Below are 128,286 nucleotides of genomic sequence, written 5' to 3'. Positions count from 1 at the left end.
ATTGAAGATGTGCTTGTCAAAATTGATAAATTTATATTCCCAGTTGACTTTGTTATTTTAGTCATGGATGAGGATAGCGACGTACCTTTACTTTTAGGAAGGCCCTTTTTAGCAACTGCTAGAACTATCATCGATGTTGGCACAGGTGAATTGATATTTCATGTAGGAGATGACATGATTAAACTTCAAGCTCGTGATTCTGCTAATATATCTAGTAATCGTGATGATTGTTTAAGTTCTGTTAACTTAAGTAATGTTAAGGCACAAACTTCTTTGCAGGAATCCCTTAGGAAGTAAGTGATAGAGCCTCATTCTAATCTATACAACAAAAACAGAGCGACTTACGAAGAACGAAGGCTTCAAATCGATGAACTAGACAAATGGCGAACACATGTCAAGGAAAAACCAAAAGTACACGATAAATCCAAGCGACACTACAATGAGCGTAGGGATGAAACAAAGTAATTTAAGGTCAGGGACAAAGTACTTTTAGATGAAAATGACCCTAGAATTGCTACTTAAGAACTCAATACAAACGGAGCGACTCCTTTTATGGTACTTAATGTTTTCCCATACGGCACAGTTGAAGTATGTCATTCTAAATTCGGTACTTTCAAGGTAAATATTACTCGACTTAGACTATATGTGGATAATAGAATTGACAGTGAGAAAGAGGGGTCTCAACTCCTCAAACCACCATGACCGTGCAAATATGAGGTGAGTAGAGCTTAGACTTTAAATAAGCGCTTCTCAGGAGACAACTCGAGTATTAACATCACTAACCTGTTTATTTTATCTATTTTTCGTGTTTTTATGCAGGAACAGTGACCCACACGCCCTGGACACATGGGCTTGTCCTTGGCTGTGTAGAAACAGGGCTAAAATTTTCCAAATATCGACATGTACATGGCTCGCGATAAATTCACAAGGGCGTGCGAAACGGCCGTGTAGATCACACGACCTGTACACACGGGCATGTCCTAGGCCGTGTGAAAATTGGAGCTAAATTTTTAAATTTTAAACAAGTCAGAGAGTTACAGGTAAGATCATACAGCCGTGTGTTCGTACAAATGGGTGTGAGAGAAGCGAACAACGTAGCACACAGCCGTTTCACATGCCCGTGTGACCCACACAGCCTGGGACATGCCCGTGTGACGAATGGGCATTCAATATTCACGATTAACACGGGCTAAACTCGAGCCATACGGACGTGTGACACTGCCGTGTGGCCTAACACGGGGCCTTAATACGACCGTGTCCAATTTAAAACCCCCAAATCCTAAATCCCTTCCCTATTTTTTTTTGCCTTCTTCCCCCATCTTCCTCACAACCCTTAGCCACCATCCCTATTCCCCTCCATTATTTCGGCCACCACCCTCCCCCTTCCTTTAGCCTCACCCTCGCAACCTTCTCTCATCCCTCTTTCCTTTTATTTTCTCTCCCCATCTTCCATTTATTCTTCTTCCTCTACCCCAACCATTCTAAGCCCTTAACCTCTTCCATTTTCCTCTATTGACGAGCCACCAACCCCTGATCACCACCACGACATTCCAACCACTTTCATTTTCACCGCCGGTCCCCTCTTATTCCTTGTCTTTTGTTTTGTTATTATTATTATTAGAATTATTATTATGTTATGCATCCTATCTGTATCTTTTATTTAGGTCTTTTCCTCTATTTTTGTTTTGTTTTATTATGCCTTTGAGTTGATGTCTATTTTGTTGCAGATCAGTTTTGGTTAACTCTATTTAGTTTAATTACTGCTGTTTTTCTCTTAGAAGCTCCATATTTAGTTTATCATGTTTGTCATATCTATCTCCTGCCAATTCGTATAATCTAATATCTGTTCTTCTGTTGATTTCATGCCTCATTATCATTCATTTTAATATAGTTGTATTTAATTAGCGGCTACTTATTGGTTTTAACATAGTTAATTTGTCTACATCGTTATTAATTCGTTACTTCCTATTTTATTATTTAAGTGTTTTCTGATTTGGACTCTTTTACTCTTCTAGGTTTATAATGACGAACACATGAGGCAAAAAGACTGCCGTCCACGCTTCCAAAAAACTTAACGGTCCTGACGCAACTTCTTCGAGCGCCTCGACCGAAGCTCGTCACCCTCTGCTTTGATTTTCGACAGGATTACAAGACGACTTGTTTCAGTTTCTTTGAGTACGACCATTGGGAGTGGGCCGATGTATTGACTGGGACGCATTGGAATAAGTCGGACTAGCTGATGAGGTCCGTGCTTTCATTACCACTGCTCCGTGGGATTAGTTCTTTGCGATTATCGAGCCCACCTATTCAGAGCTTACCTTGGAATTTTACACTACTTTTCATCTACAGCATGTGATGAATACCCATGACGAGGTCGGTACTGTCACTTTCCTACTTGGTGGCTTAGTGCCACATATGAACGTCTCTGAGTTTGGCGCAGCTTTGGGCATATACACTGATGAGTTTATAGGTGCCTATAACTTTCTTCGCCTCCACCATCACATCCATCACTCACCTTCGTGCTATTGGACTGATATCACAGCTAGTCAGATCTGTTATGACATGAGCTGCTCAAAGGCGACAGCTCTTTCTCCGGCTTTATGATACATTCATGCCTTATTAGCTCACACGTTGATTGGCAGAAGAGAGAGCAAAAGAGTTGTAAGCACTACTGCAGCATATTATCTTTGGAGCATGGCGACTAGTTACGTCTTTGATTTGGCATACTTCATAGTGCTTGCTTTTCGTCATCAGATGGACCGCCATAGGAGGGTCCCATCTGTCTTGGCCCCTACGTGACTCACCTCACTTAACACTTCGGCCTCTTCGACACTCCAGAGATGTCATCGACACTCACATTAGTAGGCCAGATGGCTCATTAGGGAATTTCTAGTATGAACCACATGAGGATGATAGAGCGTCGTGGATTTGACCCCCTTCAGTACAGACTCGTTCACTCTGATGACCAGGATGAGCCAGAGGACATTATTGATGATGTCCATCCCCCTCACGAGGACCCACACCCACCGCCACCACTGAGTCATCAACCTCCTGATACCACTTTGACTGATATATCCAAGCGACTCACTCACTTCGAGCAATAGTGTTTTGCAAGGTTCGACAGTATCGCGACTCTGCAACAAATTTGCCAGCATTTTCACATCTCACCTCCACCACCACCACCTCAAGATCCATCTTTCGATGAGGACTTTTAAGTCCATTTATTTTATTTCTTTTTATTTTATTTTTTTCTTAAGACTTATGTTTTATATTTTGAACTATGTTTATCTTTATTGTTATTATCAAGTAATCCCTTAATTCTCTTCCACAGTTGTATTTATTTTCTTATTATTAACTCAAAATCATGCCTTTCATTAGCTTCATCTACAACTCTAGCTTTCACTATTCTAAGGATTTCATCCAAAATTCAGGGCAGTTTCACTTCTCTCTCTCTCTTCTAATATTATGCTTATATTATTATCTATCTTTTTACATTGAGGACAATGTACATCTTAAGTGTGGGGAGGTTATTTATATGTTTATTAGAAAATCCCCGAATCTTTATCTTCTTCTCAAATAATTTCCTCATACTATTATTAGAGTGAATCCTGATTGATTTATGATTTTTATTAATATGTTTTGAATTTAATCATAGGGAATTATGCATTGATTGTTTAAACTTTAAAGGCATTAGAGAATTAAGTATGATAACTTGACTTTTGAGAATTAAAATTGCTAGGTTGTTTCCCTGAATTGAGGTATTATCTTAAAGTTTTGAATTTACAGGATTGACATCAAATACCCATAATTTTCGTGAGATTTTGAGCCTTTTAGAGCATATATCTTTCTTGCTCACTGATTTTATTGGTTATGAGTGTGTCAACATTAATTTGTTATTCTAGAACTTGCTTCGATTATACATGTCAAGACCACACCTTTGATTTGATATACTGAGATGATAAAGGCACTTAGGTTTAAACCCACTTACCCGATAAAAAGCCAACCCACATAATTGACCCTTAGTAAACCCCTTTGAGCCTTAACCATTATTTCTTAATTTTCTCCTTAATGCTAAACCACAACTTAACCCTTTTTGATTCATTAAGATTTTTTCCCTTTTTATTGACTCCCTTTTTATCGAGATTTGATTTGATTAGTTACCTAACTATTTTCGTTGCTGAATTATTCCTTACTATGTACTTTCTACTTGTTCTTATTCTAAAAAAAACAAAAAAACCGTATATTTATATTCATTCAATTACATATTGTTCTAAAGAGCTTGGATAAGTTAAAATCAATATAGTAAGAAAAAGTTCACTTCATTAGTTTCAGATGGTTTTAATTTTGGTACTTGATTGTAATTCAGTAATTAGCTATATTTTTCTAAGTTTGGTAATTTATTAAATTAATCTCAATTCTAACCCTCTTTTTCAGCCTTTATCTACACCTTTAACCCAAGCCCCATTACAACCCTGTTAAAGACTTTTTGATTTGTGTATCATCTCATTTATAGTGGTGGAGATTTGATTTTCATGCAAGCCTATGGTAATAACTTTTCATGTTTGACTATTGAGTGCTTAATTATTGAACCTTAAACACTTCGAGTGATTTGAGTGAATCTTTAGTGAGGATGTCAACTCTTGTCCATTTGGAATTAGTGGTGATTACTTAGATAAAGGGGGATACCTATTATTTTATGATTAAAATGCTCAACTTGGATTGTTTGAAACTTTGATATTTTTTAGTTGAATTCTCAATATATGATTACTTGTGGTTTACTTCGATACAGTATTGATGAGAATTATAAGTTAAAAAGAATTTATTTTAATTGAGAGTTGAGGATTTTACTTGAGGACAAGCAAATGCTTAAGTGTAGGGATATTTGATAAACCATAATATATACATATTTTTATCCCATGCTTGACATATTTTTGGATGATTTAGCATAAGATTTAGTGAATTTCATGCTCCTAATCCTTTAATTTCATGTTTTATACTCAGGAGAGCTTAGAATAGCAAAAAAGAGCATGAAACGGGCCAAAAATGGACAAATTGGGCCTAATTCAGTGTTTCACACGGCCTAGGCATTTTCACACGGGTAAACCACACGCCCGTGTGTCATGGCCGTGTCGACATTAAACCAAGTCAGAATTGTACACGGCCTAAGCACCTGCACACGAACGTGGCACACGGCCGTGTCCCTGTCGAGCCGAAGTCTAATTCTATTTGGAAAAGGGTAATTTTAGGCTATTTTGGGCATTTCAAAGTCTATATAAACACCCTAGAAGAGGATCAAAGGGGACACGCAGGGTAGAAGGCAGAAAATACTCAAGGACAGCCATCAGAATCAGCTCAGGAGCAGGATCTACTTCAAGACTGAAAATCTCTATTCAATTTCCTTAGAATTTTTTGGGTTCTTTATGTTTTGTTATTTTCCCAATCTTGAGATGTTTTCCATTATTATGAACTAAACTTCCTAAATACCTAAGGGAGATGAAACCTAGGATGGATCTTATTTCTATTTGAATTATATAATAAATACTTGTTCTTATTCTTAATTGTGAGTTCTAATTCTTGCTTTAATATTCCAGGATATTAATTCAGGTTTTTAATGTGCTTATTCAGTAGAGCAAAAGTCCCTGTTTAAGAGTAGATCATTCATAATTAAGCGGAGTTGCATGCAATCCTAGAGATAGGACGACATAAATCTACCAGATTAGAGCCAAATCTAATAAGGGAATCCATAGATCGAGTTAATACGACAATAAGGGTTTTAATTAGAAAGAGATTTCGATTAATTAACCTAGAGTCAGTTGTTTTTAGTCTAGAGGGAGATAATAACATTAACTAGGGATTTTTAGGGATTAAGTCAAGTGAATAAATCGTCTAATTCAGAAGTAATAAGTGAAGTCTAGGTGGATTCTTCCTTGGGTATTGTCTTCTCCATCGATTTTCTAAAAAGTATTTCCTAATTTTAATCTCTGTCGTAATCTTAGTTAATTAGATAATTAATTTTAGTTTAAAAACATCTTTTAATTCTTAGGTTAGATAATAAAAAGATGTAATTACTAGTACTTTTAGTCCTCGTGGATACGATATTCCTGGTCTCACCATAACTATACTACTGTTCGATAGGTGCGCTTGCCTTAGTCGAATTTTGTTAGTTAGTTTAGCGACCATCAATTACCATGATTATAATCATGCTTTTGTGTAATTTTTGTAAACTCACACCACACTTTCAGCTTAAAATCGTTGTTTTTTCCCTCCACTGTCGGCTGCCATTTTTTCTCTCTCATTTTCTCTCTTGCCAAACACCATTTTTCTTCTTCAAAACACATGGTTGGCTCATTTCATCTACAAGAATTTCCATCATCATGATTATAATCATTCTTTTGTGTGATTTTTGTAAACCTGCACCACACTTTCAACTTAAAATCATTGTTTTTTCCCCCACTGTCGGCTGCCATTTTTTTCTCTCATTTTCTCTCTTGCCAAACACCATTTTTCTTCTTTAAAACACAACATCTGGTTACTTCTTTAATTTTGGGTTCAAGCAAAGCTAAACCCTATTCAACATTCATGTGTAAGCTTCTTCTTTTTTTCTCTAATTCATTTACTGTCATCAAAATCTATTTAGTTTCTATTACTAGGTTTTTAAAAACCAATTATTTAGTGATCAAATTTTGTTTTTTTTTGTTGGTTTATTTTTAGTTCTGATTAGTTTTTGAAATTGGGTTTTTTAAAAATGAGGAAACCCACAAAATAATCAGAGATGAACACGAAGTCAACTGGTCAAAACCTGATAAAAAAATCCATGGCCAGGATCAACAGTTATAGGGGAAGAAAGAAAGAGGGAAGAAGAAATAAAATGGAAATAAAATGAAAAAAAATGTTAAATAAATGACATCATATATGACGTCATGCGCTTATGTGGCATGCCACATGGGCTACTATGTTGACCTACAGTTTGATTAATGGCAACGTGAGTTGACCGTTAAAAGTGGGATGATTTTTGAAAAAAATTTAACGTCAAAGGTGTCAATTAAAAAATAAAAAGGTCAAGGGCACAAAACCAAAAGCCCTCAAACGTTGAGGTTTTTTTTACAATTATGCCAAAAAAAATTAACGTTTTAGTCAATAATTTTGGTATATACTTTTTGTTTTAAAGTGCAAAGTAGAATTTTGCTATATTTTCTTATTCTGAACTTCTAGTAAAAATGAAAGTACATATCATATCTGTAACACTCCTCACTCATCCCAACGTACGGTACAAACGAGAGATTTTACCATAATACTTTCTTAGTTGGTAAATTTTTCTTTTATAAAAATTGTTTTTTTCGCAACATATTAGTCTTCTTTAAATCAAATTGGCAAAGTTAGAAAGATCCAAATAGATTTAAGAATCATTTTGGGTAATTGAATACATATATAGATAAATCCAATTTACAAATCAAGTATTTGAAGTTGGTTAAGTTTTAAATGGGGTTGTTTCGTGTTAAGAAAAAGTATGATTTTTTTCATAAATTAATACTTCAAACAATTTAATAAACACAACATAAAAACATTTTTAAGGCTATACAATCATCATAAAACCATTTAGAAACATTTTTGGGTGATTGAAGGTGTCTAGGGTCAAAATCAAGCCATTGGAAACCAAAACGAATCAAAACAATGTAGTGGGCAAAGTTGTAAAACATGCTAGGACAGCATGCGAGGTAACGACGTGGAACACTTGACATCGCGATGTGGTAAAGGCAAGGTCATGACGTCAAAGGTAAAAGTCGTGACGTTACCCTCTGAGCACTTTAAAAACACTCTAAAATATCCTAAAACATCATCAAATCATTTAAAAACATTTCCAAATCATATTTAAACATAATTTCAAGTCAGGCACATGTTCAAATTAATATATAACTTAAAACTTGTCCTATCTTCAAAAAGTTATAAATTACACTTGACTTCACGAATCCAAACACTTGCAAATTCTTATAATAGTCTAAGTCTCCATGTAATACAATTAACAAATGTAAATGTAAACTTTCCAATATTTAAACCATGTTGGCAATACGATGCTACTAAGTCGAAAATCACAAGCTTCGCGAAAATGCCCTTAACTTACGCATTATAAGCAACTAACACGTGATCTCAACGAAATCAACAAGTACTTAAGGATAAACCTACTTATCCTATTCATTAATACTGTTGAGCCCTAAATAAGCATGTCATACAAAGTTCATTTCAACCACATTTTAGTGCTACTAACCGATTTATCCAATTTTACTGGAAAAAATAGGGTAATTACCTTTTGGATTCATTTAAATCACATTTTTTCAACACATTCAGCAACATACTTATATTCATTTAGTATCACAATTTTTCTAATCCCCTAACATGTTAGAATAAGAAGAGTAAGAGTATCCAAGGGTACTTACCTTTTGGATGCATTTTTACTCAATCCCTAGCTTCCAACACTTGATTCCATCCATAAACAATCTTGAAACTCTATTTATCAGTATTTCCTCATTTTTTCCATACACAAAATATAATGAAAAACCAAAAAATGAGCTTTCCAAGCTTTCTCAAAACAATTAAACCCAAATATCAAGCTAGGAGAGTTATAAAAACACCATTCTTACCTTTATGAAGATTCTCTCTCTAGATTCTATTTTCTCTTTCAATACCCATGAAAACCCTTGCTAAAATAAAGATTTTGAGGTGGAAATGAGTTTAGGAGGTTTTTTTTCTAAGTGATTTTAGTAATATCTCAATGTGAGTTATGACATTTTTGAGTAAATTTTAAGGAAAATGTGACACCCTACACTTGACCAAACTTAGATCTGAATGTGTGGCATCACAGTACGTTGCCAAAGCAATTCAATTTAACTTGACATAACTTAACAAAGTTAAATTGATAACTATCATTCGAAACAATAAACCCGTTCAATATAATTAATTACATATATTTATAGTACATAAGAATCTATTTCATCTAATTATGGGGTCATGGTAAATTAATTTTAGAGTTAAGACTCAAATTCAAACTAAAATGTCAAATTTCAAGCATGTGTCTCGAGACAATAGACTTCATGTCTTGTGACAAGCTTCATTTTTAGTTTTGGTATTTATAATTCGATGTAATCATGTCTAGAGACAAGGTCCCTCAAGTCTCGAGACTTGGCCTCGAGACAGACCTCCCTTATTTTTTTATTTTTGTTTCTATGTTTGGATGTCCCTAGACTTGGAGTAGGGTTCTATTTAGATTCAATGTACTTCTACATTGAAACAAATGCCACTTGTCTCGAGCCCAACATACAATTGTCTCGAAACTTAATAGTTATATCTCGAGACTTACGGCTCTTGAATACAACGATTAAATAATTTTTTTATAACAATCTCAAGATATGTTCTATATGTCTTATGACTCAATGGTCAAATGGTAAAATTTTTGCACATTTAAATGTTTAAATCCTTAACCAAAAGAACCTAAAACATGCCTCAAATCATACCCATTAATACCACCTATTAAAAGCACATTCAATCACAACCAATTCATACCTTCCAACGCATCATTACTAAACCAATACATTCAAACTCTCATAATCAAGCATATTTAATTAATAATCAAATGATAAAATCTAACCAACATAATATTAGGTCAACTACCAAAAATACCATAACATTAACTTAGGCTACAAGCCTACTAACTTAGGTACATAACATATAATCTCAGAACCACAAATATACATATAAAATAGGATCATAATGGCTTTCGAGTTTAGCTGGAAAATTAGATGCTTACCCGTGAAACTTGTATAGCTTTTATCCAAGATCTTCCTTAAGCAAGCTAGTGGACGGAAATGGTGGAATGGAAAGGAAATAAAATTGTTCCTTCTTTCCTTCAGAAACGGTGGAAGAGATGAAAAAAAGATGATGGTTCTTTTATTTTTCATTTCTCTCTCCCACTAACTCAAATATATATAGGTAATTAGCATGTTAACTCCAATTAATCAACTAATCTAATGGGCCATGATGACAAATTCTCTTAATTAATTAACCATTATCCTAAATTTTAAATAGTTTAATTACTAATATAACCTTAATTTAATTGTAATTTAAGGCATTTGCAATTTTAAAAATCTATTTCCTTCCATTTAATCACTAATCAAATTAGTCCATGTACTATTTTTATTAATTAATTTAATTCAATAATATTTAATTATTTAATCTCTCATATTCATACTTGACTCATAATTATTATATTTTAAATTATTTATTAATTTCAAAATTAAATTTTACGACACTGTTAAGAATTAAGTCGTTACAGAAAAAAGCAAGAAAGGAAGAAAAGGGAGAGATAGCTCCCATGGTGGGGCATGATCCGCTGGAACATTGAAGGGAGAGCTTATAGGGGGTTTCCTCCTCTCATCCTTTCTCTTATTTAAAATCCACATAAGTGGGCCCAAAGCCCACATACAAAATTTCCAAGCCCAAAATATATAATTTGTGGCACAAAATAAATTCTATACATCAAAAGTATTATCCAAATAATATTTGCATCATAAATTCTTAATAAATAACAGAAATATCTTTGTAGGGTCAAATTATTTTTATCTCTTTTATGCTTCTAAGCACAATTTCTTCACAACAATTAGTTATAAATCAACTAAAATTTTATAAGTCCCATTTAATGCTTAATACACATCTTTGGGTACTTAAAATTTTACTTTTTCCCTTTTCTCACTAAATTTAATAAATTTACAGTTTAATCATTATATTATCAAATCTTTTCAATTTAATCCTAAAATGATTTTCATCTTACTAATATATATTCCAACTTATCCTTACGCATATTAAGCAATACTAACTCTTTTTTATATTTTGATAAAATTACACTTTAGTCTTCAAACTTTTTAAAATTTATAATTTTGTCCATCATGTTGTCACTTCCAAAATTGTTTTCACTAATTTAATTTAAAAATAACTTTATTTTCTTAAGAATTCCATTATTTAAAAATTTTCTATTTTCTCGTAAATTTATTATATTCATTATCGAAATAGTACTTCGTGTCTAATAAAAAATTTGAGGTGTTAAATATCATTCATGGAAATGGAATAAAATAAAATAATGTTAAATCTATTAATTGCCCTTAAATAGCATTAAATTAAACTGAATGGCCATCGGGAAAAAAGACTTAATTTTGTCAGCTTTGTTATAGTTGGAGCTGGTAATCTTTTCAAAGTACAATTTGATACAAGTAGACGGTAATTAACTAGATCAACTAGCTAGCTTTAATGGCTATAAGCCTCGATCCAATTCAGTTGGGTGAGCTTTTATTGAACTTCCTATTCGAAAGGTACACCATATATGTCAAACCAACTCAAAAGTCTCAGATACAACACTGCAACAATCACAATTCTGATACAAGAATTCCTAAATGCATGTCACGTTTGGTCTCACAAACTTGCAGCCTCTTGAAACCAAACCCAAATTGACACCAATTTGTTTGCAAGGTTTGGAGGAGATAAAATAGAAGAGATTATAAAAACAAAGGAATACTATTATATCCCTACTTTGGTAGGGAAACGTGATATGACATAAGGTGATATGCAAATAACCTAATTCTAGGAACGATATTTTAGTGATCCTTTGTGATGATCTTCTACTTAGGACAGTCCATAGATGACCCTCTGTGAATCTTATCGAAACTATCTTAGAGACAATTCACTACGAACCTTCCGTGAGGATTATTGAAGAACCACTAAGGCCTAACAACATTGTACAATCACAATAATGAGAATGTCATAGCAAGATCACACAATGCACTATATAGTGATAACTGACCTGTAATGACCTTGCCACTTAGCCACTTAGCCAACCATATAGTCATGCTTACTTTTCGTACTGTTGGTTATGAGGCACTACAGGACAATGGGGTAACCCTTTATATATGCCATAGAGTAAGAGAGACAGGGAATCTCCTTTTTTTCCCAAGAAAAACCTAAGTATCAGCCTAACTTCCTCCTCCTCCTCCTCATTTTCCTCCTTTCCCTTGAAGCCTGTTATAGGTAAACTAGTCCTCCTACATCCACCATCTTCTCCTCCTTATCATCCCTTGTTGAAATTTTGTATCAACAATCTAGCTTAAAATAAATGAATATATATATATATATATATATATATATATATATATATATTAAAATGTATACAATTGAATCAAAATCAAAGTTCATCTATCACAATTTTGATATTTCGTAGTCCAAACCAAATGCCTTCCATCTAAATCAATTTGATTCATTGATTTTAATTTTTTTTTAAAATTATAAACACTTTGAAGTTTTCTCTTATTTGATTGAACCAAAACATTTTCCAAAAATATTTTTCTAAATTTTCTATGTTTGATAGGGGTTTAAAAAAGTCAACTAAAAATTGATAATAATAAATGGGAAAAAGAGTATTATTTCCTTAAAACAAAGTTCTTGTATCGCATTGTGTTCATGTGTAAATATAATGTTTATCCTTTTGTAGTATTATGGTATTTTGTAATATAAACCAAGAGAAGGGATTATACAAAACTGTGGTTCCACGTCATAATAAATCAGATTTTTTTCTTAATTTTTAGTATTTTTATTTGGATTTGAATTTTTTCAAGAGGAAAAAACTGGAAATCAAGAGAAAAAATCTGATTTGTTATGCTCCTATTGGGAAGGGATAGGAATGAGGTGGAATTATAGTTTCATACAATCCTTTCTCCTAAATCAAATATCATTAGTTTACATTGATTTAATTAATTAGTTTTAAAATTTTTCTAAAAAAGTGATTTTTATAAACATTTTGAAGTTTCTTTCATTAATTTAAAGGTAAAATATTTATTTTTATAATATAAATTAAATAAAAATAAAATTCAATTCTATAGAATTTAATTCAATTTAAATAATTATAATTTTTAACTTTTGAACCGCAAACTCAATCAAACCAAAATGGGATTCAATATTCAATTTAATAAAACCCAATGGAAAGGAATCAAGCACTATGATTCGACTCGGTTTTTTGTTTTTTATTTTTTATTTTAGTTTTCTTGCTGGGTCCTATCTTCGCTCTTCATTTAACCTGCTCTGCTCTGCAATTCTTAACTAAAAGGTTTTCAATGGCTTAAGCCTGAAGGCTTGTATACGTATCAGGCTTTGGTTTATATAACATTGGATTTGGGCCCTGCTCTGAGACAAAGGATTGGTTAGGCTTTGTCCTTCGGTTCTAGTGCATCCAAATCTTGCTAAATTTTTTTATTTTCGCTGTTTTTACTTTAAACAAATATTTTTACTTTTATTTTTCATGTCCGTTTATAGTTCATGTTCGGAGTTTATGATTGATAGAAATATACTACTGCAAAACAAAATCGTTAGCTCTGATTGAAAAATAAATCAAGCATAAATAAAGAAAAGAATCATTGTGCCGTAAAAAGACCACTGCCTTAAAAGTAAATTCGTCCTGATCGATGTAATCGTGCAGTGGACTTCGCTCCTCAAGGTTAACATAGAATTTCAATATTCGTACACTCGAATAACTCGAATAAGGAAGGTGGAACACAATTGGTATTGCTCTTCCCTGAAGAATCGAGAAATAAGATAAAAACGAAGCTTTTAAAGTTGGTTGAAAAACTTGGCCAAAAAAACCACACTAAATTTAATTCTCAAGAAAGGCCGGAGGGATTACAGACAATCCCGCTTAAGATCCAATCTCTTAAACAAAATTTTTCTCTAATATAATTTTTGTAAAATACCATAGTATTAAAGAAAAGAAGAATGAGAGAAGCTCTGGTTTGTTGCTGTATAAAATGTGAAAGATGGACTGCTATATATATTGTTATTTGGAGCGTAAAATACGTAGGAGCAAGATAGTAAAAACTGTAGCATCAGTTTTGAAATTGACCCATATATTAAGCCTTTATCCCAATTACTTAATAAGATAATAAAGAAGACTATAAATAAATTTTTTTAATAGCTTATACTAACCACTGTGGTATACACCCACTTTACATTACTAATATTATGGCTGCCCTTAATGTTCGAATCTATATTTTTTTTTATATCTAATCATTTGTTGGTTAAATATTTATATTTTAGCACGTATTACAATTATTGTCCCAAATACAAATGGCAGTGAAATATAGTCACATCTTCATTATATATCCTTGGCCAGCCATGTGAAGGTCATTACAACTTGTTGAATGGTGGAGCTAACATGAATTGATCTAATCATTCTGGCCTTGGGGGTATCTGCGTTGTTGCATGGTGTTAACCGATCAAGTTTACTAGCTTCACCACTACATCGTTTCTTACAAAAATCATTAGGTTTTTAGTATAAGAGTAGATTCCTAGTCATTTCAATGCCTCCCAAACTTTGGGACAAAATTCACTACAGCAAATTTCAACTATTGTCTGAAACTAACAAATGTCTGCAAATTGACATTGACATTGACGTCCTAGAGATAACATCAAAGTAGGAACAGTTCAATATGCAGTAACACTGAAACACAATCATTATCTTTGGACAAACTGATCGAATAAATAAAAATGAAAATCATGATCTTTTGTACTAACACCATCCACTAGATATGACCTTCATGCATAGAAGCATTTCAATTAAGTGGATGACATGATTTTGATCCTTATTCCTTTACCAAAAAGTACGTTATAATACGTCATTGAAAAGGTGGCGTAGCAGGGCAATATATATAAAAATAATATAATATAATATGACCACTTGTTGTATGCTTGCAGGCCATGCTTTGAAATGGCAGTGATCTCAGGCAGGGTCCAACAACAGTTGATTAGTGGTTTGGACTTTGGCCGTTGATTAGACGTGAGACATCTAGTCTTAAAAGGACCAAATAAATTCAAGGAGAGAATATGGTTCAAGTAACTCAAAACTCTTATAGCCACAAGATGGGATAATTCTGATATTTAATTGGAGGGCTTCATTATTCTTTGGCTAAGAAACAGAGCATTTGGCATCTGGAATTTTCAAGAGACTTTTCTTGGGGGCATAACATAAAAGGAATAAAGCATGCATATCGTATGGCAATATTTTTAACCAATGGATTAGCTTACTTGCTTTTGCCCTACTATATTATTGAAGAATTATTATGAGAGATAGAGTATGTTTAATTTTTTTTTTAAAAATTATTTTCAAATTTGGTGGGCAATAGGATATTATTATTATTATTATTATTATTATTATTATTATTATTATTTTGATGAAAGGAATATTGTTATTGTGTGAAAGTGGATTTTGGCAATTGGCATGGGACAGGCAGCATCAAACATGGAAAATAATTATAATTAAAATTAAAATTTATTACGATCAAATAATTAGGTGGTAGTGTGAAAAAATGGCCTTCACTTAAACACCAATCAAATATAAAATTAAACTTTCAATATATTTAAATAAAAACTATAATTAAAATATTTATAATTTTCAGTACTTATTTTTTATTCATCAAACAATATTTATGTGAGTATATTTATATTTGGAGTCTTTTCAAAAAATAATTTGCAGTTATATTAATACATATAATTGCAAATAATTAAATAATTAAATCAATTTAAACTAATATAATTAAAAACAATACTTTTACACACTCAAATTTAAAATCTCAAAATTTTCAAAAATGAACTTAAAATTTTTATTTATATATTATTTCTCTCGTAATTGTTTTCAAACTAAGATTGTTTGGGGATTATTTATTATAATTTTTTAAATGTTGAAATCTTTCATTTCTTACTAGAACTAAAAGAATTTAAAATCTCATTATTTGGTGATGATGATATGACCCTGCAATGTAGTCGAAACCATTATCTTATCATTTGGTAATGATGAAATAACCTTTCAAGCAGGGGCGAAGCCAGAAAAATTTTTTAGGGGGGCCGGATGAAATTTTAATTTTTTATAGTTTATATCTTTATAATTTTTAAAGAATTAAATCAAATTTTTATAATTTTAGGGGGGGCTAAAGTATAATTTTACCTTTACTAATTTAAAATTTTTAAAAAATTTAAAAGACCAAAAATATAATTTTACATTTTAGGGGGGTCAGGGCCCATGCCAACCCCCACTAACTACGCCCCTGCTTTTCAAGGACCTGAATACTTACTAGTGTCATGGTCATGTTAATATTTTACAAGATTCCTCCTAGAACTTTATAATTACATTGCTATATATATAACTTTAAATAGTCTGACCTCAACACTCATGAGTGTCAATGTCATGTTTGTTTTTTTGTTTATTTCCCTTCCATTAACTCTAGTATATGTGTTCCAAAAACTACGCAAATACTTGCTACATATCCATTTCAAATACGCAAGTATTTGCATCTTAAACACCTTAAACCCACTCCAATTATTCTCAAAATTTATTACAATTCATTTTATCATGAATGCTTTTTTTCTTTATCATTGTTATGTAGTTAGTGTAATTAAAATTCTCATATTATTAAAAATTATTAATTTTTATATGTTTGTAAATTAAAAATTCTTGATAACATACCTATAAGTTTTTTTCCTAGTTTTATGTTATTAATGTTGTTACTATTTGTTGAATATGTTATATGTTATTTTTTTTATTGTAGAAAACTAGTGGGTAAAAGTACTATAGTATCCATTGGATTATACTTCAAGTTGCATTTTGATCACTTTACTGAAAAATATAAGTAAAATGATCCCAGTACATTACGGAGCTAAATGAAAATGGTTTATCTATTAATTTTTTTTTATCTATTTCTTCTATTAAGTGTTGATGTGACATCATAATAGGTAGATAGTACATTCTTATAAAAAAAAATACAACGAGAACTGATGGTCATGGCTCAAGATGGTAACTGAAACATATTACCACCAATTGCTTCTATCATAGTTTTGGTGAGTTGCCTAACCAATAGGTGAACCCAACCACTTGTATATGGTATGTTTTTTATTCAACACATCGCACACAATATCATGAATGAGTATTGTAATAAAGAATTGTACACATTCCAACAAGTAGTTGGAAAAAATGGAAGTGGAAGCGGAAGTGGAAGCGAATTTCTTTTTTAGGTATTTGGATCAACTTCAAATTTGGGAGTCAAATTTATTGGGTGACTTTTACCTGAATACCATTCCTGGTCCAAACATGATTATACTTAAACTATAAAAGAGATGAGGACACTTGTAGTTATAATAAAAACTAAAAGAATTGTGCCGATAAATCTTAAACTTATGTATGTAACCTTAATATAAAAAAAATTCTTATACAGATTGTTGGTTTTATTCAATTATTAAATATTTTGGTTGAACAAGGTATGAGCTTAGGAGACCTCGATTTCATGATAAGTTGATACTTACATGTGTAGCACTGGCACATGATGCTGCGGGAGGTTGGCATGAAAACAACCTGATGGAGCAGTAGGTGTAGTCATATGATAAAGAGCAACACTATGATCGTATGACAACAAGCCCTATAGAATGTGCTAATGTGGTGTTGAAGTCCATTCATATCATTTGTCCATTGTCACACTAGTTGAATTGACATAGTACAAGTTTAATGGACATTTTGTCAAAAGAAAGAAGAATCAAGTTGACATGATAGAAGCAAAATATGTTTTCTACGAAAGCGTTACGCAAAAAATCACTGTCAAATATAGGGCTGTTAACTTTAATTGTGTAATTGTTTTTTTCCATTCGAATTACATACACATTTAGGGTTAAAAAAATTGTTGGTCTGAGTCTAAAGAGTGACACCAGAGTTTATTTAGAATCGATTATGATGATAGGTGGTGTAATTGTGACCATATTTAAGTAAAAAAATACTCATATTCACATGTGATTATTGCATGTAATAAATAAATATCTATCGTATAAAATACGTGAATAATATTTTCTATTTGATCATATAATCAATATTTATCGACTTGAGTTTCAACTACTCCCAATAAGAAGTATTGGGCGTTGAGCTCACTAGTATATAAATTGTACTCAAATCTGCAATTATATAGAAATTGAATAGATGGACCTTAATTAACCTGAATATGCATATTTGAAACAACAATATTAGGTAGACTTGCAAACAGTCATTCAAAGTCGGGGTCGACTTGTATCATATCCAATGTTGGCGTTTGTATTAAAGAAGGAGTTCGATAAGTTCAGCTAGTTATGTAGGTTGGGTATGTTCGTCTGCTTTGAGAGGGTTAGGTAGCTTGGGCACGCTATCGCATATTTCTTTGTTCACCAGGTTTAGCAGTCGTGGTAGGATCAGCACGCGCTGGCATATTTCTCTTTTTTACGACTCAATTTTATCTGTTCATCTAGAAACTAAGGATGTTGTCCTTACTGATATAGATATTAATTGTTTATTGCGGATATTAAACCAATCTAATAAGATATATATGGATGATGGAAATTACCATCCATAATGAATGCAACTTGACAGGTATACTGAAGATGAACAACTCAATGCGCATACTCTGACTACGAATAACATCCGGTTGTGCTCGATATTGGAACACAAACAAAAATTATGAAACTTATCAAGGTTTATCAAATTTGACGGAATGTCTTGGATCATCCCCAACTGTTATAAAATTTAGACACTATGATGAGTGGCAAAGTTAGAATTTTCTTTTTTTTTTGGGGCACGATTAAGTTATATATTTTTATAAGAGTAAAAATATAATTTTACTATTATATTGGCATATATTTTTTATAATTTTTAGGAGGGCTAAATGAAAATTTTATTATTTTGAAAGCTAAATTAAAATTTTACTATGCATTAACTAACATTTTTATAAATTTTGAGAGATTTAAAGCATACTTTCCCATTCAAGGGGCTATGACCCCTCCTTCGCCCCTAACTATAATGGCACTCAATGATGGAGATGCATATAAGAAGTGTGCACACTTTAAAATCATTGTGCATTCATGCATCTGTCGATAGTATAATAATCTCATGATTCAAATACTGAAAAAACTAAAATAAGAAATTGTATTTAATCACTATCAATAATAAAATTTATCAAATGTTAACACTTCTTTAAAAACCCTAAAGAATATAAATAATTAAAACCATTAACAATTAAATAAATTATTTAACATATAACATCACATAATTCACTAAAAATACGTTAAATAAAAAAAAAAAAGTCAACTTAGTAGAGGGGAAACAGCGAAATGGTGTGTTTTATTGAGAAACACCACTATTAAGCTTGTGCAAGAATTATGTCTTGTTTGTAGCACTACAATTGCAGTACTAATTAATGTTACTTGGGCTTAAAACTTAAAAAGAATATACTTTTAAAAATTATAATTATATATTAGCTGTAGTACTTTATTATGAAATTATATAATTTGTAATATATGTTTTGAGGTTGTGTAATATCGTGTTTCGTCTTGTTGTATTAGACATCCATTTTAATAGTGATTGTGAGAGCTTGAAATTCGGGTTAATTGCTGCTTCAACAGCAGACAGCTGCATGCATGCATACGAAATTTCCTACATTATTACGATAATTAATCTGCTGACTGAGCATGAAGCCGGCATCACGCTTTTCGATTTCTTTAACTAATTAACAGATTACATATGGACGCAAACACAAAAACCTACCTTAACCTCCAGATATGTTTTTGCATTTGTAATCGCCGTTTTGCTTGTTTGGATTACACTTCTTCACAACTCAATTGAGGGGAAAAAGAAGAAAGAAAGAAGGTCTATATCACAAAACCTACTGTTTTTTTTTTTTGTTATTCTTTTATTCTTTTCTTTTTACAGAGTTAATATTGTTATGTTGGCTGACAAATTACTCAATTGTTATTTTTGAGTTCTAATATATGATAATTATTCTATATACCAATATTATAAACAGGGGCGAATTGCTAGGAATTATATGATGGGGAGCAAGATAAAATTAAAAAAATTTAGAGGGACTAAAGTTAAAAGATTTGTATTCAAATGACTTAAATTGAACTTTTTAACTTTTGAATTACAATTTTCGATTTAAAATAAGCTAAAAAATTAAATTAAAAGTTATTAAAAGTTACAATTCAACGTTTAAAAGTTACTAAAATAGTAATTAATCTATTAGGTAAAGACTCAAGATCCCTACCTATCCCTTTGGCAATACTCTAATTATAAAGCTCTCATATGTTTATTTTATTTTTAATATTAAAGGGCAAAACGACCTTATAATCCTAGTTAAAAGAGGTTTTTTTTTTAATAATAAAATGATAATCTGATATATTTTTAGCCATGTAGATTCAAGTACTGTAGAAAACATGCAAATTGAAGAAATGTTAGATGAGTGCAATGTGAAGAAAAAACGATTATGAGTATTTTATCTTTAAAAATTTTAACATTATATGTATAAATTATTTTAAAATTTTAAGTTAATAATGAAAATATAACTATAACATTTAAATTTCAAAATAAATATTCCTAAAATTTTATGAAAGTTAACATTGAATTCAACTAACTATCCAATCTCTTCCAAATTTGCTGTCATTGAAATTATCAAGCCGTCTTGCCATTGAAATTTATCAAGAAGAATAATACCACTTTCTTGTTATATAAAAGGTATGATTTATGTCTTTATGCACTAAGGGGAAAAACCAACCACACACATAGAAATATATATATATATATATAATGAAATGAATTTTCAATTTCTTTTCTTTTAAATTTCAAAATGAATGTCATGTTCTTTTCTTTATAGCTGTTAAATTTATTTATGTACTAAGTTTTAAAGATAAAAGTTAAGTTTGGGGCGGATTCCAAAAGTTTTATTTATTTTTTATTATATAGTATTTTTAGTCTTTATAAGAAATTAGTAATTACATCTAGAATCTTTTAATATCAAATTTATGGGTCTCCTAATAATAAATTTCTAGCTTTGCTGTTGGTTTACATACAATCCTATATATGGTGGAACATATAGTGCATATTGTTTTTAACTAAACGTTTTCCCCTTAAAATCCAGAGAAGAAATTTAGATAATTAACTAGGTAAGTACAACATAAATTCAAAGCATAGTAAGATCCAAGACAACTTAAATAACCAAAATACTCAAGAAAGAAAAAATATAGAAATCCTTATATACATTGGAGTAATATTAAATAAAATTTATTAATATCATCAGTGTATAAAATATAATTAACACATTCTTTTTAAAATTTTAAAAAGAATACCATACAATGCAATAATCTGGTTTAAGTGAAAGATATCTGTTTGAATAAATTAAAATGGTTAATTAGTGATGGTAACAAGTAAAGGCCGTCACCAGTGAAAATAGTACGGCCAGGGGGACAGCAAGGCAAATACTGCTCGCCTCTCCAAATCTTGTTTTTCGGGCCATAGTCCATCCGTTTTCACTCCTTTCGAGATTACCATTTTAGTTTTTTTTTTTTTTTTTATCTCTCAACTTTTATACTTTAACTACTTTCTATTTAGTTTTTGTTGTTTTGTTTTTTTGAAGTAATTGTTGCTCTCCGACTCTCTCTAGTCTCTACATAGGAAGAAGAGAGAGAGAAAGAAATGGAAATCCTTATGGGAATTGGGAAGGTGATGATGATGAGATATGAATAAGCCGTCTCTTGGGGTCGACGGACTTTCCAACAAAAACCCCAGGTGCCCAATCCATTGCCCATTAAATCACCTTTTTTTTTTGGGGGGTTCAGACACAAAAGCAAAAAAAAAAAAATCCAATCTTAATTTTCTGTTCATTTAGAGTTTCTTGTTGTTTATCATATACCTATTTTTCTTATCATTTTAATGTCTCCTGTTTGTTGCTTTACATCACTTGGCACTGATCTGTGCGTTAACAATTGTTTTGAGATTTGAGTTATGGTTAAAGCTGTTAAATATTATAGTATCTTATTAGTTATGGTGGGTTTTAGTTGGGATCTGTGTTTCTGGGTATTAGTTTTATAGTTCTAAATATGAAATAAATGTGTTTTTTTTTCTCGGGGTTTTGATTTTTTGTTTTCTCATGTCATCCTTGTAGGGAATTTAGAGCATTGCCTAGGGTTTTTGTGAGAATACCATTTAGGTGGGAGGGTGAGTTTTCATGGGTTGAACTGAAGAGTTAATAATGATGGGGAGTTTAAGTGAAGAGGAAGATCAATTTTTTGATACCCGTGAAGATATCACTTCTGTATCTGATTCAGGATCCGATTGCCCTGAGGATTCTGATTCTGAACATGCTACATCCATCAATTCAGTGCCTTCTAACGTTGGATTTGAAATTTGGGTTAAAAACCTGAGTAGTATTCGTGAACGACGTGATAAATTCCTAAAATGGATGGGGTTAAGTATAGATCAGACTACAATGGAAGGTGCCTCTAATGTGTGTTGTGATGAAATTGAAGTGGAAACTGATAGAATTCTGGAGAAGAGTGGAGCGGCCTTAGGATCATCAAGTTATAATGATGGTTGTTCTTCCAGTCAGTCTTCTGTTTCTTGTTCGTCAAGTGATGCCAGGGAGTTGTTGGATAGGGCGTTGGATGATAATCTTGTGCGTAGGATTAAGAATTTGGATGATGGGACAGAGTTCATTGTGGATGAGCTTAGTCAGGATGGCAAGTTCAGGAAGCTGCGGGAAGTAGGGTCTAATCATTTGCTTAAGGTCGATGAATTTGAAAGGAAGCTTGGCTTATCCCCTGTTATTCAACAAGCAATGCGACGGGAAGTCAAAGATGTTTCTGATTTAGGGCCAGAAAGAAAGCAGGGGAAACGGGGATGGCTTAGGCGATTAGGTGCTGTTGCTTGTGTTGTTGATAGGCAGGTTGAATCTGCTTGTACGATATCCAATGATTGTTACCCGAATGCAAAAGCTAGGATTCAACTGGTTCGAGTTAGATCATACAAAAAGCGGTCAAAGGAGTTCTCAGCTCTTTACAAGGGGCAAGAGATCCAAGCCCATGAAGGGTCAATCTTAACAATGAAATTTAGCCCTGATGGTCAGTATCTTGCAAGTGCAGGTGAAGATGGTGTTGTGCGTGTGTGGCAAGTGTTGGAGTCTGAACTATCAGGGAATTCTGACATTCATGATGTCAATCCTTCCTGTGTCTATTTCACGGTAAATAACTTTTCTGAGTTAGTTCCTCTTCACGTATACAAAGAGAAAAATGGCAAATCAAAGAGGGTGAAGAAAGTTTCAGACTCAACTTGTGTCATCTTACCTCAGAAAGTTTTTCGAATTTTGGATAAACCTATCCATGAGTTCCGTGGGCATTGTGGTGAGGTCCTGGACCTCTCTTGGTCAAAGAGTAAGGTCAGTAATTGCTCTGAAGTCAGAAATAACTTGCTGTCATTTGCTGGAATTTATTTGGGTTTGTAATTAAAATTTATGTATTGCAGCATATTCTTTCATCCTCTGTTGACAAGACAGTTCGCTTGTGGCAAGTTGGATATGACGAATGTCAGAAAGTTTTTTCCCACAATAATTATGGTGATATATTTGAATCGATGCTTGAGTTTTATTATTTCCTATTTTTTGTTATAGAAATGTCTACTTATCAGAGCATTCACTCTTGCATTGTGATTTATTCTATCATAATTGTTCCATGTTCTTGTTGCTATGTGATACAGTGACATGCGTTCAGTTTAATCCTGTGGATGATAATTACTTCATTAGTGGTTCTATAGATGGGAAAGTGCGCATCTGGGTTATTCCTGGTTGTCAAGTTGTTGACTGGATTGACGTGACAGATATTGTTACCGCCGTTTGTTATCGTCCTGATGGAAAGGTTCAATGAAACTTTTTCTTATCCATTTTATTTAGCAATCAGGTTTTAGAATTTTGAGCTCATTCATTTTTTTCCCTACAGGGTTCAGTTATTGGCTCAATTAATGGAGATTGTCGATTTTATGATGCTTCAGGTATATCATTAGTTTCCTGGTCCCTCTTATGATTGCTTTATTGTTCAAGATCTCTGATAATGCTATTCTAGGATCTGGCAATTTTTACTCTTTGTCTAGCCGCTTGGAGTTTTATCATATTCGTCTTAAATTTGAGCATTTTCAATATATTGAAGTAGAATGTCTTGAGGATATCAATCAGAATATTGCTTGGCTGTAGGAAATAAAAAAACTTAACAATTTTTATCCTTTTGTGTCGAACAATCTGTGTCAGAAACTTAAAAGTTCGGTGGCCCATAGAGATCAAGAGGAAATGAAACATTATCTGCTGTCTGCTACTAACAATTGGTTTTATTTTTGATGAAATAATTAACCCTCTAAAATTGTATCATCAAAGTCGTAAATTAATAAGTTGGTTTACTTTTGCAATTTTAAGGGGAATGTTGAACTTTCCTTTTGAAATTCATTCTTTGGACAGCGGAACCTTATTGTTTCATATTTGTGGCTTTCATTTTATGCAAGCTGAATTTTTTGGGCCTATGATTGGCTTCAAGGTAGTGCTGGCAAGCGATTTTACATTATTTTTCTCCAAACCCAAAGTTTTTTCTACCAAACCTATAGTAGATGCCTTTTGGAGGTTAATTTGTTTGGAAAACACTAACTGGTCTATTTACATGAATCAGATAAACGTCTGCAATTTAAGGCTCAAATCTGTTTACAGGGTAAGAAGAAATCCGCATGCAGTAGGATAACTGGATTTCAGGTATTGACAATTACCATCTATTTTTCCGTTTTCTGTTGTTGTCCCCGAGCAAGCTTCCAAGCATTTGAGAGTTAATAGAGGGATTATCTTGTAGTTTGCACCTGGGGACCCAGATAAATTGATGGTTACTTCTGCTAATTCACAAGTTCGAATCCTCCAGGATGTTGATGTGGTATGCAAATTTCGAGGTAGGTAGTTGTTTGGCTGATTTAATTGGATATGATAATGATGTATTGAGATGGAAAATGTGCTGCAATTAGGAGATATAGAAAAAATTATCAAAGTTCGAACTACCAAAATTATGATCTTTGAAGGAAAATTTCTCAAACTCTTTATCATCTCAAGATCTTTTTCTCCCTTTAGGTCTGAGGTCGAAGGAAAGTGGAGAGTAAAGATAGACGTGTACATGTTTTATTTTGGGGAAATTTTTTTTGGGGGGGGGGAAGGAAATAAATTAAGACTTAGGCATTAGTACCTTTGTTTCCTGATTTGAACTTTTTCTAAATTATATTTTGAAGAACAAGAATGGATCATGAGCTAAGCTAACCAAATTAGAATATTTGAGGAAATTTACTATGTAAAATTTGGGTGTTTTGGTTCACTTTGAAATTCTTACCTTGATAACAACTTCATGAACAGAGTGCTGGAGTGGAAGCCAGCTTCAATTTCCTTACTATTTAAACCTAAGAACCCTCTTTATTTGCTTGAACCTCTCAGCTATCTGACTGTGCTATCACCACTAAATTGCCTTCTCTATCTCAGGCCTGCGGAATGCAGGGAGCCAGATATCTGCATCATTCACCTCAGATGGAATGCGGATTGTTTCAGCAAGTGAGGATTCTAATGTCTATGTGTGGAACAACATTAGCCAGGATGGTCCGGTTCCCCAAGCAAAAAACAATTGGTCTTGTGAACGATTTTTCTCAAATAATGCATCAGTCGCCATACCTTGGTGTGGCATGACATCTATAAACTCTATTTTCTCAACTATGGCAGGAGGTATGCCATCCCCCAAAGTTTCTTCTAGCACGTGGACATGTAATGGGAATGCTGGGGTACTGAAATCTGAGTCGGGTGAGAGCTCTCTACACAAATCTCCGTTCTCCACTTCTGAACGTTCTTCTCTAGGCCATGGATTTTTCTCAGAATCTTTGTCCAGGGGTACTGCAACCTGGCCAGAGGAAAAGCTCCCCCCTCCAAACTCCTTGGTTGTGTCTTCTGCAATGTGTAAATCTCAGTATAAGTTGCTCAAGACTTCTTGTCAGAGTGCACTTGGTTCTTCTCATTCATGGGGCCTTGTAATTGTAACAGCTGGTTGGGATGGACGGATCAGATCATTCCAAAATTATGGGTTACCAATCCATCTTTAGCCTTTGTTGAGATGACTTCAAAATTTTGCTGTTTAATTTAAGAATTACATCACAGGTATTGAAGCTTTTGTTGTCCAGGTAAAAAATATTCATGCTTGGTTGATTTCCCAGGATGTGGTATTGAACTGACATACGTACGTATGAGCAGTAGATCTGATTTCAGGGCGATCCTTTTCCTTTTCCCGGCCAACCAAGGTTGTCAGGTCTGTTACAGTGGAATTAGATCTTAGTTTAATCAACATTCTTTTCTTGTGCTTTAGTTGAACCAGATGTCTCGAAAATGGGCTGTTGGATTTAGTAGGATATCATTCTTTAATTTGGTAAAGTGAAAATCCAAATTACAGGGTCATGCCAATCGGTCCTATTTGAAGTTTTCTATATTGCTATACAACTGGAGATGTTTTGGTGGGGTCTTTAGGAGACGACTCTTCGGTCAGGGTATGGAAGGAGGAGAATTATAGCTGGTGGTCAAGAGTGACTTCTGGAAAAGCCAGTGGGGTTTGTTTATTTCATGATTTGTTGGGTAATTGAATAAGAATTGGCAGTCAGTGGTGTATTAACAGGTTTTGGACCATAGTGGCTGCTGCTTGCATTTGTCAAATCACTGGTCTGTTTATTTCCATATTCGACTGATATGCTACATTTGGATTGTTGTCCTTGTGGGTATTAAAGCCAAAGCAAGTCTTCTGTCTTCAACCTGTGAGAGGTATTTGGTCTGGAAAACATTGGCTTTGTTAGCCTCAAACCCCTTGTGATGAAGGTAAGCATTAAGTAGTCATACTTTAGTAGTAATTAACAAGCTTTGTATTTAATTTTTTTCATTGCCCTTGGGAACCAATTGCAAGGGTTGATTATAGAAAAAATTTTGCATATAAATTATCTTCTGTTGTTTGGTGAAAAAGGAACCCATTCGCCATTGCAACTGAAATATACTTTTGAGAAGAAAATGAAAATTACAAATGTTCGAGTTGGAGCCGAGATTTGTACATTATATGAAAATGCATTCAAATTTTAATGGCGGATGTACAGTTTGAAGTTTTGAAATTTGATATTCAACATAAGAAATAGATGTTGCAGTAAGTTTTCTAATCTTTGTAGTTGTTTTGGGGCGAAACTGAAAAAGGGGCTGTTGTTCTGGGTTTCTTTGAGGCATTCAAGAGTTAGGTAGGTAACGGGTTATTTACTTCCTAGTCCCCCTGTTTGGTTATTTTGAAGAGTAAATGTCTGATAAACAGTAAGAGATAAATGGATTTACCTATGCGTCATTTAAAGGATACGAGTGGCAGAGGAGTTATGACATACGAACCGATCTTCTTGGACCATAGGAGGGCTATCTCTGCCCTGCCCTGCCCTGCCTATACAGTTGTTCTACATTATTCTGAAAATGGTCCCTATTTCCAGTTGTGTTTTGGCTCAATAAATCATAATACTAGAACAGCATCTTGTAAAATGTTAAAAGGTATATAATCATTTGGATGGAACACCAAACGTATAGCCAAATAGCCTCAATATGGAAAATCAAAGGAAAAAGGAGAAGAAATTTGGGGTTTTGTTCCTCCAGTCTTCACTTGTTTCCATTAAAAAAAATATGATGATCTAAACGAAATGGAACAGGCCATATATAACCTACTTGCGCCTAAAACAGTCCTGAGCAGACATATCAATAGAAATCCAAGGGAAGGGGGTTTAGCAGCGGGGCAGGTCTGCGGGAGGATGAGGCAAAGTCTCCATCTCTCCTTTTCCATTCTTTACTATGAACAACGCCCCTAATCCCCATGACTGGTGTATGTCTAAGTGGCAATGCATAAACCAAACCCCTATTTACCAACACAGCAATCCGATTCTTATTTAGTTAGCAGCAAAATGTAATACTCATAAATGTCACAATTTTTATTGTAAAATGAAATCACTTCTTACCTGGATTGTCAGCGACAAACCGAATTGCTGCCCATCCTCCTACTGGAACTCCAATTGTGTTCATATAAGGTGGATCAATCAAGTTGAAGTCTGCTGTCTGCGGATTAAAATTCCCTGTACCATATCCAACAACATAGAAGCTGTAGCCATGAAGATGAATCGGGTGGTTTTCAGTGGTGACTGTGCCCGTGTCCTGGAAGATAACCTGCACTCTGCTTCCGTATTCAAGGACCTTGGTCCTAGTTCCATTGGTGGCCTGTGTGTTATTAGGAGCATTGTTTGGTGCCCCATTGACAAAGTCATAGAAGTTAAGGGGTGAGTCAGGGAAGTCCTCTGTGAAATGACCAACGAGCTTCTTATAGTAAGCTTCCAAAACAGATATGGTAGGATTCACAAAGCTTATATTGTTCATGGAAGCTGCAAAAGTACCATTGTTCGTGCCTTGACAGTTCCACACTGGTGTCTTGGACTGGCATTTGTTTATATTTAATCCCACGGTGACAAACAGGCTAGCGTCAATCTCTTTAGGAACATCAACAGGATTAAGGCTTCTAAGACCATCCATGACAGTCATTACTGCTAGACTGTCATTAAATCTTGGTAACTTAGCTGGCAACGATAGACAGTTAGGGGCAGCACCTAAATATTGGAAGTAAGCAATGGCTGATATGTTCTGGAATGAAACATTCTGGGCAGACATGTATGGTCCCATGGCCATGGAGTACTTTCCTATGGGCTGATCAGCCGTGACAAGGACATTCATGGTCTGCCCTGGTCCCAGCATCACACTGTCCGTGGTGAACGACTTGGTGTACTCAGCATCAACCTCCACGACTGTTAAGTTATGATAAGCTATGGCAAAGAAGTTCTCCATGTTTAACCCTGCATTGATTAGCCTCAACAAATATGTCTTCCCTGGAACTACTTCGATCTTGTAAACATCTGCACACCATATAAATTGTTACTCGTAATCAAAGCAGGTGATCAAATGTGACTAAATACTGCAAAGAACTAGAGTTTTTAAATATGTTTTATACCATTTCTAGAGCAATTGTAGTTAGGACCTGGGTGGCCATTTATTGTAAATGCATCAGCTGGTGGGGCAGCTCCTCCGCTTGCTAAAACTTGCCGCTCAAGTTGCACTACATCTCTCAGCCAGTACTCCCCTGCCACAATTCCAGGTGATTATCATATCCAAACATATTCAATCACATTATTCACAGTATTTCAGTATGTTGGATTAAAGCAGAGCTTTTACCTAGGATTACGATATGTTCTTCGTATGGTTGCTTGAAAGGGTAAGAGATCCCAGTTTTAGGATACACAACAATGGCACCATAAGTGGTGGCCCTAAGCCAAGAAACATGGGCATGCCAGAAAAAAGTGCCCTTCTGCTTCACCAATGTGAACTCGTATGTGAAAGCCTGGCCAGCTTGAATGGGGCACTGGGTGATGTACGATGGACCATCAAACCAGCATGATAGCTTCTGCCTGACTCCATGCCTGGAAAAATAAGCCAGATGACATATAATTTGTAGAGTTCCTGGACTACTCAGATTAGTTAGTAATCTTCTTCATAAAATTACAAGAAGATACCAGTGGATTGTGGCATTGTAAGGGGTCACATTGGTGACCTTGACGATGATTCTATCATCCTCTTGGGCATAAATGACAGGTCCCGGGAACATTCTGTTAATGGTGACAATCTCTTTGGTGTTACACAGTTTAGTAACTCTCAAGGTTTGCACCTATTAACAATGAGAGACCCTTTATAGTTAGAAAAACAGAATTGAACATTATAGAGGTAATTGTACAGCACATTGTTTGGAGAGAAACGTATAAATGGATTGACCTTGAAATCATAGAACCTGGTCGACCCCCCTCCAGGCCAGTCATGTGCCATAGCAACATGGAGTGACAAGTTTAAGCATAGCAACATTGAAGTGGCTAAGTTAGCCATTTGGAGTGAGAAGCTGAGAGAGAGTTGAAGTTAGGGAGGGGTGGAAAGGAGGGGCAATTTAATAGGGTGCAGCCATATAATATTTTAAGCTTTTAACCATGGAAGCTAAAGTAGAATTTTTTTTTTTGTGTGTGTTGGTGAATTATGTTTGTCAGCTTTCATGATTCCTCTAACATGGTTTGGTGATAATAATATGTTGGGGGCGTGATCAGTGTGACCCCATTGTGTGGTAGGGATTTTAGTCATCTCCTTGTCTTATCAGGGAAAAGCAGATTGTTTTTTTTTTTCTTTTTGATTCATAATCTATCAACATTTTCCCAGTAATTTTATGTCTTTAGACTGAGAATATATGCACTCCCGCATCCATATATATATAAATCATTTGTTATTGGAGGTATAAATATTTCATACATTTATGTCTTTTCCAGTAAGGTATCAATGTAGGTGAATGCCCGTTGAAAGGAAAAGCTTGCAATGACAAACGATTGGGCCAATTATGTGAACTCTATAGTCTATAGTACTCAAGCAAAGCTCAGCTGGCCATGGCGAGAATAGGATGGGTTTGTTGGTTGGTTGGTTGGTTGTGCCTTTTTCAGACATTTTTGCCTTTTACACAATCATAAGCAAACTTAGAACATGCCTTCCTATACATGTTTTTGTACAAGCAAAAGCCTGAAGACCACTGCTGCATGATCTTCCTAAGCTGTCTTAATATTATCCTTCTCTTTCTCTCCCCCCCCCCCCCAAAAAAAAAAAAAATACATAGATAAATAGATAAGCCTTTATCTTTTTTACTTAATTGCTTATTATCTGTTGTTAACTTTGCTAAAACTTGCCTTCAACTGTTTCACATTTATGATTTCAGAGTTATTATTACTGGGCTAGGAACCTTGGATATGATTTTCTGGCACGTTTAATTATAACATGACCCACCATTTCACCATACATGACTGCAAATGGAACCCAATATATGATTCCATCCTTCGGATTATGGAATGAATTTCTTTTCCCCCATTGGTTCGTTGGTAGCTGTCACTGTACAGTCATCACTTTACAAACAATATTATGTAGCCTTTTTTTCCCCAATCAAGTTTAACCGGAATTTTCACATAAAATCTAATACTTTATTATTGATTTCAAAGAAAGTAAGAAATTTTTTATTAAGAAGAACAGAAACTAAGAAATAGAGCATTGCTTAGAGGTGATAAGTTTGCAGTTGTGTAGACAGGCAATTCTCAAATCTCAATCTAAGAAAAGATGGGTATGTTGGAGTCATAGGATGATCTTGGAACTTCGATGTAACAGTACAATTCGATCTATCAGCAGCAGTCCCTGCTTCTGAAGCATGTCGTTTTCCTCACAATTCACAAATTTCAAGCAAGCTCTTATCTTCTCTGCTACTCTCAAACTCAAAAAATTTGCTCAGCAGCTGCTCTGTTTTAAGTTTTTGTTTTCACCCGTGACAAAAATTCTGAGATTTGATTAATCTAAATCTCCAGACCAAACCAGAGTTATGGGTATAAAGGGAGCAGTTGGCCTAAAGTGTCCAATTAAAACAAGGGAAAATGGCTTAAACCACAATTTCAAGTTTTCAACTACTGCCATCTAATTTGTAGTATAAATAATGTTCCTATGCAACAGCTTAAACTCAGTTATTTAATTGAAGTAAAAAGAAAAAGAAAAAATGGTACAAGTTTATCTATCAACATCGCAATCTCAGTCAACAAGACATGCATGCATTAATTTGTTTTAGTTTTCCTACAGGTCATTTATGATTGTTCAGATTCTCAAGGCCTTTGAGACAAAAAGTTTAGCTACAGAGTTGATTCTTTATATTTGATAACTCTGTAAAATGGATACTACTTGCTACAGCATAACTAACTTAATAAATTAAATTAAATTAAAAGAAGGTACTCTCAGCTTACCGGAAAACTATGATCAGACAAAGTGATAAAAAATGATTCCTTGTCCGTGTGTAATAAGTAGAAGCAGCAGCAACAAGCAAGAGCCATCAGCAACCCTAGCAGCAGTATCATTATCACAACCATCATATAACTTGTGGAAGATACTAGTAAATCTATATCAAGTCTATTATGTATAATTAATTTCAAAAGGGAAAAAAATTTGCATGAAAATGGACAAATAAGGGGGAAAAACATGTTTCTCTTGAAAGGGTCCTTGTTTTTATCATTGCAAACACAAGCGGGAAAGTTGTCCCAATCTGCCTGCTTTCCTGATATAATCCAATTCAATTGCGAGTCATTTTATGTTGACTAACACTTTCCGGTGGCAAGATTCTATTCTGCAAAACATAAAATAAAAGTTAACTCGAGGGAATAGCTTAATAAAGAAGAAACATCAAACATAATCATCATTAGCAAACTCTGCTTTGGGTTGCAATAAATTTCAAGGGGAATGCTGACCTCATATTGCAACCAACTAGTAGAACTTATTCTGAAAGCTAATTTCTAGTCACCACCTGTTCAGTTATTGATCTGCAATGGTAAAACGTTTCCATAATGGTAATGACCCTACCCAATATCCATTTTCTGATAAATACAGGCAGTTATTAGCAGTTTAAAATGGTTCATCAGTTTCTAATATATTTACACTGGACCTACAAGTTGAAACATAAGATTCCTTCAAAAAAAAAAACAGATGAGCTTCAAGGTGCCCTACTGTAGAAAAACACTTGGCTTGGTTTGCTCAGGAAACAGATATCAAGAAATTCCATCATAAAGTTTATTCCATTGTAGCAAACCACTGCATTTCATTGCCAAAATCTGGTTACATGGTGCATAAGCAGAGCTTCCAAGGACAACCACGGGCTCCAGGTCGTAAGGGTTTAATAAACATACATGTAACTTACAGCACCAGAAGACAAAAATTTGTAACCAACCTTCGTAACTTCCTCAATTCTAATATGTGTTTTATTCGTGAAGAAACCACCCTATCTATTACCAGATAATAGGGGAACCACACTTAGTTCCTTTCAAGTCTCACGCAATTGAAGAAAAAGCAGTACAGAGAAAACTCACGGCTTTTTCAGTGAGGAAACGAGGCAAGGTTCAGTTCCCAAGAAGTAGGATCTTAAACCAGAAGCAAGCAAGGCTGTACATAATCCATCGTTGTGTGTTGATGCTCATTTGCTGGAGAGACCCCAAGGATAAATAATAGCTTTGCCTGATTCCCCAGACTTTTTCAAGAGGCATAGATGAGAAATCAAGAGATTGGCACTGTAAATTTCAAACTCAAAGCACTGAACTTAGCCTTTCTATGTCAGATTGCTTTTAATTAACTCACCTTTGGTCTGTGCAGAAATTTCTTTTCCCTTTCTGCTCTTTTGATTTATTTATTTACTACTCCTTTCACACAGCACGCTTATCTTGAATCAGGAGCACCTACTGCATAGAATTGCATGCTCAGGCATCACCAGAAATCCCAACAGAGTAGGCAGGCAAGTAGACATCCAAATATCTGATGCCCATTCAGAGGAACCGAAAAAGTGCTATGACTCTCAGGTGCTTTAATTTATATTTCTTGTATGTCGTCAAGAAGGCCCAATTTTGCAGTGCATACACTAATGCAGAGTCATAGCTAAGGCTCCACAGATATAAATACAGTTTTGGACACCTAACATTACAACATAAAAACTATACAATAAAGATTTCCTAAGAACACAAAGAAACAATATCTGAAATATTAGAACTGTAACATGTCAACTAAAAATACTTTTACAACAATAATCTCTATGGTGTGCTCAAGCTTAACCTTCTGGCTTACGATGTTCTGAAATTGAAAGCATCAACAGCCTAAAGAGACAAGAGGTGACATATTTCCCCAGATACTTGAGAGTGAAAAGACCTTTCATCAAAGTATCCAAATCAAATATCTAGAAGTTGTGATTTCATCAACCCATCATTGATAAATAATTAAACTATAGCTACAGTAAATTCTCTACCAAAAAGAAGAAGCTATGAATTCGGTCTTATCTGTGTTCAAAATTAAGAAATATATCAACTGAAAGCATTGAATTCTAGGAGGACACGAGGGTCCTAGCTGAAGATAACATGGCGACCCTTCACGTGGAGAAAGAAATGCTCCTAATCCTGTGGTTTACATAATCAACAATGACAAAACAATGCTAAGTTGCTAACAACTAAAACCTACAGAACACTTTTACCTCTGCATCCCATCCCTATTCCCTCCTGATTTCATTCATTGAATAAGATATAGAAAACATGTTAGAGAGCTTATTAAAAGAACAATATAACTTATGCGCTTCGCATTTACTCTTCATGTGTCACTTACCAACACGTGCCAATAAATCTACTTGAAACTCCAACTAAAAAAGAAAAGCAAAAAGAAAGACATCAAGAATGAAATTCATCAACATTGAACATGGATTCATTCATTAAGTTTGTAGAGTCCCAGATGAAAAAGAAAGAAAGTTCGTGAGATCACAATAATATGATTTATCCGCAAATGAGTTGAGAATTGTAAAGCGGCGTCATCTTCAAATTATGGCGGGGAGGAAAGTTAAAATTAGAAAGAAAACCCACAAATTCCAAGGGAGTTCCATTAAAATAAAATAAAAAAGGAACAAAATTACTTCAAATTATAAACCAAACTGTGCGAGAGTTGATTCACAATATCCTCTGCACGTATAAAACTAAAAAGAAAAGTACATAAACATAAGGAACGAACCCTAGAATACGAAGTGACGAAGGTCGAGAAAATTGACAGTGAAAAGGGTCTAAGCGGCTGGACGGGGTTGTGGTTCAGTTTCAGGTTCTTCGTGGATGAGGGGCTTGGTGAGTACAAGAGGGCGGTCATAGGCTTCCTCTTCGTCATCAAAATCGGTGGTGCTGAGATTAATACAGGAGCAGCGCTCCAATGATGCGAAAAATGCAGAGGCCATGCTGGTGCCGACCCAGTTAGCCATACGATCTAGCTTGTCGCACGACATGAAGCTGCAGTTGTTTTCCATCGCCTTATTTTATCAAATATTCAGATGAGATTTTTAACCACAGAAGTTTTGCTAATCAGCTTCGTGAAAGGAGGAAGACAGTTAGTTGTAAAGTGGCGCGACACTTTCCTTTATGAGCTGCTTTTATTTGTTATTATTATTTTTTAAAATATTGGGGAATGGTGATTCGTCATGCCTCGCACGATTCCTTTCCTTGCCATTTGTTCGGCCTTCTTTTTTTTTAATTCTTTTTCTTTTCTTTAAATAACGGATTTTTAGTTGTGATTCCGCCCGTTGGGATAATGTGGCCGGCTGGAGAGAGAGAGAAAGTGGGGCCATGGGCTCGGGCCTTGGCATTATCCTTTACAGCTATGGACTCGGTTTTATGGGCTTTGTTTAAACTTTGGCCCGCGCTCTTTACTAATAATTGCAGATTTCAGCCCTTCATAATGACCCCAAAATCATTTCTTTTATGAAACAGACATTCATGGAAAAGAATCGACTTTTGAGATCCTATTGCAAGTGAAATTTTATACAGCCAATTAATTGTAACATTTGGATACATTCTCATTTCTCACCGTCATTCTTTAAAAGAAAAAATAAATTGCTAATGTAGAGAATTTGCAAGAATATCCCTTTCCTCTTGTTTCTTAGAAAGAGATAGAGCGGGTGAGCTTTGGCTTGGAAATCCTTTTTTCTTCTTCAAGAGAGATAATGGGGAGGTTGGCTGGGTTCTCAATCATCAGCTTGGCGACCAAGTAGCCAGAAATGCTCCATGTCTGATATTTCCTCGTTTGTTTCCCAACATAACGCCCAGACTTACCATCATAGTACTCCGGCCATCCATTTTTTGAAAGGCGCTGTTCCGTCAGCTCTATGGCTCGTTTTGCAATTTGAGGTCTTCCGGTCTTTATACATGCTGCTGTGAGTAGCCATATCAGAGCTGCTTACAATATTAAAAAACACCAGGTCAAGTTGTATTATAAAAACCCAAGCCAAAACTGTTAATTACCTATGCAGTTAGTTTATCAGGCAATTTGAGTAGCCATAGAAACCTTAATTGCCTTTTATGCATGAGAAATAATACACGATCCAACTAAAACTTAATCTAAACCTGATAAAATAAAGTATGAGACTAAGGACATTTATATCCCAATTGAAGTTCTAAGTCAATCATGCGTCTCCGGCTAATAAGGCAACTTTCATTATCAATGGAAAGATTATTTAAAGAAATAAATATAGGTAAGCAAATGACATACAATGGAACTCAAATGTTCATGAGTTCAGACACATACCTGGCCATGTTCCACCATTATGGTAACTCCATCGTGTATTCTTTGGATCAAATCCAGTAACAGTTCTCCAATCATGACCCTCCAGTGCTGGATAAACGATCTTCAAAGGCATCTCTCCTATCAAGTCCTCCCAACGCTCCTCAATCAAATCCATAATTGCAGTTGCTTGTGCAGGTGTGACTAGTGAACTCAAGATTGCAATGCAGTTTCCAACCAAAAACCAGCGGAAGTCCATTCGAGCTGGGCTGACATTACCAATCAGATATCCCCCTCGTAAGGGCATAAAATCAAACACCCAATCAGGAATGGACTCAGGGATTACATTGAACTTGTTGACTGCTGTGTGGGAATACTCTTCAGTTTTGTAACGATATATGTTGTTTAACTGTGTGAAATCTAACCAGTAGTATTTTTGGATGTGATAACTGAGAGCTGTGATGCGGTTATTAATGCGCTCAATGAGTTCCTTGCCATCTCGTTCTGGTTTCAGCATCTGCCTTGAACACCTCAGTGCAAAATAGAAGAGCGCTTGGATTTCAATTGGATATCCATAAATTCCCTGCTCAAAGTGCAAGCACATTAACTTCCAGAAATTACACTGAAAACTCAGTGCAGTAAAATCCCAAAGTAGCACTAACCAGCCAACACTCAACACAACTCCAGCCATTCCAGTACATAAAATGAGTTCAGACAAATATATACCATAATATATTAGGAGATTGAATGCCATTCCAATCCACAAAATCAAGCAAGAAGTCCTCTGCTCTAAACGCTCGCACAATTACTGGCACGGTTAAACGAGGTTCAGAACAAAAGAAAATAATAAAATGACCGACATGCCTTCTCTGCTACTAGATAAGGGCCAGTATAAAATCATGCAGATAGATCAGAGGTTCTAAGGGTAATAGATTATTGCCGAGTTAGACTGGCAAACTATATACTAAACAATTAGAGCCGTAGTGATAACGAACCAGTCTAACTCCTAATCTTGTTTCAAACAGTTGCTTCTGCATACCACAGAGGAGTCGAAGGATAAATTTAAGATAACGGAATGACTCACCATCCTCCTATCAATCATGCTACACCCAGCTGCACACAGAAGTGTCGGAAAAGTGTCAAATCCATCTGAAAGGCAAAGGTTAAGAATCAGCTTCATTCCTCTTTGCACCTCAGGCATTTCTGAAAGTGTATAATCCTGTGTGCACTTGGTATATGATCTTAGCAGTATAATCCACCAGAACCCAGAGTCAACAGGAGCAACTCTTCCTATTGCACTGCCACCAAAATCTGCAGCCAAGGTTTCCTTTTGCCGATGCGAATCATAAAGAACTTTAAAACTGGCAGGCATGACACCTTCTCCAAGTGTGAAGTTGTCTATCCTTTTCTCCCAGCCTTGAAGATGAAGAGTCTTTAACAGGAAGTTTTTCACTATTACTGGATCACCACCAGCACTGGCTGATCGCATTAGACAGGCTAAACCGCTGGGAACAAAGTCTCTTACAAAAACCTGCAAGATAAGAATGGTGCAGTGATAATGGTTCAGTGCAATTAGCAGCTCTGAAGTAAGGAATTCAACATCATTAAATTCATTACATATGGGGCAAGGGCTAGCTATCAAACTAGAAAAACAGCATTACTATGAATTTGTGCAACATGAGATTCTGTGATTGAATAATAGTTTAGCCAAAAATAAAACTCGTCTCTGTTTTTAGTGGGTGCAAAATAAACATTAATCAACTTCCCCCCAGTACTGGCTTCTACAACAGGTGTCAACTTTTACATGTATGGAAAAATCCCTTCCTCGTTTGTTTTGAAATAAATTAGAAAAGTAACGACTCATGCCACTCAAAATAAGTTTCAACTAAAAATAGTAACGTCAACAAATAGTCAAACATCCTATTGAACTACTTAAAAGGAAACTTTATCTTGCAACTCCAATTCCCTGCCTTCTCATTTCCCACAAAATTTGCAGATACATGTAGGGCAGGTCATGAAGTGCCTACTTTCATCGCAAGTAAAATAACAAGAAGTGTAACTATGGATAAACTAGTAAAGAATATAACAATGAACTAGATAGATGGTTTTCATGAATTCCAAATTAAAAACTTCATTAACCTAAAAAACCTAAATATACAATAGGCTCCTACCCAGCCTAGTAAATAAAGGTGCAACGCATAAACCATCTAAGAGAAATGAAAATTTACTGCAACATTATCAAACAAAAGAGAAAAGAATAATGCTATAACAAAAGAAGTACTGAATTTGAAGATACAAAAACGATAACAAAGAACTAAACAAATTATACCTGATTGTAATTTAAAGCCTCGGCAGTAGGATCCATAGCCGCAAGGGTACCTACAGGCTTGCCTTTGTAATATACGTAAGATTTCTGGATTGTTTCCCACGCTTCTTCCACCATCGCACCATTCTCCGCTCTCCCCTCAAGAAAGCCGTTCGATCTAATAGCAGAAAGTATGCTATTCAGTTCAAAGTTCTTCTCAAAACCTGTGCCTACGCTAGCACACGACTTCAAGGACGTATGAGCCACGCTGGTGTTATCAGATATATTCTCGTTGCTATGAACTCTCACCGTCTTCTTCAGCTTTTCCTCCGGTTTCTCAGTCGATTCATTTTCTTCCTGCGATGTATATGACTCTTCGTTTCCAACAGAGTCTTGACATTTCTCTTTTCGTGTATATGAAGTTCCTCCCTCTCTTGATTCAAGGGATGCCTTACCATTATTAGTTGATTTTACGTTGTCAGTTTCTAAAGAACCTGACGAAGGTTTCTCAACATATTCAGAAACCCCGTCGTCTTTGAAAATATTTTTCTCTTGTGAGGGTAGAGAATTCTCAGCAAACTTACACTTCCGAAACACGATAAAATCAGATGATTTCTCGCTCACTTGGTCACTTTCTTTCTCCAGAGTCTCCGAAAGCTGCTCCTCAATCAGCGTGGTGCGTTCTTCTTTCTGTTGAAGGTCGATCAAATTCAAAGAATCCACTGGTTCCACCTCTTTCCCCGACGAAGCTTCTACTTCTTTCTCACTATCTTCAGAAAACGGAGTCGAAGAAGGCGGACGAGGAGCCGCTCCTGCTTCATTTGTAACTTCTAGAAAGTTCAGTGATGTGAAAGATGACATTCTAAAGGGAAAAGATCAGCACAAGATTAGATTCATTAGAGAGAAAAAAAACAACATTGCCATTTAGCGAGGAAGAATATACCTTTCAAGGCACTTCGTCCGTCGTTTGGGATAGGAGAGTAGAATTGCTACAGCGAATAGGGAGAGACAAAAATGAAGCAAGAAAATGGGGAGGGAGCGGGAACTATATATAATAAGGATGCAATGAAAGAACTGGAAACCATATTGGTGATGAGTGCATACTGGCACTGCGCACTGTAATTCTGTTTTAGCGGTTAGAGAGAAGATTTTGTTGTGTGGGCGTTTTATATTCGGCAATTAGGTCTTCACATATGACTTATTAACGAATATGCCATTTTTGGTTTCAAGCCTAGTCATACGCAAAGTGGAACCCTGTTTGAGATTAACGGTTTATTAATTTTGTAACTATTTAAGTAAAATATAAATTACAAAAGATTTTTTTTTTTTTTGTGTAAGGTAAAATCCTAAAAAAATTCCTATAAAACTAACATTCTCTTTAGCTGAAATTAAAACTATTCCTTGAATATGTCCTAAGACACTATTAACAGATGAAGTATTGCTATTGACTTCATTATATTGCTTTGTACAGCTAATTGATGCTTTGATAACTTTTATTGAACTCTATGGAAGACCTTGAAAGACAAGCATGTTTCTATTCTTCTATAGCAGACATAAAATGATTCCGAAAAGCGTGGGCCAAAGTGCTTCTTGTCCTGCTAATTGGCTATTGGATTCTAAATTTGTCTGGATCCATTCGAGCAAGCTGCCAGAAGAAAACTGGGGCCATCTCTTTGCAGGTAATATTAATTTCCAAATGTCCTTGGCCTCTGAACAGACCCTAAGAGTATGTAGGATGTCTTCTATCTCGTATTGGCATATTGGGCAAGCTTCATTCTGACCAATTCCTCTACTAACTCGTTCGAAGTTTGTAAGCAGACGCTGTTTGTAGACCAGCCATAGAAAAAATCAGACTCGCTGTGGCCCTTGGAACTTCCAAATGTTTTCCCAGTTATTATCTTGTTCATTCCATGTATTTCCTTTTAATAGGTGGTACGCACTCTTTACTGTAAATTTCCCATTGGATGTGAGATTCCAACAGATTTTGTTAGGACCAGCAAGGGGATGTAGAGGAGGGATGTTTATAATCTTCTGAATTATATCTTCTGTTAACCAATTCCTTAGGGTACTTATGTCACATGTGCCTTGTAACACCCCCTAACCCCGAACCGTCGCCGGAACAGAGTTACGAGGCATTACCTGATGTATCAGACAACTTATGAATAATTCACAAATAAAATAACATTCATAGCATAATTTAATTACTAAATCCCTATATCGAACTCTCAAAGTCTAAAACATACATTTAAGTGAAACGGATTCGTTTAAATACTCCAAATTTTTATTTTATTTATTTATTTTTATAAATTTAAACACATTTCGCTTATTTTACATAAAACCCCGTAATTAAAACCATATCCATTTCAAACATAACCAATTCAACCAATTTATTTCACACATTCATTTTCTATTCTATTTACTTTCTAATCAACTTAATCAATATAATATTAATTTAAATTTATCATTGTGCTAATTAAATTGAAATGAATAAACTTTTTCATTATAATTCTTAAACTTGCAATACTAATATTTTAAACCATTTATATTCAAAACATAATAACATTTATACACATCCTAAGTACATGCCACATTACCAAAAGAAAATATACATCACCAAAAGTTTGTCAAGTCGGTCCGGCTTTGGATCTTTGGTTCAAGATTTGACTTCTACAACTGCAAGACGGAAACAACCGTACGCTGAGTATGCATATACTCAGTGGTATCACTATAATTCAGTTTATAATTAAATACATTAAATCACACACATACTTTTACATTACAATTATCACCACTTAATGAACAATTCAATCTTTCATGTTATCATTCAATTATATATACATACCATTCTTATTTCTTTATTTCAATTCTCAACTTTCACATAGGACATATCATTCAATTAACTTGACTCGGACTCGGCGGATACACGGATTCCAACCAACACACCAGTACGGCACAATGTGCCTTAACGATACACAATATCTAATCGAATCGATGTGATAGTAGAGATGGCGATAAAGATATGAAGATTCAACACACAAAGTGTTGAATCTGTAACAGTAACGGTAACAGTATTCAACAAACAGTATTCGACACACAAAGTGTCGAATCGGTAACAGTAACGTAGTCGGCACATAAGTGCCTGATCAGTAAGCCGGCAAAAACCCGTACTCTTCCATATCCTATGGCATGCCAACTATATCCGACTAGCCCGACTAGTTAATAGGGTATTTAAATCATTTTTCAGTGTAATTTCCATTTCGATTCAATATTAATTATAATTTATTATTTTGATCAATTTTCATAGTAATACAGTAATTTACTTCATTAGAAATTTTACAATTCAATGCAATATACGTAACATTATTTAGTAATTTCACAATTCAATTCGATATTCAAAACAATATTCAGAATCCAATAATTCAGTTCAGTATCAATCTCAATTTTAATACCCAATCACAAATTTTATTATTTCATTAAATACTTACCTTAAAATACTTACCACATATTCATATTAAATTAAACACATATTAATTATAAAGCTTGAGTTATAGTGATACAAACCAGAATTCTCTTCGGATTTAATCCTCGACGATCTTTCTTTTTCCTTTTTTGGGCCGATGCTTCAGGTTCAATATTAGCTATGAACAATTAAAATAATTTCACAATTATTAGCATAACACAATTTAAATGCTGAATTTTTTATCTAACTTTTACTTTAATTCAACTTTAATCCCAACTAAACTTATATATTTTTCTTTCTCAATTCATACCTTTTACTACTCAATTTCTTACCAAACTCACATCTAACTACTTAATTTTTATCATATTTTCATAATTTCGAATTTATTTCAATTTAATCCCTAAAACTCAAAACTTATAGCTTAGTTTACAATTCAATCTTTTATTCAATTCTAATCAAAATTTCTATCAAATAAACCCCCAATTCCATCATTTGTTCAACATAAACCCTACTCAAAAATCTATTAACTTTCAAAATTTCAACTTAAATTCAAGAGTATTTCACTCTAAGATTCCAAAAACATCAAATTTATAAGAAAAGGACTTGATTAAACTTACCAATTAAACTTCAAGCTTTAAAACCTTAATTTTCCCTTCTTCTTTCTTTCCTTTTTCTTTCCTGTTCTGTTTCGAAATGTTCTCTGTTTCTTCTTTACTTTGTTTTATTTCATTTCTTTTATTCTTTTATTTTATTAACTTTATAATAATAATAATAATAATAATTATAAATATCTTATTTAATAACAAATATATATTACAATTGGACACACATATATTTTACACTTGCCTATTATCATCACCATCCAATTGTCCTTATTTTATTTAGTTTATATAATATAATATTTTAATATGATAAAAATCTTTTACTTAAATAAAAAGTAATTAAATAAATATATTACAAATGTATAAATATATGAATTACACTTGTATAATTTAATCACCATACATTTGTCTTTATTTTAATTTATTTTAATAATAATAATAATCATAATTTAATAATATAAATTATAATTTAATAGAATAATAATAAATAATAAATATCTATATACTTAAATAAAAAGTAATTAATAATTAAATTATATATATTTACATAATTAAAATCTAAAAATATCTTAGATTTTAACATGTTTGCCGTCTCAACTTATGCTAAATGGCTTAATTGCCATTTTAGCCCTTTTTACTTTCTTTTAATCTATAATTAGACTTTCACTCTTTATTCAATTTAATCCTTTTTGCTAATTACTCTAAATTAAACTAAATTTACTTAATTAAAACCTAATTAGACACACCACTAGGCTCATAAATATTTTTAATAATTATTTTCGAACTTATTTCACTAAGACGGAGGCCCGATAACACACTTTTCCGGTGCCCACGGATTTTGGGTTGTTACATTTCCTCCCCCCTTAAAAAAAATTCGTCCTCGAAATTTTACCTGAAAATAAGTGAGGATACTGTGATCTCATAGTTTCCTCCGGTTCCCATGTTGCTTCTTCTACGCTATGACTTCTCCACAGTACTTTAACCAGAGGGACTCGTTTGTTTCTTAATTCTTTCACTTCTCGAGCTAGTATTTGAACTGGTTCCTCTTCATATGACAAATCTGGTCTAATCTCAATATTTTCAGTAGAGATAATATGAGATGGATCCGATCGATACCTTCGTAACATTGAAACATGAAAAACATCATGAATTTGTTGTAATTCCGGAGGTAAAGCCACTCGGTAAGCAACTGGTCCAACTCTCTCTATAACTTCATATGGTCCGATAAATCGAGGACTTAACTTTCCTTTTCGGTCGAATCTTAATACTTTCTTCCAAGGAGAAACTTTGAGAAACACTTTATCTCTGACTGAGTATTCAATGTCCCGACGTTTCAGATCAGCATAAGATTTTTGTCTGTCAAAAGCTGCTTTTAATCTTTGTTGAATCTTCTTGATTGTTTCTTTTGTTTCACGAATCAATTCAGGTCCAATTATCTTCTTTTCATTTAATTCTGTCAAACATACAGGTGATCGACATTTTCTACCATATAGAGCTTCATACGGAGCCATCTGAATACTGGACTGATAACTGTTATTATAAACAAATTCAGCTAACGACAAGTAATGTTCCCAACTAGATTCAAAATCAATAACACAAGCTCAAAGCATGTCTTCCAAAATCTGAATTACTCGCTCAGATTGCCCATCAGTCTGTAGATGAAATGCTGTACTGAAATTAAGTTTAGTACCCAAAGACTCATGTAACTGTTTCCAGAATCTCGATGTAAACTGAGGATCTCGATCAGAAATTTTAGAAGCCGGTATACCATGCAACCTTATAATTTCTCGAATATAGACCTCTGCAAGTTTCTGAAGTGACCAATCCGTTCTGACAGCTATAAAATGGCCGATTTTGTGAGTCGATCAACTATTACCCATATAACATTTTTCTTACTTACAGACAATGGCAATCCTGTAATAAAATCCATCGTAACACGATCCCATTTCCATTCGGAATAGTAATCGATCGTAATAATCCAAGAGGAACCCGATGCTCGCTTTCACCGTGACAAACCAAACATTTACTGACATATTCAACTATATCTTTTTTCATCCCTGGCCACCAGTACAATTCTCGTAAATCACGGTACATCTTTGTGCCTCCAGGGTGTAGAGCAAATGGACCGTCATGTGCTTCTCGAAGAATTAATTATTTAATCTCTGAATTTATTGGAATACAAATCCAATCTCGATATCTCAAACAATCATGCTCATCAATACTAAAATTCGCTGCTGTGTCGCTTTGAACCATTTCTTTTTTCTTCATTAGCTTATCATCTTTTAATTGAGCTGACTTGATTCGTTTCAAACATCACTGGTTTAATTCTTAATTCAGCCAATAAACCTCCATCATCACTAATACTGAGTTGTGCAAACATCGCTCGCAATTCAATTGCTACCTTCCTACTTAATGCATCAGCTACCACGTTAGCTTTACCTAGATGATAATCAATAACACAATCATAATCTTTTAGAAGTTCTATCCATCGACGCTGCCCCAAATTCAACTCTTTCTGTGATAGAAGATACTTGAAACTTTTATGATCTGTATAAATGTAACATTTTTCACCGTATAAATAATGTCTCCATATTTTCAAAGCAAAGATCACAACTGTTAATTCCAGATCATGTGTCGGATAATTACGTTCATGTGGTTTCAATTGCCGAAAAGCATAAGCTATCACTTTCCCATTTTGCATCAGTACACACCCGAGCCCATTTAAAGAAGCATAGCTATACACAATAAAATCTTTTCCTGATTACGGTAAAGTCAAAAGCGGTGCCTCACAAGATCCGCTTTAATTTCATAAAGCTTTCTTGACATTGATCATTCCAGACAAACGGAACATTCTTTTGCAATAATTTTTTCATCGGTAAAGCTATTTTTGGAAATCCATTCACAAACCTTCGATAATACCCAGCTAATCTAAGAAAACAACGTACCTCTGACACATTTTTGGGAGTCTTCCACTGGACGATTGCTTCAATCTTTTTTGGATCCACTCTAATTCCATCTACTGATACCACATGACCAAGAAATACCACCTTTGATAACCAAAATTCACATTTAATCAATTTCCCATATAACTGTTTCTCTCGTAACATTTGCAAAATAATTCGGAGATGCTGCTCGTGTTCAGATTCAAACTTTGAATATACCAAAATGTCATCAATAAAAACTACCACGAACTGATCCAAGTACGGCTGAAAAATTCGATTCATAAGATCCATAAAAGCAGCTGGGGCATTTGTTAACCCAAATGGCATCACTAAGAACTCGTAATGACCATATCTTGTACGAAATGCTGTCTTCGGTACATCACTTTCTTTCACCTTTAACTGATAGTAGCCCGATCTTAAATCAACCTTTGAAAATACTGAAGCTCCTTTCAATTGATCAAATAAATTATCAATACGTGGTAATGGATATTTATTTTTTATTGTCATATTGTTCAATTTTCGATAATCAATACACAATCGCATCGAACCATCTTTCTTTTTAACAAATAATACTGGAGCTCCCCACGATGAGATACTAGGTCGTATAAAACCTCGTTCCAGTAAATCTTGCAGTTGTACCTTAAACTCCTTCAATTCAGTAGGTAACATACGATATAGAGGTATCGACACTGGATCTATACCCGAGTATACTTCAATTGCAAATTCTACTTCTCTGTCAGGTGGCAATCCCGATAACTCTTCAGGGAATACATCTGGAAATTCACATACAGTTCTAATCTGACTACACTGACTTTCGACTGAATCAGAATTAATAACATATGTCAGATATGTTGTACAACCCTGATGAAGCAACTTATTAACTTTAATCGCTGATATGATTCGAGCTAACCCACTGGTACGAATTCCATTTACCTCAACACTATCACCATATTCAGTCTGAACGCTAAATTTCTTTTTATAACAGTTTAAAATTACCCCATGTTCAGCTAACCATTCCATACACAGTATAACATCAAAATCCCCAAAAGGCATTATTAATAAATTCACCGGAAAAGTTTTATCATATATTATTAGCGGGCATCTCGGGCACACCTGATTAACTAATATTGTTTGCCCCAATGGACTTGATACTTCTACTGAGACTTTAGAAATTTCCGTTTTTAATTTCCCCGACTCTACTAATTTTGAATTAATATATGAGTGTGAAGATCCAGGATCAATCAAAGTATAAATAGGCTCAGAATACAGTAAAAATATACCTGTCACCACATCGTGAGCATTGCCTTCTTCTCGGGTTCTGACTACATAAGCTTTAGCTGGAGCTCTGGCTTCAGATTACTGTGTAGCTATATCACTGCTTCTACCAACTCCTCCTCTCCTTGAAACAGAACCTCCCCTAGACATTCCTCTACCTCTGGCAGTCGATACCAATCTCTGAGATGTGGCAGGTGAACTACTCTGAGTTCTCGGACAATCTTTAACAAAGTGTTCAGTAGAGCCACAGCGAAAACATCCTCCAGTTTTCTTCCAACATTCACCAAAATGTCTTTTCCCACAATAATCGCATTCAAGATTTTCACTTTCCCGGGGCGGAGCTTTTACACTACCGGTAGAGATAGTAATCTATTTTCCTCTGCTTCTGTCACCCCTATCAGACCGAAAGTTTGATCTCTAACCACTTCTTGATTCTCTGAATCTCTTCAGTAATAGATTAGAACTGGTAGTTCCCATACGTTTTCCAGCTGATTTACCAATTTCTGATTTTTTATCCAAGCCCAGTACTTGTTCTATCATTTTTGCTCGCTCAACCAGATCAACAAGTTCAGTAATTCTGAGACTTACCAATTGAATCTTGATTTCATCTCGCAGTCCCCATAGAAATCGTTTACAACTATCAGCCTCGGTTGGAACATATTCTGAAGCATGCCTACTTAATCTAGAGAACTCTCGCTCATAATCCAGTACTGACATATTCCCCTGTTTCAGCACTAAAAGCTCTTGCTTTTTCTTTTCGATGTACAATTCCCCAATATACTTTTTCTGAAATTCTTTTTGAAACAAGTCCCAGGTTACCTGATCATCCGGCAAATATCTAACCACAAATTCCCACCAGAGATACGCTTCTCCTTGTAACAGTGATACAGCACATATCAGACTCTCTCAGAGGTGCAGTCTAATTGTTGCAAAACTCTTTTTGTTGTTTCCATCCAATTTTCAGCAGCGGACATATCAACTCTTTTTAATCCCTGAAATTTCGTGGCACCATATTTTCGTAGCTCTTTAATCGGGGCCTGTCTGATAGTAGGTACAGGTGTAGTAGCAGGTATAGTTCTCACTATATGCTGTAATGCATCAGTTATATCTCTTAACAGTTGTGAGGCATCTCTTTCTCTTCCTACATTAGGAGGTTGATTATCTAACGGATTCACACTAGGTATAGCAGATTCAGTTTCTTCAAATTCTCGACTTCCAGTATACATTTCCTGTTCAACATTATCCAGTCTTTCATCTGACATTTTATCTATAAAACAAAATCAAATAAATATATTAGCATCCAAAAACCCGACTCAGTTTCAACTTAAATGTGGAATGTACTTCTAGACTCATTTACGAGCTTGATTTAGTCCGAGAATCGGCTAAACCTTAACTCTGATACCAACAATTGTAGCACCCCCTAACACCGAACAATATTTAACAGAGTTACGAGGCATTACCCGTGTCGTACAACTTATGAATAATTCACAAATAAAATAACATTCATAGCATAATTTAATTACTAAATCCCTATATCGAACTCTCAAAGTCTAAAACATACATTTAAGTAAAACGGGATTAGTTTAAATACTCTAAATTTTTATTTTTATTTATTTATTTTTATAAATTTAACACATTTTGCTTATTTTTACATAAAACCCCTGCAATTAAAACCATATCCATTTCAAACATAACCAATTCAACCAATTTATTTCACACATTTATTTTCTATTCTATTTACTTTCTAATCAACTTAATCAATATAATATTAATTTAAATTTATCATTGTGCTAATTAAATTGAAATGAATAAACTTTTCATTATAATTCTTAAACTTGCAATACTAATATTTTAAACCATTTATATTCAAAACATAATAACATTTATACACATCCTAAGTACATGCCACATTACCAAAAGAAAATATACATCACCAAAAGTTTGTCAAGTCGGTCCGGCTTTGGATCTTTGGTTCAAGATTTGACTTCTACAACTGCGCATGAAACAACGTGACGCTGAGTATGCATATACCCAGTGGTATCACTATAATTCAGTTTATAATTAAATACATTAAATCACACACATACTTTTACAAAGACAATTATCATCACTTAATGAACAATTCAATCTTTCATGTTATCATTCAATTATATATATATACCATTCTTATTTCTTTATTTTAATTCTCAACTTTCACATAGGACATATCATTCAATTAACTTAACTCGGACTCGGCGGATACACGGATTCCAACCAACACACCAGTACGGCACAATGTGCCTTAATGATATACAATATCTAATCGAAGAATCGATAATAATGCGATGGCGATAAAGATAAAGATATTCAACACACAAAGTGCTGAATCATAATAAGATATGATAACGATTCGACACACAAAGTGTCGAATCGGTAACAATAACAAGAATAATAACGATGAGTCGGCACATAAGTGCTCGATCGATAAGTTTCAAAAACCCGTACTCTTCCATATCCTATGGCATGCCAACTATATCCGACTAGCCCGACTAGTTAATAGGGTATTTGTAACGCCCCAATTTTCGGGAATTCTGTGAATGTTGGCAAAATTTCATGCTTTAATTTTGTCATTTGTGAGTGAAATTATGAAATAGGACCTATGTGAAAATGTTTGAAAATGCTATAGGCTAAATTGAAGTGACCAAATAAATAGGAGTGCAAAAATAGGAGGATTTGCATGACAAACCTCCCATTTTACATGAAGTGGCTAGCCATCATGTTGTTGTAGACAACATGTACACTTGATATCCATAATTTATGGTACAAATTGATACAAATTGATAATAGGTTAGGTAAATGTTTCATGATAATAGGTTAGGTAAATGTTTTATGATAATAGGTTAGGTAAATGTTCCATGATAATGGGTTAGGTAAATGTTTCATGATAATGGGTTAGGTAAATGTTTCATGATAAGAATTTCATGTCTTTTGTATTAAAGAATTAAATGGATGAAATATGAAGTTTTATTAAAAGAAAAAGGGGTGAAAAGAACAAAGTTTTGTCCATCTTTGTTCATCATAGCTGAAAGTTAGAGAAGAGAAAGGAGAGGAGAAAGCTCTTGAGTATTCGGTCATTAGGAGGAGGAAAATTGAAGGTAAGTTCTTGGTACCTTGCTTCTATTTTGAGGTTCATGAGTTCTTCTTGATTCTACCTTAACTCTTGAAGTATATTTTGATTTTTAGTTGTGTTGTGAGCATTTAGTCATGAATTAAAATGAAGGAAATGGTTGTTGTTTCATGTTCTTTTGATGAAAAATGGAAGATAAGTGAAGTTGAGCCAAACAAATGAGCATGCATGTGCCTTAGATGTTAAAGGGAAAAATCAGCTAACATGTTGTGCTTTAAAATGATGAAATGGATATTATACTTAAGTAAAATCATAGATATGTGATGATTGATTGGTGATATACATGTTCAAATAACATGCATGCAAGGTATGTGTGAAAGAGTGATTTGGTAATAAATCTGCTTGGAACAGCAGCAGTAACGTGACTTTGGAAAATCACCATAAATTGTGGGACAAGAATTAGAAGCTGAATAAATTATGTAATTAAAGCTTATTGAGTCTAGTTTCTAATGAAATAAACAAGAACATATTTCGAATTCTGTACAATGAGAAATTTGATTCGTAATGAAGGGTGGTCAGATTAGTCAAACAGTGAAACATGGGAAACTTTGAGAAAATTCTGGTATTGATTGGCTAAACCAAAATTCTGAAAATTTTATGGATAGAAGATATATGAGTCTATTTTCAGGGAAAATTAATGGAACTTAATTTGGAGTTTCGTAGCTCCAGTTATAAATGATTTAGTGACTGTTACTCAGGAAGACAGCTTGCAGTGAAATTATGATTATGTGGTAAACATTAACAAAAATTTGTTAATGAGTTGCTTATTGATTTCTTATAAGCTTACTATGATCCGTAGGTGTGGTTGGCGAATATTGTAAGGGGTTAATATGTAGTTTGTATTTGAATAGTTAGATTAACGTGTTAGTAATCCAATTGTAGGCTGTTCGTGTGTGGATCTCACAAGATATCGTCATAAATGTGTGTAACTAACACCCTCTTTCTTAGTCTAGATCGGCAAAAGCCGAAAAGCCGAAATGCCGAAAATCGGTATTTTGTAGATTTGCGAGTGTGCGAATGCTCGTGAGGTAAATCGATTAATGTTTTTGGTAAGCTGCAAAAATTTGGACTGCAAAGTGTATGATTTCTGTGCCCTCGATATTTTTGGGCTTAATGGGCCAAAATTTGAAATGATGGGCCAACGGGCCCAATTCGGTAAGAACCCTCGGTACGTGATTCTGTAGTACGTGAAAGGTAGGAATATGCATGAAAAACTCTAAAATAGATAATTACTGAAATACCTTTAAAAGTGAAAAATTTACAATTTTACCCTTAGGAGATAAATTACCGAAATACCCCTAGGGTTAAATTGATTTAAATGCATGTTTGACTGTTGTTATTTACTGTATGCCATGTTGTTATCATCTGATGCATGAGATTGGGATATTGACGGAGGAAGTACTGAAAGTCGCTTGTCCACGTACTGGAGGCTTTGCCTCAATTTATCGCGAACTGAGCAAAGTGGCCGCAATGTGAGTGTTGAAATTTGGGTGGGTTGAGCTATTCCCCACATGGAGTGTATGGCTGGTACGGGTGGAGTGTAGTGGTTGGTGGGTTGAGTAGTCTCCCAAATGGGCTTGCATATGTTTCTTGATGTTGCATATATTTTGAAATGGGCCTATGGGCCATATTGTTATCTGAATAAGGGCTAAGGCCCGCTTTATTATAATCTGAAAAGGGCTCGCCCAGACCACTGTTACCCAAATGGGCTTGCATATGTTATTGATGTTGCATGTATTTTGAAATGGGCCTATGGGCCATCATTTATCTGAATAAGGGCTAAGGCCCGGTTTATTATAATCTGAAAAGGGCTCGCCCAGATACTGCTTATTACACTGATGGGCTTAGGCCCAATGGGCTTGAGCTGATTTGGGCCTTGAATGGGTTTTCCTTACACACTGAGTTTCCCCAAACTCACCCCTTTTATTTTCATCCACGCAGGAAATCCCCAACCATAGTGGGCTTGGAGCTGTGAGGGAATTCGGAGTGGCCACCCATTCTGAAAGTTTGATTTTCTTCTGGTGAACTGGACATCCTTTTATTTACGTTTGAATTTTTTTGGGCTTTTAAATGTAATAAGGCCGCTTAATTATTTTTGATGGTTTTAATATGTATTACTAAGATAGGTAATACTTATTTTAACTGTTGAAATTGGATAGCTTTAGGGCGCGTTTTCAAAAAACAACAATTGATTTCAAAATAACACGACAACAAGCAAAGCTTCCGCAATGAAAGTATTTTCCAAAATTAATCACTTTTCCTAAAAATGACTTAATCAAATCGGTTTCCTAGAAATATCCATGACGTTAAGGTGTGGCAATGGCAGTATGCATGTCAGGATTGGATCCGAAGGAGCTTGGTATTAAGCAATCCGATGGACTCACCACCTCTTTCCGGTTTCTTACCCGGTGCACGACTTCCATTCACTTTAACCCTTAATGAATTAATCTTTTGAACATTAAGTACGATTTTCTGGACTTAGAATGGATTTTTTTTTAACGTTTTTGATATGGCATGCCGGATCCGGCCATAACTTCTGGGCCGGGTTTGGGGTACTACATTTAGTGGTATCAGAGCCTAGGTTACAACAACTCAGCTGTGGAATGGGTTTACAAAAAGAAAGATTTTCGAAAGCGAAAATTTTATAAAGAATGCGAAAAACTCGATTTTCAAAATTTAGATCTTTAGAAGGTGGCATTCCGAATCTCCGGCCCAAGCCTGTAAGTATTACTCTGAACTCTTCTGAATATTTTTCTGACTTATCTATCTGTACTGAAATCCTACTAGGATACTCTAGATAGGGTGATACTGAAACCATAGGAAAATCTGGTAAGAGACTGAAACTGTAGCTAGACTTCGATCCTGCGAAAACAAACTTTGAATTACTGTCTGATTCATAAAACATCTGTAATAAACACTGGAATATTAATTGATGCATAAAAATTCGTAATCAAGATAATACGATATGAGTACAAGAGCTACCCATGGAAGAGGCCGTGGACGTGGCCGAGGAAGGGCTCGAGTGGTATCTTCGTCTTCGGGACATATGCTTGCGTGCGAGATGCACCAATACCACCAACAACAAAGGTAGAGTCTCATGATCGGTGCCAAGGATGATCCTCGTCACGATCAATGCTTTGTGTTCGGAAAGGGGTTGCGAGCAAGTTCGAACAACGAAATTCGTGGATCTATTTCAATGACTTGAGACTAACGAACGGAGATCTTTAAGGCGTGTCGGTATAGCCACGAAAGTGGCGGAATATTGGTTGGAGGCCACGAACGGATTATGAACAACTTGGACCGCTCGAGGAGATTGTGAGTGAGGTATCTGTACTAAGTCCTTTAGGTCACTTTGGTTAGGGTAGACAAACGTATAGGATGTACCCTTAGAAACTCAAGGTAAGATTTTCCTGGAGATCGATGGAGTTACTGTCAAGAGTTTGATCTCATTTTGAGAATGGACTGCTTGTTAAGCATAAAGCGACTCGGATTGTACTTGCTAAACGAATGGTGTTAAGGACCACAAAGGATGAGGAGGTTATGGTGATAGGTGAGCGAAGGGATTATTTGTCCAATGTGGTGTCGGCATTAAGAGCGAAAAGTGGATTCGGAAGGTTGTGAGGTCTATTTGGCATTTGTAAGTCGGTTAAAGAGGAGGGCGACGGTGGATAAGGTTAGGACCGTAAAGGAGTTCCAAGATGTTTTTCCGGAGGAGCTTCGAGATTGCTTCCAACCGGAAGTTGAGTTTGGAATAGATTTGTTACCCGAACGGCGCCCGTGTCCATCGCACCGTATAGGATGGCATCGAAGGAGTTAGTGGAGTTAAAGGCTCAAATTCAAGAGTTGTTGGATAGGGACTTTATTAGGCCAAGCGTGTCTTCATGGGGAGCACCGGTGCTATTCGTGAAAAAGAAGGATGGTACGATGCGGATGTGCATTGATTATCTCTAGTTGAACAAACTGACGATTAAGAATAAGTATCCACTGCCAAGGATTGACGATCTATTCGACCAGCTTAGATGAGCTTCAGATTTTCCAAGATCGACCTTCGATCCGGATATCATCGATTAAGGGTCAAGGAGGCAGATATCCAAAAGATGACATTCGTGACTCGATATGGTCATTACGAGTTTCGGTTATGCCATTTGGACTAATGAACGCCTCTGCAGCGTTTATGGATCTGATGAATCGTGTGTTCCAACCATTTTTAGATCGCTTAGTAGTCGCCTTTATTGACGATATCCGGTATATTCTAAAAGCTGAAACGAAATATGATGAGCATCTCCAGTATAGTCTTTGTAAGTATTAAGGAGAAGGAACTCTTTGCGAAGTTCAAGAAGTGTGAATTTTGGTTGAGGAGGTAACCTTCTTAGGACATGTGGTCTCTCTTGAGGGATTAAGGTGGACCTCGAAAAATTGAAGCGATTTTGGAGTGGAAGCCGCCTAGGTCAAGGTCGTCAAATACGGAGTTTTCTAGGACCGCGGGATATTACTGAAGGTTTGTGGAAGGTTTTTCGTGATGACAAGACCTTTGACAAAACTCATAAGGAAATGAGTACCGTTGTATGGACTAAGAAGCAGCAGGAAGCTTTTGAGAAGTTGAAGAAAGTTCTGATCAAGCACTGAGTTGATTCAAATTAGAGTCTGGAAGGATTTTAGTGTGTAAGGACGCATCACACGTGGGTTTGGGCTACGTGTTAATGCAAGAGGGTAAGGTGGTTGCATATGCATCACAATAGCTTAAGCCTCACGAGGGAAACTATTTGACTCATGATTTAGAGTTGGCGACAATGATATTTGCACTTAAGATTTGGAGACATTACTTGTACAGAGAAAGTCAGATTATATACACTAACCATAAGAGTCTTAAGTATTTGTTGACTCAGAAGGAGCTGAACCTTAGGCAAAGGAGATGGATTGAGTTACTTAAGGATTATGACTATTCGATCGAGTATCACCTAGGTAAGGCTAATGTGGTAGCCGATGCTCTAAGTCGTAGAGCTGTATCTGATCTGAGAGCAATGTTTGCTCGTCTGAGTCTGTATGATGATGGAAGTCTGTTGGCTGAGTTGCAAGTGAGGCCAACCTGGGTGGATCAGATTAAGGAAAAATAGTTGAACGATGATTCTTTGGTCGCTCGTTTTCAATAAGTTAAGGAAGGGGAAACTTCTGAGTTTGGGAGCCAGAAGAGACGTTGCAACAGCTATACCCTCATCTGTTTGGATTAGGTAAATTTCGAGGACGAAATTTCTTTAAGGAGGGTAGAGTTGTAACGCCCCAATTTTCGGGAATTCTGTGAATGTTGGCAAAATTTCATGCTTTAATTTTGTCATTTGTGAGTGAAATTATGAAATAGGACCTATGTGAAAATGTTTGAAAATGCTATAGGCTAAATTGAAGTGACCAAATAAATAGGAGTGCAAAAATAGGAGGATTTGCATGACAAACCTCCCATTTTACATGAAGTGGCTAGCCATCATGTTGTTGTAGACAAAATGTACACTTGATATCCATAAATTATGGTACAAATTGATACAAATTGATAATAGGTTAGGTAAATGTTTCATGATAATAGGTTAGGTAAATGTTCCATGATAATAGGTTAGGTAAATGTTCCATGATAATGGGTTAGGTAAATGTTTCATGATAATGGGTTAGGTAAATGTTTCATGATAAGAATTTCATGTCTTTTGTATTAAAGAATTAAATGGATGAAATATGAAGTTTTATTAAAAGAAAAGGGTGAAAAGAACAAAGTTTTGTCCATCTTTGTTCATCATAGCTGAAAGTTAGAGAAGAGAAAGGAGAGGAGAAAGCTCTTGAGTATTCGGTCATTAGGAGGAGGAAAATTGAAGGTAAGTTCTTGGTACCTTGCTTCTATTTTGAGGTTCATGAGTTCTTCTTGATTCTACCTTAACTCTTGAAGTATATTTTGATTTTTAGTTGTGTTGTGAGCATTTAGTCATGAATTAAAATGAAGGAAATGGTTGTTGTTTCATGTTCTTTTGATGAAAAATGGAAGATAAGTGAAGTTGAGCCAAACAAATGAGCATGCATGTGCCTTAGATGTTAAAGGAAAAATCAGCTAACATGTTGTGCTTTAAAATGATGAAATGGAGATTATACTTAAGTAAAATCATAGATATGTGATGATTGATTGGTGATATACATGTTCAAATAACATGCATGCAAGGTATGTGTGAAAGAGTGATTTGGTAATAAATCTGCTTGGAACAGCAGCAGTAACGTGACTTTGGAAAATCACCATAAATTGTGGGACAAGAATTAGAAGCTGAATAAATTATGTAATTAAAGCTTATTGAGTCTAGTTTCTAATGAAATAAACAAGAACATATTTCGAATTCTGTACAATGAGAAATTTGATTCGTAATGAAGGGTGGTCAGATTAGTCAAACAGTGAAACATGGGAAACTTTGAGAAAATTCTGGTATTGATTGGCTAAACCAAAAATTCTGAAAATTTTATGGATAGAAGATATATGAGTCTATTTTCAGGAAAATTAACGGAACTTAATTTGGAGTTTCGTAGCTCCAGTTATAAATGATTTAGTGACTGTTACTCAGGAAGACAGCTTGCAGTGAAATTATGATTATGTGGTAAACATTAACAAAAATTTGTTAATGAGTTGCTTATTGATTTCTTATAAGCTTACTATGATCTGTAGGTGTGGTTGGCCGAATATTGTAAGGGGTTAATATGTAGTTTGTATTTGAATAGTTAGATTAACGTGTTAGTAATCCAATTGTAGGCTGTTCGTGTGTGGATCTCGTCAGCATATCGTCGCAAACAGGTGTGTAACTAACACCCTCTTTCTTAGTCTAGATCGGCAAAAGCTGAAAAGCCGAAATGCCGAAAATCGGTATTTTGTAGATTTGCGAGTGTGCGAATGCTCGTGAGGTAAATCGATTAATGTTTTTGGTAAGCTACAAAAATTTGGACTGCAAAGTGTATGATTTCTGTGCCCTCGATATTTTTGGGCTTAATGGGCCAAAATTTGAAATGATGGGCCAATCTGCCCAATTCGTAAGAACCCTCGATGACGTGATTCTGTAGTACGTGAAAGGTAGGAATATGCATGAAAAACTCTAAAATAGATAATTACTTGAAATACCTTTAAAAGTGGAAAATTTACGCTTTACCCTAGGAGATAAATTACCAAATACCCCTAGGGTTAAATTGATTTAAATGCATGTTTGATTGTTGTTATTTCTTGTATGCCATGTTGTTATCATCTGATGCATGAGATTGGGATATTGACGAGGAAGTCTTGAAAGTCGCTTGTCCACGTCTTCGGAGGCTTTGCCTCAATTTATCGTTAATCGAGCAAAGCAAGGTCGCAATCGTGGAGTGTTAAATTTGGGTGGGTTGAGCTATTCCCCACATGGAGTGTATGGCTGGTACGGGTGGAGTGTAGTGGTTGGTGGGTTGAGTAGTCTCCCAAATGGGCTTGCATATGTTTACCGATGTTGCATGTATTTTGAAATGGGCCTATGGGCCATACATTATTATCTGAATAAGGGCTAAGGCCCGTTTATTATGTCTCAAAAGGGCTCGCCCAAGACCACCACTATTACCCAAATGGGCTTGCATATGTTATTGATGTTGCATGTATTTTGAAATGGGCCTATGGGCCATATCATTATCTGAATAAGGGCTAAGGCCCGGTTTATTGTAATCTGAAAAGGGCTCGCCCAGTACCACTCATTACTGAATGGGCTTAGGCCCAATGGGCTTGAGCTGATTTGGGCCTTGAATGGGTTTTCCTTACACACCGAGTTTCCCAAACTCACCCCTTTTATTTTCATCCACGCAGAAATCCCCAACCATAGTGGGCTTGGAGTCATGAGGGAATTGAGTGGCCACCCATTCGAAAGTTTGATTTTCTTCCGTGAACTGGACATCCTTTTATTTACGTTTGAATTTTTTTGGGCTTTTAAATGTAATAAGGCCGCTTAATTATTTTTGATGGTTTTAATATGTATTACTAAGATAGGTAATACTTATTTTAACTGTTGAAATTGGATAGCTTTAGGGCGCGTTTTCAAAAAACAACAATTGATTTCAAAATAACACGACAACAAGCAAAGCTTCCGAATGAAAGTATTTTCCAAAATTAATCACTTTTCCTAAAATGGCTTAATCAAATCGGTTTCCTAGAAATATCCATGACGTTAAGGTGTGGCAATGGCGTATGCATGTCTAGGATTGGATCCGAAGGAGCTTGGTATTAGCGATCAGATGGACTCACCACCTCTTTTCCGGTTTCCTACCGGTGCATGACTTCCATTCACTTTAACCCTTAATGAATTAATCTTTTGAACATTAAGTACGATTTTCTGGACTTAGAATGGATTTTTTTTTAACGTTTTTGATGTGGCATGCCGGATCCGGCCATAACTTCTGGGCCGGGTTTGGGGTACTACAGTATTTAAATCATTTTTCAGTGTAATTTCCATTTCGATTCAATATTAATTATAATTTATTATTTTGATCAGTTTTCACAGTAATACAGTAATTTACTTCATTAGAAATTTTACAGTTCAATGCAATATACGTAACATTATTAAGTAATTTCACAGTTCAATTCGGTATTCAAAACAATATTCAGAATCCAATAATTCAGTTCAGTATCAATCTCAATTTTAATACCCAATCACAAATTTTATTATTTCATTAAATACTTACCTTAAAATACTTACCACATATTCATATTAAATTAAACACATATTAATTATAAAGCTTGAGTTATAGTGATACAAACCAGAATTCTCTTCGGATTTAATCTTCGACGATCTTTCTTTTTCCTTTTTGGGCCGATGCTTCAGGCTCAAAATTAGCTATGAACAATTAAAATAATTTCACAATTATTAGCATAACACAATTTAAATGCTGAATTTTTTATCTAACTTTTACTTTAATTCAACTTCAATCCCAACTAAACCTATATATTTTTCTTTCTCAATTCATACCTTTTTAGTACTCAATTTCTTACCAAACTCACATCTAACTACTTAATTTTTATCATATTTTCATAATTTCAAATTTATTTCAATTTAATCCCTAAAACTCAAAACTTATAGCTTAGTTTACAATTCAATCCTTTATTCAATTCTAATCAAAATTTTTATCAAATAAACCCCCAATTCCGTCATTTGTTCAACATAAACCCTACTCAAAAATCTATTAACTTTCAAAATTTCAACTTAAATTCAAGAGTATTTCACTCTAAGATTCCAAAAACATCAAATTTATAAGAAAAGGACTTGATTAAACTTACCAATTAAACTTCAAGCTTTAAAACCTTAGTTTTCCCTTTCTTCTTTCTTTCCTTTTTCTTTCCTGTTCTGTTTCTAAAGGTTCTCTGTTTCTTCTTTACTTTATTTTATTTCATTTCTTTTATTCTTTTATTTTATTAACTTCATAATAATAATAATAATAATAATAATAATAATAATAATAATAATAATATTATTATTATTATTATTATTATAAATATCTTATTTAATAACAAATATATATTACAATAGGACACACATATATTTTACACTTTCCTATTATCATCACCATCCAATTGTCCTTATTTTATTTAGTTTATATAATTTAATATTTTAATATGATAAAAATCTTTTATTTAAATAAAAAGTAATTAAATAAATATATTACAAATGTATAAATATATGAATTACACTTGTATAATTTAATCACCATACATTTGTCTTTATTTTAATTTATTTTAATAATAATAATAATCATAATTTAATAATATAAATTATAATTTAATAGAATAATAATAAATAATAAATATCTATATACTTAAATAAAAAGTAATTAATAATTAAATTATATATATTTACATAATTAAAATCTAAAATATCTTAGATTTTAACATGTTTGCTGTCTCAACTTATGCTAAATGGCTTAATTGCCATTTTAGCCCTTTTTAATCTATAATTAGACTTTCACTCTTTATTCAATTTAATCCTTTTTGCTAATTACTCTAAATTAAGCTAAATTTACTTAATTAAAACCTAATTAGACATACCACTAGGCTCATAAATATTTTTAATAATTATTTTCGAACTTATTTCACTAAGACGGAGGCCCAATAACACACTTTTCCGGTGCCCACTGATTTTGGGTCGTTACATGCCTTTTTCTGTTACCATATCTTTGACTCGGTATTCCGGGGTAGGTTCAACTGCTGATGAAACATGTTCTTTAAGTGGGCCTAATTTTGGAATCCATGGATCCTCCCAGCATCTGAAGTCTTCTCCTATACCAATAGACCAACATATATTTTTTTTTAGCAGTGTCCAGGCATTTGTAATTCCTTTCCAAACAGCTGAACAATTTTCACGTGTGATGCATTCTGGGATCGACTCTATCATTCGGTACTTTAATCTTAGGACTTGCACCGACAGTGAGTCCCTTTTAGAAATAAGATTAAAACCTAGCTTTAGAAGGAAAGAGGCATTCTGATCTTTCAAATGTTGAATGCCCAACCCTCTACATTTGTGAGGTTGGCAGATAGATTTCCAATCAACTAGAGCCAATTTTTACTGGTTCCCTATATGAATTGTCTCGCCAGTTGTTCAATTTCTTCGCAAACTCCTTTTGGGATTTGGATGGACTGCATGAAATAGTTTGGGATGGATAGGAGGACAGATTTAGCCAAGGTGAGCCTTCCTGCAATCGATAGTTGCTTGACATCCCAACTACGTAATTTAGCTCTAACTTTTTCAACAACAAACTCTAGGGTGGCTTTCGTAATCCGACTATGCAGGAGTGGGATCCCTAAGTAGGTTCCTAGATTTTGGACTTTTTGAAACCCCAGTAGTCGACTTATTTGGTTACTCATAGTCTCATCCACACCTTTTGAGAAAAAAATATTAGTTTTGCGTGTGTTGATTCGATGGCCTGAATATGTGCAAAATCTTTCTAAGATATCCTTTATTAACAAAATATGTTTCTTGTCAGCTTTTGCGAAGATTACTAGGTCATCGATAAAAAAAAAGGTGTGACAAGGCAAGTCTTGACCTAAAGAGTCATATTGGGCTCCATTCCCCTAAATTAATAGCTGTTTGAAAACTATGGCCTGATGTCGAAACCATTTTTTTGAAAAAGAAAGAGTCGGCTTTATTTTGAAAATAAAAATGAAAAAACGAGAGTTGCCATCAATCCTTTTGATGAGGTGTGATCTGGTCACCTCGTAAAAGTGGTTGTTTTTAATAAATGGTTTTATTTATTTAAACAATGATTTTGGCCCATGAAATTTAGAAAGACGGGTTCGGGAGTCGATTATGCACAAAGAAGGATTAGCACCCCTGTAACGCCCAAAATTGGTACCTAGTTGATTAATCAGTGTCTTAGTGTCAAAAATTGAGAACTTTAAAGAAAAACACGATCCATCGTTAAATTATAGCTTAAAATTTTTTTTGAGAAAAAAGGCTTATTTCACGTTAATCGAGGAAAAGAATTATGTCCCGTAAGTTAGGACACAATGTCTTAAATTCCCGATACATGAATAAACGCCGAAAAATTTATTTATTTTGAAAGATATTCAATTATCTCGGTTTTAGAAAGAAATCATATTCCGTAAGTTAGAACATGATGTTTTCATAATTCCCAAGATCATTTAAAAATTTATGCTTTAAAACGTTCGTTTATCTGATTTATCAAGAAAATCAAACTCTCATAAGTTAGGGAACGGCCTTTCGAATCTCGAATTACGAAAAATTGCTTATTTAAAAACGAAATCTTATGTATCGAGCAAGGATTAATGTAACACGATTTTATAGAAAAAATGTGAAAACAAATCACGTTGTTAATAATGCGTAAACAACATAATAATAGATGCAATAATATGAGTAACATTAATATGAACAAATATAAAAAATGAAATAAAAACAAGGCTAACAATATAAAAATATAAATAAATAAACAAGTAAACACTATTAAAAAGTTTAAACAAATAAATAAAAATGAAATAAGCAAATAAATAAGTAAATAAAAAATAAAATATAACAAAATACAAATGACAAAATAATAATAACAATAATAACAATAATAATAATAATAATAATAATAATAATAATAATAATAATAATAATAATAATAATAATAATAGCAATAATAATAATATATTAAATTAGTTAATTTAATAATAAAATAGTGAAAAAAAACAAAAAAAGGACTAAATCGAAACTAAAAATAAAATTTTGAGGCAAATCTGGAATAAAAATAAGGCGAAGTATCGAATTGAAACGCGTGAATAATAAGGAGGGACCAAAAGGACAATTTTCCCTTCCCTTTCAAAACGCACAGCATCAAGAGGGACCAATTTGAAATCGAAACAAATTGCGGGGTAAAAATTAGAAATAATGAAAGATTTAATTACAAAACTATAAAAAAGCGGAAGGGCTAAAAGTGCAATTAGCCCTTCTACTTAAAAACATGCGGATCCTGAGGCGGGTCGGGTCAGATCAGGTCGAACCAAGGCAAAACGACGTCTTTTTAAGGCTTATGAGCTTAGGCCAAAACGACGCCGTTTTGATTTACTATTTGAGTTATATTTTTTGCAAAAAATTCATTCTATCTTTGTTTTTTAAAAAAAACTTCAAAAAGGCTCTGAACTCTCTCCTCCCCTTCTCTAAGTCCGGCGGAGTCTCCGATACCTCCACCATTGTCCGTCATCGTCGTTGCCCACAAAGACATGGTTTTCGAAACTCAAAAAGTCATTTTTTCAAAGAATTTTAAGGGTAAGCCTCTTTTCCTTCCCTTTTTATATTATATCTATATAAAAGAAAAAAAGATTTTGAAGAATGAGAAAGAAAAAAAATAAAAAAATGAAATCACCTCTTGAGTTACTGACTGGATTTTTGTTTTTGATTTTCTTTTTCTTTTTTTTTATATTCACTCTCTATGTTGTATTTGAAAATCTATTGTTTTTGTATTGATTCTCCAAAAAAAAACCCTCCATTTTTGTTTTTTGATGGCTTTTATAACCTTTTACAAAGTTTTAACTCAAAATATTTTATGTTTATTGTCACTTCTGCTGTAGGTGGCGGTGCAAATGAAGGGCAGTGGCCGACTTGACAGGGCCGGTGGCAGAGACAGGGGTTTTTATTATTTGCGCCTTGCTTTGTTGGGTTTTGTAATTGAGTTTGTTTGGATTTTGAGGTAGTTGGGTATTAATTGTAATTTGGGTTTGATTCGGTTTGAGTTTTAGTGGGCCCGGGAAAAATTTGGGCTTTACAGTTGCCCCTCTTTACTTGTTGTCGTGTAACGAGAACAGAGCAAAGACTTTTTAAGAAAGACTAATTTTACCCTGTCTCGCTGAGTCTTGACTTCTTCGGTGCTCCTTTTCTTCAGGTCGCCTCGTTCCAGTCCACCACATCTTGTTGCCTCAATCCATTCCACCCCAACTTTAGAGAAATAAGGCTTGTAGTTTTGATCTACTCTGCTATAAATTTAGGGAGGTGAGATTTTTGGTTTTAGGTTTAATCCGACCCACTGTAACTTCAGAGGTATAGGACTTATCGCCTTAATCCGATCCACTGTAACTTCAGGGTGATAGGATTAGCTGTATTCAGTCTGCTTTGCTGCAACTTCAAGGAGATAAGACTTGTGGCTTCAATCTACTCCACTACAACTTCAAGGAGATAAGATTTACCATGGTAGATTTGATCCGACCTACTGCAACTTCAGAGGTATAGGACTCGTTGTTTTAATCTGCTCTGCTGCAACTTCAGAGAGATAAGATTAGCTATCTTCAGTCTGCTCCGCTGCAACTTCAAGGAGATAAGACTTGTAATTTCAATCTACTCCACTGCAACTTCAACGAGATAAGGTTTGTTTTGATCTGCTCTACTGCAACTTCAGAGAGATAAGATCTGTAATTTATAGCTTCAATCTATTTCACTGGAACTTCAGGGAAATAAGATTTGCTATCTTCAGTCTGCTCTACTGCAACTTCAGGGAGATAAGACTTGTAATTTCAACCTACTCCACACAACTTTAAGGAGATAAGGTTTGTAATTTTAACCTGCTCCACTGCAACTTCAGAGAGATAAGGTTTATTTTGATCTGTTCTACTGCAACTTCAGAGGGATAAGATTTGTAATTATAGCTTCAATCCGTTCCACAGCAACTTTAGGGAAATAAGATTCGCTATCTTCAGTCTGCTCCACTGCAACTGCAGGGAGATAAGACTTGTAATTTCAACCTGCTCCACTGTAACTTCAGGGAGATAAGACTTGTAACTTCAACCTGCTCTACTGCAACTTCAGAGAGATAAGGTTTGCGGTTTTAATCTGCTCCACTGTAATTTCAGAGAGACAAGATTCGCCATCTTTAGTCTGCTCCGCTGCAACTTCAGGGAGATAAGACTTGTGAATTTACCAATCTTCCAACATCGTCCTCTGTGGGACATGACCTGTAGAATCGATTTCATGGGCCTATGCTTATGCCAAATGATTAGGATACGATGATCAGAATGAATCAAATGCTCCTAACTAGATGTGTATAAATAATATTTGTATGAATACAGAATGTCATGAGAATGATCCTTTTTTAATGTTTGGGTTGTCATTGCTGTTTGTTCATCAAGGTTCTATCATTGACGCATTACCCTGTCTTCTTGCTCAACTAGTATCTTTGACAGAAAACCCGAAGAAATAGTCACAATTTAGACTCTTCTTTCTCAAATGTTTTCAACCCTTAGGTTTGGTTAGTTCTAAATAATAGTTTTGTTTCAGATTCCTATACTATTTAGAAACTTTCAGAGTAATATGCAGAACTCCTTTTGTGAAAGTTTTAATAGTCCATTAATTATTATTTCAATGCAAAATGCTTGAAAAAGATCAAAACAATAAACCAAAAGGAAATTGATTGGGAGCATAGCTCAAAACGAATACAGTAACCAAGGATAGCAAATTCAATATGGGTAAGATGAAAACTAGGTGCCCCAGATATTACAGCCTGAGCTTCTCTGTACAAACTTCTTGAGGACCATTTTGAGCTCGACATGTGTTTAGGAGATCTAGAGTATTTCGTCGATGCCCCAAGATGTAGCATACGTCCTTCTTGTTAATTCAGGCATAGCAAGACTATTGCATGCCCAACTTTTGATCAAAATTTGAATTGCCCTTTACGAGTTTTCAATTCAAAACCCCTTTGGTCTCAAAGCTCACTTTTCGAGTTTTCACCTTGGCCTCTCCATTTTCTTCTCCTCTTCCTCCTCCTCCTCCTCCTCCTCCTCCTCCCTCCTCCTTCTTCTTCTTCCTCCTCTTTTTAAAAAACTTTTTGACTGAATCTGAATTTATGGGATTAAGTAGGTTCTTGCCATCCATCTCGGTTAAAATCAATACTTTTCCAGAGAAGGCCTTCTTTACCACATAAGGTCCTTCCTAATTCGGCATCCACTTTCCTCTGAAATTCTTTTGTATGTGAATGATCCTTTTCAAAACTAAGTCCTTCTCATGGAATTCTCTAGGGTAAGCCTTCTTGCCATAAACTCACATTATTCCTTTTTGATACATTTGACCATGATGGATACTTTCAAACTCTTTTCTTCAATCAAGTTCACTTGATCATATTGAAACTGGACCCATTCTATTTCATCCAATTCTTGACTCAATCGAAGCTTGGAGAGAAGGAATCTCGACTTCAATGGGCAAAACGGTTTTCATTTCATAAACCAATGAGAAAGGTATTGCCCCAACGAAGGTCTTGGCCTATGTTCGATAAGCATAGAAGGTAAATGGTGCCTTCTTTTGCCAATATTTACAAGTCTCAGTCATTTTCCCCACGATCTTTTTTTTGGCTGCCTCTACTGCAACATTCATTTTAGGGTGATATGGCGTCTGATCTTGAACAGACTGTAACACCTCTAACCCGTATCCGTCGCCGAAACAGGGTTAGAGAGTGTTACCAGTACATACAGAACATTTACAGATTAATCGAAACATTACTATTCACTTTCTGAGATCATATATATATAACGACCTTTATTTGGGCCCTCGAAGCCTAACATGAACATTAAAATCAAGTTGGAGCTCAACTGATTTCTCATAAATTTTTTTCGCTTAATTTTTTTAAAAAAAAATTTACTTGTGAACAGTACCCACACGCCCGTGTGGCTTGGGACATGCCCGTGTCCCTTGTCCGTGGAGCTTTTTGTTTATGACATCATCATCAATGGCATGCCCGTGTCCTAAAGTCGTGTTCCATATACGGCTGAGACACACGGCCGTGTCTCTGCCTGTGTGGTCAATATCTAAGCTATTTTTCAAGCCTTGGTCAACCTTAATCTTTTACACACTTATACAAAATCAAAAGCATATAACATGGTATTTATTTAATGATTAAACATTCTCAATTAAACTAAAAACATAGCATTTGTATGTCATCATACATGTGTCTCTCATACTCATTTTACCTTGTCTATTATGGTACCACTTATACTTTTATACCATGATTATCATCTTACCAAATATTTTCAGCTTAATCATCAAGCATTCATATTTAAAGTTAGATCATATCTTTATAAAATACCACATTTCAGATGCACGGAATAAAATACTTGCCTTAGACATTTCAATCCAACTTCATACCCAACAAGCCTCATATTGAAACTAGTCATATATATACATGTCATGATATGTATCATTCTCATACTGTTCTCTTATAAACATATATAATTTGTTTTCCCCCTCCTCCTCTCCATTCCACATCCTTAATGTATGTAACATTCTTGTAAGTACAATTTCACAATTTACTTATTAATGCTCACATCAAGCTGTTCACACAAGTCATAATCACTCAATTATTTAAAATTCAAGCTACAGAGCTCCAAATTAAGATCCGTAAATTTTCCATGAAACTAGACACACATATCATTCCACCATAAAATTTTCGAATTTTTGGTTTAGCTAATTGGTACAGTTTATTCATTTAAGTTTCCCTATTTCACTATCTCGATGCTTCGACCTCTATTCACTAAAAATTAATTATATCACAAGATGTAACTCTGGATAATGTTTCATTGATTTCTATTGAAAATAAACTCATTAAAGATTCTAAGCATATAAATTTGAGCCTCTAATTAATTTTCTCCAATTTTTGGTGATTTTCCAAAGTCAAAATAGGATAACCCGAATTCATTCTAACCTTGTCTCACAAAATTTATTATATCTCATAATTTATAATTCAATTGCTTACATCGTTTCTTCTATGAGAAACTAGACTCAATAAGCTTTAATTTCATATATTATTCATTCTCTAATTAGATTTTTACAATTTATGGTGATTTTTTAAAGTCAACCTACTGCTGCTGTCCAAAACTGTTTTAGTTCAAGATGTTTATTACCATTTTTCCTCTAAATTTTACAAGTCATACAATTCAGTCCTTGCTCAATTAGCCCATCTATTAAGCTAATTTTTCTCAATTAACATTTTATTCCATCATTCTAAACTGTTACACAACCTTTGAAAATCAGAATTTTAACACTAAACCTTAATTCACAACTTTTTCACAATTAGGTCCTAAAATCAATTTCTATTGAAATTACTTGATAAATCATCAAACAACAAAATCAAAGCTTAAAATTCATTTTATTTCATCATAAATAGTGAACACTTATCATTGATAGCTTTTAATTTTGTTCATAAAATCAAAAACTAATGAATCAAAAACTTGGACCTAATTGTAAAAGTCACAAAAACATAAAAATCTCAAAGAAAAAGGCAAGAATTGAACTTACAGACGTCAACGTATGAAAAACCAGCAGCTTTTCAGACTTCCCATGGCGTTTTTGCTGAAGAAAAATGATGATATATCTAGATTTTTCAAATTTGTCTTGTTTTATATGTTTAATTTGCAAAATTTCCCATTTTGCCCTTGTTTCTCCTTGTTTTTTTTGCTGATTTTGTTGCGCAACCGTCCAGCCCATACAATTTGGGTCCAATTCCTTTTAAATCCCTCCTTTTTAATCACTTAAACTATTTAATCACAATTTAATAAATTTTGCACTATTTTCAATTTAGTCTATTTTAATTAATTGACTAACCAAACGTTAAAATTTTCTAACGAAACTTTAATACTAACTTAATAACACTCCATAAATATTTATAAAAATATTTATGGATCAGTTTATGAATCCGAGGTCTCGATACCTCGTTTTCAACCCAATTTACCTGATTAATTCTTTTAAAATCACAAAATTCACTAATTAAAAATAATTCTTTTAAGTTCGCGCTTGGCCTATAATTATTATTTGTTAAAATTTCTAAACTTACTCGTCGGATTTAGTGATCTCGAATCATTGTTTTCGACACCACTGAAAAATTTGGCTGTTACACAGACTACAAACTTTCTATATCATGTTGTTGTGCATTGTTAAATATGATCCTTTCTGGCACTCTTTGTCGGTACATGATCTTTTTTTTAATTTGATGACTGCCAACTTTGTAACATTAGCATATGTAGCGTCTTTCACCCATTTAGCGAAGTAATTGACAACCACAAAGATGACGGTGTCTGATGAGATCGGCCAATAACATCCATGCCCCACATCGAGAAAGTCTATGAAGAAATGAAGAAGGCACATAAATCTTGTCTCTATAAATTTGACATTTACAGCATAACTGATGTGATCCCCTTTCATGGTGGACCAACAGTACTCGAACCTCCTAATTTGCCTGACTATTGTAAAATCATTAGCATGTATTCCTCAGACACCCTTATGGACTTCTTCTAAGATCTTCTTAGCCTTAACAGCATCCACACGTCTTAGTAGCCCAGGCGTATCTTGTTACGATCATGCGAAAACATTTTTGAATTCTTGCAATAACTCAATAACGTCTCGCTTTGTCTCTATGGTGATAGAAGCTCTGATCTTCACCTTTTTCTCTTCTCCTATGCTCACGATGTCCATTGACCCTTTGTAAGGTAGGATTTGTTTCTCATCTTGTTCTATCATCATTAACAGATCAGGAAATAGGCTACAATCTCTATCATCTTCAAAGTCCTGAGATCCCTGTAGACACATGTCTTGCTTAAAAGGAGATTCTGGGTCAGTAACAGTGTCGTTCATGTCGTTGATATCTAGAGACCTATTGTAGGTACGAAAGAATATTCTACAGAATGAATAATTATTTGTATGGTATGATCATGAATGAAGAATAAAACAATATTTGAAATAAAGTCCAAAGAACAAAAGAATCTAAGAATAATTGTTTGTACAGAATAAAAGTATATTTGCTCAAAATGATAGCAAAGATGCATTTTATTAAAATAAAGATTTTGGACCTAAGCCTATTTCACAAAAAGATTCTTATTACTTCTAGGCTTAAAGCAACAAGTGTGTTTTGAATATTATTCTAAATTGGCTCTAAGAAATACAGGGATCTCTTCCACAGTCCTATTGTTCAAAACACCCCCAAGTACATAAGGGCAGACGCTTGGAAAATTCTATTCCCCAGTTCCCTCTTTGGATATGTCGTTAATGTTTAGATTCTCCAATATTCCCATCGGGCCTTCGATATCTCCATAAAATTCGATTTCTTTATTGCCCATCATGTCCTGCACCAGGGCCCCGAACTCAATGCATTCTTGGATTTCATGCCCCTCTTCATTGTGGAACTCCCACTACATTGGGCGCGGATGGGTCGTCAAACTTCATAATCCCCATTTTAATAAATTTTTCAATTAGTTTTTTGAACGCGATGCAATTTTCAATTGAATGTCCAATGATTCCAGCATGGTATTTGCACTGAGCATTTGCATCGTACCATTTGGGAAAAGGAGGTTACATTAGTTCTAGGTAGAAAGGGGACACCATGTGTACATCAAATAAGTTCTGATACAACTCTCCATACGTCATGGGTATAGGTGTGAATTGTAACTTTTCTGCTTGTCTCGGAGGGGCCTGATGGTTGGCGGTTACTATCTTCGACTAGCTCACAGTAATCGACTTTGAATGACCCTTGTTGTATGTGCTTATGTTAGTCACCTCATTCTCCCTCTTTCTTAGGGCTAATCTATTGGTGTTTTCCTCCACTTCTATTTTTCCTCACCTTATGCATTTTCTATCATTTCACCGGATATTACTATGTCCGAGAAACTCTTGGTTGTACTCCCCAGCATGTGATTAATAAATAGAGCCTTCAAGGTATTAATAAAGAGCATGGTTGTTTCCTTTTCTAGAAGAGGTGGTTGGACTTATGTGGTAACTTTCCTCCTCCTTTGGGCATACTGCCTGAAGCTCTCGTTTGTTTTTTTCTCCATATTTTGTAAGGTGATTCTGTCAGAGGCCATGTCTGTCACGTGACTATACTACTTCATGAAAGCTTATGCCAAATTTTTCCACGAATTGATTTGAGCACGGGTTAGCATGTTGTACCATTTGGTAGAAGCCCCCGTCAGGCTATCCTGGAAACAGTGAATTAGCAGCTGGTCATTATTGACGTACCCAGTCATTCATCTACAAAACATGGTAATATAAGCCTCGAGGCAGCTAGTTCCGTTATTCTTCTCGAACTCAGGAGTTTTGAACTTGGGGGGAAGCACTAGGTCCGGAACCAAGCTCAAATCTTTAGCATCAATTCCATAGTGATAGTCAGCAATTTCCATTACTTTGAACTTCTCTAACTACTTGCATCGATCTTCCAATTGTTTCAGGAGCTCCACTCTCACTCTTTGGGCTTCTACCATGTTATCCAGATCAGGGACTACGGGATTAGTTGGGTTATTCCCTGGATTAGAGTCTGAGCCTGCTTGATAGTTAATTGGCATTGAAGCATCGGCCTCAATTTGTTGGGGCCTGATTGTAACGGATGCCCTTCGCGTGTACACCTCGGGTTGTGTTTGAGTATTTGTCGAGGTAAAACTAAGGGGTAGAGAGGATCTTCATTGTCATCTCCAGAATTGACCATAGGGCTTTTTCTTTTTTCTTGCCCCCCAGTCAACAATTGGGTCAATTGGTTTATCATGTTCCTTTGGGACTTCAGCACCTGGTCCCTTATATCCTGTTGAATCTTTGCCAACTGTTCTTGCATCTATGTTTGCATCTACTCTTGCATTTCCTTCTGCATTTGTTCCAATCTTTCCAATCTTTTATCCATCGCTTTAGTTTTTCTTCATGTACCGTAAGGATGCGTACTTGGTAAATTTTTTTCAGTTTCCAGATTACTAAAAAGATTTTTTAATTAGGGTCCTTTTGTGAAAATCTAATACATGTAATGCAAAGTAATGCAGATGCATGGGATGAATGCAAAAAGAAAGAGAGGCGTTGATTCTGAATTCAGTTCTATTAGAACAATTTTTTCTAGAAAACAAATCTCTTTACATAAAGCGGAAACATATACGGCCTCGCCCTCATACTCCAGGCAAAGACATCGATCCATTTCTTCATATTTGGATGTTAAGATCAAATCTCGCGAACTTCCCAATAGATGTCTCTACTAACTCCTTTTTGTTTGATCCGGGCTGCGACCTATTGCTCACTCATCCCCGTGTGGCTTGTTAGCTTCTTTAAGGAAGTTGATAGCTCCCGAATATTTTTTGTCAGGTTGAATTCTCGAGCAGCGAAGCATGGTCGTATATTCCTCCACGTACTATTAGCCTTCTCTCATTGTGTTTACTCGGACCATATTTAGACGGTCGTATTATATTCCACTTTATGAAGAAATCTATTTTCCATGACAAGCTATCTATTTAGCAACTAAATGTGAACCAACACCTCTTTTCTATAATGATGGAATGCAATCATAAACAAAACAAAAGAAACACGTCAATTCACAAAACACAAATGACAGACAGAGCACCTATTTGGGTGACCACTAGGGTTGGAGTGTTTCTACATAGGGTGGGCTCTTAAGGCTCACTATATGTAGTTTGGTTCTAAAGTAAAAGTACCTGAACCGGCAGATTTCTCGATCTTCAACCATTATAAGCTCATATAGATCGAGTTCAGTTCAGGGGAATACATTTCTCTATGGCTATATGAAGATGAAAATCTCACGAAAACATAGATACGAATGTATCCCAAAAGCGATCCACTATCCATTGTGGAGGTGAAAACCTCACGAAAGATTAGTTTCTTACTCTCACTTAAAAGGGTAGATCGAACGATCATGCAATGCAATATGCGAATACATCTAAAGACTCGAACCAATAAAACAAATGTTTAGACTAAGATCCACAAAAATAAGGGATGAAATGTAATGAAAAAATCGTATTTTAAACCGAATTTTTCAATTTTCAGGAAAAATACATAAATTAATCAATTTGCGGCTTGACTCTCTAGAATTTTCTTCAGCGGAGTCGCCAAGCTGTCAAAACCATTTTTTTGAAAAGAAAGGTTCGACTTTATTTTGAAAATGAAAACGAAAAAACGGGAGTCGCCACCAATTCTTTTTGATGAAGTGTGATCGGGTCACCTTATAAAAGTGGTTGTTTTTAAAAAATGGTTTGATTTATTTAAACAACGATTTTGGTCCACAAAATTCAGAAAGACGGGTTTGGGAGTCAGTTACGCACGAGGAAGGATTAGCACCCTCGTAACGCCTAAAATTGGTACCTAGTTGATTAATCAGTGTCTTAGTGTCGAAAATTGAAAACTTTGAAGAAAAACGCGATCCATCATTAAATTATTGCTTAAATTTTTTTTGAAAAAAAGTACGTATTTTATGTTAATCGAGGAAAAAAAATTGTCCCGTAAGTTAGGACACAATGTCTTAAATTCTCGATACGCGAATAAATGCCTAAAAATTTATTTATTTTGAAAGATATTCGATTGTCTCGATTTTAGAAAGAAATCATATTTTGTAAGTTAGAACACGATCTTTTCATAATTCTTGAGATCATCTAAAAATTTATGCTTTAAAACATTCGTTTATTTAGATTTATCGAGAAAATTAAAATCCCTTAAGTTAGGGAACGACCTTTCGAATCTTGAATTATGAAAAATTTCTTATTTAAAAACAAAATTTTATGTATCGAGCAAGGATTAATGTAACACGATTTTGTAGTAAAAATGTGAAAAAAAATCACGGTGTTAATACGCGTAACAACATAATAATAGATGCAATAATATGAGTAATGATAAATATGAACAAATATAAAAAATGAAATAAAAACAAGGCTAACAATATACAAATATAAATAAATCAACAAGTAAAAACTATTAAAAATTTTAAACAAATAAACAAAAAATGAAATAAGCAAATAAATAAGTAAATAAAAAATAACAAAATACAAATGACAATAATAATAATAATAATAATAATAATAATAATAATAATAATAATAATAATAATAATAATAATAATAATAAAGAATAGTAATAGTAATAAAAATAATATTAATAGTAATAATAATGGTAATAATAAATAATAGTAAAAATAATAATAATAATAATGATAATAATAATAATAGTAATAATAATGATAGTAAATAATAATAGTAAAATAATAATAATGGTAATAACAATAATATATTAAATTAGTTAATTTAATAATAAAATAGTGAAAAAAAAAAGAACTAAACCAAAACTAAAAAAAAATTCCGAGGCAAATTTGGAATAAAAATAAGGCAAATGACCAAATTGAAACGCGCGAATAACAAATCAAAAGGGCAAATTTCCCTTCCCTTTCAAAACGCACAGCATCAAGAGAGTCCAATTTGAAATCGAAACAAATTATGGAGTAAAAATTAGAAATAATGAAAGATTTAATTACAAAACTATAAAAAAGCGGAAGGGCTAAAAGTTCAATTAGCGCTTCTACTTAAAAACACGCAGATCCTGAGGCCGATCGGGTCAGATCGGGTCGAACCAAGGCAAAATGACGTCGTTTTAAGGCTTATGAGCTTAGTCCAAAACAACGCCATTTTGATTTACTATTTAAGTCACATTTTTTGCCAAAAATTCATTCTACCTTTGTTTTTAAAAAAAAAACTTCAAAAAGGCTTTAAACTCTCTCTAGGGGTGTTCAATTGGTTAACCGACCCGCAATAACATTAATCGAATTAGTCGACCTTTCAAAATTTTTAACCGTTAATCGAACAGAAATTTTTTCAAAAAAATTAATCGAATCGAAAATTATATGTTTTTTTTATTTTTGGTTAAAATAAGTATAAAATTAACCGAATTAACTGAATTGCCTGAATTACCCAAATTAACCGAATTAACCGAATTGTTTATATAAAATTATGTTTTTTTATTTTTATTTTTAGTTTTAGATTTTTATTTTTATTTAATAAGTTATTTGTAATTTTTATGATTGGGTTCAGTAATTGGGTTGGGTTGGGTACGTGGGTTAATATATATTAGATTGGGTATTTGGGTTTATGTTGGAGTGGGTTTGAGTGAATAGTGGGCTATTTATATATTATAATTTTATTTATTAATTTTTTCGGTTGAACCAAAAATTTTGCTAACCCACCGCCAACCGAATTAACTGCTAACCGAAAACTCAAAAAATTATTAACCGACTCCCGACCGAATTAATTTGGTTAACCGACTGATTAACTAAATTTGATCGGTTAACCAATTTTTTTTGTTTTTACCCGAATTTTGCACACCCCTAACTCTCTCCTCCCTTTCTCCAAGTCCAGCCGAGTCTCCGACACCTCCACCGCCGTCTGTTGTCGTCAGTGAAGCCGTACACGGCGACCAAAACTCAAAAAGTCAGCATTTTTCGGTGATTTTAAAGGTAAGCCTCTTTTCCCTCCTTTTTTATATTATATTTATATAAAAGAAAAAAAAGATTTTGAAGAATGAGAAAGAAAATAAAATAAAAAAATGAAATCATCTTTTGAGTTACTGACTGGATTTTTATTTTTGATTTTCTTCCTCTCTTTTTTTTTATATTCACTCTCTGTGTTGTATTTGAAAATCTATTGTTTTTATATTGATTCTCAAAAAAAAAAAAGACCCCTCCATTTTTGTTTTTTGATGGCTTTTATAGCCTTTTACAAAGTTTTAACTCAAAATATTTTATGTTTATTGTCACTTCTGCTGCAGTTGGCGGTGCAAATGAAGGGCGGTGGCCGACGTGACAGGGGTGGTGGCAGAGACGGTGCTAACATCGGTAGAGGCTAAGGGCGGTACTAGGTGGCTAGGGTTTTGTCTTTTTCTGAAAATAGGTTTAGGCTGTATTGGGCTAGAGTTTTTATTATTTGGGCCTTGCTTTGTTGGGTTTTGTAATTAGGTTTGTTTGGGTTTTGGGGTAGTTGGGTATTAATAGTAATTTCGGTTTCACTTGGTTTGGGTTTTAGTGGGCACGAGAAAAAATTGGGCTTTACACCTAGCCATTCCATATAGAGCACAAAAAGATAATGTGGTAAAGGGCATCATTGCCTAATTCCTCTTGTTGGTTAAAATTTTTCTGTGGGTACCCCATTCTATAGGATCTGCATAGCAGATGTCGAAATAGTTAACATAATAACGTTCCGTAAAAAGTCTAGGATTCATGCCGCCTGAATAGACTTGTCAATAAAGTCCCATCAAACTCTATCATAAGCTTTTTCCAGATCAATTTTGACTGTTATCCATTTCTTACTTTTTCCTCGCATAGAATGTATCACTTCCTGAGCGATGATGACATTGTCAAAGATTTTTCTTCCTGCAATGAATCCCGCCTATTCTTGTGAGATAATTTTTGGGAAAACTATCTTAAACCTATTAGCAATGACTTTCATGACTAGCTTATAAAGGACTGAGCAAAGACTGATGGGTCTGAACTGGGAGATCTCCTCATGTTGGACAATTTTTGGGATAAGCACTATAAGTGTGTTATTTAATTCAGGCTTTGTGGGTCGTCCTCTAAATATACCCTTAACCCATTCACAGTCTGCGTTGCCAATATTGTCCCACTAAGACTGGAAAAAATAGGCGTGGTATCCATCACTTCCTGGTGCTTTTATGGGGGCCATATCAAAAATTGCTATTTTGATTTCTTCATTTGATACATCTTTTTCGAGAAAATGAACGTCGACTTGATCCAAGTGGGGAAAGTGACTTGGCGACAAGATGCTTCTTTTATCAGGTTCTTCTCTATAGAGCTTTTGAAAGAATTATATTGCTTCTGCTTGGACTTCATTGAGTTCAAAAAGCCATTCTCCATTTGCGTTGCGTAAGGCATCGATGAGATTAGTCTTTCGTCTGTAAAGCGTTCGACTGTGAAAGAATTTTGTGTTTCTGTCTCCCATTTTGAGCCAGTCACATCTTGATTTTTGCTTCTATAGTAACTCTTCTTGATTAAGAATGTCTTCCATCTCTTTTCTTAAATCCATTTCTTTTTGTATTAGAAATGTTGAATTTGTCCTCTCAAGTATATGTTGTATCTTGCTTAGGTTTTTTGCTATGTCTCGTTTCCGAGTTCCAATGTGCCCAAAAATTTTTGTATTCCACTCTTTTAGCCCTGAGGTGAGTTGTTTTAGAGTTGATGCCATGTCCCCATTATATTTCCATAGATTAAAAATAGCGTTGGAAAATTTTTGATGGTGAACCCATCCAGCTATGAAGCGAAAGGGTCTTCCTTTAGCTACTTCGAGGTCAGGGCATAAATCTACTAGGAGAGGTCGATGGTCAGATTTAATCCTCATTAGGTGTGTGACTAGGCACTTTGGGAAGGAACAGATCCAGGATATGTTACCAATTGCATGATCTAGTCTTTTAAATACCCCTCCTATTTGCCATGTAAAGGTAGGTCTTCGGAAGCCTAGATCGTGTAAATCATTATTGTCCACGAAGCTTTCGAAAACAGGGCAATGTTTCCCATCAGATAGCCCTCATTTCTTCTCATATTTGGACAAGATAGAGTTAAAATCACCGACTGCCAACCAGGGGATGTTGGTTGAAGGGATAGTCTATTCTAAAGCTTCCCACAAAAGCGTCATCTTCGTTTTATTTGGGCTTTCGTATACGAAAACTACAAGAATTGCTTGGGTGGGAACTCCATAAGAAACACGTGTGAAAATGAATTAATGATGATTTCAAAGAATTTCAAGGTTAACAAAGGAATTCCAGTCGAGCCATATTCCCTTGAGAATGCTCTAGCTTCAGCACGATGTGAATACTAAAATCTTATTTTTGCAATTACTTTATCAGCTTTGCAGCCACTAACTCGTGGTTTTAGTAAGCTCACAATATCCGGCTTATGTTCCCTGTTATATTCTCTAAAAGTACGAGGAAATTTTTCATTTGCACAACCTTGGCAATTCCACGAGAAAATTGAGATTCAAGAACTCATTAATATAAATAGAGATAAATGAGTGTTGAATCGAGGTTATTAAATTACTGTTTCATCTCTATGTTATCTCTTGTTTTTCTTCCTGTCCCTGCAGAGACTTCATTTGTAATGGCGTAAATTCAATGTTATCGGAACAGTGGTTTCGTAACCACAAATCCGATTTAAAGAGAAATTTATTTCAATATTTTTGCTTGAAAATTTATATGATAGGAAAATCGTTTGAAAATATTGATAGGAAAATTTTATCAATTAGTTAGAAAAAGAAATTATTGAAGAAATTGGGTAAAATAAGGTATCAGGACCTCTATCTCGTAAAACTGAGTCAAAAATAATTTTATAAATATTTATGAAATGTTATTGATGTGGTATTAAAATTTTGTTAGGAAATTTTAATGTTTGGGTAGTCAATTAAATGAAAAGGACTGAATTGTAATAGGTGTAAAAGTTGCTAGAGTGATTAAATAGCTTATTAGTCTAATGAGAAAGGATTTAAAAGGCAATTAGACCCAAAAGTTATTTGGGCTGGACGGCAAGGGTATGAAATCAGCAAAAAAATTGATAAATTAAGGGTAAAATTGGAATATTGCAAAATTAACTAAATAAAACTAGGACTAAATAGAAAATATCTAGATTTCTCTTCATTTCTCTTCAATTCCAGCAGCTAAAAACGCCATAGGAGGGTTCTCTAAGTGGTATTTCATAATTTTGCACCAAGTGAGTTAATCCTTGCCTTTTTCTTGTAATTTTGTGTTTCTAAGACTTTTACAACTAGATCCCTATTAAATTCATTAGTTTTTGATTTCATGGATGAAATTTAAAGTCACCATGGTTGAGTGTCTTTGTAAGTTTATGATGAAATAGAATGAAATTAAAGCTTTAATTTGTTTATGAGATGATTTTATTAGGCAATTTCAATGAAAATTGATTTTAGGACCTAATTGTGAAAATGTTTGGAATTAAAGTCTATTGCTGAAATTCGATTCCTAAAGGTTGTAAACTAGTTTAAGGTGATAGAATAAAATGTTAATTGAGAAAAATCAGCTCAATTGAGAGGCTAATTGAGTAGGGACGAAATTATCATTTATTAAAAGCTTAGGGAAAAATGGTAATAAACGACTTGCACTAAAAGCAGTTTGGACAAAGAAGATGAGACTAACTTTGAAAAATCACCAAAATTGTAGGAATCGAATTAGAAGATGAACAAAATATGGAATTAAAGCTTATTGAGTCTAGTTTCTCATAGAAGAAATATTGTAAGAAATGGATTTGAAAATTTTGAGATATAATGAATTTTGTGAGACAAGGTCGAATGAATTTGGGTTCCCTGTTCGACTTTGAAAAATTTTAAAAATTGAATAAAAATAATTAGGGACTTAAATTTATATGTCTGGAATTATAAATGAGTCTATTTTTAATAGAAACAAACAAGAACATCATTTGAATTCGTATAAAGAGATAATTTATTTTTAGTGAAGAAGGGTCGAATCATTAGACAACAAAACAGGGGTGATTTTGAAGAATAAACTATATCGATTGGATAAACCAAAATTCTGAAAATTTTATGGTAAAAATATATATGAGTCTAGTTTCAGGAAAATTAACGGATATTAATTTGGAGTTCCGTAGCTCAAGTTATAAATAATTTAGTGACTGTGACTCAAGTAGACGACTTTGAATGAACTATAAATAATGGTTGAATTATAGAGAATGTTGCATATGAACATGAAATGTATTAAATTGATAATTAAATTTATTTATTTAGATCCGTAAGATTCAAATACGAAGCTAGATCGAGGAAAGGAAAAAGTTCGGGATTAATAGATTTTTACTGTTTACAAACAAGTATCAAGGTAAGTTCATGTAACTTGAATTATATTCTTAAATGCTTGAAATGCATGTTTTGATATGAATATGATTTGAATGTTCATTATATGGAACTTTATGAAACATTGATATATTTGATAAAATGGGAAGAAATCCCGTTTGAATGAAAGAAAAATTCGATGGATCTCTGAAAAGGAATTGACGGTAAAAAGAATCTAGCCCTACGGTGATCCTATCCTGATATAGCCTCCGAAGAATATGTGTAAATGGATTTAACCCGGACGGTAATCCAATTAGGTCTCAATTTAACTCGACCGGTAATTCGATCCAAGCTCATTAGAGTAATTGTCGCTGCAGGATTTAGCTCGACCGGTAATCCCGCCGCAAGGTTGAGGTTCATGAGTGTGCTCTCTGAAATGGAAATGTGCGCACATGAATATCAATTGACGGACCGAATTGTACACTAAAAGTGTACCTCTGAAAATCCATCGAAATTCCGATAAATTTAACGGGATAAATATGAAAAATAATAAGGGAATGAAAATCATGGTATTGATGAGTACATCAATCATGGTATATATATATATATATATATATTATTGATACATGGAAATTATTATACTAACTTGAATGTTGAGTTTGTGCATGTTAGGGTAATAATACATTGAATGGATATATGAATGTTTATTATATTGTATTGAAAATATTAGGTAAGTATAATTCTTGTTACATGAGCTTACTAAGCACAAAGTGCTTACCCCGTTTCCTTCTTTCCTATTTTGTAGTGTTAAGAGCTCGGAGGTCGAATTTGGTCGGAGACACATCACACTGTCAACCTCAGGATTTCGGTATATAAAGAAACTTTATTTTGGAAATCAATGGCATGCATGTATCAGGTACCTTCAGTTTATTGCAACTGTGCTAGTCCCTCGAGTGGAAATGGGATCGAGTTACTATGGATTTTGTGACAGATTGCCGCTTACACCGAGAAAGAAAGATGCAAGATAGGTTGTGATTGATAAGTTAACGAAGTCGGCTCATTTTATCCCATTCAGATGGATTATTCACTTGACAAGTTGGCCGAGAGTTGTATATGTCGAGATAGTCAAACTACACAGGTACCATTATCGATCATTTTAGACAGAGATCCAAAATTTACTTCACGGTTTTGGAAGAAATTACGAAGGCTTTGGGCACAAAGTTGAGTTTTAGTCTGACTTTCCACCCTCAAACCGACGGTCAATGAGAGAGTTATTCGGTACTTGAAGATATGCTTAGATGTTGTGTAATCGGAATTTCAAGGCGCTTGGGAAAAATATTTACCATTAGTAGAGTTTGCCTACAATAATAGTTATCAATGAGTTTGAAGATGGCACCTTATGAAGCTTTGTATGGACGTAAATGTCGCACACCTTTATATTGGATGAGCTTAAAGAAAGCCGGATTTACGAGGTTGATCTAGTTAAAGAAATGAAGAAAAGTCAAAGTTATCGAAATTGTTTAAAAGCGACTTCAGACATGCGTAAGTCATATGCGATTTAAAAGAAAAGAGATCGAATATCAAGTTGGTGACAAAGTTTTTTTGAAAGTATCCCGTGGAAGAAAGTTCTCGATTTGGCAAGAAAGGCAAACTAAGTCCATGTTTTATTGGACCGTTTGAAGTGATTGAGAGAGTCGGACCATTAGCATATTGGTTAGCTTTCCGATTGAGTTAGAGAAGATTCAAAATGTATTTCATGTGTCTATGCTACGTCGTTATCATTCAGATCCGTCACATGTGATTTCTTAGATAAAGGTTGAGATTCAACCAGACATGACTTACTGTGAAGAACCCAGTAAAGATTCTAGCTCGAGAGGTAAAGCAATCAAGGAACAAAAGTATTGCACTTGTGAAAATACTATGGAATAGACATAGGGTAGACGAGGCTACATGGGAACCCAAGAGGCTATACAAAAATAGTACCAAAATCTCTTCACGGTAAGATTTTGGACGAAAATCCCTAAAGGGGAGAGAAATGTAACATCCTCGAATAGGGCCTAAACGGAACAAAGGTTGCGAAACCACAAATCCGAGGTAGAATGTAACTACTAATTTTCAAGTGGTCAAAATGGTGATTTGAGATCACTAAATCGGACAAATAAGATTGAACAAGATAGTAACTTAATATTTATGAGTCAAGTAAGAATTTAGAAGAATTTGTGAAATGGTGAAATTAGTGAATTAAAATAATTTATTAGGTCAGACGGGTCAAAAACGAGGTATCGAGACCTCGAATTTGAAAATCGAGCTATAAATATTTTTATAAATATTTATAAAGTGTCATTGAGTTAGTATTAAAGTTTCGTTAGAAAATTTTGATGTTTGGATAGCTAATTAATTAAAAAGGACTAAACTGAAAATAGCTCAAAATTTGGTAAATTGTGAGTAAATAGCTTAAGTATTTAAAAAGATGGATTTAAAGAGCAATTAGACCCAAAGGTTAATGGCTGGACGGTTTGGGTATGAAATAAGCAAGAAAACAATGTGAACAAGGGACAAAATTGGAATTAGCATAAAAGTTAAGAGTTAAAATAATTATGTAATTGAAAATCTAGACATTTCTTCATCTTTCTCAGCCAGAAACGCCGTAGCAGGTCTCCTATGCTGGTTTTTCATATTTTTGCACCATGTAAGTTCAATTTTACTATTTCTTAGTAATTTTTATGTTTTGTGACTTTTACAATTAGGTCCAATCATCTAATTCATTAGTTTTTGATTTGGTGGGTGAAATTGGAAGTTACCTGGCTGAGTAAGGGTATTTTATGATGAATTATTATGAAATTGAAGTTCTAATTTCATATTAAGGTTGTTTTATTAAGTCATTTTGATAGAAAATGGTATTTAGGACCTAATTACGAGCAAAATTGTGAATTAGATGTTGGTGTTGAAATTCGAATATCAAAGGTCAGAAATAGTTTATAATGATAAAATAAAAGTGTTAATTTAGAAAAATTAGTTCAATTGATGGGTGAATTGAGCAGGACTAAATTGTAAAAATTGTAAATTTTAGGGTAAAAGTGCAATTTCAAATTTTGAACAAAGATAAATTGTGAAGTGAAATAGAAATCAAATAAATGCTAATGAGTAGAAATATTTTATATTATAGATCAAGAATCCAAAGAAGAACGAGGAAAAGAAAAGTAAAGGACTAAATTGTAAGGTTTAGTCACATTTTGTATCAAGGTAAGTTTACAAAGAATAAATGCAATATTCTATTATTTTACATTATTATTGTCAATTTCCAGCATTTATATATTATGTTATGAAAATATTTAAAGTCGAATTTAAGGTGAAGTGACAAAGGAAAAGTGTTAGAAAGCCCGGTTGAACCCTAGGAATGTTAGGATATTAGGGTTGACAGTGACGTAATGTAAATGAGCCATGTAAGTCCATATTAGAAATATGGCTTTGGAGACAGGATTGAGTCATGTAAGTCCATATTATATATGGCATTGGAGACAGAATAATTCATGTAAGTCCATGTCAAAGACATGGCATTGGCGGTGATATTGATAGACAGAACGACCCTAGTATCCTTAGTATTCCGAGTGGTTCAACGGGTCGATATACGAGTTAAATTACAATAAATTAACAGCAAAGGAAAAGTAGATTATACTTATGAAAAGGAAAGGTCGTAAGAAAGAAGGTAAGGAATAAAGAAGAAGATAGAAATTGAGAAGTAAAGAAATTTATGATGTTAGATGATATTATGCATAATTATCCATTATGTTGAATGTTGTGATTTATTTGCTTGTAAGCTTACTAAGCCTAGTGCTTAATCTCTTTATTTTCTTCTTCTTATAGTACTTATCTAGTCACTCGGGGATCGAAGGAAATGTCTGAGGCCGATCACACTATCAAAGAAATAACTCGGATAACTAGACGCTTTTGTTTTGGGTGTGGCATGTATAGAAACTTAGCTACTTTTGGTATAATATGAATAATGAATGATGTGTAAATACTTGCTAGTGATTAGCTAAGAAAATAGCGATGATATACATGTTTATTAATATGTATGATTGAATGATGATTATCACATGAAAATTATGAAAATGTGAAAGCAACCTAAAAATGATTCAAGTAATGTAAATGATGTAACTTTGAAAAATCACTAAAAATTGTAGAAAGATAGTTTGAAGATGAATAATATATGAAATTAAAGCTTATTATGTATGTTTTCTTATGGAATAAGCAAAACAGTAAAAGTATTATATTTTATGATATATCTGAGTTTTAGTGAAACAGATCGAGCGATTTCTAGATCCCCTGTTTCAACTTTGGAAATTCACCATAAATTGCACAAAACTAATTAGAAGGTATAATTTATATGGTTAGAATGCTTGTTGAATCTAGTTTTGAGAGAAACAAACGACTTAGTCATATGAATTTTGTACAGGAAGAAAAATGGTTCGTAGTAAGAAGAGGTCAAGAATGAGTTTTGAAACAGGGAAACTTTAACTAATAAACTCTACTAATTGGCTAAGTAAAAAATTCTAGAAAAAAATTAATAGATATATATATGAGTCTAGTTTCATGAAAAATTTATGGATCTTACTTTCGAGTTTTGAAACTCGAGAAATGAATTTTTAAGTAACCATGACGCAGAAAAACAGTTTATTCCGAAAATTAAAATAAGTGATTTAGAGTTGTTTAAAAGGTAAGATAAGTTTAGTAACACCTCAAGCTTGACTCCGGTGATGGTTTCAAGCGTGAGGCGTTATATTTATTGGTATTAGAGCGAGTTTAGTCGGTTCTCGGAATGCACTAGTGTGAGAAAAAGTCTAGCTATACATGCCATACTTGTATTTTGATAGTGTGACGACTCTTGACGATTTTTAAATATTTTGTTTTATTGTAATGGATCCCGAGTGAGCTGGTGATGATGATGTAGAAAGTAATACGCCTGCCTCCGTAGAAGGGTAGCGCCATCCGAGAATAGGCCATGAATGATTAATCGGGAGGAGTGACTCGAAGCTCTCTTCCAAGCTTTGAATGATTTGTTTGCCGAGTTCGTTCGCACGAATCCGTGAGCTAGACCTCCACCCCTCATGATTCTCGGGCTACCCATGTAGCTCAAGCTCCCCAATCACAGTGCAGTGATAAGAGAAAAGCCACCATTGATAGAATCAGAAACAAGGGGTAGAAGAGTTCGAGCAACAAAAGATGATGATGCGAAAGAGCGAAATTTTGGTTAGAAAATACTATCGAGTCTTTGATGAGTTATCTTGTACACCCGAGGAATGTATGGAATGTGTAGTATCACTTCTTAGAGACTCACCTACTACTGGTGGAAGACACTTGTATCGGTTGTACCCAAGGAGAGGGTCACTTGGGATTTCTTTCAGAGGAATTTCGTAAAAGTACATCGATCGAGGTTTATTGACCGTAAGAGAAAGGAATTCTGGAATTGAAACAAGGTAATATGACGGATCGATGAGATTCTCGCTTAAATTATCGGCAACTTAACAAGGTAACAAGAAAGAACAAGTATCCATTGCCTAGAATTGATGATCTGTTTGATCAATTGAAGGAGCTACTTGTGTTTTCAAGATAGATTTGATATCCGAATATTATCGGTTGAGTTAAAGAGTCGATGTCTTGAAGATCGCTTCCTGGACTAGGTATGGTCATTATGAGTTCCTTGTGATGCCATTTGACTTGACTAATACTCCCGCCATTTTCATGGACTTAATGAACCGAATTTTCGGAATCGTACTTGGATAAGTTTGTAGTCTTGTTTATTGATGATATCTTGATTTATTCTCATGATGAGACCGAGCATGCGAGCATTTGAGAACGCTTTCTGATTCGAAAGATAATCGCCAGTATGTCAAGTTCAAAAAAATGAGTTCGTTACGAAGTTGGTTTTCTTGGACATATTGTTTCGTGAAGGTATTAAGGTTGATCCGGTAAGATTTCACCATTGTTGATTGGAAGCCTCCTAGAAATGTATCAAAAGTTAAAATTTTCTTGGTCTTCTTACGGATATTATAGGCGATTTGTAGAGGATTTTCCATGATAGCTACCCACCGACAAGATTGCTTTGCGAAAGGATGTCAAGTTTGAATGGATGAGAAGTGTCAACGAGTTTTGACAAGTTAAAAGCATTGTTGACTAAAGCTCTGCTTTAGTGCAACTAGAACCGTAAGGAGTTTGTGATTTATATGATGCGTCCATGAATGGACTTGGTTGTGTACTTATGCAGGAAGGAAGGTAATTGCTTATGCCTCTAGATAACTAAAGCCACATGAGAAGAACTATCCGACACATGATTTAGAGCTAGCCGCCATTGTTTTTATTGAAGATTTGGAGACATCATTTGTACGGTGAGAAGTGCCACATATTCACCGATCACAAAATTTGAAATATTTGATGACTCAAAAGATTTGAATTTGAGGCAAAGAAGATGGTTAGAGTTGATTAAAGATTATGAGCTAGTGATCGATTATCACCTGTAAGGCAAACGTTGTTGCCGATGCTTTGAGTAGAAATCTTTATTTGCATTAAGAGCTTTGAACACTAGTCTAGCCTTATCGATGATGGTTTTATCTTAGCTAATTTGAGAGCTAAACCGATGTTTCTTGAAGAAATTTGTGAAGCTAAAAAAAATGACAATGAGTTGTTAACCAAAAGAGATCGGTCTTGAGTCGGATGTAGAGTCGATTTTCGATCGATTCGACGGTTGTTTGATGTTCCGAGATGGGTATGCATACTAGAAGAATGATGAGCTTATTCGAAAGATTTTACAGGAAGCACATAATAGTTCTTTGTCTATTCATCTAGGTAGTATAAAGATGTATAATGATTTAAAAAAAAAATGTACTGGTGGGTAGGAATGAAAAGGGACATTTCAGAGTTTGTTTTTAGATGTTTGATCTGCGCCAGTAAAAGGCCGAACATCGTGTACCTTCGTGTTTATTGCAGCCTGTGCTAGTCCCTGAGTGGAAATGGGATCGAGTTACTATGGATTTTGTGACAGGATTGCCGTTTACACCGAGAAAGAAAGATGCAGTATAGGTTGTGATTGATAAGTTAACGAAGTCGGCTCATTTTATCCCAACAGATGGATTATTCACTTGACAAGTTGGTAGAGTTGTATATGTCGAGATAGTCAAACTACACAGGTACCATTATCGATCATTTTAGACAGAGATCCAAGATTTACTTCACGGTTTTGGAAGAAATTACGAAGGCTTTGGGCACAAAGTTGAGTTTTAGTACGCCTTTCCACCCTCAAACCGACGGTCATCGAGAGAGTTATTCGTGTACTTGAAGATATGCTTAGATGTTGTGTAATTTGGAATTTCAAGGTAGTTGGGAAAAATATTTACCATTAGTAGAGTTTGCCTACAATAATAGTTATCGATCGAGTTTGAAGATGGCACCTTATGAAGCTTTGTATGGACGTAAATGTCGCACACCTTTATATTGGATGAGCTTAAAGAAAGCGGATTCTGAGGTTGATCTAGTTAAAGAAATGAAGAAAAGTGAAAGTTATCGAAATTGTTTAAAAGCAGCTTCAGATAGGCAGAAGTCATATGCAGATTTAAAAAGAAAAGAGATCGAATATCAAGTTGGTGACAGTTTTTTTTGAAAGTATCCCCGTGGAAGAAAGTTCTCAAATTTGGCAAGAAAGGCAAACTAAGTCCATGTTTTATTGGACCGTTTGAAGTGATTGAGAGAGTCGGACCATTAGCATATTGGTTAGCTTTCCCGATTGAGTTAGAGAAGATTCAAAATGTATTTCATGTGTCTATGCTACGTCGTTATCATTCAGATCCGTCATATGTGATTTCTTAGACAAAGGTTGAGATTCAACCAGACATGACTTACTGTGAAGAACCCAGAAAGATTCTAGCTCGAGAGGTAAAGCAATCAAGGAACAAAAGTATTGCACTTGTGAAAATACTATGGAATAGACATGGGGTAGACGAGGCTACATGAGAACCCAAGAGGCTATACAAAAATAGTACCAAAATCTCTTCACGTAAGATTTTCGGGACGAAAATCCCTAAAGGGGAGAAATGTAACATCCCGAATAGGGCCTAAACGGAACAAAGGTTGCGAAACCACAAATCCGAGGTAGAATGTAACGGCCTAATTTTCAAGCAGTGGTGTCAAAATGGTGATTTGAGATCACTAAATCGGACAAATAAGATTGAACAAGATAGTAACTTAATATTTATGAGTCAAGTAAGAATTTAGAAGAATTTGTGAAATGGTGAAATTAGTGAATTAAAATAATTTATTAGGTCAGACGGGTCAAAAACGAGGTATCGAGACCTCGAATTTGAAAATCGAGCTATAAATATTTTTATAAATATTTATAAAGTGTCATTAAGTTAGTATTAAAGTTTCGTTAGAAAATTTAGATGTTTGGATAGCTAATTAATTAAAAAGGACTAAACTGAAAATAGCTCAAAATTTGTTAAATTGTGAGTAAATAGCTTAAGTATTTAAAAAGATTGATTTAAAGAGTAATTAGACCCAAAGGTTAATGGCTGGACGGTTTGGGTATGAAATAAGCAAGAAAACAATGTGAACAAGGGACAAAATTGGAATTAGCATAAAAGTTAATAGTTAAAAATTATGTAATTGAAAATCTAGACATTTCTTCTTCTCAAATTAAACGCCGTAGCAGGTCTCCTATGCTGGTTTTTCATATTTTTGCACCATGTAAGTTCAATTTTTACTATTTCTTAGTAATTTTTATATTTTGTGACTTTTACAATTAGGTCCAATCATCTAATTCATTAGTTTTTGATTTGGTGGGTGAAATTGGAAGTTACCCTGGCTGAGTAAGGGTAGTTTATGATGAATTATTATGAAATTGAAGTTCTAATTTCATATTAAGGTTGTTTTATTAAGTCATTTTGATAGAAAATGGTATTTAGGACCTAATTGTGAGCAAAATTGTGAATTAGATGTTGGTGTTGAAATTCGAATATCAAAGGCGTGAAATAGTTTATAATGATAAAATAAAAGTGTTAATTTAGAAAAATTAGTTCAATTGATGGGTGAATTGAACAGGGACCAAATTGTAAAACTGTAAATTTTGGGGTAAAAGTGTAATTTCAATTTTGAACAGCATAAATTGTGAAGTGAAATAGAAATCAAATAAATGCTAATGAGTAGAAATATTTTATATTATAGATTAAGAATCCAAAGAAGAACGAGGAAAAAAATAAAGGACTAAATATTAAGGTTTAGTCACATTTTGTATCAAGGTAAGTTTACAAGAATAAATGCAATATTCTTTTATTTTACATTATTATTGTCAATTTCAGCATTTATATATTATGTTATGAAAATATTTAAAGTCGAATTTAAGGTGAAGAGACGTAAAAAAGTGTTAGAAAGCCGGTTGAACCCTAGGAATGTTAGGATATTAGGGTTGACAGACGTAATGAAATGAGCCATGTAAGTCCATATTAGAAATATGGCTTTGGAGAGAAGATTGAGCCATGTAAGTCCATATTATATATGGCATTGGAGACAGGAATAATTTATGTAAGTCCATGTCAAAGACATGACATTGGCGTGATATTAATAGACAGAACGACCCTAGTATCCTTAGTATTCGAGTGGTTCAACGAGTCAGATACGAGTTAAATTACGATGAATTAACAAAGAAAGGAAAAGTAGATTATACTTATGAAAAGGAAAGGTCGTAAGAAAGAAGGTAAGGAATAAAGAAGAAGATAGAAATTGAGAAGTAAAGAAATGTATGATGTTAGATGATATTATGCATAATTATCCATTATGTTGAATGTTGTGATTTATTTGTTTGTAAGCTTACTAAGCCTAGTGCTTAATCTCTTTATTTTCTTCTTCTTATAGTACTTATCTAGTCACTCGGGGATCGAAGGAAATGTCGGAGACCGATCACACTATTAAAGAAATAACTTCAGTATAACTAGACGTTTTGTTTTGGGTATGGCATGGATAGAAACTTAGCTACTTTTGGTATAATATGAATAATGAATGATGTGTAAATACTTGCTAGTGATTAGCTAAGAAAATAGTGATGATATACATGTTTATTAATATGTACGATTGAATGATGATTATCACATGAAAATTATGAAAAATGTGAAAGTAACCTAAAAATGATTCAAGTAATGTAAATGATGTAACTTTGAAAAATCACTAAAATTGTAGAAACATAGTTTGAAGATGAATAATATATGAAATTAAAGCTTATTATGTATATTTTCTTATGGAATAAGCAAAACAGTAAAAGTATTATATTTTATGATATATCGAGTTTTAGTGAAACAGGTTAGAGCGATTTCGGATCCCTGTTCACTTTGGAAATTCACCATAAATTGTACAAAACTAATTAGAAGGTATAATTTATATGGTTAGAATTCAAACGACTTAGTCATATAAATTTTGTATGTGAAGAAAAATGGTTCGTAGTAAGAAGAGGTCAAGCAAATCGAGTTTTGAAACAAGGAAACTTTAACTAATAAACTCTACTAATTGGCTAAGTCAAAATTCTAGAAAAAATTAGTAGATATATATATAAGTCTAGTTTCATTAAAAATTTATGGATCTTACTTTCGAGTTTTGAAACTCGAGAAATGAATTTTAAGTAACCATGACGCAGAAAAACAGCTTTATTCAAAATTAAAATAAGTGATTTAGAGTTGTTTAAAAGGTAAGATAAGTTTAGTAACACCTCAAGCTTGACTCCGGTGATGGTTTCGGGCGTGGGGGCGTTACAATTAGTATGGTTAACAAACCTGGTTATATATGTGTGATGACGTTATCTTATATAAATGCATGAATTTATCATGAAAATATGTTGAATTGAAAAAAAAAATTTAATTCGTAAACTCCGATAATGCCTCGTACCCTATTCCGACAATGAATACGGGTAGGGGTATTACATCATTTACCAGCCATTGCTGGACTTGGGTTTGTAATAATTCAACCATACTACTGATTGATTTGGATAATAGATTTTTTGAAGGAGAAACCTTAAAAGGGTTACCTTTCTCTTTGTTGACTTTGAGGTTTTTCCTTTTCCGAGTGTTTTCTATTTTCGTAATACCTCGTGCTGCTGGTAGTACGACTTGGTGGGTTCCTAATTTTCCTCTTTTCTTCTAAGAAAGGCCCTTATTTATAGATTGATTGTCTTCTTTAAAGAGAACGACAAAATGCTTCGAGGCATCGAGAATACCTGCTGTTGAGGCCTTCATAATTTCTTGCGCCATTTGAAGATTTGGTGGGGCAGGGTGTTCTTCGAAAGTTCCTTTGTTTGGTACCCTAACTGTCCCTTTCGGTGGACTTGGTTCAGTGTTGCTAGCTTGAGGTTCATAATGCCCTGCATCCGTTTTTGGATGAGGTAAAATTGGAGCATTTGTATTACTGGCTCCATTTTGTGTTATTCCGACTAGTCATACTCTTACTTCCAAAAATTGTTGATAGCCTGGACTTTGTGGAGCTTTGTTTATGGATTTTTTATTTCTAATAGTCAATATTTGTTGTTGTGGGTTAGATTTGTTGATCTTTTCACCCAACGTAGTGTTGGCACAATAAGAATCACCAATTGATTTCCCTAACTTCAGCCCATCAATATGCTGTGCATTTTGGTCTGTATTCATAGGCCCATCCTCTCTCCCTGGTCTCAGATGGAGCGAGCCTGGACGGGCTCGTTCAATAAACGTTGCACTTCCCTCTTCATGGGCACTAGGGGGCCCATCGTTTTCTAGCTTTTCCAAGACCTGAAATCTTGATGTCCTTGCTCCGCCAGCTGCGTCATCTTCGACTCATTTCCGTCATATTCTTCCGGTCCTTCTTGACTTTTTTTCAACAAGCATCTAGGGTCCATGCGTCCCTTGGACTGTGTTTCCTCTTTTGTTATCCCCCTTGTCAGGTCCCTAACTTATTCTATCGGGTAAGTTCCCATCGCCAACTCCTTCCACCCCGATCTCATTTTTAGGGCAAATTTTCTTTGTGTGCCCATAATGCCCGCACTGAAAGTAGGCCGTTGGAAGGTGCTTATACTCAATTCTTTAAGATACTCTATTAATAAGGACCTGTGAAATCAATGGCTTATCCAGGTCAACAAACAGCCATTCTTGCGAACCTCCCTCTTACACCATTGTCAGTGTTAAAATATAATTGTGACTTTTCCTATAGTGGCCCCAATTTTCCGTACAACTTGCCTTTTATACATGTGCCCAAGAAGACCAGGGAGTCAGATCCATGCCATAACTGTACTAGGATATAGCTGAATTGGTTAAAGTCGACAAACCATGGCTGAACGGTTAAGTACTACCCAAAGACTACCCACGGTCTTTGACACAAAACTCTCTCATAATCTTCCAGATTCTTGAGTTTCGCCAGAAAGTACCCGTTCTCCACATCCATTAGATTGAAGGGCTGAGAGGGTTTCCAGAGCGCAGTTATCTTGTTTTGTAATCCATTATAACCTATATTTATCCCCAGCAGTTTAATGACTACTGTGAGTTGCTTGCGCTTGATGAGGATTTGGGTAATTCGATCCGAGAAATTGATCAATGGGATGCCATTGATTATTGAGCGTTCCACATCATCTGTCAAGAACTCAAAGTCTTCATTTTCTTCTACTTTTGCCCCATTAATTGGTTTCTTATTCTGGTAGAGTCCTGAGCCCATCAGACGATCTTTCTAATAGAGGGGCTTCATTGTTTCTTTTGTTATTTTTATATTGACATCTCGATTCTCCTCACAATCACGCAGTCGGACCTTCTTTGTTGCTGTAATCACTAGTTTACCTTCACCACTTCCTTCGCACTCTGTGGGTTCTTTCATCGGAGCCTTTTAGTTTTCTATTTTAATATTATTTTTAATCTAAATTTTTAGAGATTTTAAACAATACTTGTAATATTATGTTATCTTTTAATTTGGTTCAACTTAAGATTTTATTATTTTAAAAGTACATGTTTTACGACTTAAGATTGCAATTAGCTATTGATGAAGTTCTTGATATAGGCGTATTAAAGAAAAAAATATTGTTATTGTCTGTCGTCTCTGGCAAGAGTTTTAGGTTTTTTTATTAGGTTTCTGTTTGAAATCGGCACACCTTGCATATTGGTCTCCTACAATATGAAGAAGGATAGCCAAGATCGAGATCTACACCTGCATCGATGGAAAACGAATTAGCTCAACTGTTGATTAATGAAGAAAAAAATGAAATTATTCAAATACAAATAGATCTGAAAAGGTAAAAAGCGGGGGAGATTTTTCAACTTGTGGGTTGTTTCTTGACAGCCAGAATTATCCACTTTCTAGCAATGAAGGGTACTTTGGCGAATCTATGGCATCTTATTAGAGGAATTCAAATCCTATATCTGGGGGAGAAAAGGTATTTGTTTCAATTTGTTCAAATTATGGACTTGGAAAGGCTTATTAAGGGATTTCCTTAGACCTTTAATAATCATCTGCTGGTTTTTTACTAACTACAATGGGGGGAAGATCCATTACAAGTGCCTGTAGTCTTCACACCTTTCTGGGTACAGATCCACGATGTTCGTATTGGTCTATTTTCTGAAAATTTGGCAATGCAACTAGGTAATTTTTTAGGAGATTTTCTAGAATATGATGGATCAAATATGGGAAAAGAGAATAGAAATTTCATGAGAATAAGAATTCAAATTGATGTAAGGCATCCTTTGAAAAGAAGAAAATAGATTTTGTACCGTGTAAGGCATTCATATGTCAGTTTTAAATAGGAGAGATTATCATTATTCTGTTTCAATTGTGGAAGATTGGGCCATAGTAACTCTTTTTGTGAAGCAAAGATGACACTCGGGATGGAAATTGCTGAAATGGGCTGGGATTTATCTTTGTGAGCTGTCTCGAAGAGTTTTAGCTATGAATAGTATATGGCTACGTGAGGAAAGGGAGGGGAATGCGGGAGGAATATATCAAAATAATAGAAGTTTAGAGAATAGTCAGTGGAAGGCGAAAAATAAAAAGAGATTCGAAAAAATTATGGATCCAGTTCTTGGTTTTAATTTGGAAGGGAGATCATCTTTTATTGGCCAACGGATGGTGAGTACATTGGTAGATCAAGCCCATACCACGATGGACCATGATCTGGATGATGCAACACTAATAAGAGAAGATGGGAAGAAGAGATCTAGAGGTGAAATTGATGACTTACCAGAAAAAGATGAAATTAATAAGGTATTGTCAAGAAATAGGAGAATGGTAGAACTAAATCATTTATCATCGGCGGCTGCCAAGAGGCAAGTAGATTGGGCACGCAATGAAAATCCTAAGCTGAAATGTCCGTGGTTTGGGGAGCTCACGGACAATTTGAAAACTTCGGCATTCACTTAAGGTCTATAATCCGCAATTAGTCTTCTTTATGGAGACTAAGCTTTGTAGAATACAGATGGAAAGAGTTCGACATTGCAAATGGTATCGATGTTGGCTTAGAAGGAACTAAAGGCGGATTGTGTTTGGCATGGCGTAATGACACTTATATCACACTTCAGAACTTTTCTAGAAGACATTGACGTGATAGTGAAAGTGGCGATTTATAGGTTTCTATGAAACCCCATATGCTCAAGATAGAGAAGACTCATGGGCTGTTTTGAAAAATCTTTATCATGATGAATATATCTCTTGATTTGTATGTGGAAATTTCAATGAAATTATATATGGGTTTGAAAAAAAAAAAAGGTTACCTAAAGATGAAAGAAGAATGGAACTATTTCGAAAAACATTAGAGGAATGTCAATTAAATGATCTGGGGTTTTCTGGTTGTTGGTTTACTTGGGAAAGAGAAAATTTACCAGAGACAAACATACAAAAATGACTGGATAGGGGAGTAGCCGATGCGAAATGGATGTCAATGTTTCCCGAGGCAAAAATTCAGTATCTGGTGCCTTCTTTTCAGATCATTGTCCTCTTTTAGTTGTCACAAAAAGGGAAGAAGAAAGGTGAAAAGGAAACAGTTTTAAATTTGAAGCTTGGTGGACATTGGAGGACTCTTTTGTTGATGAAGTCAAACACATATGGGAAATGGCATCAGGAGATTTTTTGCAAAAGTTGGAATTCTTAAGAAAAGGTTTGAAAACATGGGTTGGGCGAATACAAATGAACAAGAAGAGGAGAAATGAGTTCTTAACAGTAAAATTATCAGAGCTGGTTGAAGCTGAAAGGGATGATAGGAATTTGGCTGAGATGATTGATATGAAGATTCAGCTAAACTTTGAGATTGAAAAGGATGAATATTACTAGGAACAAAGGGCTAAATTGAACTAGCTGAAATTTGGTGATAGAAATACAACTTTTTTCATAGCCAAGCAACATAGAGGCAGCGGAGAAACCAGATTAATAAGCTACAAAATGAAAGTGGAGGGGAAACGAAAGACCATCAAAAAATGGAGGGTATTGTACGAGCTTATTTTCAGAATTTATTCACAGCAGGCAATACGATCATCTACGAACACTTACTTACGGGTATTGATCATTATGTCTACGAGGAAGATAATAGAAAACTTATAACGTCGTACACTGGAGAGGAAATTCATGAGGCATTATTCGAAATGGGATCTACAAAGGCACCAAAGGAGGACGAATTCCCAACCATATTTTATCAAAGATCCTGGAATATCATTGAGGAATATGTTGTTTCTTTTTATCTACACATTTTGAATGGAGATATAGAGGTTAGTCCAATAAATTCAACACACATTGTGGTTATCCCAAAAATCACCAACCCTTCTAATATGACACATATCCGACCTATTAGCTTATGCAATGTTATTTATAAAATATTGACAAAGGCTATACTAAACAGACTTTAAAGAGTTATTAATAAATGCATTGATGAAGCACAGAGTACTTTTGTGCTAGGAAGACTAATATTGGATAATGTATTATTAGCCTACGAAATACTACATTCACTGAAATAGAGAGATTGAGGAAGAAGGGTCTTATGACGGTCAAATTAGACATGAGTAAGGCTTATGATAGACTTGAATGGAACTTTGTTAGGGAGGTAATGAGTCGAATAGGATTTGCTCAAAAATGGACTGATTTTATTATGAAATGCATGTCTACTGTTTCTTATTCCGTTGTGTTTAATGGAAATATTGGACAAGTTTTCTATCCAATTAGGGGACTTCGACAAGGTGATCCCTTGAGTCCCTTTTTATTCCTAATATGTGGAGAGGGTTTATCATGCCTAATGAGATTAACAACAAGAGAAGTGCTCTTAAAATGTGTCAAGGTTAACAGAAGCTGTCCACAGGTGCCCCACTTATTATTTGCAGATGATTGCATCTTATTTGGGGAGGCAACAAGGAGAGCAGCTTGCATAATTAAGGAGATTCTACGTGAGTACAAAAAAGGTTCGGTTCAGTATGTGAACTTTGACAAATCAACTGTCTTTTTTAGTAAAAATACATCGGAGGAAGATAGGCAATATGTTGTGAATCAGCTAGGAGTTTATAGCTCAAATGAACCGGAAAGGAACTTAGGGTTTTCGAGTATAGTTGGTAGAAGAAAAAAGAAATCCTTTCAAGTTTTAAAAGATCGACTAAAATAGCACATTGATAACTGGGGTATCAGATATCTGTCTTAGGGTGGTAAGGAAATATTCATAAAGGTTGTTTTACAAGCTATACCGACATATTCAATAGATCTTTTTTATTATTAAAATCATAATTTGATGAACTGGAAGGTATTATTACCAATTCTTAGTGGCAAAAGGGACGTAGAAAGAAGGGAATTCACTGGTGTTCTTGGAAAAACATTTGCAGTTTAAAAGAGAATAGCGGTTTGGGTTTTTGAAATTTTTGTCAATTCAATATTCAATATTATGTTATTAGCCAAGCGTGGCTGGCACCTTCTTAACTATCCAAATTCTCTTTTGGATAGAGTTCTTAAAAAAATTATTTTCCAAATTCCAATTTTCTAAATGCAAAGTCAGAAAATCTATCCTCATTTACTTGGAAGAGCATTTGGCCAGCAAAGGGTCTTCTTCAAACTGGGCTTTGCTGGAGAGTAGGAAGAAGGAATGAGATATCTATTTGGAATGATTGCTGGATCCCAGGGATTGAAGTACTTGGCTAGCAAAACAGAGAGGAAAATGATGAACTACAATTAGTCTCGGATCTAACTGATAGCGAAAAATAAAACATGGAAAACGGAAGTAGTCAACAATACCTTCCAAACGGAAATTGCCCAAAAGATCTTGCAGATCCCTCTTGCAAAAGCAGACGATGAAGACTTTCAAGTGTAGAAAGGAGAACCTTCCGGAGCATACTCAGTACGAAACGCCTATAAACTATTACAATATGCTAGCTTGGACCTTAATAGTTATTTATTACAGATCAAAATCAAAGATTTCAATAAAAAACTATGGGATTTACAACTACCATAAAAAAATACATTAACAATATGGGAGATCTCCAAGAACTATATCCCTACCCTTGCCAACCTTAGACATAAGCGAGTGATCCCAAATGTCACATATCCTCAATGTTGCTCCGAAGAAGAGGACAACCACCATGCCTTCAGACAATGACGTGCAATCATTGAAGTATGGCAAAACCTTAACATCTCTTGGATCACAACTCGTATGAATCAAAATATCTAGGAGTGGCTAACTTGAGATTTCAAAAATGGTACTAAGGAATAGTGCTGGAATTGTGATAAACCGCAATTTATAACATTTTTATCCCATGCTTAGCACATTTATGGATGATTTCTCCTTAGATTTGGTGAATTCGATGCTCCTAATCCTTTAATTTCATGTTTTATACTTAGGTGAGCATAGGAGAGTAAAAAGAGTGAGAAATGGGCCGAAAACAGAGAAAATGGACCAACATGTGAAATCAACATGGCCTGGACTTCCGTACATAGGCAAACCACACGCCCGTGTCTTTTTAGCAGAATCGAGCACGACTTACACGGGTAGACCACATGCCCGTGTTAGTTTGACAGCCTTGAACACAAATTGAAGAAATCGAACACGGGTGTGTCCCTGTCGAGCCCAATTTTAGTCTTATTCGGAAAAGGCCACTCTTGAAGGATTTTAGGCATTCTAAAGCCTATTTAAACAAACTAGAGGAGGATTAGAGAGGACACACGAAGTAGGAGGTAAGAAATTACTCGAAGAAAGCTGATTGATCTATCTCAGAAGCCGAATTCACCTTCAAGACTGAAGATCTCCATTCAATTCCCTTTAAGAGTTCTTGGGTTTTCTTTATGCTTTATGATCATTATTCTTTTAAGATGTTTTCTTTCATAAATATGAACTAAACCCCCTCAATACCTAAGGGGAATGAAACCTAAGATGGATCTTATTATTATTATCTGAATTGTATGATAAATATTTGACTTGTTCTTAATTATGTGTTCTTAATTCTTGTTTTAATATTCCAGGATATTGATTCAAGTTTTGATGTGCTTATTCCGAGGAGCAAAAGTCTCTGTCTAAGAGTAGAGCTAGCATAATTGAGTGGAGTTGATTGCACGCCTAGAGATAGGGTGACAGGATTTTATCGGATTAGGGTGAAACCTAATAATAGAATCCATAGATCGAGTTAATGCAATACTAAGGAGTTAATTAGAAAGAGATTTCAATTAATCAACCTAAGGTTAGAGTTGTTTGTCTCGAGAGAGATAATAATATAAACTAGGGATTTCTAAAGATCAAGTCAAATAAATAAATCGTCTGATTCAGAGTCAAATAACAAGTGAAGTCTAGGTGAATTTTTCCTTGGGCATTATCTTAATCAATTAGTTTTCTCAAAAGTTATTTCCCCAATTTACTTTCTGTGCATTCTTAGTTTAGTAATTAGTTTAGATAAAAAAAAACCCTTTATTTTTAGGTTAGATAATAAAAAGAAAGTTAATACTAGTACTTTTAGTTCCTTTAGGTTCGACATCCCGGTCTTGCCATAAACTATACTACTGTTCGATAAGGTGCGCTTGCCTTTGTTATGATAATAGTTAGTTTTCAAGAACGGACATTCATAAATTATAAAACTTATCACAATTTGTTCACATCAAGTTTTTGGCGCCGTTGCCGAGGAACCAAGATATTAAGAACACTCGATTTTTATTACTTTAGCCATTTTACTTTTATTGCAATTTAAATTTTTATTTTCTTTTCTAATTTTTCATTTATTCCCTTCTGGAAGGTTTTTATAGTGTATGGCTAGAAGAAACCCGTTGGGACCATTACTTTTTAATAGTGAGACCGATCACACAGCTCACAGAAACCGAAAAAAAATAAGGCGAAGCCTAAAATACACAGAGGAAGAGCAAGAGGACGACATTCACACCACAACCGAGAAGATGGCTGAAAATCAGGAAAATTCGCTACCTCTTACAATTGCTGCTGATCCGGTAAATCAGAATCCTGCTCCACGCACTATGTATGATTATGCTAAACCGAATTTAACAGGAACTGAGTCAAGTATAGTTAGACCTACTATTGCTGCAAATAATTTTGAACTGAAACTTAGCATAATTCAAATGATACAACAGTTTGTTCAGTTTGATGGTTTGCAAGATGAGGATCCAAACAATCACCTGGCGAATTTTTTGGAGTTTTGCGATACTTTTAAAATCAATGACGTTTCTGATGATGTCATTCGCCTTCGGTTATTCCTTTTTTCATTGAGGAACAACGCTAAACAGTGGTTGAACTCATTACTACGATGGTCAATCACTACTTGGGAACAAATGACCGAAAAGTTTTTACTTAAATATTTTTCGCCGACTAAAACGGCGAAATTAAGGAATGATCTCTTCTTTTGTGCAGATGGATCTAGAAACACTCTATGATGCATGGGAGAGATACAAGGACCTTTTGAGAAAGTACCGTCACCATGGGCTGCCTTTATGGTTACAGGTTCAAACATTTCACAACGGCCTGAATCCTTCGACTAGACAGATGATTGACGCAGCTGCTGATGGGACTGTCAATAATAAGATACCTAAGAAGGCTTATAAATTTATAAAGGAGATGTTACTGAATAATTATCAGTGGCAAGTCATGAGGATAAAGCCAACGAAAGTAGCCGGCGTTTTTATCACCGATTCAATCACCATTCTCTCTAATCAGGTAAAACTTTTGAATAAAAAAATTGATGATTTACTTAGCTCTTCACAGGTTCACCCAGTAATGCAATGCAATACAAATGGAGATGGAACGAGCAATTCAGAATACCTACCTTATGGCCACAACATAGAACACGAGCAACTAAATTTTATGGGTAATAATCTTCGACCTCAAAATAATCCTTATAATAACACTTGCAATGCAAGTTGGAGGAACCACCCAAATTTTTTATAGGGAAGCCAAGGAAATCAGAGACCACAACATTCTCTAGGTTTCCAACAACAACTTTACCAGTAAGAGAAAAAGCCAAACCTTGAGGAGATGATGTCAATTTATTTTCGTAGCGAAAACCCGTTTTCAAAACACTGAAACTGCACTTAAAAATCAGCAAGCGTCGATCTAAGGACTCAAGAATCAAATTGGGCAGCTGGCTAAGATAATTTCAGAAAGACCACCAGGAAGTTTACCTAGTAACACCGAACCAAATCCAAAAGAACATGTAAAAGCAGTTACACTAAGGAGTGGGCAGGTGTTAGTTGAATCCAAAAAGAAACCACCACAAGAAGCTGAAAGAGACAAATGAGAGGAGGAAAAACCCAAAAACAATGATAATCCAATGCCAAAGCAATATAAACCACCAATCCCATATCCAGCAAAGTTGAAGAAATACCACATGGATGCACAATTCGGAAAATTTCTTGAACTTTTTAAACAACTGCATATTAACTTACCTTTTGTTGAAGCTATATCGCAGATGCCTATATATGCAAAATTTTTAAAGGAGCTTCTAACAAACAAAAAGAAGTTTGAAAACTTATCTACAGTGGAACTTAATGAGGAGTGCTCGGCCATACTCCAAAATAAACTGTCAACCAAACTGAAAGACCAAGGAAGTTTTTGTAACATCCCGAAATAGGGCCTAAGCGGACAAAGGTTGCGAAACCACAAATCCGAGGTAGAATGTAACTACTAATTTTCAAGTGGTGTCAAAATGGTGATTTGAGATCACTAAATCGGACAAATAAGATTGAACAAGATAGTAACTTAATATTTATGAGTCAAGTAAGAATTTAGAAGAATTTGTGAAATGGTGAAATTAGTGAATTAAAATAATTTATTAGGTCGACGGTCAAAAAGCGGGTATCGAGACCTCAAATTTAAAATCGAGCTATAAATATTTTTATAAATATTTATGAAGTGTCATTGAGTTAGTATTAAAGTTTCGTTAGAAAATTTTGATGTTTGGATAGCTAATTAATTAAAAAGGACTAAATCGAAAATAGCTCAAAATTTGTTAAATTGTGAGTAAATAGCTTAAGTATTTAAAAGATGGATTTAAAGAGCAATTAGACCCAAAGGTTAATGGTGGACGATTTGGGTATGAAATAAGCAAGAAAATAATGTGAACAAGGGACAAAATTGGAATTAGCATAAAAGTTAATAGTTAAAAAATGATGTAATTGAAAATCTAGACATTTCTTCATCTTTCTCAAATGAAACGCAGCAGGTCTCCTATGCTGGTTTTTCATATTTTGCACCATGTAAGTTCAATTTTACTATTTCTTAGTAATTTTATGTTTTTGTGACTTTTACAATTAAGTCCAATCATCTAATTCATTAGTTTTTGATTTGGTGGGTGAAATTGGAAGTTACCTGGTGAGTAAGGGTAGTTTATGATGAATTATTATGAAATTGAAGTTCTAATTTCATATTAAGGTTGTTTTATTAAGTCATTTTGATAGAAAATGGTATTTAGGACCTAATTGTGAGCAAAATTGTGAATTAGATGTTGGTGTTGAAATTGAATATCAAAGGTCGTGAAATAGTTTATAATGATAAAATAAAAGTGTTAATTTAGAAAAAATTAGTTCAATTGATGGGTGAATTGAGCAGGACTAAATTGTAAAATTGTAAATTTTGGGGTAAAAGTGCAATTTTGAATTTTGAACAAGTATAAATTGTGAAGTGAAATAGAAATCAAATAAATGCTAATGAGTAGAAATATTTTATATTATAGATCAAGAATCCAAAGAAGAACGAGGAAAAAAAAGTAAAGGACTAAATTGTAAGGTTTAGTCACATTTTGTATCAAGGTAAGTTTACGATAAATAAATGCAATATTCTTTTATTTTACATTATTATTGTCAATTCCAGCATTTATATATTATGTTATGAAAATATTTAAAGTCGAATTTAAGGTGAAGTGACGAGGAAAAGTGTTAGAAAGCCGGTTGAACCCTAAGAATGTTAGGATATTAGGGTTGATGTGACGTAACGAAAATGAGCCATGTAAGTCCATATTAGAAATATGGCTTTAGAGACGAGATTGAGCCATGTAAGTCCATATTATATATGGCATTGGAGCAGAATAATTCATGTAAGTCCATGTCAAAGACATGGCATTGGCGAGATATTGATGAGACAGAAGCGACCTAGTATCCTTAGTATTAGGAGTGGTTCAACGAATCGGGATACGAGTTAAATTACGATGAATTAACGACAAAGGAAAAGTAGATTATACTTATGAAAAGGAAAGGTCGGTAAGAAAGAAGGTAAGGGAATAAATAAGAAGATAGAAATTGAGAAGTAAAAAATTTATGATGCTAGATGATATTATGCATAATTATCCATTATGTTGAATGTTGTGATTTATTTGCTTGTAAGCTTACTAAGCCTAGTGCTTAATCTCTTTATTTTCTTCTTCTTATAGTACTTATCTAGTCACTCGGGGATCGAAGGAAATGTGGGAGGCCGATCACACTATCAAAGAAATAACTTCGGTATAACTAGACGTTTTGTTTTGGGTGTGGCATGTATAGAAACTTAGCTACTTTTGGTATAATATGAATAATGAATGATGTGTAAATACTTGCTAGTGATTAGCTAAGAAAATAGTGATGATATACATGTTTATTAATATGTATGATTGAATGATGATTATCACATGAAAATTATGAAAAATGTGAAAGTAACCTAAAAAGATTCAAGTAATGAAATGATGTAATTTTGAAAAATCACTAAAATTGTAGAAACATAGTTTGAAGATGAATAATATATGAAATTAAAGCTTATTATGTATATTTTCTTATGGAATAAGAAAAATAGGTAAAAGTATTATATTTTATGATATATCGAGTTTTAGTGAAACAGGTCGAGCGATTTGGATCCCTGTTTCAACTTTGGAAATTTACCATAAATTGTACAAAACTAATTAGAAGGTATAATTTATATGTTTAGAATTCTTGTTGAATCTAGTTTTGAGAGAAACAAACGACTTAGTCATATGAATTTTTACAGGAATAAAAATGGTTCGTAGTAAGAAGAGGTCGGTCAGATCAAGTTTTGAAACAGGGAAACTTTAACTAATAAACTGTACTAATTGGCTAAGTCAAAATTCTAGAAAAAATTATTAGATATATATATGAGTCTAGTTTCATGAAAAATTTACGGATCTTAATTTGAGTTTTGAAACTCAAGAAATGAATTTTAAGTAACCATGACGCAGAAAAATAGTTTATTAGAAAATTAAAATAAGTGATTTAGAGTTGTTTAAAAGGTAAGATAAGTTTAGTAACACCTCAAGCTTGACTCCAGTGATGGTTTCGGGCGTGGGGGCGTTACAGTTTTACTATTCCCTATTTAATTGGTAGTTTGAATGTTGATAAGGCATTAACTGATTTAGGCGCTAGCATTAATTTGATGCCATATAAAATGTTTAAATAACTTGGTCTTGAGGAACCTAAACCCACTAGGATAAGTATTCAATTAGTTGATAGATCTGTTAAATATCCTAGGGGAATTATAGAGGATGTACTTGTAAAAGTAGATAAATTTATATTTCCTGTTGATTTCGTTGTGCTTGACATGGATGAGGAATTTGAAGTGCCTTTAATCTTAGGTCGTCCATTTTTAGCCACTGTTAGGGCTGTTATTGATATGGGTGATGGTAAATTGGTACTTAGAGTAGGTGACAAAGAAATTATCTTTAAAATTTATGATGCCATGAGATTTTCTAGGGAACAAGATGACTCATGTTATTTTATTGACTTTATTAATTATGCTACTCAAGATTCTTTTCAGGAAATTATACATAAGGACACGTTGGAACTGTGTCTTGTCCAAGAAGAGTAGGGGGATGATAATTCTGAGATAAGAACTGAACTGAACTCTAGTGAACCCTCCCCAAGACCAGTAGAATATGAGGGTATTAAGGTAAATGATAAACTTAACCAAAAACCCTGTATTGAAGAACCTCAAAAATTGGAACTTAAATAATTATCGAATCACTTAGAATATGCATTCCTTGGAAATAACTCTACATTACCGGTAATTATTGCGTCTAACTTGCAACCCAAAGAGAAATAAGAATTACTCCAAGTCTTAAGAGAGCATAAAAGGGCCATAGCTTGGAAAATTTCTGACATTAAAGGGATCAGCCTTTCTTTTTGCATCGACAAAATTTTAACAGAAAATGAATATAAGCCATGCGTACAAGCCTAAAAACGACTGAACCCCAACATGAAGGAAGTTGTTAAAGCTAAGGTAATTAAACTTCTAGATGCTGGACTTATTTATCCTATTTCTAACAGTCCTTGAGTAAGTCCAGTGCAGGTTGTTCCTAAAAAAGGAGGCATGACTGTTGTAGCCAATGAGAAGAATGAATTAATCCCAACAAGGACAGTCACAGGTTGGAGAATTTGCATTGATTATAGGAAGCTAAATGATGCCACGAGAAAAGATCACTTCCCCCTTCCATTCTTTGGCCAAATGTTGGAAAGATTGTCAGAGCACATGTACTACTGCTTTTTAGACGGACTCTGGCTATTTTCAAATCCCAATAGCTCCTGAAGATCAAGAAAAGACGACATTTACATGTCCATACGGTACGTTTACTTATCGTAGAATGCCTTTTGAATTATGTAATGCTCTGCTACTTTTCAATGCTGCATGATGGCCATTTTTTACGAACCCGTAGAAGACGTCATGAAGGTATTTATGGATGATTTCTCAATTTTCGATAACTCTTTCCATCTTTGCCTTAAAAATTTAAAATGAGTGTTAACAAGATGCGAGGAAACAAACCTTATGCTTAATTAGGAAAAATGTCACTTTATGGTTCAAGAAGGTATTGTGTTAGGACATAAAATTTCTAGTAAAGGGATTGACGTTGATAAATCTAAAATTGAAACCATTGAAAAACTACCTCCCCATAATTCGGTTAAGGCTATTAGAAGCTTTTTAGGACATGCTGGGTTTTAGAGAAGATTTATTAAAGACTTTTTTTAAAATAGCTAAGCCTTTGACTAAATTACTAGAAAAAGATGTGCCTTTTAATTTCAATCAGGAATGTTTAGAAGCATTTAATACTTTAAATGATAAACTGACTAAAGCTCCAATTATAATTGCACTGATTGGAATTAGCCTTTTGAACTAATGTGCGATCGGCGATTTTCTGATGAGGTGCAATTTTGAGACAGCGAAGAGATAAACATTTTCAACCTATCTATTATGCTAGCAAAACTTTAACAGCCGCACAAGAAAACTACACCACCATGGAGAAAGAGCTGCTAGCTGTGGTTTTTTCATTCGATAAATTTAGGTCATATCTAATATTATCTAAAATTGTCGTTTATACTGACCATTCTGCTCTTCGCTACCTTTTGACTAAAACTTATACAAAACCTCGACTCATTCGATGGATTTTATTATTGTAGCAATTTGGCTTGGAGATTAAGGATAAGAAAGGACCTGAAAATCTCGCGGTTAAACATCTCTCTAGGCTTTAAAATTCAAGTACCAAATAGCTAGATGACGTTGAAATAAATGATTCATTTTTTGAAGAATAATTTTTTGCTATATCTGATTCTGAGGTACCTTGGTTTACAGACATTGCAAATTTTTTAGCCGCTAATTTATCCCAAAAGGTTGACACATCAACAAAAGAAGCGATTCTTTACTGATGTGAAAAACTACTTTTGGGAGACCCGTTTTTTTTCTGTATATGTGCAGATCAAGTCATTAGGAGATGCGTTACAAGGACAGAAGTACTAAAGATCTTGGAACATTGCCATTCAAGACCGACTAGAGGATATTACAATGGAAATAAGACTGCACATAAAATCCTCAAATACTGCACATAAAATCCTCAAATCAGGTTTTTATTGGCCCACTCTATTCAAAAACGCCAACAGGTATGTTACTTCTTGTGACAAATGCCTACGGATAGGTACTATCTCCAAACGTGATGAATTGCCTCAGACATATATGCTCTCATGTGAAATATTTGACGTTTGGGGTATCGACTTCATGGGTCCATTCTCTAGTTCATTTGGGAATAAGTACATCTTAGTAGTTGTTGATTATATGTCCAAATGGGTTGAAGCCCAAGCTTTACCTACTAATGATGCTAGAGTAGTAGTACGATTCCTTAAGAAACTTTTCTCTCGATTTGGAATGTCTAGAACAATTATTAGTGATAGAGGTACTCATTTTTATAATGCCCAATTTGACAAGACCCTTAAGAAAAACGGTGTTCACCACAGAATAGTTGATAAACCGTAATATATACATATTTTTACCCCATGCTTAACACATTTTATGGATGATTTTCTCTTAATATTGGTGAATTCAATGCTCCTAATGCTTTAATTTTATGTTTTATACTTAAGAGAGCATAGGAGAGCGAAAGGAATGAAAAACGGGCCAAAAACGGAGAAAATAGGCCAACGTACGAAATCAACACGGCCTGAACTTCCTCACAAGGGCAGACCACACGACCGTGTCAATTTGGCAGATTCGAAATACGATTCATACGGGCGTGTCCCTGCCGAGCCCAAGTTGAGTCCAATTTGAAAAAGACTAATTTTGAGTGTTTTTAGGCATTCTAAAGCCTATAAATACGCCTTAAAGGAAGAGAAAAGAGGACATACGAAGAGGAAGGAAGGAATTACTTGAAGGAAGCCGATTGATCCATCTTAGAAGCTGGAATCACCATCAAGACTGAAGATCTCCCTTCAATTTCCCTTCAAGAGTTTTAGGTTTTCTTTATGTTTTGTATTCTTTATTCTGAGATGTTTTCCTTTTTAATTATGAACTAAATCTCCTAAATACCTAAGGGGAATGAAACTTAAGACGAATCTTATTATTATTTTCTAAATTGTATGATAAATATTTAACTTATTCTTAATTATGTGTTCTTAATTCTTGTTTTGATATCCCATTATACTGATTCAAGATAAGCTCTTATTTAGAGGAGGAATAGACCTGTCTACGAGTACATTTGTCATAATTAAGCAGAGTTATTTACGCGCCTAGACATAGGGTGACAAGAATTTACCGAATTAAGGTGAAACCTAATAAGGGGATCCATAAATCGAGTTAATGCAACCCTAAGGTGTTAATTAGAGAAAAGTCTCAATTATTCAATCTAAGGATTAGACGTTATTAGTCTTGAATAGAGATAATAACATAACTTAGGGATCTCTACGGAATAAGTTAAATGAATAAATCGTCCAATTCGGAGCCAGAATAACAAGTACAGTCTAGGTGAATTTTTCCTTAGGTATTGTCTTAATTCAATCGTTTTCCAAAAGTAATCCCCCAATTCCATTCTCTGTGAATTCTTAGATTAGTTAATTAGTTAGTTAAAACAAAACCCTCTTATTCTTAGGCTAGATAATAAAAAGACAGTTATTAACTAGTACTTTTAGTTCCTTTGGGTTCGACAATCCGGTCTTGCTAAAACTATACTACTGTTCGATAGGTACACTTGCCTGCATCGCGATAATAGTTAGTTTCAAGAATGATTAATTATAAATATTTAAAACTTATCACACAATCGTGCGATTAACAGTCACCCCTTACCACCCTCTAACTAGTGGCCAAGTCGAAGTAGCAAATCGAGAGCTTAAAATTATCTTAGAAAAGACAGTAGAGTTAAACAAGAAGGATTGGACGATGAAAGTAGATGATGCTTTATGGGCTTATAGAACCGCTTTTAAGACCCCCATAGGAACATCACCTTACAAACTTATTTATGGAAAAAGTTGTCATCTACCATTTGAGTTAGAACACAAGGTATTCTGGGCTATAAAATTTCTAAAATTCGATCCCAAACATACAAGTGAAAAGAGGTTGATGCAATTGAACGAGTTAGATGAGTGAACCAATGCATATGAGAATTCACGCCTATACAAGGAAGCAACGAAACACCGCCATGACGCTCATTTAAAACAACGCAAGCAATTTGAAATGGGAGATCTTGTCTTGTTATATAACTCGAGGCTCAAATTATTCCCGAAGAAGCTTGAATCACGGCGGTCAGGTCCTTTCGTAGTCCAAAATGTCTTTCCATATGGCACAATAGAGGTAAGCCACCCATCACAAAGGCACCTTCAAGGTAAGTAGACATCGCCTAAAATTTTATAACGATGAGAATTTCAAAGATGATAGAGAGGAGCTACGGTTCCACGAACCCCCTAAATATACGCACAAGGCAGAGTCGAGCTTAGACTCTAAATAAGCGCTTCTTGAGAGGCAACCCAAGCACTAACCTCACTAAATAGGGTTTAATTTTTCTTTAACTATTCATAGTCTAACTGCAGAAAATGCTGACATTTGATAATGGCAAACACGGCCTAACCCACGAGCGTGCTCATACCACCGGAAGAGACGACCATGTGATACAATCGTGTGAAAGAGTAATTTTTTTCCCAAAATACGAGATTCGATACATTGCGACGGCTGTTCGACATGGCCGTAGGAAATCCTGCCAAATTAACACGGGCGTACAACACGCCCGTGTCTATAAACCATGTTCAAAACTAAAAAATCAACACGGACATGGGCACATAAACACGGGCGTGGGAAAAGCGAACGAATTAACACGGGCAACCGGCACGCCCGTGCCCACATCCCAAGGATAAAACTGAGAAATTAACACAGGCATGCAACATGCCCGTGCCCATCACTCGTGGTTGAAACTGTCAAAATGACACGACCATGTGCACCAACACGCCCCGAGGAACACAGGCGTACGTGTTTTACTATTATTTTTATTTTTATTTTTATCTTTGTTTCTATTTTTATTCCATTCTCTCTTATTTACTTTTGAAGACCTTCGTCTTATATTCTACCTCTCTTTATGGTTATCATCGAATTATTCCCTTAATTCTCCTTCACAGTGGTGTCTTCTCATTTATCCCTCAGAATCATGCCTCCCTTTCAGCTTTTTCTTCAATTCTCGCTCTCGCTAATCCAAGGACATCGTCCACAATTTTAGGGCAGTTTCACTTCTCTCCCTCTCTTTTAATATTATCTTTATATTACTATTATACATCTTTATACATTGATGACAATATACATCTTAAGTGTGGGGGGCATTTATATCATTATCAGAAAAATCTCTGAATTTTGTCTTATTCTCATGTGATCTTCTCATATCATTATTAGAATGAATTTTGATTAATTTATGGTTTTTATTGATATGTCTTGAATTAAAACATAGGCATTCATGTATTGATTGTTTAAACTTTAAGGAATTAGAGAATCAAGCATAAGTTGATTTTTGAGATTTAAAAATTTTTAGGTTGTTTCCCTAAGTTTAGGTATTATCTTGAGATAAAATTCACCCGTTTAAACATCAAAAAGCCATAATTTTTGTGAGATCTTGAGCTTTTAGAGCATCTATTATTTCTTTCATGCTCACTTTTATTGTTGCTTTGAGTGCGTCAATATTGAATTGTTATTCTAAAACTTACTTGATTATGCATGTCAAGACCACACCTTTGATTTGATATGTCAAGATGATAAAGGCATTTAAGTTTAACCCACTCACTTCATAAAAACCTACCTTCACAATTAACCCTTAATGAACCCCCTTGAGCCTAACAAGCCATTAATTGATTTACCCTCAACATTAACCCATAACCCATTATTGTTAAAATCCTCTAAGTTAATTTGATCCCTATTTTTGTCGAGATTTAATTTGAGTAAATTACTTAACTATGTTTTATTTTTGATAGCTAGTCTATGTTACTTGACTTGCTTAAAAAAATACATATTAATAGTAATTCTTTGTTTTTGAGCTTAAAAGTTTAAGTCCATATTCTGAGAAGAAGCTCACTTGTATTCAATTGATGATTAGTTATTTTTCTAGTTAGATAATTTTTCAATTCAATCTCGATTCTAACATTTTCTTTCAGCTTGTGACCACACCCCCTAACCAAAGCCACGTTACAACCCTCTAAAAACCTTTTGATTGATGTTTCATCTTAATATATAGTGATGGAGATTTGATTTTCATGCAAGCCTATGGTAATAACTTTTCATATTGACTATTGAGTGCCTAACTTGTTGTCCTTAAACACCTCGAGTGATTTGAGTGAATCTTTAGTAAGGATGTTAAAACTCTGTGATATTTTGAATCAAAGGTAATCACTTAGATGAGGGGAGACACCTATGTTTTCGTGATAAAATGCTCAACTTAAAATGTTTGAAACTTTGATATTTTTCTAGTTGAATTCTCAATGTATGATTACTTATGGATTATTTTGAGACATTATTGATAGGAATTATAAGTTAAGAAAAATGAATTCTTAATTATGAGTTGAGGATTTTGCTTGAGGACAAGCAAACGCTTAAGTGTGAGGGCATTTGATAAACCGTAATTTATACATATTTTTATCCCATGCTTAGCACATTTATGGATGATTTCTCCTTAGATTTGGTGAATTCGAAGCTCCTAATCTTTTAATTTCATGTCTTATACTTAGGTGAGCATAGGAGAGTAAAAAGAGTGAGAAACGGGCCGAAAACAGAGAAAATAGACCAACATGTGAAATCAACAAGCCTGGACTTTCGTACACGAACAAACCACACACCCGTGTCCTTTTAACAGAATCGAGCACAACTTACACAAGTAGACCATACGTCCGTGTTAGTTTGACAGCCTTGAACACAGATTGAAGAAATCGAACACGAGCGTGTCCCTGTCGAGTCCAAGTTTAGTCCTATTCGGAAAAGGCCACTCTTGAGGGCTTTTAGGCATTCTAAAGCCTATTTAAACACACTAGAGGATGATTAGAGAGGACACACGGAGTAAGAGGTAAGAAATTACTCGAAGAAAATCGATTGATCCATCTCAGAAGCCGGATTCACCTTCAAGACTGAATATCTCCCTTCAATTCCCTTCAAGAGTTCTTGGGTTTTCTTTATGTTTTGTTATCATTATTCTTTTGAAATGTTTTCTTTCATAAATATGAACTAAACCCCCTAAATATCTAAGGGAAATGAAACCTAAGACGGATCTTGTTATTATTATCTGAATTATATGATAAATATTTGACTTGTTCTTAATTATGTGTTCTTAATTCTTGTTTTGATATTCCAGGATATTGATTCAAGTTTTGATGTGCTTATTCAGAGGAGCAAAAGTCCCTGTCTAAAAGTAGATCTAGCAAAATTGAGCTGATTTGATTGCACGCCTAGAGATAAGGTGACAAGATTTTACCGGATTAGGGTAAAACCTAATAAGAGAATCCATAGATCGAATTAATGCAACACTAAAGAGTTAATTAGAAAGAGATTTCAATTAATCAACCTAAGGTTAGACGTTATTAGTCTCGAGAAAGGTAATAATATAAATTAGGGATTTTTACAAATCAAGTCAAATGAATAAATCATCTGATTCAGAGTCAAATAACAAGTAAAGTCTAGATAAATTTTTCCTTGAGTATTGTCTTAATCAATCAGTTTTTTCAAAAGTTATTTCTCTAATTTACTTTCTGTGCATTCTTTGTTTAGTAATTATTTTAGATAAAACAAACCCCTTTATTTTTAGGCTAGATAATAAAGATAAAGTTAATACTAGTACTTTTAGTTCCTTTGGGTTCGACATCCCGGTCTTGCCATAAACTATACTACTATTCGATAAAGTGCACTTGCCTTTGTCGTGATAATAGTTAGTTTTCAAGAACGGACATTCATAAATTCTAAAATTTATCACGATTTGTTCACATCAACTTGTTGCTGTGCTTTATGGTTCATTTTGAGCTCACGAAACCAGTATGTTCATGAAAGAAAATCCATTTCAGATAGGGATTTGTCACAAAAAATCAAAAGATATATAGCAGAACTCGAAGGGGTGCAAGGAAAAAAGATTACCTTTAATACCGAAAGAGTTTACCATCAAATAGGGGCGACAACGAGGGCTATGATACAGTTTGATACAGCTTTTGACAAAAGATGTTTTAGATCGACTTTAGGTTTTGTGGTTCGGGACCAAATGGGTGAGTTTAAAGCCTCAAAGGCGATCCTCCATTATAATATCTCATCCCTGTTTCCAGCAGAAGCTCATGCAGGGTTAAAAGCTATCAAGTTAGTATTATTAATGGGTTTAACTTCAGCAATAATAATGGGAGATTCAAAAATAATCATCAAAAAATGTCAATCGATAGAAGTGGACAAATCAGTACTTGGAACAAGTATTAGAGATATTCGGAGTAAAAGAACTAGGATTCAAGAGGTTACTTTCCAGTTTATCCATAGATCAAAGAATACTCACCCATAAACTAGCAAAAGAAGCACTCGAAAGAAGGGGAAGAATTGTACCTGGTGGGGGAAGAGCTAAACCACAGAGATCTGGCTCCATAAGGAAGATAGAGAAGAAATCTAGACTGAAACCATTTGTAGTGAAGAAATGGAGTAGTCAAAGATAGCAGGCAAATGAAAAATCTTTTTTGGAAGGGCTATCTGCTGAGCAGACGAAGTTGGTGATATGAAAAGACGATAGAATTAATGGTGGCTAGGCTGTTTGATTTGACTGGGAAAAATCAATAGGTTTCCTTTTTTTAATTATTTCTTTTCTTGCACTTAATATTATGTTTCTTCTTTTTGTTTGTTTATTTTAGTAATGGGTGTATCACAAAAAATGAATTGTTTGCCCATTTCCGTTTATTTAAGTGGACCTGAACCCAATATTTTTGGGTATTAGTTTTATGGTTTTATTAATAAAAGCTCAGTCAATTTATTCAAAAAAATATTGTTTAACTTGTTAATTTTCCTTTTAATTAACTTTTTTAAGTTGTTGAGGTGTTATGAATAGAAATAATTATAATGAATTAAAATAATTATCATATAACAAGAGGAAGTAATGATCAGAGTTTTGGTGGTCGTTGAGCATCGAACTTGATGTTTAAAATGAAAGTTTAATTTTTATCTTGATTATTGGATCAATTTAGAAGTAATAAACAAATAAATTTAGTAATATGAATTATTACATTTATTTAGAATTTTATTTGTTTCAATAAATAATATGTTCAAACTTTAGTTTCGATCTGATTGAGATTATTTTAACAGTTAATGACAAAAATAATTCAAGAAGGGTCTCATGCTTAAAGCATGGCATTGTCCTCACAAGGCTTTAAATTCCACAAAAATATTCAATATCAAAAGAAATCTATGTTAAAATTTGTGCTTTAAGCTATAATTAAAGAAGTGATATTGAAGAAGAAAACAAGAGTTAAAAAATATTACATGTTGCATGACGCATATTATTTATATATTGATTATTTTATTACTTTAACATTGTTAATATATTAAAATAATATGTATAACATTCGGTATGTTTAGATATATAAATGGACAAAAAAAATTTAAGTATTGAATTAAGAAAAATGTTCAGTATTTAAATATAAAATTTGGAGAAAAAATTAAAGATTCAAATATCAAAGATTATCTTAAACTTATTAAAATTAAAAGTAAACTAAAATACAGCAATTTAAAAAATATATATATAGACTAATATTCTTTTGGACGTAAAGAAATAGACCAATGTTATTTCATTTAACTCAGGAGTTAAAATTTCCTTAAAATATTGCAAGACACTAAAATAATTATAAATTATAAATTTAATTCATATAATTCATTAATCTTACTTATAAAGGCAAAAAGATTGAACTACTTAAAAATGAAAATAGATTAAAATATAGCTTTATATATATATATTTTTTTTTTTACATTTGAAATTTTTTTACATTTGAAATTTTACCATTGTTTTCATTTTCAAAAATTTAGTAACTTGTGAAATTTTTTCACTTTTCCCACATTTATTTTAGCTTTATAAAAATAAGTTACAATATTACTTTTGCCAATTTACTGTTACAATAACTTAAATTTTACCGCGAAGGGCTGGACGAAAATAAATGGCGAATATATATTGTCGTGCAACAACCGGACGGCACCTTCCTACACTCACCCAAAACATTACAAAAAAGCGACAAAGCAAAGAAGCGGACAACGGTAGCTAGCTAATAAAAGCAAAACCTCCCTTCTCTCGCAAGTTGTGAGTAAAAATTTTACGTTTTACCAAAAAAAAAAAAAAACGATTGAGCTCTTTCTCATTGATAATTAAACCCACCCCCTGAATCTGTAATTCTCTCATCCGATGGATTTCATCTCTCTTTTCGTTCCTTTTTTCTTTCTCAAACTCTTTATTAAATTGAAGTATCCAAATTCTTTGATCATGAGACGTTTCCTCCAAGCAACCCTCCACCACCATCGCCATCTTTTTTATCCCCATTGATCATTCTTTGGCCTTCTTTAGATTCTATGTTCTGTACTTTTTTATGAGCCAACGATTTTCCAGTTGCGAAGAAAAATTTTCTTTCCCAATGCCGGGTCAAGTTTCCGTTAAACCTCCACCAAATGCGGGTTCACGTAGCCGGAACTGAAAATGGAAGCGGCTCCAAGCGATCCCCATCTCCATCACCTTCGGTTTCACGACCAAAGCCAACGAAAAGGACCCCAGATAAAACCCACATTGATGAATCCTCCCTCGACAATCCGGATCTGGTCCGTTTCTCCTCAAGCTCGCCCGAGACTCCATTGCTTCCGCTGATAACCCGAATAAGGCTTTGATTACGCCATCCGAGCCACGACATCGTTCGAGAGGTGTTCGGGTCAGGGTTTGGAGCTGGCTATGAGCTTGCACGTTCTGGCGGCGATTTATAGTAGCTTGGGGAGGTTTGAGGAAGCAGTTCCGGTTTTGGAGCGGTCCAGCGAGGTGCCGCTTCTCGGAAATGAGTCGGATCATGCTCTGGCGAAGTTTTCTGGCTGTATGCAGTTAGGGGATACGTATTCCATGATGGGTCAATTGGACCGGTCTATTAACTCTTATGAGTCCGGCTTAAGGATCCAGATTGAAGCTCTCGGGGATTCGTATTCTAGGACATGTAGGTAAGGTAACTAACCTTCCATTATTTACTGATTTTACAATTTAGTTGGCGAGTTGGGTGCATGTTCTCTTTTGAGGTTGGAAATGCTAAGAATCCAAGCGCCATGTTTGAAACCTTCTTAATACGCTCACTGCAGCTAGCAGACTGGCTTCTGCTTTCTTAATTCTTTGAACCTTTTGATGTATGGTGTTGTTGTTGTGGTTAGTTAATTATTGTCATTAGTTTTGCTGAAATTCTTGTTAATTGGTTAAGTTGCTACTTTTTGTTGCTGACTTAGTTCGAGGTGTCACTTAAGCCTTAAGACGCTTTGCTCTTCATGATAGAAACTAGGAATAAAACTGCTTACTGGTGATCTATAAGGCCATTGCTGCAACAGAGAAATAAAAATTGGTGCTTGATGACGATTATAATTAACTAGTGTTTTAAAGATTTGCTTGCAGGCAGGACATAGTTTCTTGTGAACCAGATTATAGGTTCCACCTGACTGCTAGAGCCTTACCACATAGTATTTCTAAAAGATATTCCAAATATAACTGGTTCCTGGTCTGCCTTTGTTGTTAACAAACTGGGTGCAGAGGGTTATCTTTTAATGTTGTCTTCTGCACACTGCATATTGGTTAATAGCTTAATGCTAATTCACTTGGTGAAAACAATAAAGCCATACACAGAGCAACTAAGCAACCCGGGGGAAATATATATACTAGATTGAGCAATTTGCTTTCTCGAAACTGTTACATTAATCAGCATAAGTGCATTCTCAACTGAGTGAAACTGTCAGGTATTTAGCTGAGGCCCATGTTCAAGTGGTGCAATTTGACGAGGCAGAAAGTCCTGCTAGAAGGCCCTCGAAATCCACAAAGAGCACAGTGCACCAGGACCCCTTGAAGAAGCAGCTGATCACCAGCTTATGGCTCTTGTGTGTGAAGCAAAAGGAGACTATGGATCTGCCCTTCAGCACCTTGTCCGTGCTAGCATGTCAATGATTGCTAATGGTTAAGAAAATGAGGTGGCTAATATTGATGTTAGCATCGGCAACATTTATTTGTCCCTTTGCAGATTTGATGAGGCAATCCTTGCCTATCAGAAGGCACTTAACAGTGTTTAAGTCCACAAAAGGTGAAAGTCACCCTTCTTTGGCATCGGTCTTCATTCGTCTTGCTGGTCTCTACAACAAGACAGGCAAGCTAAGGGAATCCAAATTCTATTCCGAGAATGCCTTTAGGATATATTCTAAACAGGTTCCTGGTACTACACCAGAGGAGATTGCCGGTGGATTGACTGAAGTATCAGCCATTTATGAAGCTTTGAATTAGCCTGTAGAGGCTCTGAAGCTCCTTGAGATGGCGATGAAGTTACTGGAGGACACCCATGGCAACATAAGCATCATTGCCAGAATTGAAGCACAGATGGGTGGGATGTTTTACCTGGTTGGGAGGTATGGGGAAGTTTGAACTCTTTCGAGAGTGCTATGGCAAATCTCCATGCTAGTGGGGAGAGTAAATCTGCTTTTTTTTGGAATTGTATTGAACCAGATGAGACTAGCAAATGTGCAATGTGCAACTGTACAGAATAGATGAGGCCGTTGGGTGATTTGAAGAGGCAAGAAAGATATTGGAACTAGAATGTGGCTCATGTCACGTAGAGACTCTTGGAGTTTATAGCAACCTTGCTGCAACCTATGATGACATGGGAAGGTTAGCATTGTTCTACACTCATTCATGTTAAAATGACCATGTTATCCCTGTATTTTGTTTAACTGCTCTGGTTACTTGTATTAACCATTCGTTACATGGGCAGATTGGCTAAGAAAAGCATTTTCATTTTTATTCACAATAACCATCTCATATTAGATAACATCATATCTAGATCTACCAGCCAGGGTACCTTACTGTCTTGTCAAAATTACTTTTAGATGCGCATCAGTTATCTTTGTTGAAAGCATGATGATGAGGCTGATCCCCTATTTATGACAATACTGGCTTATGGTTCTTAAGGATGATTTTACTAGTCTTATTAAAACCATTTACAAATTGCTCATTTGCAAGACACAGCAAAAAAGGGTTCCGGGATTACATCTTGAACTCTTTATGCATAATTGAACACTTGAACTGCATCTTTAAGTTTTCTGGAATCTGTCATTGCCGAAGTTATCTATGCTATTGAGATATTGAAGTACATCCTTAAGATTAGAGAAGAAAAGTCTGGAATGGAAAATCCCAATGTTGATGATGAAAAGATAAGGCTCGCTGCGATACGGAACAGAAAAAGAAAATCACTTGAGAATCTTCTTAACGCCAACTCCTATAGAACCAAGATGAAGAGTACAAATAAGTGGTCCATTTTTTATATTAGATCTTGACTGAATCATGACACTTGGTATCTACGCTTCTTTTATATATTTAACGTAGAAAATAAGCTAAATATCAAGGATCTATAACTTTGTGGGAGCCTTCATGCTCCTCGATACATATAGTCCTTAAGTTTTTCTCTTTTTTCTTAAAGCTAATTTTATTGTTGATTTCGACTGGATAGGAAATGAATGAGTAGTAGTTTTCCACCAATGAAAATGCTTAGAAGCTTATCAAATTTTAATTGTATCTTTCATCCAAGTGTTAGTGCCATTGGATGAGAATTTTTTTTTTAGACAATTATCAGTTGTCTAATCTTATGACATTGAAATAACAAATATGAACATGTAAGCTAGTCATTTAGGGTCAAAATAGCATATCTATCCTAATCTGATAAAAACTACTGTCGTACATAGTACTTAAAAGAAAATATAATTTCGTGCACGCAAGTGTTAAAGGTTTGGAGATCATTAGATACACGCATACCTTATCCCACGTCCGCCATTTCCAAAGAAGCTGTTTCTAGGAAAGCCCCGAGTCCGAGACCAGACAAATGTAGGGAAGAGTCGCAACTCTCCACTCGATCTGCATTGGATTTGCCTGTGAAGTCGTGGGCTCAAAAAGGAATTGATGTTGATACTTGCGGAAGCAGCCAATGAAATTGGTTTTAGGTAGAAGATTTTCCACGCGAGAGCCCTCTAACCTTAACAGCCAATGGGTATTTAAATTTTAAAGAATGTATTATAGTAGTGGCAGGCCTCTAGCCTCTGGATAGCTCGGGAGGAAAACAGTGCAGCTTAAGATTAAGATGCCAGTGGTTGGCCAACCGGTCAAATAAACAAGGCAGGTAACGCCAAAGTGTTGGTGACCCGTACTTGGACTCCATGCATAAAATGCCAAAACTCACCAATAGATCGAAAGCTTCTTAACTTCTTAACGAAGCTACTCTGGCAATCTGATTGTACCTTAAAGCACTATATATATGTATATGTCAGCAAAAGAAAAAAAACACGTGGGCGTTCAATATAATAATTCTATATAGAATCAAATTCTGCATTAACAATGATGACACTTGTCATTATATGAAAAACAACACGTTTTTGGTTGATCAAGTATCATTTTAGTCCAAATTATCCTTCTCTTTTTCCTTGAAAGTCAACAGTATGCAAGTGGCTACAAAAGCCTTTCATATTTTCTCAAATCCTATAACGAAAAACAATAGTGAGAGTTTGGTGCTAAAATTAATTTTGGTAATAGTTATCAAATTTTAATATTATTTAATATATTATTTTAATTTATTTATTTGGGTGAAATATAAAATTTTATTGTTTGATATTTTATTTGATAAAATGTAAGATTATTTAAAATTTGTTTTACTAAACCTTCCTCACGTTTTTTCTTTTTTATTCTTTACTATACAAATATCGAAGTTTATAATATTTTATTTTAATAATAAATAAATGCATTTCTCTAATAAATTAATTTATATCTCCTTTCTTAAATAAATAAATTAAAATTGTGGAAAATCAATAAACAATAAAGGCTTCTCTTTTGATGAAAGTGAAAAAAATGTAATTTTATTTTACTAAAATATGTTATTTGTTATGATTTTAGGGTAAATATGATTAAAATTATTATTTTAAATGGTAAATATGTTATAATGTAACATTTCAACCGACAAAATGCTAATTGTACACAACTAATAATAATAATATATATATATGATTAAAATATTTCTCGAAGAATATATAAAAAGTGAAAATTTTGATTCATTAATTATTTCATTCTCATTTAAATAAATGAATAAAAAATATTATAAAATGTGGATAAATTTATTTTAAAAATTATATTACTTGGTAATGAAAATATCTATTATAGTTAAGAATCTAAATTTATTTATTCAAAGATAATCTTCAAAATACAAATAAAAAATATATTGGGAAATCTTACATTACTATCTGATTACGAGATTACTTACATCAAAAGCTTATTTAGAATTAGGAGGAAATACACAAGGCTCGTAAGTCGCAAGTCATAAGTTGGAATGAGATATCCTGTCAGATAATGACTAAAGTGTAAAGAGCGACAAAACTATAGTTTGTTTTGTGAAAAATCCCAACAACGAGGATGTTGTCAGTTAGGTCCATTGTCTAACAGTGAGTTCCACATTTTTCAACAATGCCACCATCGTGATCCTGTCTTCAAGTGGCCGCCTCACCAACTTCCCAGCACTAACCTTTGAAATTTTACTCCCTACAAACAAACAAAGCAGTGCCCTATCCCCCTTCTTGACTTCCCTACACCACGTTCTTTCTCCCTTATATACATATACATTGCTTCATCCCATGTAATAGTCCTCAAAAAATGGGTTTAGAATCTCTCATTGTTACAAGACCCAAGACCCATCAACCATGTGCCGCTTGTAGGATGCTACGCAGGAGATGCGACAGTAATTGCATTCTGGCCCCCTATTTCCCATGTGATGAGATGGACAAGTTTGCCAAGGTGCACAAGGTTTTTGGTGCCAGCAACGTAATCAAAATGATTCAGGTTGGTATTTGGTAATAATAAGTTCAATCTCTTGTCCTTGTTTGTTTTCTAAATCTGTGGTATTTTGGTTTATGAGTTTTCTGCAATAATATTTACCAGATGGTGGAGGAAACAAACAGGGAGGATGCTGTGAAAGCACTGGTCTATGAAGCAACAGCCAGGATGAGAGACCCTGTTTATGGCAGCACTGGAGCTATTTGCCAACTGCAGAAGATGGTGCAAGAACTCGAGATGCAGCTTGAATCAACAAAAGCTCGAGTGTTGGAGCTGCAACAGCAAAAAGATCAGCTTTGGAGCGTTCTTACGAATGTTAATCATCTTGAACTTCTTTCTCCCATTAATGGTGGTGACAACTTTTGTTTAGGTTACGATGATTCTATAGCTTATGATCCAGACAAGTTCCCTGTAGTAGGTGACTGGATCTTTTAAAGCATAAGAAAACACTAAAGATGTCGGTATATCCAAGGTATCATCTTCATTATAAGCTTATGAAGTGTATAATTTTAATGGAATACATATATATATATAAATACACAAAGAGAAATTTAAGTTGAGAAGAACTTACCATCACTCCTATCGTGTCATCGATTTCACAAGCTTTGCTGTTTATTTTGCTGGTGGTCTTTATTCCTCTAAGCTCTATTTTTAACAAAAATTTCATTATAATTAATGGAGATGAAGAAAAAAAAAGGAACTTGATAAGAAATTAACATACTTCCCTAAGATGATTCTAACGAACCCCAGAGTCAAAAAGCCTTTTTTATTGGCTTCCAAACTGGAGTTTTGTCGTAGGTACCGTCTACTGATGTTGATGCATGTTGAAAATTTAAGAAGGAGACACTGTAACCGGAAACACCCACGAGAGGCACATGGCTTTTGGTCACTTTCTAAGTTTGGAAAAAAGAAGGAAGGCTACAAGAGAAGCCTTGTCCAAATTCATGGCCCATATCCCCATTTAGTATCTGGTTGACTTGGACCACCTCCAAGCCTTGTTTGTAATACTGCGGTTGTTTTTGCTTCTCAAAAAAGTTTAATCTTGCTCAATTATTTCTTTCATGTTTTCCTTTACTCAATATAATGTTTCAATTATGTCTTTTAATATTGGAAAATCAATGGTATCTAAAATATAAATTACAAAAATCAATTATCTTCATGTAAATTTGTTACATGTGCTACACTTAAATGGGTTGCTCCGTTCACTTAAAGTTTCACCGTTCCGTTGTTAGTTTCCGTCAAATGATAGGCAACGCTAAATATGATAGTTCATCGAGGTCATGGTAAGGCCAAATCCAACCACCCTCACAAAACTACAATCACGAATGATCAACATATCCTGTTACTCTATTACATCAAATTTACTTATTCATCTAACAAGCAACGTCTTACATTGAATAATAAGCTTATCGATCTAAGAAAGACATGTGATCTACAAAAGTCCTCGTAATAGAAAGGGACACAAATCAATCGTCCACTCCATCTCTCTCGACTCAACTATCTCCAAACGCTCTCTCTTTCTCCCTGTCTTCACTTTTCTTAGTCATTTATGGCTCTTAGCCTTCTAAATGAACCACCTCCAACCTTCAAACCGCAATCTTGTATCAACAAAATTAAATTGTAATTATATTATACAATTTTTAGAATAGTCAATTTTTTATGTTTTATTTTAACCTTCTATAACTGCTTTTCACCTATAATAATAACATACATAGTTATGAAGTACGTTTTTTATTAAATTAGTTCTCCATAACAATGTATGATCTAAAATTTCAAGTAAAAATATAATTATTTCATATAAGCAAGCCTATTAACATCATTTATTAAATGAAAATGATCTTAATTAAAATATTATTTCAATAAAATGATTAAATTTCACGTGAAAAATATATTAATCATATTTTATTAACTAAAATAATCTTCAATGAGTGAAATTAAAGATATCAATTTAAGAAACTATTAAGCTCCTTAATTAAATCCCTAAATTATCGAGGCTATATCAATAAGGTCATTTCATTATTAAAATAGTTAAATTAACCATTAAATGAGATGTTAAATCTTATGTGGCATAGTTTAAAATGAAATTTTTAAAGAGAAATGAATATTTTGAAAGTCGATTAAGTCTTAACTCGATTGGCATGGACATTATTGCCGATGCAAGAGGACGTGGGTTTGAGAACGTTGAAGCACATTATCCTCCTCTTTGTGAGTTGGGGAGAGGTTATGGGTAGTTCTAAGTATTTTGTCAATAAGAGCAGATATCATCAAAACATATAATGAGATAATAATAATAATAAATGTAAAAATACTAGTTTAGAGGCTTTTGAAGCTTTTACAAAAGCTTTATCATTCACTATTTCTTTTTTATTTGATTTTTAATTTTAATTTTTAAAAATTATGCAATAACGTTCTACTTTTTTTAAAGTTTTCGTTTTAAATTATGCCACACATGATTTGACATGTCATTTAATGATTAAATTAACCGTTTTAGTAATAGGACATGATTGTTATAATATTGATAGTTTGAGGATGTAATTAAAACATTTTGAAGTTTGGAGACCAATTTTAAAAATCATAGTTTAGGAATATCTAATGCAATTAACTCTTATAATAATATAAGTTATTCCATAATAGGATGTTGTTATGAATTTGAGTATACAAATGAAGACAAACAACTATCTACACATATATTTACTAGTCCAATAATCTAATTTTGTTTTTCTTTTTGTCTCTTCAACATTACAAAAAAAAAAAAGTCATTTTAGTTTTCCATTTAATTTTTCACTTTTTTTTAGCCTTTAAACTTGTGTGTTTATCAAATTTGTAACTACCCGTTTTTTAGTAGTGTCGAAAACAGTGATTTCGGAACTCCATTTCCGATAGTTGATAATATTTACGAGGTTAGTATAAAGGTTATTTATAGTTTGGTCCCTTAATTTTGTCAAATAGATAGTTAATTAAGATACAATAACTAAATTGTAAAAGTGGTAAAAATTAATCACTATGAAATTTTAATTAGCTAAAGGACCAATTGAGTAATTAGAACACTATATTATGACCAAATTGTGGTGGAAGTTTAATCCACTAAATGTGTTAATTTAGATTAAATTTATTTAATTATGTTTAATTAGGTTAACTATAATTAATAAATAAATTGATTAAGTATATAAGTTAAAGGATACACGAAGAGTCTGCTACCCTAGCAAGTCCAAGTCTGCCGCCACTGGCATGAGTATCTAGGTTTTCTTATTTTTTTGTCTTTTGTTTTTGGCATTCTTTCATCTTTTTGTAAGTCTTGCTCTGCTAATTAGCCTTTAGTCCTTGCTTGATTTAAGGATTCTTTAGTTTGGCGTTCGATACCTGCAACAATGGAAACTAAATTAGCAGGTCTGACACTTAACGAAGAAGAGGATTAAATTTTGGAAATTCCAATGGATTCATTCCCAGGAAGAGAAATGAGTGAATTCCAACTAGTAGGTTGCTTTCTAACGGCCAGTATAATCCACTTCCCAGCCATGAAAAGCACGATGGCAAATTTGTGGCATCCGATCCTTGGAGTTCAGATCCAGGATCTAGGAGATAAAAGGTACCTATTCCAATTTTTTCACATAATTGATATGGTGCGGGTTATAAAGGGTTCACCTTGGACTTTTAATAATCACTTGTTGGTTCTTTATAAATTGCAAATGGGGGAGGACCCGTTAAAAGTGTCATTAATATTTACCCCTTTTTGGATCAAAATTCACGATGTCCCTGTTGGTTTATTTTCTGAAAAATTAGCAGTACAATTGGGTAATTTCTTGGGGAATTTTTTGGAATATGATGATGCAAATTTAGGGAAGGAGAATCATAATTACATGCGTATAAGGGCCCAGATTGACATCAGACGACCTTTGAAAAGGAAAAAATAGGTTATGTTTAATGGAAGATGTTCATATGTCAGATTTAAGTATGAGTGATTATCTCTGTTCTGTTTCTACTATGGTCGGTTGGGGCATAGTGACTCGTTTTGTGAAGCTAAGATGTTGCTTGGGGTGGAAATTACCGAATTAGGGTGGAATCTGTCTTTGCGTGCCCAATCACGTAGAGCATTGTCGATGAACAGTATCTAGCTTCGAGAAGATGATGATGAGAGTTGTAAAGGGGATAGGAGAAGTAATTGGATCCCAAATAATCGAATATGGAATGTGGATAACAATGGAAAGAGCAAAAAGATTATCGATCCAGTATTGGGTTTTAATCTGGAAGGGGGATCCTTATCTTCTGATAATCAAAAGGAAAATATACAGTCAGAATTGATGCAAACAATGATAGAGTATGACTTGGAGGAAGGTGTCCTCATTAGGGAAAAGGGAAAGAAGAGAAATAGAGAAGCGAGGGACGACTTCTCGGAGAGAGAAGATATGGACTGTTTAATGGTAAGGAGCAGGAGATTGATGGAATCTAACCAATTATCATTGGCAGCTGCCAAGAGGCAAGCCGACCGAACGCAATGAAAATCTTAAGTTGAAATGTCCGTGATTTGGGGAGGCCACGGACGATTCCTAGACTTCGACATCTGTTGAAGACGTATAATCCCCAAATTGTCTTCTTTATTGAGACAAAGCTTGGTAAGAGACAGATGGAAGTGGTGCGCCGAAAATGTGGTTTTGGAAATGGTGTTGAGGTTAATTCAGAGGGCAGTAGAGGAGGTTTATGTTTGGCATGGAGATTGGGTGTTTCGGTCATTCTTCGCTCTTATTCAAAAAGGTACATTGATGTGGATATTGAGGATAGCGAATTAGGAGTCAAATGGAGATTTACAGGTTTTTATGGGTCCCCGTATGCACAAGACAGGAATGATTCGTGGGATGTTTTGAGAAGTTTAAAAGTTGCTGATGATATCCCTTGGTTTATTTGTGGGGATTTTAATGAAATAATGTATGGATCTGAAAAAAAAAAGAGAGAGATACCTAGGGATGAAAGGAGAATGGATCTATTTCGAAGAACTCTGGAGGATTGTCAAATGTCTGATGTAGGATATTCTGGTAGATGGTTCACGTAGGAAAGAGGCAACCTTCCAGAGACAAATATTCGAGAACAGTTAGACAGAGGAGTGGCCAATGCGAGATGGATATCCATGTTCCCGAAGGTGAAAGTGCAACATTTAGTACATTCTTTTCCAGACCATTGTCCACTTTTAACTGATACAAACAATGTAAGGGAAGATTGAGGAACAAAATTTTCAAATTTGAAGCCTGGTGGGTGTTAGATAAATCTTTTCTTAGTGAGGTTAATAAAATCTGGGAGATGTCTTCAGGAGACTTGATGCAAAAGCTAGAAAATCTGAAGAAAGGCTTGGTCAAATGGGCTGGACAGATTCAAATGAACCGACAGAAGAAGATGAAGGCTCTTACGGCTAAGTTATTAGATCTATATGATACTGATAGAGATGAAAACAATTTAGCTGAGTTGATTGATACAAAAATACAATTAAATTTTGAAATAGAAAAGGATGAACGGCATTGGGAACAGAAGGCCAGACTAAATTGGTTGAAATTTGAGGATAAAAATACAGCATTCTTTCACAGCCAAGTAACACAACGTAAGAAGAAAAATTGTATTCGTAAGTTGCAAACTGAGAATGGCAGGGAAACGGAGACCTTACAGAAAATTGAGGGAATCGCTTGTTCTTATTTTCAACAACTATTTTCGACAGAACAAAGAGGTCCTTATGACCATTTTTTATCAAGTATTGGACGGTGCATATATGAGGAGGATAATAAATAATTAACAAAAAAAATTTCAAAAGAAATTCAAATTGCGGTGTTTGACATGGATTCTACGAAGGCGCTGAAAGAATATGGATTTCCAAGACTGTTTTATCAGAAATGCTGGCACATTATTGGAGATGAAGTTACCGATTTCTACTTACATCTTTTAAACGGTGATATAGAGGTTAGATCATTTTACTTTACAAATATTGTACTAATCCCGAAGAATTCTAGTCCTTCTAATATGATGCACTTTCGTTCGATTAGTCTTTGTAATGTTCTTTATAAAATCTTGGCAAAGACTCTTGCGAACCGTTTTCGAAGAGTGATTGGAAAATGTATAGGTGCTGCACAAAGCGCTTTTGTGCCAGAAAGACTAATATTTGACAACGTGCTATTAGCCTACAAAATCCTGAATACGTTGAAGTAGAAAAGAATGGGGAAGAAAGGGTTCATGGCAGTTAAACTTGATATGAGCAAAGCTTATGATAGGATCGAATGGGAATTTATAAAGCAGATAATGATTCAAATGGGTTTTGCAAACAGATGGGTAAATACTATTATGCAATGTGTTACTACTGTTTCTTATTCAATGGTCATGAACGGACATCAAGGAGAGAAATTTCAACTGACTAGAGGACTTTGTCAAGGTGATCCATTAAGCCCATTTTTATTTCTTTTATGTGGTAAGGGATTATCCAGTCTATTGCGGCTGGCAGAACGGGATAGACTTCTAAGAGGAGTGAAGGTTAGCAAGAATGGTCCACCGATTTTACACATTTTATTTACTGACGACTGTATCTTATTTCAGGAAGCCATAAGAAGAGAGGCGCATCTATTCAAAAATATATTGGAAGAATACGAACTTTGTTCGGGGCAGTGTGTGAATTTTGATAAATCAACGGTATTTTTCAGCAAAACACTTCAGAAGAAGAAAAGTAAATGGTTGTCAATTTACTGGGCGTTCGAAGTTCAAACGAGATAGAGTGCTATCTGGAATTGCCGAATATGGTGGGAAGGAGAAAGAAGAAAGCTTTTCAGAATTTGAAGGACCACCTTAAAAAACGTATTGATAATTGGAGTACCAGGTTTTTATCGCAAAGAGGTAAAGAAGTCTTTATTAAAGTAATTCTTCAAGCAGTTCCGACTTATATGATGGCATGCTTTCTATTACCTAATTCCCTTTGTGATGATCTTGAAAATATTATAGCGAAGTATTGGTGGCAGAAGGGACATGGGAAAAGGGGAATTCATTGGTGTACTTGGAAAAATCTTTGCTTTTTAAAAGAGAATGGCAGCCTAGGCTTTCAAAATTTGAGTCAATTTAATGTTATGTTACTTGCTAAACAAAGATGGCATTCGATTCATTATCCTAATTCATTACTAGTCAGGGTTTTAAAAGTAAAATATTATCCGCATTTGACTTTCTTAGAGGTTCAATTAGGAACTTTACCAAAAAGCATTTGGGCAGCTAAGGGGCTCCTTTAACAAAGCCTAAGCTAGCGAATCGGTAAAGGGAACAAAGTATCCATCTGGAATGATCGATGGGTCCAAGAAATGGAATCACTGAAAAGGTATAACAGGTTAGATAGTATGCAACTAGAATTTGTTTCGGATCTTATTGATACTACAACTAGGAAATGAAAAGAAGAGCTGATCAACAATACCTTTCACCCGGAGGTTGCTCGCACAATCCTACAGATCCCACTATCGAAATCAGTGCACGAGGACTTCCAAGTCTGAAGGGGCGAACCAACAGAGGAATACTCAGTCCGTAGCCCCTATAAACTATTACAAATTGTTAATCTGAATCCTAATCCTTATTTGTTACAGACCGAAACCAAGAAATTTTTCAGAAAACTATGGAAACTACAACTACCGTCTAAGATTACAATCATAATCTGGCGTATTTCATGGAATTACATTCCTACTTTGGGCAATCTCCGGCATAGAAGATTAGTGACAAATGCCAGATGCCCTAGGTATGGTTATGAAAATGAAGATTGTCATCATATTTTTCGGCAATGTTCCACAAGCATAGAGGTCTGGCAGCTATTAAACCTTACTTGGGTCACAACTTTCGTGCATCAAAATTTCTAGGAGTGGCTCACCGTGGTTTTCAAATAAGGAACAAACGAACAATGCAGATATTTTTGTTATGGCTTATGGATACTTTAGCATTCAAGGAATCAACTTTTGCATGAACGGGTACACACAACGAGCAGAGAACTTGCACGAAAAATTCAGAACCACATGGCAGAATATAAAGGGATTAAAGTTAAGTCGACTTTATCACATACAGTGCAAAATTAAAGAAATGTGAAAGACTTACCGACCGTGAAGATCCAGTTTGATGCTGTGTTCAACAACAGAGAGTTCAAATCATCGTCGGGGTTGGTGGTCAGGGGTCTGATGAACGAGGTATTGGCTTTGAAATCGATTATTCATCGCAATGTTGCTTCTCTGTTTGCCGCGGAAACATTTGCAGGGTTAGAAGCAGTCAAGTTAGGTATCGAAATGGGTTTACAAGAAATACAAATAATGGGCGATTCACTAACAGTAATCAAGAAATGCCATTCAACTGCAACTGATTACTTAGTTATTGGAGCAATTATCAGAGATATCCAGAGCAAGAAACCATATTTCCAGAAGATCGAGTTCAAACACATACAGAAAACAAAAAAACACAAAAGCCCATAATACCGCAAATGAGGCACTACAGAATAGCGAGAGAAATTACCTAGAGAATGAGGAACCGATTCACTGTGATATGAGAGCAGAAGAACAATGGGCAAGAAACCCAAACTAAGAAGATTGGGAGAGAACTTGTTTCTAAAAACAGATAGCAAAGAATGAAATATTGGGCAGTGCTATTGTCAAAAGAATAGAACAGATGGGACAGTTGATAAAAAATGTCAAGAGAGATTAATGGTTTCCAGCCGTTGGAAGATTGACTATGGGTGTATTAGGTTTATTTTTTTCAATGCACTTTTATTTCTGTCGTTTCATTTTATTACTATTTTTCTTTTGTTGTTTTTTTAATGTTTTAATTTTAAGAATTGAGACAGGCTGTTTTGAGTTTTGGGCTTATCTTAAAAAGCCTGAACTCTTTGTAGTCAATCATTTATCAAAAAAAAGTAAATAAGTTAAAATAAAACGAAAAACAAGACATGTTTGGCTCACCTTCATCTTCTCCACGAAACCAAAAGAAAAGAACAGGGTTTGAGGGCTTTAAACTTTCGACTTATGTTGAATTCAATTTTTTTCTTATAATTTTTATATTTTTGAGATCTCGAGAGTTTGATTT

The 128,286-nt window shown here is 34.4% G+C and overlaps 5 protein-coding genes, 6 long non-coding RNA genes, 1 other non-coding gene and 1 pseudogene across 16 annotated transcripts; 4 read left to right on the top strand and 9 right to left on the bottom strand.

Moving 5' to 3' along the window:
* Positions 1 to 21,233: 21,233 nt before the first annotated feature.
* LOC108473650 (uncharacterized) lies at positions 21,234 to 26,984 on the top strand. 5 transcript variants are annotated; one of them, XM_053020841.1, is made up of 10 exons: positions 21,234 to 21,646; positions 22,023 to 23,291; positions 23,378 to 23,468; positions 23,609 to 23,766; positions 23,848 to 23,899; positions 24,562 to 24,641; positions 24,736 to 24,829; positions 25,404 to 25,715; positions 25,801 to 26,214; positions 26,356 to 26,984. In XM_053020841.1, exons 2-9 carry the CDS (start codon positions 22,110 to 22,112, stop codon positions 25,941 to 25,943), a joined length of 2,112 nt encoding a protein of 703 aa, XP_052876801.1. In that variant the 5' UTR covers positions 21,234 to 21,646; positions 22,023 to 22,109; the 3' UTR covers positions 25,944 to 26,214; positions 26,356 to 26,984. The 5 variants fall into 5 exon arrangements, with proteins under 5 accessions (XP_052876801.1, XP_052876800.1, XP_052876798.1 ...); XM_053020839.1 differs by having other exon boundaries at positions 21,248 to 21,646; positions 25,404 to 25,992; positions 26,090 to 26,214; XM_053020840.1 differs by having other exon boundaries at positions 25,801 to 26,984.
* Positions 26,985 to 27,453: 469 nt separating this feature from the next.
* On the bottom strand, positions 27,454 to 30,035 carry LOC108473651 (laccase-6). The gene is made up of 6 exons (XM_017775328.2): positions 29,781 to 30,035; positions 29,525 to 29,676; positions 29,187 to 29,431; positions 28,966 to 29,094; positions 27,929 to 28,870; positions 27,454 to 27,828 (listed from the first exon to the last, which is right to left on the bottom strand). Exons 1-6 carry the CDS (start codon positions 29,886 to 29,888, stop codon positions 27,698 to 27,700), a joined length of 1,707 nt encoding a protein of 568 aa, XP_017630817.1. The 5' UTR covers positions 29,889 to 30,035; the 3' UTR covers positions 27,454 to 27,697.
* A 955-nt stretch (positions 30,036 to 30,990) lies between these two features.
* On the bottom strand, positions 30,991 to 34,420 carry LOC128283436 (uncharacterized). Its single transcript, XR_008273778.1, has 4 exons — positions 32,927 to 34,420; positions 32,312 to 32,383; positions 31,814 to 32,190; positions 30,991 to 31,425 (listed from the first exon to the last, which is right to left on the bottom strand). It is a non-coding gene; the product is annotated as an uncharacterized LOC128283436 (long non-coding RNA).
* Positions 34,421 to 34,433: 13 nt separating this feature from the next.
* LOC108472785 (uncharacterized) lies at positions 34,434 to 35,035 on the bottom strand. Its single transcript, XM_017774340.2, has one exon. It carries the CDS (start codon positions 34,876 to 34,878, stop codon positions 34,645 to 34,647), a length of 234 nt encoding a protein of 77 aa, XP_017629829.1. The 5' UTR covers positions 34,879 to 35,035; the 3' UTR covers positions 34,434 to 34,644.
* Positions 35,036 to 35,413: 378 nt separating this feature from the next.
* LOC108471350 (probable alkaline/neutral invertase F) lies at positions 35,414 to 39,565 on the bottom strand. The gene is made up of 5 exons (XM_017772982.2): positions 39,377 to 39,565; positions 38,458 to 39,295; positions 37,213 to 37,659; positions 36,153 to 36,711; positions 35,414 to 35,800 (listed from the first exon to the last, which is right to left on the bottom strand). Exons 2-5 carry the CDS (start codon positions 39,292 to 39,294, stop codon positions 35,508 to 35,510), a joined length of 2,136 nt encoding a protein of 711 aa, XP_017628471.1. The 5' UTR covers position 39,295; positions 39,377 to 39,565; the 3' UTR covers positions 35,414 to 35,507.
* A 10,099-nt stretch (positions 39,566 to 49,664) lies between these two features.
* LOC128284304 (uncharacterized) lies at positions 49,665 to 52,066 on the top strand. Its single transcript, XR_008274697.1, has 2 exons — positions 49,665 to 49,846; positions 51,820 to 52,066. It is a non-coding gene; the product is annotated as an uncharacterized LOC128284304 (long non-coding RNA).
* A 6,393-nt stretch (positions 52,067 to 58,459) lies between these two features.
* Positions 58,460 to 59,315, bottom strand: LOC128284116 (uncharacterized). The gene is made up of 2 exons (XR_008274431.1): positions 59,177 to 59,315; positions 58,460 to 58,736 (listed from the first exon to the last, which is right to left on the bottom strand). It is a non-coding gene; the product is annotated as an uncharacterized LOC128284116 (long non-coding RNA).
* Positions 59,316 to 91,981: 32,666 nt separating this feature from the next.
* On the bottom strand, positions 91,982 to 111,982 carry LOC128284114 (uncharacterized). Its single transcript, XR_008274430.1, has 3 exons — positions 111,711 to 111,982; positions 111,264 to 111,435; positions 91,982 to 92,149 (listed from the first exon to the last, which is right to left on the bottom strand). It is a non-coding gene; the product is annotated as an uncharacterized LOC128284114 (long non-coding RNA).
* LOC128284486 (small nucleolar RNA R71) lies at positions 98,771 to 98,875 on the bottom strand. The gene has a single exon (XR_008274911.1). It is a non-coding gene; the product is annotated as a small nucleolar RNA R71 (small nucleolar RNA).
* A 1,352-nt stretch (positions 111,983 to 113,334) lies between the features above and the next one.
* Positions 113,335 to 117,745, top strand: LOC108471102 (protein KINESIN LIGHT CHAIN-RELATED 1-like; annotated as a pseudogene).
* On the bottom strand, positions 115,709 to 117,284 carry LOC128284405 (uncharacterized). The gene is made up of 2 exons (XR_008274838.1): positions 117,169 to 117,284; positions 115,709 to 116,635 (listed from the first exon to the last, which is right to left on the bottom strand). It is a non-coding gene; the product is annotated as an uncharacterized LOC128284405 (long non-coding RNA).
* Positions 117,746 to 118,900: 1,155 nt separating the features above from the next.
* Positions 118,901 to 119,792, top strand: LOC108471222 (LOB domain-containing protein 25-like). The gene is made up of 2 exons (XM_017772842.2): positions 118,901 to 119,232; positions 119,332 to 119,792. Exons 1-2 carry the CDS (start codon positions 119,047 to 119,049, stop codon positions 119,659 to 119,661), a joined length of 516 nt encoding a protein of 171 aa, XP_017628331.1. The 5' UTR covers positions 118,901 to 119,046; the 3' UTR covers positions 119,662 to 119,792.
* Positions 119,793 to 126,568: 6,776 nt separating this feature from the next.
* On the bottom strand, positions 126,569 to 127,963 carry LOC108471223 (uncharacterized). The gene is made up of 3 exons (XR_001869480.2): positions 127,720 to 127,963; positions 127,312 to 127,442; positions 126,569 to 127,208 (listed from the first exon to the last, which is right to left on the bottom strand). It is a non-coding gene; the product is annotated as an uncharacterized LOC108471223 (long non-coding RNA).
* Positions 127,964 to 128,286: the final 323 nt, after the last annotated feature.

Source organism: Gossypium arboreum, chromosome 11, assembly GCF_025698485.1.
Source record: "Gossypium arboreum isolate Shixiya-1 chromosome 11, ASM2569848v2, whole genome shotgun sequence".
Classification (NCBI taxonomy): Eukaryota; Viridiplantae; Streptophyta; class Magnoliopsida; order Malvales; family Malvaceae; genus Gossypium; species Gossypium arboreum.
Note: the sequence above shows the minus strand (reverse complement) of the source record. Positions and strands in the feature narration are given on the sequence as shown.

What these genes read in the sequence shown, in the direction of transcription:
- LOC108472785 (XM_017774340.2), bottom strand. Translation starts at nt 34,878, where the DNA reads ATGGAAAACAACTGCAGCTTCATGTCGTGCGACAAGCTAGATCGTATG.
- LOC108473651 (XM_017775328.2), bottom strand. Translation starts at nt 29,888, where the DNA reads ATGGCTAACTTAGCCACTTCAATGTTGCTATGCTTAAACTTGTCACTC. An exon ending in TACAATGCCACAATCCACTG is followed by an intron (nt 29,432 to 29,524) that starts GTATCTTCTTGT and finishes TTATTTTTCCAG; the next exon opens with GCATGGAGTCAGGCAGAAGC. An exon ending in AGAACATATCGTAATCCTAG is followed by an intron (nt 29,095 to 29,186) that starts GTAAAAGCTCTG and finishes GAATTGTGGCAG; the next exon opens with GGGAGTACTGGCTGAGAGAT.
- LOC108471350 (XM_017772982.2), bottom strand. Translation starts at nt 39,294, where the DNA reads ATGTCATCTTTCACATCACTGAACTTTCTAGAAGTTACAAATGAAGCA. An exon ending in AGGCTTTAAATTACAATCAG is followed by an intron (nt 37,660 to 38,457) that starts GTATAATTTGTT and finishes CTTATCTTGCAG; the next exon opens with GTTTTTGTAAGAGACTTTGT. An exon ending in TAATGGTGGAACATGGCCAG is followed by an intron (nt 35,801 to 36,152) that starts GTATGTGTCTGA and finishes TATTGTAAGCAG; the next exon opens with CTCTGATATGGCTACTCACA.
- LOC108471222 (XM_017772842.2), top strand. Translation starts at nt 119,047, where the DNA reads ATGGGTTTAGAATCTCTCATTGTTACAAGACCCAAGACCCATCAACCA. An exon ending in ACGTAATCAAAATGATTCAG is followed by an intron (nt 119,233 to 119,331) that starts GTTGGTATTTGG and finishes AATATTTACCAG; the next exon opens with ATGGTGGAGGAAACAAACAG.
- LOC108473650 (XM_053020838.1), top strand. Translation starts at nt 22,110, where the DNA reads ATGATGGGGAGTTTAAGTGAAGAGGAAGATCAATTTTTTGATACCCGT. An exon ending in TCTCTTGGTCAAAGAGTAAG is followed by an intron (nt 23,292 to 23,377) that starts GTCAGTAATTGC and finishes TATGTATTGCAG; the next exon opens with CATATTCTTTCATCCTCTGT. An exon ending in GTAGGATAACTGGATTTCAG is followed by an intron (nt 24,642 to 24,735) that starts GTATTGACAATT and finishes ATTATCTTGTAG; the next exon opens with TTTGCACCTGGGGACCCAGA.